At 38.4% G+C, this 124,682-nt stretch overlaps 7 protein-coding genes, 1 long non-coding RNA gene and 1 pseudogene across 15 annotated transcripts in view; 4 read left to right on the forward strand and 5 right to left on the reverse strand.

Moving 5' to 3' along the window:
- Positions 1-1,968: 1,968 nt before the first annotated feature.
- On the reverse strand, positions 1,969-12,615 carry gnmt (glycine N-methyltransferase). 4 transcript variants are annotated; one of them, XM_039786391.1, is made up of 7 exons: positions 12,247-12,615; positions 9,666-9,793; positions 9,341-9,454; positions 8,936-9,078; positions 6,531-6,652; positions 4,020-4,221; positions 1,969-3,962 (listed from the first exon to the last, which is right to left on the reverse strand). In XM_039786391.1, the coding sequence occupies exons 1-6, from the start codon at positions 12,453-12,455 to the stop codon at positions 4,050-4,052; spliced, it is 888 nt and encodes a 295-aa protein (XP_039642325.1). In that variant the 5' UTR covers positions 12,456-12,615; the 3' UTR covers positions 1,969-3,962; positions 4,020-4,049. The 4 variants fall into 4 exon arrangements, with proteins under 4 accessions (XP_039642325.1, XP_039642324.1, XP_039642323.1 ...); XM_039786390.1 differs by having other exon boundaries at positions 4,016-4,221; XM_039786389.1 differs by having other exon boundaries at positions 1,969-3,947; positions 4,001-4,221.
- Positions 12,616-16,186: 3,571 nt separating this feature from the next.
- Positions 16,187-18,200, reverse strand: LOC120549779 (complement component C1q receptor). The gene has a single exon (XM_039786908.1). The coding sequence runs from the start codon at positions 18,042-18,044 to the stop codon at positions 16,887-16,889; it is 1,158 nt and encodes a 385-aa protein (XP_039642842.1). The 5' UTR covers positions 18,045-18,200; the 3' UTR covers positions 16,187-16,886.
- Positions 18,201-18,255: 55 nt separating this feature from the next.
- On the reverse strand, positions 18,256-20,725 carry LOC120549778 (complement component C1q receptor). Its single transcript, XM_039786907.1, has one exon. The coding sequence runs from the start codon at positions 20,592-20,594 to the stop codon at positions 18,903-18,905; it is 1,692 nt and encodes a 563-aa protein (XP_039642841.1). The 5' UTR covers positions 20,595-20,725; the 3' UTR covers positions 18,256-18,902.
- Positions 20,726-23,456: 2,731 nt separating this feature from the next.
- Positions 23,457-43,532, forward strand: LOC120549742 (calpain-8-like). Of its 2 annotated transcripts, XM_039786849.1 has the most exons (23): positions 23,457-23,595; positions 25,223-25,277; positions 25,418-25,672; positions 26,551-26,620; positions 30,167-30,285; positions 30,629-30,762; positions 30,872-31,046; positions 34,731-34,805; positions 34,986-35,071; positions 35,650-35,724; positions 36,398-36,555; positions 38,014-38,171; positions 39,552-39,563; positions 39,685-39,893; positions 40,063-40,102; positions 40,254-40,322; positions 40,547-40,604; positions 40,764-40,825; positions 41,156-41,224; positions 41,340-41,418; positions 42,497-42,613; positions 42,841-42,893; positions 43,057-43,532. In XM_039786849.1, exons 3-23 carry the CDS (start codon positions 25,436-25,438, stop codon positions 43,081-43,083), a joined length of 2,082 nt encoding a protein of 693 aa, XP_039642783.1. In that variant the 5' UTR covers positions 23,457-23,595; positions 25,223-25,277; positions 25,418-25,435; the 3' UTR covers positions 43,084-43,532. The 2 variants fall into 2 exon arrangements, with proteins under 2 accessions (XP_039642783.1, XP_039642782.1); XM_039786848.1 differs by lacking the exon at positions 25,223-25,277.
- A 7,685-nt stretch (positions 43,533-51,217) lies between these two features.
- Positions 51,218-61,039, forward strand: LOC120548933 (annotated as a pseudogene).
- Positions 61,040-65,472: 4,433 nt separating this feature from the next.
- Positions 65,473-66,683, forward strand: LOC120549746. The gene is made up of 2 exons (XR_005637427.1): positions 65,473-65,619; positions 66,331-66,683. It is a non-coding gene; the product is annotated as an uncharacterized LOC120549746 (long non-coding RNA).
- On the reverse strand, positions 66,555-101,532 carry LOC120549744 (homeobox protein 2-like). Of its 4 annotated transcripts, XM_039786852.1 has the most exons (6): positions 101,362-101,532; positions 99,781-99,834; positions 69,356-69,397; positions 68,724-68,777; positions 67,490-67,647; positions 66,555-66,951 (listed from the first exon to the last, which is right to left on the reverse strand). In XM_039786852.1, exons 1-5 carry the CDS (start codon positions 101,472-101,474, stop codon positions 67,599-67,601), a joined length of 312 nt encoding a protein of 103 aa, XP_039642786.1. In that variant the 5' UTR covers positions 101,475-101,532; the 3' UTR covers positions 66,555-66,951; positions 67,490-67,598. The 4 variants fall into 4 exon arrangements, 2 of the variants coding, with proteins under 2 accessions (XP_039642786.1, XP_039642785.1); XR_005637425.1 differs by lacking the exons at positions 99,781-99,834; positions 101,362-101,532 and adding an exon at positions 70,270-70,331 and having other exon boundaries at positions 69,356-70,149; XR_005637426.1 differs by lacking the exons at positions 99,781-99,834; positions 101,362-101,532 and adding an exon at positions 70,240-70,327 and having other exon boundaries at positions 69,356-70,149.
- Positions 79,828-97,450, forward strand: LOC120549743 (calpain-8-like). Its single transcript, XM_039786850.1, has 22 exons — positions 79,828-79,892; positions 83,141-83,395; positions 84,278-84,347; positions 84,425-84,543; positions 85,374-85,507; positions 85,617-85,791; positions 88,379-88,453; positions 88,634-88,719; positions 89,711-89,785; positions 90,489-90,646; positions 91,191-91,348; positions 92,729-92,740; positions 92,860-93,068; positions 93,238-93,277; positions 93,441-93,509; positions 94,173-94,230; positions 94,390-94,451; positions 94,890-94,958; positions 95,074-95,152; positions 96,260-96,376; positions 96,600-96,652; positions 96,816-97,450. Exons 2-22 carry the CDS (start codon positions 83,159-83,161, stop codon positions 96,840-96,842), a joined length of 2,082 nt encoding a protein of 693 aa, XP_039642784.1. The 5' UTR covers positions 79,828-79,892; positions 83,141-83,158; the 3' UTR covers positions 96,843-97,450.
- A 1,649-nt stretch (positions 101,533-103,181) lies between the features above and the next one.
- Positions 103,182-124,682, reverse strand: part of tpo (thyroid peroxidase) — a gene marked incomplete at its 5' end in the record, with an annotated part of 24,301 nt that continues 2,800 nt past the window's right edge. The window contains 8 exons of the mRNA XM_039785437.1: positions 103,182-104,234; positions 105,799-105,972; positions 106,089-106,297; positions 106,452-106,689; positions 108,845-109,015; positions 110,554-110,812; positions 120,651-121,142; positions 123,866-124,054. Coding sequence (XP_039641371.1) covers positions 104,221-104,234; positions 105,799-105,972; positions 106,089-106,297; positions 106,452-106,689; positions 108,845-109,015; positions 110,554-110,812; positions 120,651-121,142; positions 123,866-124,054 — 1,746 coding nt within the window. The remainder of the gene's footprint in view (positions 104,235-105,798; positions 105,973-106,088; positions 106,298-106,451; positions 106,690-108,844; positions 109,016-110,553; positions 110,813-120,650; positions 121,143-123,865; positions 124,055-124,682) is intronic.

Genomic DNA, 124,682 nt, shown 5'->3' on the forward strand with positions numbered 1-124,682 from the left:
CAAGGAAAGGCAGCTTTATTTGTATAGCACATTTCAGCAACAGGGCAATTCAAAGTGCTTTACATAAAACATTAAAGAGCAGTTAAAAACGATTAAAACATTTAAAACAGATAAAATACTGTGCAGTGTAAGAAATTATTATTATTATTAAAGAAAGACAACATCAAAAAGAAATACACAGAGAAGAAGCTGTATTTTTTATTTGGGCTAAGAACTTTCTATTGTTCTTTGAATTTCTATTTGTTAGAGCAGTGTCCAGAAAAGAGAGCTAGAAGGTGAAAACATTGCTTCTTTTAGGTTTACAAAAACACACAAAATTACAAAGTCAGCTAAACTTGAAGGCCTAGGGTCTTTAAAGCAAGATATCAAACGGTTTAGCAATCACAATACACGTAATTAAGACCAGACCAGGGCCATTAAAAATAAATGAGACATTTAAAACTTGCTTAGATTAAGTTAAAGAATCACATTGGTATGATGACAAAATGTATCATGCAGAAAGACAAAAAGCAGAAGTTTACTAATGGAGTTTGATCCTCATCTGTGGGATTTGGACTGCGTTCCAATAGTTACATGTAATGTAATACCGCCCTCTTGTGTCCAATCTGTATTCTGCACTTAGCTGACAATTTGGGTAATAGGCTCTAACACTGATGGAATATCATGGCAATAGGCCTTTTTCACATCTTTTTTGTTTTGCACTTGGTGCAGCGCAATGCAAAGCCCGACTTGCTATCTTGAGGCAGCGGGAAGTGATTGCGCCATTGCTCAACAAAAACCTGGTCTAAAGTCAATAACACAGCGCCCACATTGTTTAAATAGCAAATGCACCTGCGCCCAACTTTGAGCCCATGGGCATGCTGGTCTTACAGGGAGGCGTGTTCAGGTGCATTCTGGGTGTATTGCTATCTTGAGGCAACGGGAAGTGATCGCGCCATTGACCAACAAAAACCAAGGCTTATGCACAGCGCCCGTACACACACACAAACACACACAAACACGGAAGCACAGCAGCACACAAACATGCAAAAGATTACAAATAAAAAATATAACGGTGCAAATCTGCCATCACAACAGCAATGCGCCAAGGTACAAACACGCCTGGCTTTCAAAGGGAATGGGAGATGACGCTCCGATTGGTTTATTGCACGTTACGCCCAAAACACACCTATGATTAATGAAGACACTAAGTACAACCCTTTTGAACCATGCGCCTGGCGCACGGACCCTTTTTTCTCCCGTTAAACTAGCAAAAGTGGATTCGTACGCGCCCTAAATTACGCACCTGCGCCAGACGCTTCACGCCGTGCGCTTAGATCGTTAAAACAGGGCCCAAACTTTTCACAGTATGAAAAGCACAGGTGTAAATAATAACATTAATGATGGCTGAATTACATTTTGCGGTTTTGATTGCAGGGTCCTGGTATCCTCCCTGTCACTCTAACAGAGCCATCGTAAGTGAACACTTTTCCTATTAGGACAAGTCAAAACTTCTGCTGTGAAAAGGGCCTATTGCTGTCATATCGTGTCTCAATAATCTAGAGTACAATGTACAGTTTTTACTAGTTGCTTTGGCACAGTTGTTATGAGAATTATGATAGTGAAAACAGTGAGTGAAATTCTCGCATTTTGTGTTGCTTTCATGCAGAATTTGAATGTATAAGTACAAATAGCTTTACTTGATCCAGTGATACTGAGACAGCTCCTGGGATTAACATGGCTGTAATAAACTGCTTTTCTAAAATAACTAGAACTCTCAGATATGCTTATCAACATGTCCATTGTAATGTATAAACCCTTACATGCAAAAAATATATGCCTATAAAACCTTTCAAAACATAAATGTTTACATAGTTAATAAATCTGGTAGTACATTAAAAGGAGGTTACAACAGATGAATCTTCAAATTCACTTTGTAACGATTATGTCACAGAAACATGACACTGAAAATAAAAATGTGACAATCAGTTTACTTACTTAAAATATTTTTTATTTCATGCAAAATAATTCCAATAATCCTTGTTCATTATAAAATGTTTACACTTTATTTTTAAGATCTGGCAACATGATAAGACTGTTGTGAAATCTCTACATAAACTTTCAAGGCCACTCAAACATCCAGCCATTCTTAACACATTCTGAACCTACTGTTGATCTCAATTACAAACTTCTGCGTACCGTAAATGTAGTTCTACAAGAGGCACTGGCACAACATTTGAATGCACAGTGCACTCCTGTTTAGGCAAACAGCAGGGGTAGTGATAATATTTGATTTCTCTCTGGTAGAGCACCTTTCTCATTTCAGTGAAAAACAAATTTTTTATTTGGTGTCGAAGCAAAATGTATTTGAACCTGGATAAAACAGCAAAAATAAATTATTCTTTCATCATGCTCCCCTCATTATTTGGCTAAACTCAATTATTTGAGACAATGTACTGTGCAGCACAATTGCATAACAATCAGGTTTCTTGCACTTTTAAAGCAAAAATAAACTAAGATTGAGCAGAAAATAACACTTTTGAAATATATTTGGTTGATAACACAATTTTAAATACAGTTGGGTTGTCTATGCTATTACTGTAATGCAACGGTTTGGATTTTTAACCAGTTTTAGTACACACAGCAACGAATATGAGTATTCCTGAAATGATTCTGGTAGTAGTTTTGGATGAATCCTCAATAGGACTAAAAAAGGCTGACTTTCATTCCTGGCCTGCATTAATTAGTGCCCAGAACATGTAAAGGCTGTATTTAGCTCAAATAAAGTAAATGAATTGTACTATGAAATAACAGAACCTAGAAACCAACCAAACAAAAATGCTATAAATTGCAAAAAAAAAAAAAGAAAAAAAAAAAAAAAAAAGGCAAATTACATTTAAATATTAGAAACCGTTATAACCATGAGCAGTCTTTAGTGGACATTTTCAGGTTCAGAGAGGTCAGAGGTTATGTAGCTCTGGAGTTGGAGGGAATTTGGTGAGAAGAACACTGTAGGGTGAAGGAATGTTGATTGGATTGACAGTACCACTGGTTTACCCTAAACAGGGGGATTAAAAATGTTCACTTCGCTCTGGTCTTATTTAAGTGACGTCCACCAAGTCGAGCAAGAATACTATTGAACATGTGGCGACAGCCACAACAGTAACAGTGAAGTAAAACTGCCATCATGCTGTGCCAGATTTAAAGAAAGGCAGTAGACCAGAATAGGATCCACTTTTCGAGCTCAAAAATACAATCAAAAGAACGGCAAACGTATTCACAAAACACGGATGCTTTATGTGTGTTTTTAAGACCCTTGTGGTAAACTTTTAAAATGCAATTGTCTGGAATTGCACTTCGTACATTACTGGCAATTAATATCAAGTGTTCCATCATGAGAAATATCACTAATGTACAGCACCATGTTAACACATGTTCTTTGTGGTTATCGAAGTTCAGAAAGGCGAAATGAGGTCAAGACAAAACTAAAGCTGCATACAGCATATTAGGAAAATACCAGATATGGGCAAAACAGTGGTCCGATAAATTTTGAATATATTTTTCAAACTAGCTTTGACCTTTCTAGAGTTTTAGGAACGCACTGTGTTTTAAGTTAAAAAGAGAGATCAGAATCAACCATTTGTTCCTGGAAGAGGCTTTAACATTTTAGCAAACATTATTAGTGAAAATTAAAACTAATAGCAAGTTTGAATTGTAACTTTCTAGAACATAGCAAAAATCACTAATACATTTTCTTATATAATGATGTATAATAACAGCTACTGGCATAACCATTCTTGAATATGCTAACACTGGACACAAATGATGTAGTGCCAATATGCTTCTATTCTTCTTCTTCTTTTCTTTTTTTTTTTTTTAAACAAAAGATCTAAAATGAAATATTGTTTTAAAACATATTCAAATAGAATTTTGCCCAAATCTGGAGGACAGTAGGAGCATGTTCAGACTGTGTGTGTGTGTGTTGTGTGTGTGTGTGTGTGTGTGTGTGTGTGTGTGTGTGTGTGTGTGTGTGTGTGTGTGTGTGTGTGTGTGTGTGTAACAGGTTGTTCTTAGGCTGTCTTCTTACAGACATGGATGAAGTAGCAGGGGGCCTGGTTCTGGCCAGGGACGTACGTCTTGAAATCTCCGTAGACGCTGTGCTCCATTTTGCTGTTGAAGGCCTCGGTCAGTAAAGCTTTGAAGCTCTCCAGACGATGAGGGTAGTAGGACAGACGAAATTTACTGGGGAGGCCAAACAGAGCATTTGCACATTAGAATTCCTCCAACCACTCTTTAAAGGCTACTGTCTATCGTGTCTAACATGTCTGGTGAGAGAGACCTTTCTACCTTGACTCGAAGAGATTCTTCACGGTGAAAAAACAGCCCAGACGGTGAGCCAAATACCAAAAGCACATAAACACTGACTAGAGAGTGCCTTTGAGGTAACTTTTTACTCAAAAGGTCACACATCATCGTCATGATTATATTCTGACAGATGAATGTTTATAACGCCTGAAGAGTCAGTCGTTTGATAAACTGAATGCAAAGTTGACACTGCTCTGAATATGCACCAAAAAGGACAGGTATCAGAGCATTATCTGTCACAAATACGGCATGTCACTGTAGCTTTCATTATCAAACACAAACTGTTAGCAAAGCTGCGCGTAAGAGATGACATGATACTAGTTGACTTTGACAATTTGAAAGTGTAATTACTCTTGAACAAGTTTTTCTCACAGCACCTCTTTGCAGTTTTAAAATCCCCGTCAGGTAGTAATTGCTTCTTCCAGCAGATCAATGTTCTCCCCAACCCATTTTATTGTAGCCCTTGAATAAATAGTGGCAGCTAGGGCAAAGAGGGAATTTATATAGAAAATGTCATAGACGGTGGCCATTCAAAGTACTTTAAAAATTGCATAAGAACTAAGAAAACTATAACAAAGAAAGACGCAAATTAAGTGGTGTAACCGACTAGTTCAGACACATACCCTACTGAAACTTCCGTGCTATTAGCTTGAACACTTCGATGCATGTCATACCCCCCCCCTATCTATCCCTTAAAGCAGGGGTCTTCAATGTTTTCTAAGCCAACGACCCCTTAATTGAAAGAGAGACGATCAGGGACCCCCTACTACATATATTGTATAAAATGAAGTTGCATATTAATCTGGTCCTACAATAACTTTTAGAGTTAAAGCATTATAGATACCTTTTTTGCATAGAATACAAAGTTATTCAAAAAGCCTAATAATTTTGGCATGATTTTATAAATCATAATGTTAACCCTTAAATGTGAAACAAATGTGAAAGTCAATCCTTTGGGATGAACTGTATCTGTGGATGGCTACCTTAGTGACTACATTACTTACTGGCCAGTAAGCCTACGATCAGTGGATTTATATTTGCTAATAATATGTTGGAATCAGGTTAGACTTCTTAATTTTTGAAAAAAAACTTTCAAAAATTAACAATAATTTGGAGGCCACCCTGGAGTGACCCTGAGGACCCCCTGGGGGTCCCGGACCCCCTGTTGAAGATCCCTGCCTTAAAGGCTTAGTTAGGATTCAACAAAGTCACACAATAACACAAACAAACTAACCAATCGCAGTAGACTAGCAATTTCCGTGTTCTGCCAGGTAAAATAGCTGTTTTTGTCAAAAGGAGTCTGGTGGCTTTGTAGGAAGCATAGATGCATATTCAAGCAACACTATGTAACTTTTCCTGCTTCGGTCCCCCTACAGGTTGGAAGCGGAGTTGTCCATTACATTACACATGCAAGTTTGCCAGATCGGGTCGCCTCGGCTCTGTAGTTCAAATGACCTGGACAATGTAATTGACAATTCCGCTTCCAACCTGTAGGGGTACCATAGGGGGAAAAGTTACACAGTGTTACTTTAACTTACTTTAACGGCCTCAGTTCCCTGTTAGAAAGGTAAGGCAGGGAAAATATTCTTAATATAGCGTACACTTCAGCTGATATTGACTTATTTAGGCAGGCCTTTTTCTTAGGTGGCTTAAACACGTGTTGCTGCTGATCCTGTCCACAGCAGCACATTGCTTAGCTTCTGTTATGGTACTCGCAGTCGTCCAAACTGCGGACGTGCCGACTGCCATCAACTGTAGCTAACACACTGACTATGGATAAGTACCTCATACAACCCCACTTCAAAATATCCAAACTATCCCTTTAACTAACTAACTAACTAACACTAACTAACTAACTAACTAACTAACTAACTAACTAACTAACTAACTAACTAACTATCTCTGGATGTACTGTATGAGGCCATGCAAATTATAAGGCAAGACTGCCTAATGTTAATTCTAGATTTTTACAAGATTTTTGCATTGACTTTATGAAACACTTGGTTTTTAATTTGCTTCAGCAAAAACAGACATCAGTTTCTGGTTATTTCATCCATTATTAAATACTCACTTGATTCTGCAAAAAATATATTATATTTAAAATATCAAAACATAATATTATATTTACCATAAAAGAGGCTTTTCCCCGCCATATTGCCCTAGTAAGTAGCAAAGGGCTGACCTACCTGACGTCAGGAAGATTTTGAAGGGTTGCCTTGGGCACGTGGATGGTGTAGTCCAGAGTGATCATATGGGGCTTATTGTCGACCCACAGCACCGAAGTGGAGATGTCCTGAGTTAGATCACTCTGCAGCACAACACAAACACACACATTTATGACACGTTTATCAGTATAAGGCACCAAAGATACTTGTCACAACCTTTCCTCTTTTCCTGAGCAGTGGCTAACAGTGAGCAGTGACTGAACAAAACCAGGTGGTAGTTCTTACTTGTATGGACTACATGGACCACGAGAGCAGACTCTGGGATTACAGAGGTATCAGAAGTGGATTTTGCTCTTGCAAATGACTGTTGACATAGTATTTCTATTTAGGCCTTCCAGCTGGTTGGTTCCTATATTGGCTGGATTAAAGAATATAGAGCTTGTTTTGTGGAAAATACATCAAATATGGCTCAATGCTGTTATGCTATTTCTATATTATATCTTTTGCAAATAAGATAGATAATAAATTGCAGGATTGGTTGTTGAATTCAAATTTAGATGTCTGAAACTTCTTTATATACAGTCTATGATCTGAATCCAATCATACTGTATGTTGTCATTGTACTATACTCCATGCAAATAATTTTCAAATCATTTTAAGCCACAGGAACACTTAACTTATTTTGTTCCATCTTCCCAAATAGATTTCTTCTCCTCAGTACTTCTGACATTATCTGTTTTTTCCCCCCCATTGCCAAAAAAACGGCAATTCCGTCCACATTTCCTTCCGTTTCTCTTGGGGCCACTTTCAATGAAAAACCTCGCAATATCCGGCAGGCTCTGGATAGAGATTTAGGTCTTAAACTCAGCTGCTGCTAAGATGGTGTAAAAAATAAAAACATTCATAAACAATTTTGTCTCCAACTCCTTTTCACAAAGCAACGAAGAGTCAGAGATTTTGATTGTCTTTTTTTGTACCGTTCAGGCTGATGGCTTTGTTCTTCTTTAAGTAGCCTCTTACAAGTTTGTAATAGATGCATTTTACTTTTCTTGGGGAATCATTCCAAAAAGTAGCCTGTTCGTTCAACAGGCTGTTTCATATGCAAATGAAATAAGCACATACGTGGTCACTTTTACATGGTACTTTTGGCAACACTGTATTAGTAGATTCTTGGCATGTTACCTTGGAGGGCACCAGGACACCCTAAAAAATAGCAAAGGCCAACAGCACTATTTAACTAACTTTTACTTTTTTTTAAACTACATACAATTAATCTGTTCTTTAAATAACATGTTATACATTGAAATAAACAAATACCCTTGCACTTGATTCAGTTTGAGTTTCTCCATGTAATGCTGCTAACTTACACTGTTGGCCTGTGTGATGTGGTCAGCCACATGATTTCTCTGAAACACATGGAGCCACCAACTGATTCTTCGTTGACAGTATGGAGCTTTACTGAGAGGGATCCACCCATTTTACACGTTCTGTGATCCCCAGCAGGCTTCCCACCATCAAACACAGTCTGTTTGCTGGAGAACGTGACCAAGACAGAAGAACAGCTACCAGGTAAGGGCACTAGCAATTAGGGCTGCCCCCTTTTTTGGTCTTAGTCGATGAAGATTGGTCATTTCTTTATGCTTTTTCATGCTGAATGATTTATTTTTTGATTAACTTATGAGAACATCTCTGGTAAACACAAGTGGTACTTTTTGAAACTCAGTTTTACAGACCCATCGATTAAATCAACTAATCGATTAGTTGACAAAATCGTATGAGTGTTAGTCGACCAAGAATTTCTTTAGTCAAGTACAGCCCTACTGGAAATTGTATTAAAAATTATCCGACTCAATGGTACCACTTCAATGAAGAAGAGGTTTCATGCTAAGCAGGTAGGTTCCGACAACATCCATTAACCAAAACTGAAGGCAGTTGTAGATGTTGATGGTCTTTTCAAGAAGAATCCAAAACGGTACAGCAGCTGTGACCTTCAGCACATCTTACACAGGAGACGTTTCAGCCGTGTTTTTCAGAACTTTTTCAACCTTTTGTTTTATGCACGTAAACTACAGTGACTGTGTGGTGGGCCATAACATGGATGATCTACACTCAGTAATGCCAGAATGCATCGTTTGTAGACGAAGATGGAGGATGAAGCTGCTACTGGTAAAATTACTGAAATGGGTATACAGGGAATAAGGTTGGATGAGTTACAAAATTATCCATCTACATGTCAGTTTGAACCTCTGTGGAAAATAAAGAGGCTTAGTCCTTACCGCAGCGGCCCAGGGTTCGATTCTGACCTGTGGCCCTTTGCTGCATGTCATCCCCTCCCCTCCTTTCAGGTCTTCAGCTGTCCTCTCAAATAATAGGCCTAAAGTTCACAAAAAACAAAAAAACATTCCTAACTCCATTCATTTTAGTACCTTATAGTAGATATTTTTGCCTTGTGGCGCCCGGCCGGTCTCCAGGATGTAGTCGTAATTACGGTGGTCAATGATGAGGATCCCACCTGGTCTGACCATACTGGCAATGTTCTGAAGGGCCAACTTTTGATCACTCTGGTCCCCTTAAGGCAATAACATGATCACTATCAACAGAATGACCTATAATTAAATCACATTGTTTGAATAAAAGATTATGTTATTGGCTTGAAGGATAGATTTTGTTTGGTTGGAGATGATCTTAAATGAATCCCATATATATTTAGAATTTGTTTTGGACATTAAAAGCATGTTAACACGTTCTAGTAGAAACCCAAAACACAAGTATGAACCTCAAAAGTTTACGAACCTTTAAGTAATGGCTCTGTCCCTTTAGATCTTACGTACCTTTAAAGTCTGGTAAGTGGGCGAATGAGTTGCCGAGGCAGATAACCGCATCAAAGCCAGCCCCTGGTTTCTGAATATCCTCTGGTAACGTCAACCAGTTGGCCTCTTCAATCACTGAGGACAAGAGAAGGGCCAAGGAGTTAAACATACAGAGGAAAACATGAGGATGTCACCTGATGAACACTGCAGCAATTTGATTTGACATAACCCTAAAAGATCACGCTCAGTTTATCCAATAAAGACTTTAAGCTTTAAGGAACTTTTTAAGTGTTCTGAACATTTAAACATGACAATTCAATCCTAACAAAATAATAAAATGCTGTACCCCACTGGTCAAAAGCTTGTTCTTTTCTTCTCTCCCATCTTGACTTCAGCGCATACTTGAGCATTTTGTCGCTGGCATCCACGCTCACCATTGTAAAGCCCTCTTCCACCAACATGATGGAGTCAACTCTACAAAATAAAACACGCTCTGTAAATACCAGTTATGTATACAAACAATGGCATAATCTCACAAGTTCTGCTAATAACACACTTTATTGTGTAGTACTACAGCAAAGTGGGACAATGGTGATTTCATTGACTTTATCTTTATCTATTAGACTAACATTGACAAGTGACAACCTCATCCTCAAACAGCAATGTGGTTTGTTAGTAATATCATGCAACGTCTTAATGTTTTACAGGTATAAAGATGGTTGATAACTGATAGTCCGTAGCTCTTCATGCTTAGAAAGCTTGGCAGAACAACATGAACCCAGGCCAAAACATAATCTGAACTGAGGCCGCTGAGTTTCGTTTGGACAGTCCTTGCACTGAAGTGTCTTGAGCGATTACAACTCTTTTCAAATAGTAACTAGTTGTTAAACAATATGCACGAATTTAAAAAATTCAAAACGGAACGGAATCAAATTGATGCACAGTTCATGTTAAAGAGCAACTCAGGAGCAAGACTCATTGCATAATGACCGAAAACTTTTTTATTAACAGTTTTTGTCAAAATGTTGGCACAAGAAACAACAGTATTTCCTAAACTGCAATCATTAACAACAACTGGGTAACTGCAAGATAGTACACAATGGTATAAAAATATATATAAAAAAAGGGCTAAAAACACAACAGTCTTTACGCAGGGAGACCAAGCAAGCCAACAGTAAGAAAGCAGATTTGTAGCTGAAATCCAACCTCGTCCTTGAGTTTAAGGCAACATTTTTTACAAGCTTTGGTTCACTTGGAATTACGCAAAATAAATCTCAGACAAAACAAAAATTCCTCTATGGTTCAGATCAAGGTCATTTATCTGCAAGTCATGATGATTGTATTCTTAATTGAAAGCATGATCTGCAGCTTAAAGCATGATCTACAGCTTCTTCTGCTCATGCATAAGTCACTGCTAGCTCTGATGGCACAACAACTGGAGAGACTGGCATCACAGGCACATTTAGACAGCCAAAAATAGTGAGGCCATTTTGTTGACCTCATTCCACTGTGAGCATGTTTACATCGCCCCGATTGGTTGTGGTGCTGAGACACACTTCTACTATGGAATAGGGTCAGAGTCGGTGTGCTAAATTCCTCCATACTATATCACAGCAGCCATATGTAAGATATCAAGCTGTACTATGTCGATTTTTTTGAAGATTCATGAAAATAATGAGGTTGTTATGATGAAGATGATTAGCTCTGTGAAGTGGCTGTAATGATGGATTTTTAGTGATCAAGAAAATACATTTCAGCAGCCTATTTTGGAGATGGTTCAACTAAACCGATAGATCACTGAATGGATGTTTGTTTAGTGTAAAATCCAGTTGTACAATACATCATTAAATGACAAAATAAATAATAATATTGCATCTCCTGCACAACTTCTCCCAGACAGAAAGACCAATTGAGATGAATTGAGGGACTACACAGACAGGTTATAGTATGCTGTTTTCTTGTTGAGTTCAGCCAATGACCTTGCTGCTGTTCTGTATCAGCAGAGGTACTCAGACTGCATGGAACCAGTCAAAACTCCCTGCTGCAAACCATGTCTAGTTCATCACCCACTGAACCCTACATCTGCTATCGCACACAAGTCAAATTCAGCAGCTAGCTTCCACTTACACAAACAGTACATCTCCCATTCAACAACCCCAAAGTTGATTATGTGCTTCAAATGTGGGTAGGTCTAACTGGTGTAAATGTAAAAGGTAGAAAATGTATACTGATCTTCACAACACGTGTATCTTGAGGCTTTTGTTTAGGCCAAATAAGCCTTCTTAGTTGTAACATAAAAACACTTTCAATCTACATGACTCAGCTCATGGTACCAGACTGCTGCCGAAGGCAGGAACTGGCACAGTGGCTGTTGCAACTCTGCACTTTCATTCATCACTCTCTGGCCTAATCCGGATTTTGTCTAGAGTTAAAGGGGTCACCGAGTTGAAAATCCTGGAAAGTCAAACTAACTTGATTAACTATAGATAATCTCACTTATTATAGAAGCAACATTGGCATTTTTAATACTTTTACATTTCAAATTGTCTGAACCTAAAATTGACTCTTTTATGCAGGTGTAAATCGTGTATTTGTCTATGACTCTATCAAGCACAAGAAACAAAGTAAAGTATACTATCTATTTTACCACAGTTGCTAACGTTACATCAAAATATGCTGTAGCTGGAGAAAGTGAATCGAAATTATTAATATTCATTTAAATTATGTAGACTTGATGTATAGGGCTAATGCCGAATTAAAGATTAGGTTGTGCAAATATAGAAACTCTATACATTTCTTCACTGGGGGTGTTACGTTTGCAGATATACAAGGTATGCATTCAATTGAACACATTTTTAATAGAGTTTGGTGAGACGTTCACTGCCACACCAAACTTAAACCCTTCTCAAACGTCGGTCTGACATTACCCTGTTCCGCAGGCTACATCCAGCACTCTTTGCACCCCTTGCTCTTTCAGCAAAGACACCACCCAGCTTTTGTATTCCTGCGTCCTACTCTGCGTGTCTCCGATGTACAGCTCCCAGACTTTCGCTGCTTTGCCGTCGGCATACTGGTCAGGAAGTCCCTCGGCGGCCACACCGAGAGAGCGGGTCCTAAACACGCTGTCGACCGACATGCTACTGCTTCGTTGAGTGTTTAGCTTACTCAACAAACGAAAGAGGTATTCAGCAACCTGACTGCTCTAAGTGTGTCTGAAAACGAGCTGTCCTCTACTCTCTCCACATGCTAGCCCAGATATAAGCAACAAAGGTGGGGCAAACTTTAACCCAATGACACTGTTCTATGAACTGACGCCTACTTTCTGATAGGATCATGAAGCAAGAGGAGACCGACAGCACCTACTTCCGTGTTTACGTTAGACGTCCTTGACGTGGAAGTTAATGAATTTCTTACCCTAAAATAACCTCCCAGGATCCGTAACGCACAACTGCGTAAATCTATACTTTAGGTGTTTGGGTTAACTAGCCTATATGTCTGAAAATTCGGACTTTAACAAAATTATAACAAAGTTAGCAGAAATATAGGGTTTATTTGCAATTCGATGTCACAATTTTTTTTTAATTATTATTATTAACTTGCACAACACATTTCAATACAGAATGCATATGGTACATGAACTCATGAAAAGGGATAATATCTGAAACAGGTTTCAATAAATGCATAAAATCAAATTAAGAATAAAAGCAAAAGCAACTTAAATGTAGGCCAACTATAATTTTCTTAAAGGGTGTCTGCCACACATACAAACCTTTTTTTTCTTGTTTACCTCCTAACAAGGTAACGCCTCCTGTTTTGATTGGCTGCTTTGTGTAAACTCACAAAGGACCATGTAGGCTACTGTATTATAGCTACTGGCAGAGGTGAGGTTTTGTCAGCCACAACTGGTCATACAGGTTGGGGTTGTGCCACCCAGTCTTATCAACACTGCAGTCCAACTTTAAAATCTGCTCTGTTAGTCACATATTCCTGTCACCACTGATCTTTGCCCACATGTTGTTTGTTCATTGTCTTGGTGTTTTCTCACTGATTAGTCACTGGAACTCCTGTTTAACAGCGGTTTTAACTTGCGTGCTTGTTTTTTGGGGAGATAAGATAGACAGCAACCCAACATTGAATAAATATTGATTTTCCATCGGAATCATCATTATGGTTGATATTGAAATTTCAATGCAAAATAAATGTTGAATCACCATTACAATATCGATGAAACCTGACGTTATTAATGTTGATGGCAACAACATTGGAACAACATTGATCTATAGTTATCTTTATGATTGATTAAGCATTGATATTTGCTTTACTGGGCGATATTGCCAATGTGTTGAAAAGTCATTGATTTATAGTTGACCGGGAAACGACCTGTTGTTGAAAAGCCATCGAAATATAGTTGACCGGGAAATATGATTGAAAATGCATTGATATATAGTTGACCGGGAAATATGATTGAAAAAGCATTGATATATAGTTGACCGGGAAATATGATTGAAAAAGCATTGATATATAGTTGACCGGGAAATATGATTGAAAAGCCATTGATTTTGGTTGACCGAGATCATCGGTGGTAGACCAACGTACTGGCACGGGACACATTTCAGTTCTGGACTCTTGGGGCGAATAATCAGGTAAGCTTGCTTAATATGTAATGTTCGATATGAATGAATTGTACTAAATCAAATACTGTTACTCGTTAACATGATGGTTAGTGTCCATCATGCTTTTGGATTCTGCATCAGACAACTTTTAAAAATAGCTAATGTTAGCTAGCGTTAGCTAACGTTAGCTAGCGTTAGCTAACATTCGCTAGCGTTAGCTAGCAGTAACAGTCTAAGAATATGGTACAGGTGAAGTTGGAAATGTTTTGGCAAGGAAATTATTGGATATTATTTTGAATTCGGTCATGTTAGCTAATTCTAGCTAACGTTAGCTAGCGCTAGTCTTAGCCTAAAAATCCATTTTGAACTGATGTTTGGCAAGGATGTGACAGTATTTGTTGCTCTAGCTAATTGTGTTGTAATGTGTTTGTAGAGAGGGAAATGCCAGGCGGAGAGGGAAGAAAAGAGATCACCTGCCGGAGGGACTGAAGCAAGTAAAAAGGTAACCTTAAATTTTGAAAAGTGATTTGAATTTAGGGAAAACATGATAGGCTAGCCTACAACACTGGACAAATTGCCTTATATCCGATCATTGCAAAATACTAGTTAGGCCTAATGAATTTGTTTCCAAGTGTGTATTTGTGGGTGTTCTGTTTAACTTAAAGGCACATTTTTTGCATTGTGCTTGTATTTTCTGTTTTAGATGCTCTTACACAGCAGATGGGGACAGCCGCCGTCACCCAATTTACTTTTGCCCAGGCTGTGCAACAGTTGCGCGCTTGCTGCGTCAGACCGGGCAGGATGGACTGGACGACAAAGCAGTCAGACGTCAGAGGACCATGAACTGTAGCTATGCTAAAGAGGACAAATAATGAAATAAGAGGCTAATAAAATGAATTTGTTTTTACCTTAAACAGTGTGGTGTGGTCAGTGTTTTAGGCTAGGCTATAGGCATAAAAGCTTTCAAATGTTCCATCACTTTTTAACATCCTGGCTGTAGATAAAGCAGGATATTCATTATAGGCTATTTAATTTAGGGCATTACATTTTCGTATGCCTAGCAATACTTTTCTATGGCTTAATAATGATTTGAAATTCCATTAAAATCACGTTGATCCTTAGTTCAGTTGAAATTTCAACATTGTTTCAATATTCCTGATAATTGAAATACCATTGAAATTCCGTTGATCTATGGACAGGATTTCAACGTTGTTTCAATATTAAAACAGGGTGCAAAATGATGTTGAATCAACATCAGAATTTGATGTTGTTTCAATGACTTAATGTTGACAACGGAATGTTGATTTAACATAGTTTCAATGACTGTTTGCTGTCTGGTTAAACACACTTATATAGAACCAATGAAATAAAGGCAGCACTCAGCGATGCTTTCCTGTCATCCCATGCTGCCTGGATAGATTAGCCTACTAAGAGTTTACATATGGGATTTTCTAGGTAATCTCAGAGTAGATTTGGTTGATCATATATATACCTTGTGTAAAATCAGGTTAACCCCTGTTAGGTTGGCAGTTGCCATAATGTGCCATATTAATGTACAGACATTCAGTAATCTTTGTTTCTGTATCTATAGGAAATGGCTACTATATGTAGTTAATGGTTGGTGTGAAGCACTATTAGTAAAATAGACTATGTCCAACAGTAACATCTAGTGGCAGCTGTAGGGAACTGCAACATGATATACCCTAACGGGCAATTTAAGAAGATATGTAAAAATGGCCTTAGACCTCTAATGCTGTGATAGTGTACTGAATGTGAACTTTTGAATAAATTTACCTGCACAAAGGGAGGACTGGTTCTGGGTGTCAGACTACATTGCTGATGATGTCTGTGTTCTGATGTTTCCTTACAACCAGTGTGGAGAGGAGGGACGTGGGGATCATCAGATAAAGAGGAAGAGGGATCCACTCAGTTCTCCATTCAGAGAAAAAAAGTCCAGGAAAAAAATGTAAACTGTAAAATAAATACTATATTCATTGACTGGCTTTTAATTTCTGTTTGAAAATAAAGCCGATTAAATGGAAAATTGAAACCAAATGACAAAATATACCAATTCAGAAATTGTCAATAATATGCATTGTTTTTACAGAAGACAATATGACTTGTCATAATAACTAAAACACAGATGTTACTCATAACACTGTAAGTTAGCATGAACAATGAGGACACATGTTACAATTTTGTACAACAGAACTGTAGATGGCGCTCTAAGAACAAGAATAATGGCAGCAATGACTTGTTATGAATGACTTCAAATTTTAATTTCATGTCATGATACACAAAGGAACAGAAAATGACATGAAATCACCCTCTAGAGTCCCATATTATAGACCATTTCACTCATGTACTTCAAAACTCATATTTTACAAACAGTTAAATGTAGGCTATATGCACAGATAATAATGTTTAAAGAAAAATTCAGTGTTGGAAAGAACACAGTACATTCACATTGACACTTTAAGGAGCTAGCACTATCCCTGAGAAATTCCATTTTCAGATTAGCATTTTACTTATGAAACATATGCTTAACTCATAAAATGAGAATAATTAGGATTTTCTGACTACCACATATAAAATTACCTCTCATGAAAATATGTCTTATACGCTGCAATTGCATAATATGTAGTATGCGTATAGGCTATTTTATCCAAGTTAAACTTTTAAATGACTTGCTTTTAATTATGCATATGAGGAACTAAGTATCCCAGTTCATCCACTTCTGAAACAGTCCCCCTTTATTTAAAATGAATTCATATTAATTCATATTATTATTATTATTATTTTATAATGCATTACCTTGACAAAAAAACCTGTTACTCAAAAAAGTTTATTCTGAGAAGTTACAGACTGCAGCCATCTGATAAATGTAATGGAGTCTCCCAAACTTGAAATGCCAAAGGGACCAGTGGAGTTGGTGATCATCGTTTGGAATGGAATTAACACTCAATATTCTCCACAGGAGCAGTTGACGGCTGATTGGAGTTTTGTTCTCTGCGCTTCTGCTGCTTTACAACATAAAACCTTATCACAAATATAAACACTACCACAGCCACAACAACAAAAATCCATATCCAGAGAAACCCACCAGCAGGCGCAGAAGAACCCTTCAGTGTATGATTATTGGTGGCTGGTTTAACAAAAGCTATGACGATAGGAGTTGTGACAGCAAAACTTTCGCTGCCCTTTGCTTTGACGCATTTGACTTCATTTTTTAGTACAAATCCTTTTCTGCAGGAGCACACAAAACTTCCAAAAGTGTTTTTACACTCTTGATCACATCCACCATTCAAACATTCATCAATGTCCTCACAAAATGTATCACTTAATAGAAAGCCATCAGGACAGTAGCATTCGCTTGTTTTTCCCTGACATTTCGCTGGGCATTTATGTTGTGGACAGTGTAATTTGCACTCCTCGGGGTTCTTGCTGTCTGGGATATAGCCACTGTAACAAGAGCATATATAACCTCCTTTTACATCTGTGCATGTATGTTCACAAGGACCACCTTTACAGCCTTTAGAGCTTTTGATAACATTAGGATCGGATAATTCTTGTGCCTGGCATGCATCTTTGTGCTTCGTTTTGCACAGAAACCCATCCGTTTTGTCTGAGCAAAGCCTCTCTGTCCACTTTTGACCATTTGAAAGTGACACACAGCGTGGAGAGCAGACTTTAACACTGTCTTTCCATGTGCTAAAGGATGGAATAAAGCTACTGTGCACATTATCAGAGGTCCACTTATAGCCTCTCAGTGGAACTGAAAGGTTGCTGCAGGCAGAAGCTGGTAAACGCAGTCCAATCCAGAAGTTTCCATACAATTCTTGTCTCAAACTGTTTATGGTGCTCTCATCTGTCTCAGACGAAAATGTCATTAGTTCCCCGTTCCTGTCACGGCATGCTTCCTCAGCTGTTTGAAAATCCACTCTGTCTTGATCAACTGTTATGCAGTCACTCCCAGTACAAAAAGGCCTACAGACACCAGTCTGTTCCATGCCAAATCCTGTCGTTATAGAAAAGAACAAAATCACTGACATTAAAATAGTCATTGTCATTACCTTCATCGGCACAAAAACAGTCAGTTGCAAGCAGGCCATGATGTCGTGCAGTAGATCATCCTATCAAGTCGGGCGGACTACAGTTCGGAGAATTTAGAGCCTACCTACTCCGGAAGCAACACCCCTCAGGACAATAACAACGGTAAAGACAGGAAGGAAATGAGATAACGTTACACTACTGGATTTTTCCAACATTGGCAAAGCCAAAGATCATCATTATGCAGATATAGGAAAAAAAAACCTACTCATATTTTAGAACAAACTATTTATTTTGTCTCATAACATGACTTAATCATACAGTATATTGATTCAATACTCTGATGTACATGTGTTTATCATTAAATATTTACACCAGCATCAGATGTGCAAACTCCATTCAGCAAGGAAAATGAAAGATTGCATGTCTGAGTAAACAATCTGAATACTTCTTCCATGACTGCCATTTTGGTATTGAGTGAACAGGCACTGATACTGCTCAAGCATATACAGTATATTGATAAAATAGCAGAACATGTGGCCAGACAAGACAAATTACAAAATCAGCTGACTAATCTTAACATAAAAATGCTCACTTTAAACAAATACATCCCGGTACAGATGAATCATTGTTAATATTTCTTCTTTTTCATTCTTTTTTCTTTCTGGAATCATCTGACACCCAGTCCAAACTATCAGTTCTCGATAGTCATCCTCATACAGAGCCCCTTACATCTACACACATACACATATTTACACTTTGCTTCTTCTAGCCAAAATCAGCATCTTTTTTCTAGTTTTTATTTGATTTGATATGTAATATTTCACAACAACACAGCCTAACCTAGAGAGGCTGCAAAACATAAATTACATAAATAAGCATGATAATCCATGAAGACAGTTTTCTCCACCACTAACAGGTCATAGGTCATCAGTCAATATGGACTCATATAGTTTCTCTAAACGTGGATCCAAACCAGAAGACACCCAACAGTAGCCATCTGTACTGGTATTTTTCTTGGCTTCTTTTTTGGAGCGACTGCATCGAAAAATTGCAATAGCGAGAGTCAATGCGACTAAAAGCAGCAGAGGAATGACTGAACCAAGGATGCAGATGATTAGCTTGGAATTCACTGTCTTGGCAAAGCCTGTCACCAAAGATACGTTTCTCTGCTGATCATTGTGCGTAACATTCACCAGGTCTGGAAGTGGCGCGTCAGTGTGAGGGGACTGGTGTTGGAGCTCAACTGTGGTTCTGGTTAAAGACTCTGTGACGTCTGATGAAGCAGCTGATGTTTCTGTCATATCTGGAGCGCAGGTCGATCCATCTGTCTCCATGTGGAAGCCTTGCGGGCAGGTGCACAAGAAGCTGCCTAGAGTATTGACACATTTGAACTGACAGAGATTACCGATGCATTCATTAATATCTAAGCACGAATAGCCATCCTCGGATAAAGTGAAGCCCTCGTTGCAGGAACAAGAGAAGGAACCCAAACTGTTCAAGCAGCTGTGCTCACATCTTGTTTGCGAGCACTCATCCATATCCCTGCATTCACCATCAACCATTTCGTAGCCGCCTTCACATGCACATGTGTAACTGCCGTGCGTATTTATGCACAAATGATGCGCACAGGCTTGTGACTGGCACTCATCAATATCAGAGCAGCTACGCTGGTTTGCATCTAGTTTGAACCCATCTGGACATTTGCAGAAATACCCAGACTCCCTCATTACGCACTGATGCTCACAGGTGTCAACGCCGCACAAGTCTTTTATCCTGCAACTGAGTCCATCCTCATCCAGGTCGTAACCTTCTTTGCAAAAGCATTGAACCTCATCTGCATCCTGGTGGCACAAATGTTCACATCCGCCATTGTTTATCGTGCAATTTTGCTTCCCTGTTTTGCAAAATGGACCAGGTTCAGTCCATCGATAGATGTCGTCCATCCCCTTGCACACAGCATATTGAGACTGTTGGTCACTACATAAAATATTAGCATATGTTCCGAGCGGAAATGATTGCATTTCACTTTTTTGTGGCTCTTTTGAGAAGGGCGCTGTGTAGGTGATTTGTCCAGGCCCCAATAGAGCCAAAGGTTTACACATTCCCTTAAAATAAAACTTACATGCATAAAAAGCAGGGCTTTTGCAAGGTCCAGCAGTCCATTTCAGTTGGTTCTGACCTGATACAGTATAATGAACTTTTACACATCTCTCCTCAGTGCATGTGGTGACAGGTTCTTTTTCCCAGTTGGAGTAGTGGGAATCTTCCTCCCCATATACCCACCTAAACCCCCTGAGAGTCTTGTCAGCCATCACACAGTCCCCTCTGTGCAGTTTTAATCCAATCCAAAATTTAAACACCCTGTCCTGACGTTGTCTTTGGATCTGTGAGAGAAGCGAGCGCAGCACATCCTCTTCTTCTTCGTTTCTGACTGTCATCAGATAACCGCCATTGTGGTTACAGTTCTGACGGGCATCCTTAAAGCTCCTTCTGTCCATATTCAGGGTGAAACAGGCGTTTGAGGTACATAGCGTCTCATGTTCAGCTCCAGATAAACCTTCAAAGCTGTTGATAAGCAGCAGCAGAAAAATCCACAACATAATTGCCATAGAGCGTCAACAAATTAACTGATATCCAGAAGGTCCTTGGGAGATTTGGGGGTAAAATGTGACCAATATGTGGTTGTCCATTCGTAGCCAAAAACAAGTGGTGTGGGTCTGAGACTAACATTCATGCTCATGCATCCTGTTTGGGACAAAAACTAAAGACGGAAACCATGTTTAGCAGCAGTTATGGGTTCTTTTTTACTCCCCCGCTGACCAGTTCCGTTTTGAAATGAAAAAACAATGGCAGGCTCCACAGTGTTTTGACTGCTTCTCCAGATGTCTCCGGCCCAAGTGAACTTTAGGCATTTAAGCTGACTCCCTTGATTGTGGTGCCTTACAATACATGAACATGCAATGGTCAGTGCCTCAGAGACACTTGACAAATGGACGCTGTGGATGGACGCACAATAGCTGCTGGAGGCAAGGAACCTGTGACCTTTGCCACCCTGCTGCCACTGGGACAACAGTTCACATGCACTTTATTTATATAGTCATAAATTGACTTTGAAATTATTGATTGAATTCATTGTACCTCTAAATGTGTGATAATAAAGATAAAACCTTTTATGAAATACTTCTGTGTTTGTAGTGCCTAAATTCAGACTCTATCACAGTAGGAGATAATGTATACATTTATTTCATAAAGAGTGGTACAGAGCCTGCCTTGCAGGAGTTATGGGCGCTAGTGTGTATATATAACTACACAAAGTAAAAAAAGAAGAAATGTATGAATGTTATTCAAAATTACAATTTAGTCATCCAATTAAGGTACCTTGTTATTACGCTAGATGAACTACTCACATTTACCCTAAACTAAAAACAATGCAGCTTTCCCCAGTTTTTTTTTTAAATTGACAGCAATGCAAACTGAACCAAAACAGTTAAACAGTCAAGTTTAAAATATTGTGGAGTTGGGTATACTTGTGTATCACCTGTGTGTGTTTAAGTTGGCCAAATGTACTGATTTCTATGGCCAGTGCCAAGGACATTTATGTTAATCCAGACATTTCCTGTATTTGTTTAAACACAGGAAGTGCTACAACTACAATAACAGGAAATAGAGTAAGACATGCACTCCTCCACCCACTGAGAACACACAGGCAGTTACTTCAAAGAAATCCCTGTAGACAGATTCTTCCATTTCTATCTAATATAATGCTATCAGATTAAAACCATATTATATGTGGCATTTCTTTTTTAAGAATTCCCACACAATCATTTAAATCCTATCACAGACTAACTGGAGCCATAAACAAGATGGACATTAGCTCTGGCTTTTTAAGAGGAAACACCAGTCAAGACTCACATAATGACTCACAAAATGGCATTTACTTTTTGTAAGGACTTCTCCTTCTATTGGGCTATTTTTACATCGCTGTATCAATACTTTTACTTAAGAGTTTAAATACTCTTTCCAACACTGAAATTCTCATATTCTGCAAGTGTGCATGTAAAACTCCATAGAGTGGTTTAACTTTCTGCACTGGCAGTTTTTAGCCATGCAGGTGGCGTGCTGTAGGAATGGCAATGCCAGTATGTCAGTTGCTCCACCACTTTGGTCCAGACTAAATTACCTCAACAACTATTGGTTTACCATAAAAATGTGTACAGACATTTCTTAATAAATTCTAACCAGCATCACTGATTTTAACAGAATATAAACTTCTTAAGATGTGCAAAGAACTGCCATGGCATGCTAGCCAACTGGTAGTTGATGCCAAACCAACTTAAGTAGTTGAATTTCACAACATTAAATAGAATGTTCATGTGTTGTTTAAAACTGCCAGTGTTTGACCGTTAAATAGAACGATCTTTCAGTGATTTTTGGAGCCATTGGGAATTGCCCTAGTCTGTCATTAAGGTATGACAGAATAGGGCACCAATAATCCAATAAAATTCCAATGACCCCAATGGGCTTCCTCCTTCTGGAGTTACAGCACTACAGACATTAATAAACAGCAATCCAACACTGGAAAATCATGGCTTGACCACACCTTTAAAAAACAAATTCTATTGTTGTCTATTGTTTGCTGAATATACTTAGGGAGCTTTATGTGTTCCCTACTTGCACATAAAACAAGCATTGAGTTGGAAGACCTTTGTCTGTGAAATGGAGATAGAAAAGACATTCTAGTAAGCAACAGTGAAATTAAGGAGTAAAAACATGCGTAAGAAGAAGCATAAATTGTTGAACTGAGGAGTTGAAGAAAAAGATTTATGATAAATTGAAAGTGAATTATTTTCTCTAACTTCTCTTATTTCTCTCACTATTGTGTGGCAGTTGAAACATGATATGAAATATCTCTGACAGTCGACTGTAGTTTATACTGTGCCTGACAGACACACACACACACACACACACACACGTACACACGTGTATGGATATATTGGAACCTATCATCAGTTCTTTCCTCAGTTCTTTCCATTCAAATCAATTATTGCTAATTCAAAGAGGACAGCAGCAACATCTCAACTTATTGGTTGATTTTAATTTCAAATCATTACTGTAATGGCAACATCGATACTCAATCACAGGGCACTCAATGTCATGTCTATGTGACGATAAATGGACTTGAACTTTATCACAGTCTCAAACCTTTTGTAAACACTGGCAGTCAACCGCCAGATGGGAGTAATTTCGTTTTGCAAGCAGCCAGTACTGTTAATGGGACATCTTTTTGTCTTGATTAATAATTGACAACCAGCAATGATTGGCTCTGAAGATAAATGTGCATATAATAAACCCATAAACAAACCAGGTCAAGATGACTTCAGGCAATAAATATTAACTCTCTCTCTCTCTTTCTCTTTGTTCTACTGCAGCTTACAGCCGTACAAGATTACGCCTCAGGTGATCACATGCGGTGTTTGCTCAAAGATAATGGCCAGTTGTTAAGAAACACAAGTTCCTTGCCAGCCAAGGTAGTCTCAGGCATTTACAGACAAAGCCTCTCCGTCTCTTACCTGCAGGACCACCCACACTTTTCTCTCTCGAGCTGTTGAGGTAAGATCTTCAAAAGTCAATATTTTAAACTGGTTGATTCAGATTTCACATTTTAGCAGATTGCTGCATATTGACATATAGCCTATCATAGTGCAATGCCTTTTGCTGCAGAGAATCAGGCATAATAACATGTTCTAGTTTACATTTTAAGAGTAAATGTTGTCTATAGTGGTATTCTAAGGAATAAATGCTGTACGTTTGCACTTTGCACTGTAAAGTGATATGTTATGAAGATATTGTTTCAAATATACTTTTACTATTTATTTTACTAATACTATTAATGGTAATATGTTTTATAAATTACAGGGGCACTTTTGGACTGCAGTGATTTTTGTATAGTTCTAAGTCAATTCAATTCAAATTAAATTTTATTTTTTAGTATCAAATCATTGTTGATTGTTTATTGTATGTCTTGTTGATAGTTGATTGTTTATTTTTATGTCCTGTTAAATTGTTGATTGCTTATTTTGTCTTGTTGATTGTTTATTTTTTATATCATGTTAAATTGTTGATTGTATATTTTATGTCATGTTAAATTGTTGATTGTTTATTCTATGTCCTTTCTATTTATAGAAAAACTTATTATTTTTTTTATTATTATTATTATTGCATTTTGCACCGTGGGTCCAAGAGGACTGAAATTTCATTTGTGCCGTATGTTATGCATGTATAGCACATCTGACAATAAAGCTGACTTGACTTGTTAACAAGAGTTATCTCAGGACACTTTACAGATAGAGTAGATCTAGTAGTAGTTCATGGCATAGCAGGGCACTGCAGGGCACTGCAGGGCATTACAGGACATAACAGGGCACTGCAGGGTATTACAGGACGTAGCAGGGCAGGTTACTTGTCTCTTGAAAGTTGTTGTTATGTATCTGATACAGACAGGTGACAAATTAAATGCAGATGTTTCTACAGGGCACAACGGTCACTGAATAGTATTAAAATAATATGAATATGAAATGTTGGACCTAAGTGAAGGATAACAGCAAAACAAACCTCACTTTTACTCACAACTGATTTATTACATTTCTTATTACTTAAAAATAATCTTAGACTTAATTTGATTAAGACAAGATCCTAGATGGCTGCATTACAAAAACTGAGGTGAGCCCATACCATACCATCATAATAATACTATGATGAATAATATTCTTGCTTTTAAATACTGATTTGAAAGCAATAGTATTTTCAAATTAGGCAGGCCTATTATTTGCATTGAATTTGTAGATTTGATACGTACAATGTGACACCATTTGTCATCTATTTTATTTTTTTTTAGGAGCGCAAACAACATTAATTTAAGTGGCTCAGTGGTTAGACTACAAAATCTGATTGATATCTTTTGACAAACTGTAAATAAAATATAACTAAGACAACCCTTTGCTCTGAACACTAAAACGCTTATCAAAGTTATAGTATCATTTTGTAAAAGTGTGAAACATTGTATAGGCAGAATATCAGAGCAATTTACACTCTATTCCTAAACCTGTCAGTTTCTGACCTACTTTTTTTCCTACCTTCCCATCCACCTATCACTCTCTGCCATCTGTGCTGTCCTATTTTATACAGTCTATGGTGCAGTGAGGTCACTTCTTTTTTGTTCTGTTTCTGTGGCAACCAGAGTTAAGGTGAATAACCACCACCTAGACTGAGGTCGCTGGCCGGCTCAGTAACTTGTAAGCAAACCTCTTTGACAGAAAAAAAGAAAGCTCTGTGATAGTTCTGATTTCCTTTGATTTCACGACCATCTCTCAAATTTGTATGCAGAATAACTGCAAAATGTCAAAATGGTTCTGGATCTTATTTTACTTAACAGAGCCCAAACACTGCAGCAATGCCTCCTCCCGGTGTGTGTCTGAACATTATGGAGGCTCGTCAAAAGCAAGACGGTTATGGTAGCTTCGCCAACCCTGACAGGTTCTTCAACCAAGACTACCAGCAGCTGAAACAGTGCTGTGTCGCCCAAGGAGTAAAGTACATCGATCAAACGTTCCCCCCAGACAGGAACTCCATCGGCCAAGGGATACTGAGACCCTCTGACCTGGCCCGTGTTGTGTGGATGAGACCAGAGGTGAGTGCTTTGCACGGGTTAAACAGAAGCAGAAGAGAGCCCATATAACAGTAAATGTTTAAACACGTATGTTACTCGTCGTAGTCTGTCACCAGCAGGCCACTAAACCCATATATAGCCGAGATAACAACTTTCAGTGATTTACTGTGTAGCACTTTCGACTTTCGGTTCTGAGTTCAAAATTAACCTGATTGACAGATTGGAGTAAAAATTGCATGTTATCCCTCTGTTCAAATGATTTGCCTCCCACAGTGCAAACACAGGTAAGTGTCTGGCTATGTATGTAACAGCACATGTGCAGTAAAGTTTGTTTTGTTTTTTACATTTTTTGAATGACTGCTATACTAGTTGCTGATTGAGGCTATACAAAAACCAGAAGTTCAAAAAACAAACGACAATTCTCAACACACCATTTTAATAGTGTATGTTTAGGAACTGTACACAAAGTATTGGTGTCGGGAGGGGGGCTAAACCTTGTATTTTACTTTTTAAAATGTCATGGCCCTCCCCACTATTATTACAGTTTCTTTGGTACTTCCTCTGACTTAGAAAAAACTGCAACACCGTCCCTTAAATCTGCTAAAATTATAACAAAAATATCCAATCATTAATAACTAAAAAACTAAGTGTCTTGGTTGCAGATTATCTAGCTCTGGAAGAACAAATATAAAGTATGTGTGGTCAGATCTCCTGTGAAATACATATTATGTGATCATATTTGCAAAAGCTAGCAATATTAGCAATATTCTTTTTATGTCTATCCTAATAAAATACTCACATGCACATTTCTATATTGTATTAGGATATAAAATGTGAACCTAGGCCTATCCTCTTTTTTCAAAGTCTTTTTTGACTTGTTAACACTCCCTCCGTTTCAGAAAATTGCTCCTTATCCAGCCTTCGTACTTGATGGGGTCTCCAGGTTTGACTTTGCTCAAGGAATACTTGGTAGCAAAATTTCTTTATTTATCACTTTTTACTGTTATACCTTCTTGTCTCTCTAACAACAATTTTTTTTAAAGGGGTGATAGAATGCAAAACCGATTTTACCTGGTCATAGTTGAATAATGACAGTTTAGTGGGTAACTAGGACATACGTACATAGAACCTCTAAATCCCATTGACACCTCTTTCCTCTGCAAATCTCACAATTTGAAACTGCCTCTGAAAACGGGCAAATCTCAACAAGCCGCCTAGTTGACGTCAACTCGGCGGCTCCTCCTCATTTGGCTCTAGTCTCTATGTTTGTCACGCCCCAACATTTGCATAGGCTACACAACTGACCTGAGATCAGTTAGTCTTCTGACTCTAGGTCGGGCAGATCTCAGAAATTGTATACATTGTTCATCTGCTATTTTACCATTAAATTCACTTCTGAGACTTTTCTATGAGAGAAATCAACTATGTAGAGGTCAAATATGGGCCTCTGTGTCAGAGTTCAGCGGCCGGTGCTGCCTGTGTAGCTGCCTCGCTGCCCGGCCTGCCTTCCTTCACAGACCCCGGCCTGCTGTGAGGTAGATTGAGCTCTGTCATGGCTGGCAGCCCACGGCACTCCATACCCGCGCAAAGTCACCATTTTTGGGGCTAATGGACTACCAAACGCCGCTGCCTGGACAGAGCTCCAGGTCCTGCAGCTCCCCTCTTCCTACTAAATGCCCCGTGTGTGTGAGTGTGAGCGCGGTCAGCGAGCTTGTTACGCTAGCAATCTCTTACCACAGGTTCCAGTTAATCTTATAATGTGTGTAATTATAATGTGTTGAGTTATTTAAACAAACGATCGGTGAAATAAACGCCTCTTGTCCGCGAGTCTCGCCTGCGGCTGGATGTAGCTCTATCAAAGAGAGCTAGCTAGCCTCCTCTTAGAATTCCTCTGAAATTCACAAAATTATGAAATTGAAATCGGACACCGTTGTTAGCTTTATAAGACCTTGGGGTAGAGGTTGTATAAGTGGCGTGACGAAATTAAAACTGTAAATATACTCGAATTACGCCAAAAATGAAGCTAACTATCCGTGATTTGTAGCTACACATAGCTAGGATTGAAGGGACAGTCGCACCTAACGAAACCCTTACAGTTCACAAATATTCATTAACTTGAAATCGGACACCGTTGTTAGCTTTATAAGACCTTTAGGTAGATGTTGTATAAGTGGCGTGACGAAATTCAAACTGTAAATATACTCAAATTATGCCAAAAATTAAGCTAACTAGCCGCAATCTGTACAAAGGGACAGTCGCAGCTAACGAAACCCCTAGCTAGCTAGTGTTCACAAAAATTCATTAAATTGAAATCTGACACCATTGTTAGCTTTGTAAGACCTTGGGATAGCTGTGATATAAGTGCCGTGACGAAATTCAAACTGTAAATATAGCTACTATGGTTATGCTGAAAGTGTAGCTAGCAGCGATCTTTTCCCATTGTATTGAATGGGACATATAGCTAGCTAGCTGCTCCTCCTAAAAAAACGCCTGACGTTCATAAAAATGCCTTACATTCAAAACGGACACAACGTTAGCTTTGTAAGACCTTGGGGTAGCTGTGATATAAGTGGCGTGACGAAATTTAAACCGTAAATATATTATAGTTATGCCGGCAGCCGGCCGCGGAGCCCCGTAGTGCAGTAATCCACAAAGGGTGACTTCGCCCTGGGTATGGAGCCCAGCAGGCTGCCGCTTTCTCGTCAGACTGTGTGGAGCTCCTAAAGTCCGACACATCTTACCAAATTTGCAATTAGCTAGCCATCAATTTTGTAAAAAGCCCTTTTTTTTTTTTTTTTAATTTTTTTCCATCAATTTTTATTAAACCCCCCTTTTTTTTTTTTTTTTTTTTTTTTTTCGCATAAAAAGTATCAGAAGTGAATTTGGTAATGAAACATTGCAGTGTTTGGAATATGAGATTCTGTCGCTTCTCTAATGTGTGTGTATGGGGGATTCGCTCAACCAATCAGCTCTAATGTGTGCGTATGGCAATTCGCTTAACCAATCAGCGCGCAGCTCATCTAAATATTCATGAGCATACCATATTTGGAAGAAAAGCTCTTGTTACAAATAGGGCCAAAACACAGGGATGCCAATAAAAATTCAACCAGGCCATTTTCAGCCCAACCAATGTTACATACGCCATTAGGAGACCATAAGGAACACTGTGAAATACCCTATATAATCATTCTATCACCCCTTTAAAGAATCGCCGGTGCAACACAGATGTATTCTTACTTTATAGTTTCTTTTTTAATTTTTTAAGGTGCATAACAGTGATTAACTTTTTGATGTAAAGTTACATCTTCATCAGAGTCCTTGGAGAGAATGGGCAGTGAAGCCCTTGATAAGAATCATCAACAGGTGTGATTGTGCGTAAAGGGGGCGTTGGCTACCTGAAGATACACCCATCTCAACCAAGGTGCTACACTCATTAATCAGTAATTAATGATGCCAAACAAAACGTCAACTCAAACTAAGGGTAGCTGAACACAAGACAGCAATTCGTACCCTGAACTTAACATATGCCATGGCAAGGCACTATAAGCAGGCCAATCATGGCTCCCCTATATCACTGAGGTTCTGGGGAATTGAGAAAATCACACCCCCACCCAGGGGTGGTGATATCATTAATAAACTCCTATGTAGGGAAGCGTTTTGGATACATACACTCCACACTCTAGAATTTCTAGGTTTAAATGAAGAATTTAATTTAACTTGCTTTCTCTAATGTCAAAAGTATGTCAAAGTATAGTATTTAAGATGAATATAACTTTATTCCCATTGTAATGTGAACATTTTATTGTTGTTACCTACATTTTCCAGCTGTTTCCAGCAGCCTTCAGGCTGAACAGGGAGTGACAGAAACTATCCATCCAAATTAATAAAATGTTATCAGAACCCATATATCAGCTTGTGCACTCTCCAGTTGTTTTTATTATGACATTAGCTGTCAAAATTCTCTACATGCGATCTGTTGCTGATTTAACACACTGTAGATGATCCATAATCTGAACAGATTTAGTCTCTCTGACTTCTAAATATAACTATCAGCCACACAACATGTGTTCTGTACAGAATAAGCGTTTAAATCAGACAAATAGCAGTTAAAATTCCTCCAATTCAAAATCAATAAAAAGTTTATATAAAACGTCATCATGTTGAGTTGATTCTGAACCAATCAGCTGTTAGATCAGTTGAGAGGCCGGCGTTTCCCAGCATGCCCTGGGTCCGCCTAGGGCTCTTGGAGTTGATGATTGTTGATGATTCTTATCAAGGGCTTCACTGTCCATTCTCTCCAAGGACTCTGATGAAGATGTAACTTTACATCAAAACGTTAGTCACTGTTATGCACCTTAAAAAATAAAACTATAAAGTAAGAAGACATCTGTGTTGCACCGGTGATTCTTTTTTACTCGACACTGTTTTGTCCTGCCCTGGTTGCACTGGATTGTTGTGGATTGCAGAAGCGCAGAGAACCCTGTCTTTTTCACTTGAACAATTTATTTTACTCAGGAAACTGCTGGTTTCTTGCATCTATCGGAGCTCTAACATTCCAGGACGACATCCTTGGACAAGTTGTCCCTCTTGAGCAAACATTTGATCAGAATTACTGCGGGATGTTCCACTTCAGGGTAAATACTAACATATACTAGCATAACTGGTTATTATTTTAAGTGCTATATTTTCATTGAACACTGATTAACTGACAGACTTACTGTGCTGAATATGTGTTGTCACTTTCCATATTCTTATGGACTGCATTTAACATTTTTGGTAATTTAATTTGCTGAAATTATTTTTTTTTTTACTGTGAATAACAATGTGGAAAAGAAGTATTTTTGCACACCTAAAATAATGACTGATCACATATTGACTTATAACTTCAGTCATGACACATACAGTGCCATGCTTTGCTGTAAATTAATCTTATTTTAAAAGCAACCTTTATATTCTCATCTTTTTTAACAAATTCAGTTCTGGAGATTTGGAAGGTGGATGGATGTTGTCATTGATGACATGCTACCGACAATCAATGGGAAACTAATCTTTGTTCACTCTAAAGACCCAAATGAGTTCTGGCCTGCTTTGATGGAGAAAGCCTATGCCAAGTATGAAAACAAAAACACATTGTTTCTCAGACATATTTGTTTTGTTAGCATGAGTTTTGTCCTATATCTGGAGTATCTGTAACAATATTTTCACATCCATTTGTGTCAGAGTGTGTGGTTCCTATACCGACATGAATGCTGGAACTCCTGCAGAGGCTATGATGGACTTCACAGGTGGTGTTCACATGTGTATCAATCTGTCAGAGCCCCCTGCAAACCTGTGGACGCTAATGTGCAGAGCTGGCTTATCCAAGTCACTGATGGGCTGTGGCACACCCCAAGGGGTAAGCAAAAATATTCCACACAAAACCAACCATGGCTGGTTCTTTTGTCATCTCACTTTACCAAGTCATTTGTTTCCAAATGCTCTTGTATAGTTTTTCTATTTTTTATTTTACTGGAACAAAAGCGCCGACACATCACTGACAGTATGATAATAACATCCAAAACACAAGATTCACTTTCAGTGGTTTCTGTAATGACAAATACAATACTTTCAAATAACTAATGTTTAAAAATAAAACCGCTACCTATAGCTGTGACATTGTGGACAAAGCAACCAAATTAGCAGAGGCGGGTAGAGTAGCCAAAAATTGTATTCAAGTACTGTTACTTCAGAATAATATGACTCAAGTAAAAGTAAAAAGTAGTCATCCAAATAATTACTTGAGTAAGAGTAAAAAAGTACTTGGTGAAAAAACTACTCAAGTACTGAGTAACTGTTGAGTAACGTCTGGTTTATTTTTAACACAAACATTCAATCAGACAGACAAAAATACAAAATAATCATCTTTAGGCAAATTATAGCTTAGTTCATCCAATCAATAAAATAAATTTAAATTAATTAATTAATTACAAAATAGCTTAAATTAAAATAATCCAGGTAAATTCAAATCCTTAAAAAATAAAATCAATAAAATAATAATACATAAAAATAAATAAGCACAAGTAACACAAATTTCCAAACCTTTATACTTTTTTTTTACCAGGCTCTGCAGGCAGAACTAGAACAAGGTAATGTAGCTGCTGTTTGGCACTTTTACTAAGGTAAACATGCTTTCATTATGAGGCCAGAGGCCTGTACTACGAAGCAAGATTTGGTTTTCTGTATCGCGAAGGTGGATCACTTGTTACCGGGTTCAATCGCCGTGCTCATGCTGGACGCCCAACCTGGTCGGGCGCAGGTTATGTTGGAGATCAGAGATCAACCGGTGTAAAAGCACTGCCTACTGACCAATCAATACTCGATTGATAATGGCGTCACCGTTCTTAGAAGATCAGGCAGAGCTCGGTGCGGAGAGAGAGAGAGAGACAGAGAGAGAGAGAGAGAGAGAGAGAGAGGGGTGCGATCATACAAAAAACATTTAGAGACCGACAACCCCGTTAACATTCCCTGATGGGTATATTTATGAAATATATAGATTTTAATGGGAGGGAATTACATATTGGCTATTTGTCGGCTTCTTGAGCCGTGTGTCGCCAATGCACACAGCGGTTTGAATTATGTTTTTTATATTTTTTATTTGCTCTCACGATCGCTTCCACTGCCAGGGTTGCAACTGAAATAATAGGCTAAAGCAACGGCAATTTATGGAAAGCACAAGTGTAATTATGGTCAGATGTGCCTGACTGATGGGGAAGTGATATTGATAAGCGTTGTGATGTAGGCTAGCCTACGCATTTACAGCGTCGCCTATTTTACTTTTTTTTTGCCAGCTGTCCTCCTGTTTTAGGAAGCAGCGACTGTATTGCGTCTTGTCTGTAAAACCGTGTCTGTGTTCTTCATATTAATGTAGAATTATAGTTTGCTCTTCTTATGTAAAATATGTGGCTATTAGTCATGTTGTGCAAACATCGCCTCTTTTATGTGAACACTTGAAACCCTGAAAACCGAAAGAACAAGATCCAGGGTACAAGCGGCCAAAATGGGTTTCCTCAGGAGGGTGGCTGGCGTCTCCCTTAGAGATAGGGTGAGAAGCTCAGTCATCCGTGAGGAGCTCGGAGTAGTAAATGTAACTCGCTACTACCCACCTCTGCAAATTAGTATGTACTTCCAACACATTCTCACTCTCCCATCACGTAAAATATGGATGCTTGTGCCTTTGGCGTTCATTATTCACGCTAAAAATCTCCTTTAGCGTTGGGACTCTTGACGTCACTTTTGACGCTCTGGGTCGGGACGTATACGTTTAACTGACATAAGGCACAAGAATGGGACAGTTAGGTTTAGAAAAAGATCATGGGTGGGGTTCTAAAATGTACGTTTCAGTGAAACCCCCGTCTCCTGGGTCAAAGTCCTGTGTTGTTTGACCCATCCACCACCCCAACCACCCTCCTTACGCAGCATTTCGGTCTTTCATACTACTCGCTATCGTTGCCGCTCTTAATACTACGTCATCTTACAGCGCCGAGGTCGCGCTGCTGCTCTGCCCGGTGCGTTCTATACATTCGCTGAAGAGTGCTTTTTGCGTCGTACCTGACGCTGAGAGCCACCGACCAAGCATCCATATTTTACGAGTTGGGAGTGAGAACGGGTCGGTACTTCCGCTTATGCAAAGGACGTCAGTTGAGTAGGCGGTCCTTCAATGTGGCCAGGACACATTGGCATGACCACCTCAGAATGTGGTCTGAGCTAGAGTCCGGTTCGGGTCGAATTTTTCTGTCCGAGGCCGGCCCACGTCCGACAGAGCCGTGACCGAACCCGGCCCGAGCCCGACAGGTATTAAGAAATTTGTGTCCGAGCCCGACCCGAGCCCGACACAGTTAAAATCTCATTTTTTTCCTCATACTAATGACACATGTAGGCTACGTTTGTTTGTGTGGAAAGCCCGCTTTTGTTAAGCAACTGTAGGAAGGCATTCGGAAATGTCAACAGATGAGCGCATCAGCGCCCGAACACGGCGCACGCCACGTTAATAAGCTGTTGCCATATCGCTGATGTGACCGGCCCGACCCGACCCGACCATAATTTCTAAATATCTGTCCGAACCCGGCCCGGCCCGTCGGTAACCGTCGGGACCCGGCCGGCCTCGGTCGGGTATATCCATGCCTTAGTCTGAGCGTATCGATTTGTTTATTACTTAGAGCATTGTCCTACTTGTTGATCACTTAGGACGCATGTTATTAGCAGGTCTGAACAGGGCCATAGACTAGTTAGAAAGATGCTGAAGAACAAACTGAACTTCAACATGAACAAAAAGACATGTTGAAACTGAAGTTATATTTCTCAAGTGAAGAGCTGCACTGGAGGCAAAAAGAACCAGAGCAAGCCTGGTCACTTGATGGGTTCAAATTCTTCCTGCACAAATTGTTGAAGAAACAGGTTTACCTTGTTCAGCTTTGTTGTCTTTGTTTTAAGCCGCATGCCTATTTTTTAAAGCAACAAAAAGGCGGAGTCAAATTCCTTCTTTGTGTCCACACTTACTTAGCCATTAAAGCTGATTCTGATTCTGACTAAAATGTGGGACATTGAAATATTGTCGGAAAGAAAGAAATTTCTTCTTCAAAAAATTTTACCACTGTCATATCTGTCTATGAAATATGAAGCTACAGCCAGCAGTTGGTTAGCTTAGCTTAGCACAAAAACTGGAACGGGGAAACAACTAGCCTGGCTAAGCAAGTTTTTATTTCAAAAATTGAGAGCTATCTTAAGGTCCAGTATCCAGTTCTCATGGTCGAGAGCATCCTGTTTCCAGTCTTTGTGCTAAGCTAGCTGTCGGCTGTATCTTCACATTTAAGTACAGACATGAGAGTGTACTATCTAACTCTAAAGTAAAAAGTGGATTTTCCAAAATGTCGAAATATTGTTTAAACTGACCACAAGTTATTCGTAATTTAGCCATTAGCTAACATCCATTTTCATTTATTGTAACAGAGACATGAAAATGACTGTTGTGTCTACAACACATATACTGCATTGTTTTTTTGTCAGTCAACTTTTATTAATGACAAATGTTTTTGGCTTGTAGGAGACACCTGCCAACAAGCAATTGCCAAATGGGTTGATCCAAGGCCATGCCTACACTGTCACGGGTGTGAAACAGGTGAAGAATTATACTTGAGATTGCACTTGGAATTGGAAGTAACAACACAACAAACACTTATCTAAAAGTTATCATGAAGATTGTATGATCAACAGCTAGCAATCAGGTTTTTAAACTTCTACAGAAGCATACATTTGCTAATGATTAATGGAATAAATGCTGTTTATGATTGCTGGTCAGATGATAAGCCGAGGGAAACCAGTAAACCTGGTGCGTTTGTGGAACCCCTGGGGCCGAGGAGAGTGGACTGGAGACTGGAGTGATCGGTGAGAACGACTGCAGCTCAGTGACTCTCTCACAGAGACATGGCTCTGATTTGCTCTGATAATACTGAGATTATTTTCTAAGATAAGTCAAGATGTATTTATTGTCACGTCATATCTTTATTCTTATCATGTGTGCAACAATTGCAGAGAAGCAGTTGTTGGCAATGAAAATCTTAGACCTCAGACACAACCCAGCAATGCTCATTACTCATCTACTTTTAGCTGAAAGCAAACAGATTGGTCTTCTGCTTTTCTTTTACAGTACACATAAAAGACTTAAACAGGTCATTTGGAAGAGGTGCATGAGAAGCCTGTGAAACTGTCCTGAAAATCTCCCTCCAGTTATTCTTAACTGGTTTTGCCATTTACAGTGAAGTAATGTCCTGCTTTAAAGGCAACTCAAGTTTTTTTCATTCACAGAAAATACCACCTGTACTGTATTTGCATACTGTAAGAAGAAAATTGAGAGGCAGCGTTTTCTAAGCCTCAGGACATATGTTAGAACTTGCCTCTGAATGCCTCAAAACAACTCATAATGAAATATTATCTCCCTTCTTACTTCACAAACTGTCTTCAAGGTCATCTCTGTGGAATACCGTGAGTGCTAAAGATCGTGAAATGTGCCTATCAGTGGATGATGATGGAGAGTTTTGGTAAGCAAATTCAACCCAATGTTGGAAACTTTTCTAAGCATCTGGATGTTTTCTGTCCCACTCATACCCACCATAATAAAGTAACTACTACAAAACCGTGTTATGTATTTAAAATGTAAGATATTCCCAAACAATGCTTTACAATGGCAACAAATAAAACAGTACTACTTAGATTATAAAATATAACATATTTCAAAATTCGGGAAATTGTGTTGTGTATATTTGCAGCGCGTTTGCTGAATGCTGCACGTGTTGTCAAATTAATGAAGTTGTTTTCTTAAGTTGCAGGGCGTTTGCCCCTGTCGGCCAACATAGTTACAGGATTGTGAAAATATTTTCAGACACAAAGCACCTTGAAGAACTTGCTTGTTTGTCGCTCCTTCACAAACTCACTAATTCACAAATACACAGAGGGAGCTGTCATTTAGTAATAGGCGTAGGTATGTTTGCTGTGTTTTGAATGTAAAAGATTCCATCTACACCTCTTAAAAAAAATTTATTTCACAAGAGGGATTAATAATAAAAGTACTTCTAACCCATAATGAAATGGAAGGAATATATTTATCTTTATGAATCGTATACTGTATTTCTCAAGGTCAGGGTTTCTTAGTTTCAGCATCACATCCAGAGGAAAAAAATGACATTATCCAAAATCAATATCTGATGTCAACAGGATGAGCCTGGAAGACTTCTGTAAGTTCTACACAGTTCTTGACATCTGCTCCCTACATCCTGACTTCCTTGATGGAAATTCCTCTCACTGGAAGACCTCCATGTATGAGGGCAGATGGGTTGCAGGAACAACTGCTGGGGGTTGCATGAATAATAAAGGTACTTCCTGGATGTCTGGACTCAAATTTAATAAGATCTGATATTATTGATCATAACATGTGTTTAATAACACTATAAAATACTAGTATGTGGCACCTGCCATATCAACATTAACCACAATTTGACAATCTGTCACTGCAGCAGATGTGAATATCCTTTTAACCCTCTTAGATTTGTATTTGCCTTTTGTATAGGAAGTTACTTATTCAAAAGTAAAAGCACAATGCAGCAGGGAGAGTTCTGCACAGAGGAAGGTGGATTAAATGAGAGTGGAGCAACAACCAGATCATCCTTCATATTCCCAACTCCCTTTGAGCCTTCAAAAAAATAAATGAATAAACACTAGAATAAACCATAATTAAAAATTATAGAAAACATTGTTAATAATACAAATAATAATAATATGTCTGTACTGACCAATAGATTATCACTGGAATTCTGCACCAAGGTGTTTTGGGCAAGGGCCATTATCCACACTTAATATTTATGAAAACCACAGTTCTCTTCTTATCTTATAATATATAATATAATATATGGATTTATGAGAAATCCATGTTAGACTAAACATGTGAGACTAAAGCAGTAATGGAACTAGCTTCAAGAGCCCGCATGCTCAAGTTGTCAGTGCAACTGTGCAGCACTGTCAAACTTGTTTTTATATCTGTAGCTTCAGCCATTGTTTTTTTTTCAGTTATGATCCCAGCAGAGTTAGGACCAAGATCTTGAAATGCATTCACTTACAACAGGTCCAATGGGGCAAGAAGTTATCAAATTATTAACCGAATTTGCTTTATTAACAATTCCTCTCAAATTATACATATGTTCCGCAATATAAGATTAGATTAGATAAGGACATGACTGTTTTATCAAAGAAGCAAACCTTGCTCACAGTCACATCAATAATTAACATCATGAGGTAAAAAGCAGGACAGTTTAAATTTGCAATAAAATAATTATGTCACAATGCTTACGTTTGGATTTACCGCTGGTAGAGAGGAGAGGCTGGTTTGTTTACGCCAGCAGCTAACTTTACAAGAATTTGTCCAAATTTCAAGATTCGCGGCAGACTAAGATAAACATTTAGACTACAAACTGACTGCTTTTGTTTAAGCTTGTTTGTAAAAAATCGCTATTTGCAGAGTAGCATGCTGTTTATGTAAATTACAAAACTTATACAATTACTTTACTTTGTTATATAATACAGAATTTAAAAACTCACAAATCCTCTACTGCTGCAAGCTATGATACTGTAGATTCAATAATAGATATGTTGACATTTTGAGAACAATTCAAACTTAGTGAGATTGCTGAGTAAGACTTGCTTTGCTTTACATTTTTCAGTTCATTAGTAATAACCAAAAAACATTCAATTTTAAACTTGATAATCAAATCACTTACTCTACTCTTTGCCAAATGATACAATGCAAAAAAATGTTACTCCTCTTTTTTGTCTTCTAGACAGTTACTGGACTAATCCACAGTTTCGGGTCAAGATTGATGGTGAATATTCAGAGACAAATGGAGAGAAAAACGTGCTCATATCTCTCATGCAAAAGTCTGACAAGAGGAACAGACACCTGGTCCAAAATCTCCACATTGGTCTCGCTGTATTTGAGGTAAATATTAACCTTTGTAATATTATATAAAATATACCCATTGTGTCTGACACAGTATGATAGTCCTCCTATCATGGACAGTAGATATAAAAGGTAGCTGAAGTTGTCAGTTTAATTAAAAAACCACATAGAATTTTGGTGTAGACCACAGAGCATTTACTGCCATGTTGAATTTATGGGAATACTACTGCTGCAGCAGAGAAAATGTCTAAAAAGTAAAATCTAAAATAGAATAATTATACCCCCTGTAACCTGGAATACTGGACAAAAATGTCCTATTTAGTTTAGGCACCAAAACAACTTGGTTAAGATTAGAAAAAGTTTGTGGTTTTGGTTTCAAACACCGGTCCCCCACGTGAAAGTCCTGTGTTTTGGGACACATCCACCACCCTGACGTCCTCCCTACACAGAGTTTGCCGCTCTAACTGTATACTAAGTGACATGATTTCCTTTTTTGCTCCTGTCATAATAACTACGGATGAGGGATGACTACGATATGTGCCACAAAATGCCTGCTTCATTTGTATGATTCCACATGTGTGGCTAATTGTGGGTTGTAAGAATTTCAGAAGAATAGAAATAATAAGAGAATGAATAAATGACTTAATTAGGGTTAGAAGGCTTAGGAACCATATTCTAAGGAGTCAAATCAAATGTACATATTAAATGGACGACCTAAGTCTAAGTTCATGCAACCTGTTTGTAGTTAAACAACAGTTAGTCTCGCTTTCCCAGACCCTCCTCCACAGGTCTGGCTAGTCCACACAGCATTCCAGGATGGGAAATAAACATGCTCTGGTTAATTGACATTTCTTTAAACCAATCACAATCGTCTTGGGCGTTGCTAAGCTCTGCACGGAGCCGCTGCAAAATAGCCTCGGGAAGGAACTTGTTTTGGTGGAACGTGTACGTTCAAAAGTGGTTTTAGTCGTGCGAGATAAAACTCAGATTGGACGGATAGTCTAGCTAGCTATCTCAATTTACCTGCAGAGATCTGAGGAGCAGTTAACCATAGTCCTCCTAAATCCGGAATTTAAAATTCCAACACAAAGTAAGTGGAAGGAAACGGACATCGGCGAAAAAGACTTTGCTGCAGCACCAGAGCAATCGCGGGAGTGAAACATCAAAGATGTTAGACTAGACAACAGTTGGCTAGCAATGCTAAAGGCTAACTCAGACTCTGCTTTTTATTTGTAGGAACTGTATGTATGCATATAATAATAATAATAATAATAATAATAATAATTATTATAATAATAATAATAATAATAATAATAATAATAATTATACATGATTTTAACTGAAAATGTGTCACTCATTTATTGAATTCATGTTTTTTTGTCCTTAACATGAACTCATCTTCCACTGATTTTCCTCAAGGTGAAGGAAAAGGTAAGAAACATTTTTTTTTTATCTTAATCCCTATCCCATAGTAAACCTTCTCACTTCAACATTGTGCAGCTCAGGTAAATGATATAAACTGCAGAGAACTGACTTTTTTTTTTTACTGCAGTACAAGGCGCAGAAGGGAAAATTCCCAGCCTCTTTCTTTAGCTACCACGCACCTGTTGCCCAAACTAAAACCTACATGAATGCACGTGATGTGATGGAGTTCCTTTTGCTAAAGCCTGGCGAATACCTGATTGTGCCGTCCACCTTCAGTCCCAATGAGATATCCTCCTTCATCCTGACCATCCTCTCCAAGGAAGAGACCCACGGCTAGTATGTTCACTCTCTTCACCACCCACTGCTTGTCTCACTGTTGGTATTAAAAATAACAGACATGACACCGTGATCTGCCTGGCATATGTCGCAGATTACTGGTGTTTTATATTTGGAAAGATTAAAAATCACTAATCCAATTTGGAATGTCTTTGGTCTTTCCTGACAGTGAGAATTCTGCTGACCATAAGCATGAGCCAGTCAAGAAGGTGCGCGAAATTTAACATCATATGTTGATGATGTTCATATTATACTGATATTGGGTTACATCTTTTTATACTTTATGTGAAATATGCTTTGACAAATTTTATTTGGTGTAAAATGACTTTCTCTTTCAATTCCTCTTCTTTTATTTCCCAGTTCCAAAAAGTCAGAAATGTTCAGGAAGACGAAAATAAGAGAAAGCTTTTCAGCCAATACTCCGACAAGGTAATATTTGTATACTTGGTAACTAGCACATTTCTACTGAGTGTGATTACTACTTGGAACCTCTTATTAAAAATGTATTTAAAATCTGACCATTTTTTAACTGCAGTAATCAATATTTTTATATGAAAAATGGGTCAAATAACTATGTACTGTATATACTGTACTTCTTATCATTAATGTTATATATATATATATTTATATACCTTGTTTTTATTCATTTGTAGTTGGAAGAAGTGGATGCTGAGCAGCTTCAAAGGCTTCTAAATGAAAAAATCCTTAAAGGTTTGAACTGTTAAATAACAACCCACATAATATTAATAGCCTTGGCAAACAGCATAAGAGCTCAACAAATAAATGAATTAATAAATGATATGTGCATTGCTATATTGCAGGGTTTAGGTCAAAGTATGTCTCATGCCGATTTGTCTTCCTTTCTTTTAGGAGACTTGAAATCTGGAGGCTTCAGCATTGATGCCTGTCGCAGCATGGTTGCTCTGATGGATGTATCCTGTTGTGATGCATGTGACATTGATTATGATTTGTTATAGCTTACACTGTAAATAATAGATTTATACTTTTTTAATTTTCCTCCATTCAAGCTGCTTAAATGTTAAAAGAAAATAACTCACAGTGATTTTAGCTACACATTACATAGGATATATGTAATGTATTGATGTGAGATTTGTGAATGAATTTTTTTTTTTTTTAACTCTTAAAGAGAAACTTTTTTTTATAATTGTGGTATGTTATTACAGAGTTACCCATTTTCTTATGTAATGCACATGAAAAACAGTACTTTTCATATACAGCTTTATACCTTAATGTTGGGTTAGACATCAATCACCGGCAAACTTAACGGTGAGGAATTTGTCCGTTTGTGGAGAAAGGTCAACACATACAAGGTAAAATGAACCAACTATTTTTGTATTACTGTATAGCAGCCTCTTAATTCTACTATTAATACATTGATATGGAAGATTGGCCTGATCATTGTTGGTGTTTTCCCTTCTTTACCAGGACATTTTCTTCCGCACTGATGTTTCGCGAACTGGAACACTGTCACTGAGTGAGCTGAGGAATGCTTTCTTAGCTTCAGGTAGACCAGTTTAGGATTCATTCATTCCCTTGAATATAAATATATTGAATGGCTTACAACAGAAATAAATGACTGTGCCATTTACAAGTCAGTGACAAACAACACTGGGAAACATAACAAAGATATAATTATTATTATTGCATCCCAAAATGAACAGATTTGCAGCAGCCTATCTACAATTTGCAGCTGGGAAATCCAGATTGTTTAAAAAAACATGAATGACTCTGCAGTTCCCTTAAATATGGAGCCTAATAGCATCTTTCAGCTCATTGTTTTGGCTTGACAGCTTGCAACCTTAACGTTTGGGTTCACTCTCACTACTCTGATACAAGTCGTATTGTATACATCATCACAGTAGGCAGCTGTTTTTAGCAAAAAATCTCAAATAAACCCAATTTACACCACAAGCTCAGTATTAAACAGCAGCTGATTAACATATTGGAGCATTTAGCAGCTAAAGAGCCAGATATTTTCCCAAGGAATTGGTGGAGACCAAAACAGAGCTAAAACAGGTTAAATATTGGACTCACATGTGCCAGGTGGCCAGAAACATAATTCCAAATAATTCCTCCATATCCACTCGATATGTCAATTGTGTGGCAACTGTTTACCAACAAGGTGATAATAATTTGCCAGTAATGTGTTCCCAGCTTGTTTCTGCTGCTGGGAAAACAAAATCCTTTCCACTATTGTTACAATGATGAACAATATTTATTTTCGGAGATTGAAGCCTGATTTGTATTTGACTTGGCTTGTAAGTGTTTCTTAAGCTGATTATACAAACATTTTTATAATCAGAAAGAATTCCACTTTGATGATTGTTTGCAGAACATTGTTAAAAATGTTGCAAGACCTTGTACATATTGCTGGGATTTGCAGAGTGCCAGACCATGGACAGCATAAGACTGCTGTATTTCCAAACAAGGTTGAATGTGTTTGATGCTGACATGCATTTGTGGCTAATTGTGTAAGATGGCTGTAACTTGGTTTGTGCAAACATGTGATTTTACCCTAAAATGCTAGAAGAATAAACTAAATTCCAAAACTTCTAAGCTCTTGCTGTGTGTATGTTTAACAGGAATCAGTATCAGCGATGACATGCTCAATTTGATGGCTCTGCGCTACGGGGCCTCCTCTGGACACATGACGCTGGAGAGCTTCATCAGTCTCATCCTTCGCTTGGACTGCATGTACAGTAAGTGAAGTCAAGTGGGACAAATGATGACAATAAATGACAACTATATACTGTTAGAAGTAACTGTCCACCACTCTTGCTGTGTAAATATGTTAAAATAAAATACATATCTTCATATTGGAAAGATTAAAAATTCCCAATTAGTAGGTCTAGTCTATATATAAAAATTTATCAAGCTTATGGCTTAAGATGATGCAATTTATTCACAATTGTGTGTTGCTCAACAGAAATCTTTAAACAACTGTCTAATGGAAAATCCATGAATCTTCATGAGTCAGAGGTAATAATAATAATAACTTATACTTCAGAAATTCATGTTTGAACTGTACACACACACTAGAATTATACAATTACATAATTTAACTTAATTATATGTCCTGTGATAAAATGTATATTATTACATATTCTACTTCATTAATAACCTGTCTCTTCTTTATTTTCAGTGGATCTGCATTTCAATGTACACTTAACCCAACAAGTGAGATGGATGGTACAAAATCATCAGGAAATAGAGGAGTACATATTTCAAAAGAGTGTTTTCCTTTCATTTGCCAAATTGCATATTAGAAAACAAAGATGTATTCCTCTGCGAATGAGCCATTACACACTATCTAACTAAAGAGCATTTTCTTTTTACTACTTTGTTACTGCATTGCATTGTGAAAACATTACATAACCAATCTTATAACAAAAAGCAGAATCTTATAACATGTTGAAATGATAGACTGGGTTTTTGAATTATAATTGTATGTTTGATTATCTCATCACTAAGTCAATGCTTTAGAAAACGGACACATTATACAAATACATTTGAGGTATTTCAGTACAAACTACACGACATGGCTTTATTTTTTCTGCAAAAACTATGTAGACTAAAAATATGTGAGAATGTGTGCACCTATAAAAGGTTGGAGTGTGATTTGGGCTGTGCACCTTTATCATATGTCAACCGCCTGTTTTCTGCAATCAATTATTAATTATTAATAGTAGCTCATTATTAACAAATTGATTTTATCACAGAGAAGAATATCAACCTTTAATCCCATTTATTCAGTCGAAACCCAAAGGTCTTTCTTTTTTTTATTGGAAAAGCACCCTATGGTCCAGTTTACTAATCACATTAGTATGCAAGCGTGTAGTGTTTAACTTGACAGTGATGGATAACATAATTCATTTAAATCTTAATGAATAATTTCTTGCTCCATGAGATTTTTCAATCACAGTGTTACAATGTAAAATTAAACTACATGGAAAAATGCCCATTTTCTGTGTTCTTTCAGCAAAGAATTGAGAAGTATGAGGTTCTCCTCTCAAACTATTAGATGTTGCAAACAAAGGTTGAATGTTAATTCAAAAGGTGGAAGTCTAGCCTGGTTAGGATAAAAAAGGTGTATAATTCAAGTTTTCATAAAGACTTTGCCACTTATATGTTCACAGGTAAGTGTTGCATAGAATTAAAATGAGCTTTATTTTACAAGGATGTGAACTGAACACATACAAGGCATTTGACTGGCTTTTTGTTGCTCTCAGCTGATTCCAATTGCGATTCTTCCTTTCACTTCCAGTTCTTATCGATTCTCGATTTCGATTCTTTGAGTGGTGGAGTTGAAACGGGTCACATGCTTATTTCACAAATAAGAAGAAAGTTTTATTTTGATTCAAAGGTGGATTGCAGTTTGATGGGGCTTTGTCAATGTAAAATAAAGCCTCACTAGATCACCGCTTACTGTGCTCCATGGCTGCAATACAACAAGTGCCTAAGGGACTGTTGGTTATTTATATAAAGGGCCACCGGAGAATTTTTGGGATTTTTATTAAAAATAGACTTGACCCTCAGCAGTAAGATTTTTTCTATGACCCTCCAAAAATAATTGCAAAAAGATGCATGACCTAGAGTCCGGATCGGGCTGAATGTTTCTGTCCGAGGCCGGCCCGCGTCCGACAGAGTCGTGACTGAACCTGGCCCAAGCCCGACAGGTATTAAGAAATTTGTGTCCGAGCCCGACACAGTTAAAATCTCATTTTTTTTCCTCATACAAATGACACATGTAGGCTACGTTTGTTTGTGTGGAAAGCCCGCTTTTGTTAAGCAACTGTAGGAAGGCATTCGGAAATGTCAACAGATGAGCGCATCAGCGCACACGGGGCAACAAGCGCACGTTAATAAGCTGTTAAAATGTTCAATGGGTTAACCTTTCCTGATCGCTTCGTTTCCGACCGTGATCAGAAAACCAGGGGAGACTTATGGGATTAGTTTTGTGACTTTAATTCCAAGCAAAACTTCTCAAGTATCAAACAAAAAACACTAACTCAAGCAAAAAAATTGTCACCTTAAAGGTAAAACGTAAAACGTGCAAACAAAACATTTGTGTAGTTGTAAACTATTGGTCTTTTATTTGTTTGATATTATGTCCTTTTGTTTACAGTTCCCTCTGCTTCTTTCTCAATGATCAGTCTTTTGCTCTCTCCATCACGTTTGCAGTCATGCTCCCAGCTTTCTCCTTTGCGCTCCCATGAGTTTTTGCTTGCGATTCTGACACAGAAATCTCGCGTGGGCCAGTCTTACAGGGGTGCGTCCCCATTGGCTAATGAGTGTTAAGGGAAAGTTTGAGTGACAGCTCAGCCTCAGTGCAGGTAAACTAACGTTATAGATACTGATGGGACTCTTTTACGGGAGTCGGTTCAACCGGATGGTCTTTGGTTGGCCTACCGAGTTAATAGATTCGGTCACCGGTTTGCGTGCCCTCGGTGGCGGGGGGGGGGCGATTGCGTTTAACTTTACATAACTATCAAGATAACATTATGTGTATTTGTATGTGATATAGGCCTAATACTTTCCCCTTGGTAATGTAGCATATGAATTTCCATGACCACAATTCTAAAATGCACGAGACATAAAGGCTTCTGCTATCGGTTGATAACTAAAACTTGCCGAGAACCTAGACACCCGTTTGATTACATGACTCATGCATTAGGCACGGTTACGGTCTTGTTCAGTAGTCTGGTGCACAGTCTCCTGGTGACATCCTACCTATCACGTAACAAACATTTAACTTAAAGTGATGGTTCGGAGTAGTTTCACCCTAGGGTCCTTTGCACCATGACCTCGAGCCAAACACCCCCCCCAGAAGCTTTTTTCACCTGGGTCGAACATTGGACGAGTTAGCGTAGCGTAGCGTTATCAGCTGAATAGCTTAGCGCAGGGGCTAATGGATCCGAAGTGTCTCTTAACATTACCCAACTAATAATGCCCGAAATGATACCAAACGTCTACAGTAGTACAAATAGGTTATGCACTCATAAAACGATGGATTGTAAAGTTTGTAAGTACACCAGAAGTTTATGTAAATAACACTTGCCTGCTGGCTTCTGCTCTCTGCTGTTGTTGTTGCTGCTGTAAGGCGAGTGCTTAGGGCCGTCTACAAATTACAACACCGAAAAGAGATGCAACAAAAATATTTATTAATTTTACTTATTTTTTAAAGTAAGTGCTGTAGTATAACTAGCAGGAGACAAGTTATAATTGAGGTAAGTTTGGAGACATTACCTTATTTAATCATTAAATTAATAAATATTTTTGTTGCATCTCTTTTCGGTGTTGTAATTTGTAGACGGCCCTAAGCACTCTTACTGCCCGGTAGTAACAGCAGTAGCAGCAGCAGCAGAGACGAGAAGCCAGCAGGCAAGTGTTATTTACATAAACTTCTGGTGTACTTACAAACTTTATAATCCATTGTTTTATGAGTACATAAGCTATTTGTACTATTGTAGACGTTTGGTATCATTTCGGGCATTATTAGTTGAGTAATGTTAAGAGACACTTCGGATCCATTAGCCCCTGCGCTAAGCTATTCAGCTGATAACGCTACGCTATGCTAACTCGTCCAATGTTAGACACAGGTGAAAAAAGCTTCTGGGGGCGTGTTTGGCTCGAGGTCATGGTGCAAAGGACCCTAGGGTGAAATTACTCCGAACCATCACTTTAACATAACTCCTAAGATAACATGACGTGCATTTGTATGTGATATCCATCAATAATGTAATCTATTAATTTGTACACAATCATCTAAGATGCACGAGAAATAAAGGCTTCTGCTATCGGTTGATATCTCAAACTTGCCGAGAACTCTAGACACCCGTTTGAATATAGACTCGTGCAGTAGGCTACCCTCGGTTACGGTCCTTATGGTCTCGTTCAGTAGCCTTGTGCGCGGTCTCCTTGTGACAGCCTAGCCTAGCTACCACGTAGCAACATTCACTTCTCTAACATTTAACTTAACATAACTACCAAAATAATATGACGTGTATTTGTATGTGATGTACTGTACTTCCCCATCGATAATGTGTGAATCACCGTGAACACAATCCTCTAAGATGCACCAGAAACAAGTCTTGGTTAATAACTCACACTTGCCGAGAACCAAGACACCGCTTGATTACATTAGACTCGAGCGGCCGGCCGGTTGCACGGTTACAATCGAGCTTCGGGGGCGACGGTTACGATTACATGAACTTCGAGTGGGCCGGCAGGTTACGCGGTTACATTCGAAGCTCGGCCGGGCCGGCCGGTTGCACGGTTACATTAGACTCGAGCGGGCCGGCCGGTTGCACGGTTACATTCGGTCTCGTTCGGCATAGGGTCTAGGTAGCTCATTTCCTGATTGATTCTACCACCACCACTCCAGCCCAGTGGAGGCGGTAATGAGCTAGATTAATACACACACAGTAGCAGCAGAATACCAGCTAAACAATGGCCAACCATTGACAGTAGTGAGTCGGTTCATTGACGTATGGCACTCGATTCTCCCGGCTCAGTGACACGAGTCGGGTTAATTAACCGGCTCTTCGGTCAGTTCATCAACACTAGTTATAGACTCAGAGTCTGGTCTATAACTCATACATCACACTCCTCTGTTATGGTGCGGCCATTTCAGTAGATTTACTCACTAACGTTGTGGAAACTCAATAAGCATGGAATCTAAATGCACACTTCCTGCTTTAATGCATTACTTCAAATACTAAGTTACTCCTCTAGTAAACTAGTATTCACCTGAAATAAAACAATAAAACATTGAGACCATTCAGCAAAGCACTCTGGGTAACAAATTCAACACACAAACTGGTTGCTCTCGTCACTAGGCTTCCTCCAAAGAACTTCTAATATATCTCCTCAGTCATTTGCTGCGTTCATGCCACCTCGGAATAACAGGCACCGCCCCCCTGGTTACGTTGTTTTTCTGACTGGCAGCAAAGAACTTCTAATATATCCGTAGACCGGCTTTGCTGGCAGCGTTCACATGGTCGGGATGCGTGTTCTTCTTCTTCTGTTATATTGGCGTTTGGCATAACAACTTTTTGCATGACTGACACCAACGGTTGGCCGTAGCCTAGAGCATCAGGTGTGTGCAAACATGGAGGCCACAATAACAAAAAGATTTTCTGCAGATTTCTTATGCGAGCAACCAAACAGCACATCGCCAGGTGTTTTTTTGTGTTATCTGCAGGACAACGAACGGGAAAAGACACGGATAATGTGTTTTTTTTTTTTATATATAGGCCTATTTATGAATAATTTTAAACATGTTATGTCTGTGCATGTTTCTTGGCATAGGCAATAAACAGTTTATTATCATTGAAATATGTTCAGTGAACCAAAGTCGCCTCCATCAAACGTTAGTTGTCAACAACGCGTCACCAACTGGGGAACTCGGTTATCATATATGTCAATGTCAAAATCCAGCCCGAGTTTCCCACCTCTGATTCCCACAGTTACGTGAATGGTGACGTTTTCACTCGGAAAAACGTTTTTCCGATGTCCATGAGGATTGTATATTTTAGCATAAAGCTGCCGAAGCGGAACATTATATTCCAAAACTTATGTTTATTTTTAAAGCAGATTTTAAATTACATTGTAACAATTTCACAATTCGCCCTTATGAAATCCACTTGTCCACGCAATAGACAGACGGTGACGGAATGCCCCAACACTTAACTTCAACTAAAATGTAACAGTGAACGATCAGTGTTGGACCTACAGTCTGTTGAGATGTCTTTCCAAACGCAGAAACCAAGTGCAATCACACCATAAAAAGTTAAGAAAAAAGATCCGTATTTTGCCGTAGGCCTAATCCAATGACACGAAAAAAAGTAATCCGCAGCGATCAGTAGATCCACAAAAAGGTAAATGATACGGTGTATCCAGCAAGTCCTACGTGCGTCACATTCACCAGCCAGCTCCAAACAGGTGAACAAGGCCTCTCCACTTCGCTGTTTAAACAAAGTGGAATAAATGTATAAAAGTCCAAATCTACACAAAACGTGCAATCAATTAGTAAACTGACATCAAAAGTATATACATGGCATTTAGGAAACCTTTATTGCAATGTTGGCACGGCAATATGTCCAGACATACTGTAAGAGTAATTTTCATTTTTTACATCTTGCTGCTCCCATCGTCAGCCAGGTAGGCTAATATTTTTTTTACTAAAGCAGTTTATGAAATCAGATGTATTACCTACCACCATTTAGTTGTTTGTGTTATTTAAAATATTTATAAAATATCTGGTCATGCCAGATGTAATTATTCCACTCATTTTTTAAACAATGCAATTACCCATTTCACAATGACTACGTTTACATGCAGCCAATAACCCGTTCAAAACCGGAATATTAGCAATAACCCGGTCGCGCACGGCCATGTAAACACCGGCAAAAACCCGAATATGCTCATATTCCGGTTTTTAAAAACCCGAATATGCTACCTGGGTTACCCCTTTTCTAACCCGAAAGTTTGGTCATGTAAACGCGTATCGGCATATCCCCATCAAAAGGAACATTGATTTGTGTTCTGCGCATGTTCTATTCGCAAGGAATCTTGGTCTTTTGAGTAGAGGAACTTATTGTATGCGCCAGAAAACATAGTTATAATAATAATTATATACTATAATAATATAGTTATATATGTCAATGCAGAAAACCTGCGCGCAGTATACCGGAAGTAAACAAGAAGTAGAGGTAAACATGGCGAGACGCAGCACAGCACCACACTTTTGGAGCGAGGAGGAAACCAATTTCTTTATTAGTGTGGTGAAAACCATGAATATAATGTCTTTTGTTGACGGCAGAAAGTACCGAGATAGTGAGATTTATAAGAAGGTGACCGAAAAGTTATTGAGTCTTAAGGTTGTCCGTAGGCTACGTCCAGACGCTAACCGTGCGTCGCCGTTTACGTCGGGATATTGCCATTTGATTACAAATGCCATGTATACAGGAGTAACTCTCTCTGCTCACGCATGTAAACGGGTTATTCCAAATGTTTCAGAAACCCGAATAGTGACCTTAACCCGACCATAACCCGAAAATTGACAGCTTGTAAACGTAGTCAATGCAGTGCTCCCTCTGCCTCCCAGCAAACTCATGGGTCAGACCCATCTGGTAGCGGGGGCCGAGACTGAGAGCTACATGGATAAATATGCACCAAACAAGCCACTTTGAAATTTTGCCGTTTCATGAATACAAAAGTTATGTGACCCCCCCGCCTCCCCCTAGACTATAACATTTTGGGTGACCCTCCCCTCAACAAAGAATAAAAAGACATGACCCTCCCCTTTTTTCCTACGGTGGTCCATTCCATAAATACCGAACGGTCACTAACCTTAACGTTACTTAACTAAATGCTAGCGAACCAAGGCATCACCATTGCTAGCAGTAGAACAAATGTAACTGACCATTAACATAAACTTAATAAAGTTACTGAAACAAACAACAAATAGCTTTTGATAACAACAAAAAGATGCAGTTACCTCTATGTGTTTTTTCAAATTTGATGGTGAATTCTTGAAAGCCAGCAGTTCGTGGTGTTTCGGTTGGCACAATATGCAGCACATTATAACAACGTATATTCCCATCCAATTAGATTATATTCGGTATTGATGATGCGACAAATAATAACGGTAACTCCACTGAAATTATTTGAAACTAAAGTAACAAGCCAATTTTGTAAAATGTAAGAAGTAGAAAGTACCGATATTCATGTGTTAAAAATGTAAGGAGTAAAAGTAATAAGTCAGAACAAAAATAAATAGTAAAGTAAAAATATCTGAAAAATCTACTTAAGTACAGTAAGGAAGTATTTGTACTTCGTTACATCCCATCTCTGGTCAGCAGTGGAACATGCAGGCGGAAACAAAAACACAGATAGACAGACCAAAAACCAAAACACACCAAGCACACTGCAGGCACACAGGGATTTTGAATACACATTTGCTGATTCCTGTACAGAGTAAAAAAAGACATTGCTGCTGGCCTCATGAGGTAGTGATGCACTGCACTGCAAGGCAATAGAAAATGGTGGCAGATTTATATTGCAAGCAGCCAGTGTTGTTCATGTGACAGTTTTAAGTCTTAACTAACTGTTGTGAAGATACAGGTTCCAAACATTTGACCAAGCCAGGTGCAGCATGACTTGATGAATGAAATGAAAGCTAATTTGATGGTTAGAGTGTTAATTAGAGTGTTGTACACACTGCTCTTAAATAATCTCTCTCTCATTCTCAGTCTGTAGGATTTATCGTTTTAAAAGCAAACTTTTGGATATAAACATTTTAATCTCCTTTTTCTGAACAGAGTTCAAACACTGTAGCAATGGCTCCACCGGGTGTGTGTATGAACATCATCAATGCCCGTCACATAAAGGATGGCTATGGGACCCTTACCAATCCTGAGCGGTTTCTCAACCAAGACAGCTGAAACAGTACTGTATTATCAAACGGGTAAGGTACAACGATTGCATGTTCTGCCCTGACAAAAGGTCCATCGGCAAAGGGATACTAAGCCCTTCTGACCTGGCCCGTGTGGTGTGGCTGAGACCAACGGTGAGTGTTTGATCCCATATCACACTAAATGTTGATGGTTAATCAAGCATGTAAGTAGTCTTCAACAAGCAGAAAGCTAAACTTGTTCACTTGTATAACCAATGATCTTCACTGTGTGGTAAACCTGCATGTTTTTCTAACCAAACTAAAATCAAAGTGACACAGCATCCAAGCTCACAAAATGTATGCTTTTAAAGATTTTTGGTCCGTCAACTCAGCTCATGAGATAAAAATGTCTCTTTTTTTGCTAAATGTTCAACTTTATTCATTTGTTACTACTTGTTTAATTTTGATCCTTGTTAATATTGCGCAGGTAGGTACACTTTAAGTGTACCTACTTAAGTACACCTACCTGTACTAGGGGTGGTACGGTTCACAAAATCCACGGTTCGGTTTGTATCACGGTTTTAGGGTCACGGTTTTCGGTTCTTTACGGTTCTTGTTATTTTTTCTTTTAATCTTTAACACTCCAGAATATACTTCAGCATATGATATATAGCTAAAATTAGCATATTGAATGCATGTTGCACAAAACATGCACACAGTGGCAGTTCTATATATTGTTTTATTTCATCATAGGTACCATGCAATCCAAAATATTCCCACACACCAGACTATAAACGACGCTGGCGCATCCTCCAGCTCTGGGCAGCCTCTCTCCCACTTGACATTTCTGCACGTGACGTGACCTGCAGCGGCACCCCACTCCACTTGAGGAGCGGGCGGCTCGGTGTCTCTCAAAATCTGACGAAAATCTTTTAAACTGACCTTTGTCGATCTGAAATGAAGACAGATTCAGCAACTGCATGGCCTATTTCTCACTTAAAATGTTTTCAGAAACACGTTTCGGTGAACTATTTTAGTACAATATGAGATCGTATTCACGAGGCGAGCCCCATGACAGTCTGTTTTGAAATTAGGGACCAGCCAGACCCATGTGACGCGATCGTCCAATCAGCTGCCATGGGTTGCGTTTGTCACGCCCATCCCGCTCGTCATTTCCAGTAAGTGTTTTAACATAGGTGTATAAAGTGGGCACTACGGCAGTAAGAGGTTAGTGCAGCTTAACAGTGTACTGACGAACCGTGCGGTACACACATGCTCCGAACCGAGACTAGCGAACCGAGCGGTTCGTGTGTTTTTCATGAACCGTACCACCCCTAACCTGTACCTAATCTTTTGAATGTAAGAATGTTAGCATTCATAAGATTTGATACATTGTGTTTTTGTTGGCTTAGAATGAGCTTAATGTATTTTTAAGGATAAACAGCAAATGTCAAAGACATACTTGACAAAGCTAAGCATTATTATAGTTTATAGCAAATTTTAAACAAGCAATTGTTGACAAGTGTTGTCAACAATTCCTCTGTTTCAGGTAATGGTTCCCAATCCACATTTTCAAGTTGATGGGCTCTCCAGGTTTGACTTTGGTCAAGGCTTAGTCGGTAGAGATGCTTCATTCATATTAATCCACACATTGTTTTTTTCCAGCAATGCAATTTTGAGATGCATTTGAGAAGTGCAGACAACAGACTAAAATAGGTAATATAACTCAATGACCATTTTTCACTCAGGAAACTGCTGGATTCTTGCTTCTGTCGGATCTCTGACGTTCCAGAAATACATCCTTGAGCAGGTTGTTCCGCCTCAGCACAAATTCGATGACAACTACTGCGGGCTGTTCCACTTCAGGGTAAACCAACAATCATTGTCAGGAGTGTTTTTCTGAAAGTAGGTTTTGCTAAATGGTACATATCTCATTTTGCTATAAAACTCTCCTTTTTCAACTACTCAGTTCTGGAGATTTGGAAAATGGGTGGAAGTTATCATTGATGACAAGCTACCAACAATTGATGGGAAACTAATCTTCGTTCACTCCAAAGATCCAACTGAGTTCTGGCCTGCTTTGCTGGAGAAAGCCTATGCCAAGTATGAAATAACAATGTTTTGTTTCTCAGTCTTAAAATGCATTCTCTCAAATTTTGGGAATATATGTGTGTGAGTAATTTTACACCTACTTGTGTCAGAGTGTGTGGTTCCTACTCGGACATGAGTGCTGGAACTCCTGCCGAGGCTTTGGTGGACTTCACTGGTGGTGTTCAAATGTGTATCGATCTGCCAGATCCCAAACTTGTGGGAACTGATGTGCAGGGCTGGTCAATCCAAGTCACTGATGGGCTGTGGTACACCACAGGGGGTAAGCACAAAAATACCACACAAGACCAACATGGCTGTTTGTTTTTGATTTTGATTTTTTATGCTGAAACTCTTCAGGGTGTCCAAAAGACAAGTAACACGTTTCATAAAAGCATCTTAAGGCTAAGATGATCTTAGCTAAAGTACATGGTTACTTAAGCATAAAGATAATTTTAGTATGATATTTAGAAATTACTGTAAAAAAAATTTTTGAGATGTTTTGTTTTGCAGTATAGCAGCCTTAATCTTTGAATGTGATAGATAGATGTGTGATGTGATGATGTTTCGGACTGCCAATGTTTTCACTTGTTATAGCAGGAAAACTAAGAAACATTATGGTTGTTTGGAAAAACTCAGGAGCAGCTTGACTCTGGACAAGTGAAGCAATGTTGCTGGACACGTTGATGACTTACACAGAAGCATGTAATAAATATCGATCAATGAGAATATAAGAACAAGTGCTACAAGTTAACCACATTGTAGCGAGTGACATGCTAGACATTGAAATGATGTGATGGAAGATAGGGTGAGGTCAGGGTTTTGAGTTGGTGCATTCTAGACTAGTTAATGCAGCTGTCACATACAGTAATCCAGTAATCCATCAATGATTTCATAGCATTGATGAGCCTCTACCTATCCCCTTTTATACTTGCCTTTTTTGTTGAGCTTGTCTTATATCACTTGGCAAGAAGAAGTATTTTTTTCAAATATGTTGATGCTTAAAGCTTTAGTGCGTAACTTTTTTATATTACAGTATTGAATGTCCGTTACATTCAAGCCACTGCCAAATAAGTTGCTACAAAGCTAATTAAGACTATTAGCTCCACACAACTCTCACTGTATTTCTCAGTATGGCTATGTTCAGAAGATTGTGGCGTCCGGTGATTTTCCCACGCAGAAGCTTGAGTGAAGATAATTACCTTTTCTGAAGAGTCCATCATGTTTTTTTAATCCTCCGTCGCGCGTGACTGCAGCGGCACCCCACTCCACACTTGAGGAGCGGGCTCGGTGTCTCTGTAAGTACAGAGACATACATACATATATATATATATATATATATATATATATATATATATATATATATATATATATATATATATATATATATATTCTGTTATTACAGTACAAGGCACAGAGGGGGAAGTTTCCAGCTGCTTTATTCAACAACAAAAAAAGAACCTGTGGCCCAAACTAAAACCTACATGAATAGACGTGAGGTGATGGAGTTCCTTTTGCTAAAGCCTGGTGAATATGTGATTGTGCCGTCCACCTTCAATCCCAATGAGATATCCTCCTTCATCCTGACCATCCTCTCCAAGGAAGAGACCCACGTCCAGTAAGTCACTCGCAACTCACTAATTTGTGTTTAAACACATGTACCATTACTCTATATGCTACAGTCCACATATTATAAGCCTTGCACTGCGGTGCAACAGGCAATGCTGAGTAAGTTACTTGAAAATTGTGATCAATTTATCACATTCCTTATTTTATTAATCATTTAGCAGCAATAGTGTCAAAGGGGGTTTTAAACAACTCCAAAGCACAGATTACAAAGTTATATTAATCCTCCATCTAACTCCTTTTAAGACAGCGAACCAGCCAATCCCCAAAATGTTGATGTGCTGTAACGGAGTGTTACTGGGATTTAGTAACTGTAAAGACATTACTGAATTTCAAATAGTAATCACTACTTGTTACTGTAATGCATTACTGCTCAACACTGTCCACAAGTAATATATTTATGTTGCCTTTCCTCTCAGTGAGAATTCTGACGGCGATACTCACAAACAAAGGAGAGCAGAAGAGGTGTGCAAGATTTTAAAATATATGGTCAATGTTCATATTATTTTGGTATTGCTGTTTTTTACACGTTTACTATGTTGATTACGTTGATAGCATACATAGTATATAGCTACATACATATCAAACATGCATGCAATGCATTCATTCATCTGGAGCTGAAAGCACTCAATCTTTTGCAGCCCATGCGAACTGAAAACAGGATGACGACAAAAAGAGAACCATTTTCAGTCAATACTCTGACAAGGTAATGTGTGTGTCTTAAGGAATTAGTTTAACATTTTGGAAAATATGCTTATTTGTTTTGTTACATTCTCTACAAGCAAAGACTCCAAAAAGCAACCTGATTTCACAGAAAAAGTGAAATAACCATGACCTCTTAACATTGCATTATGTGGTGGTGGTGGTATTATAACACACAAGCAATTTAGGTCCAGGTAACAAAACTACTTGGTTAGATTCAGGGGAAAAAAATCATAGTTTGGATTAAAATAAGTATATTACATACATATGAGCCAAATATAAGTCTTTCCTTCTTTTCATTTCCAATATGAAGAAGTGGATGCTGAGCAGATCCATAGGCTTCTAAATGAAAACATTCTGAAAGGTTTGGACTGTAAAACTTCAAGAGGCTAGACAGCATATAAGCTAAACGTATATATTCAAATAATATAATAATAATCTTGTGTAGCACTATGTTGTATGTAGGTAAATTCATTCTCCTGTTATTTCTATTTTTATTTAGGAGACTTGAAATCTGGAGGATTCAGCATTGATGCCTGTCGCAGCATGGTTGCTCTGATGGATGTATCCTCTTATGGGATATTCACTGTGAATTGGTTTACTCGAAAAATACCTTTTTTCTCCACCTCAGCTCCCAGTTTGCTAAAGGGGCAATCTCTCACAGTAAATGTAGTTACATTAAACACATAAGTAGTGTACATGCCAAAACCTGCCTGCCCCTTTGGTGGTTTCACAAACATGATTTAAAGGTCAGGCGAAGACATGAAGCAACATGTACACCGAGTCAAACTTTTCGATGTTAGTCGATGCCTATTTTGCTTGTGTTTATATGATTGTGGCATGTTATTACAGAGTTACCGTCTTCTCTACTAACTAATGTAATGTACATGAAAGCAGTGCCAAAACCTGCCTTCACTTTTGTATATTTAAAAAGGTATAGTAAGTGATTTTAATCCAATACACTTTTTGTCAAATTCAGCAAATATATCCTCATGGTCACCTAGCTCTATTTTCTGTGTGCACTGAAAAAAAGAATAAAAATAAAAAACAGTGTTAATACACAGTCCTGGCTATGTAAATGAATAAACAGAAAGGAGTACATGAGCCACAAAACACTATTCCTGCCAATCTGCAACAGGTGGTGACAGTAGATGGTAGGGGCGGGGGGAGGGGGAGGCAGCATGTGAATGTGCCAGCCGGCCAGTTGTTATCTGTTCATAAATCTACAGGGCGGAGGTTATGAGGGGGGGTTGTATTCGTTTGGCAGTTGAGTTCAAATATCAACATAAGTCTTTGTGTAGCATGGCTTACTGCACCTTTAATACACAACAAGATTTAAAGGTCAGGCTAAGACATGAAACAACATATACAGCGCTTATACCTTAATGTTGGGTTAGACATCAATCACCGGCAAACTGAACGGTGAGGAATTTGTTCGTCTGTGGAAGAAGATAATCACATACAAGCTAACAGGAACCAAGTGAAAGTTGAACACTTTATAATAAAACAAAGATGCCTGGTGGCTTCTTAATCATTACAGACATGACTGAGTCTGCTCATTCGTTCATCAATGCAGAGTTAGGGTCTGTGTGTTCTCGCTATGTCGAGCTCAGAGATTTACAATACTAAAAGTCTTTTCTTTTACCAGGACATTTTCTTCCGCACAGATGTTTAACAAACAGGGACACTGTCACTGAGTGAGCTGAGGAATGCAATCATGGCTTCAGGTAGATGATCGGCCAATTTTTCTTGAACTGAACCATCCTGGGATTTATCACCATTATTTAAAGGTGCAATATGTAATATTGTATGTAATACTGGCAGCTAGCGGTTAAAATAGTTACTGCACTACCAATTCAAAATACTAGAGAGTCGTTTCCCCCGCCCCCTCCTGCCCAGACTCGAAGTTCACGGGGGTTGCCAGGCTGAGACCGCAGCATTCACAACAATGTTGCTAGACGCTTTTCTCACATAGCCAGACATTACTTCACAGCACAGCGGAGTAGCTAACGTTAGATGCTAGTCTCACATAGCCAGACATTACACCACAGCACAGCGGAGTCTTTTATATATGTCAATGAGCGGTGTAGCTAACGTTAGATGCTAGCTATATTGACAGTCATAAAAGCCCGTGCTCACGCGGAGCTCTGTAACCAACTGACAGACACACTTTTTCGGCTTAAAATTACAGTATGAACCGTTAAAAACACAACAACCTCACCGTCCTCTCCACACACCAGTCAGGCACACTTCCTCGGCTTAGAATTACAATACGAAACAAAAACAATACCACTACCTTGCCGACGGAACACACTTCATTGGCTTAGAATTACGGCAACAATCGCTAAACACACTGCAAACTCACAATCCTCTCTTCCCGATTTACAGCCCCCCTCTCGTGGCTTAAAATAACTCACCGTTGTCGGCTCCAGCCGCTGAACTACACGTTGTAAACAGCCATGGGCTGCTTGCCTGGTCCTCCCGGTAACGTTAGCAGTTAACAGGGTTAGCATGGCGGCGTTAGCCAGGACCAGTCGGGATCACTTTACTGGCTGTGTCTCAATTGTTTTTGCAAGTAACCAACTCGGGTACTCTAGCTATATAATTCAATGTGAGTACACAAATGTTGATATGACATAAAATGCCCGTCCCTAGTGGCTGTGATAAATTAGCCTGAAGCTATGCTTACCTGTTCAGGAGGAAATAAGCCAATTCTGCGTCCTTTTGGGATCTAAGCTGTCTCCATCTTTCAAATACATCTCCAATATTTACCAGGGGGTTGTTACGTCTCTGGTCACTGTTAGAAACATGCTCTTTTCTTTTTTTTAGGTCGGGTAGAATCTATCTCCGTTGATCCTGTTAGTTTGTGTGCTGCTTTCATGGCTGTACTACCGTTACAGCTGTAGCGCGCTGGGTTTACGTTTTTACAGGTATATCTGGCAACCCAGCCTGGCTGTCAAACTGGGCAGTTGATAACAACACACAGATCAAAACATAAACATAAATTCCGTCACGGAATGTAAATTTCAAAAAGAAAAAATACTGACATTAGCATTGTTCTCAGAAAAGATAGTATTTCAGTTTAACATGTTTCCTTAATATCTGATGAGGCATTGGTGTCATTTTTGGATTTATTACAGTACAAAATTACATATTGGACCTTTAACTTCTTTTAAATTGTACACCTAACCCTAACAACAGAAATATTTCCAACTCTAACTAATTTTGATGCAAAACAACAATGCTATGAAGCCAGGTGCCAGATATATACAGTAAGGTGAACACACAAGTGAATACACACAGTAACCAAGAATACACGCATTGCACACAAACTGTTTATAAAGACTAGTATCATGATTGTCAATGTACTTCCATGCATGTTAGTACTCTGTGATAATATCTCAAGTAGGGGTTACATAAACAGAAACACTTGACAAAAAAAATGACTAGTTACAGCTGTGCCTGGTAGCCAGCAGTAACAAAAACAGAACAGCAGGCTGTGATGAACCCATCTAGAATGTATTAATTCATTTCAGTAATGCCAATATTCCACAAAACCCTACACAGTACTATAATTGGGAGATGAATGCATGTGAAGCATTAGTAGGGCTTCTATATTTAAACAAGGGTGTTGCGTGACAGCAATGAGCATACACAGGGGTTTTAGTCTTAGGCCTACAATGAAACACATTTGGCCCTACTGGCACTGTGTGCAGACGTTGCTGCGCTAGGCAAGAATAAGCATGTAGCAGAAAATCTTAAAGGAATGTTTAGTAAAGTTTGGCGAGAGTTTTATTGGCTATACTCCCCAACCTTAATTCCTCAGGTCAGGAGTAATAATAGTACATCAGGCTTGTTTGTCAACGATAAAAATACTGAGATGTAGTTCAATTGTGTAATGTTAATCACCTGCTTTTGTGTTTAACCGACATTGATGATGAACATTTATTTACTTAAACAGATTCCAGCCACTTTTAAAATCGTTCAAATTCAAAACATTTGTTACTAGTCCCACTAATTAAGGTTCTAATCACATGTCCCAGTAGGCCATGACAGTGTCAGTGTCAATAAATAAATAGAAAAATAATCAGCAGGAGCCTCCAAGTTCTATGGTCTTTTTCGACACGTGCATGTACCTAAACTGGAGGTTATGAGGATGTGTTGGGAAATGGATGTGGGTGAAAGAGTTACAGATGACAGATGGGAAAAGCTGGTTGCCTCTTGGCATATCTGCTCACATGAAGCTCAAACTCAATTCACTCTGTATAAACTGTTTAACAGGAGTTACTGGACTCCAAGCAAATTAGCCAGATTTAAGCTAAAGGACAGCGACACCTGCTGGAAATGTGAGGAAGAAGTTGGTACTCTTGTACACAATGTTGTATTTCTGTAAGAAAAATTAGCACCTTTGGGAAGGAGTGGTTACTCTCCTGAATAAGATATTTAATTTGTCGTTGATTAAATCTCCAGCTTTGTGTTCTGGGTCTGCTACCGGGCGACATAGTTTCAAATGAACAGAAAAGATTATGGGTTCGTCTGGCCACAATAACAGGGTGTAGAATAATATTAAGACACTGGAAATCAACTACCCCATGCTGTTTTACGGAATGGATTGAGTTGATGACAAAGACGGCTACTTTTGAACGGGTTACTTATAGAGGCAGGGGTAGGGAAGGCATTTTCAGAGGAGTGTGGGGCCCTTTTTTGGATGTAATAGAGGAAATGTTTGTCTGATTTTTATAACTGGCAACTGGTGTAATGGATTGGTAGGCGTGGTAACTGTTTCTATCAAGGCATGTTTATTGTTTTACTGTTTTATGGTTTAATTTTTTTTAGCACGTTTTTTTTGTTGTTTGTTTATTTTATGTGTATTGGTTTGTATTCCTCATATTGTTAGGTTTGTTTTGTGCTATGTACAGTTGTGTCTCATTTTGAAACTGTATTCAATGGCTGACAGGTGCAGCCTTAATCTGATCAAAGAGGGGGAAGTACTTATATAGTATACTCCTGTTGTGTGTTGTATAAAAAGAAAATTGGGGACAAGGAACGTAATTGTGAATGGAATGTTGTAAAGTTTTGGATCATCTGTTGTCCTGTCAAAATATAAAAAAAGAAAAATAATCAGCAAATTAGTTGTAGCCCTAAGATAAAATCATGCTTAAACTTTTGTCCCATATGTTGTTCAGGAAAGAGGATCAGAGATGACATGCTGAATTTGATGGCTCTGCACTACGGTGCCTCCTCTGGACAAATAACGCTGGAGAGCTTCATCAGTCTAATGCGTCGCTTTGACTGCATGAACTGTAAGTAAATTTAGGCAGCTGATGACAGTAGAGAATATACTAATATATAAATAAACAAACAAACAAACACTTTCCCTGAGTCCCCTTTCTGTGTGATCGGCAAACTATTTTTGCTTATTTTAAATGTGTAAATGAATGTCTTTTTATTAGCAAATGCTTCCATTAAGAGGAAACTGTTTAAGGACTTTGTTAGTTTTGGTTTTCACAGTGTTTTCTGTATTTAGGCAGGTTTATCTGCAACAGAAACAGATCAGGCACACAAACAGAAAAGGCAGTTCACATAACCTACATGATCTGGACAAAACTAAGTATGGACTGTCATGTATGTATATATACATACTGTCATGTATGTATGTATGTATGTATGTATGTGTGTATATACACACACACACACCGCAGGTGATAGATCACAATACTCAATGGGAGCGGTTAGTGGGAAGGTAAAGAGAACAGAAGCGGAAATCAGAATATGTTAATGTGCAAGACTGTGAGGATCTGGATGTAGATTAGTGAGGAGAAGCTAACGCAGAAACAACAGCAAGTGTTTCCATGATTATTGTGCTACATTAGTGATAGGGTGTAGCAAAAGAAAATTCATGTGAAAATGCCACTGAATATTGTCATAATAAAGCCAGATTGATACCCAAACATCCCTGTGGATCCAGACATACCTTATTTATTCATTAATTTAGTCATTCCATTGACAAAACAAGAAATGAATGTCTGTCAATCCAGCGCCACCATGAGGTTCACATTTGTGGTTTAAAGTAAGATTTCTCAACAACCTTTGGATGGTTTGCCATGAAATGTGGTATATACATTCATATTCCCCACAGGATTAACTGTAATTACTTTTCACATCCTTTTTTATTCATGATGTGGTAATTGGCAAATGTTAGCATGCTATCGCGCTACACTAAGATACAGAAGCGCATTACATTCACCATAGAACAAAGATAGATAGATAGATAGATAGATAGATAGATAGATAGATAGATAGATAGATAGATAGATAGATAGATAGATAGATAGATAGAAATTACGAGATAGGAACTCTTAATTAGGAGATCTTTTCTCAAAATTACAAGATTAGGATCTCATAATTACGAGATCTTTCCTCAAAATTAGGAGTTATTTTCTCAATGTTACGAGATAAGGTGTCTACATTTTTTTTCTATGGTGAATGTAATACGCTTCCGTACTAAGATGCTGAACACGGCAATTGTACCTGCTAAATATCTGCACGTTAATATTGATACTGTAAGCACTAGTGCACTGTCTGTTCAAAACGTGCCTTTTTGGAATTGGCCAAGCAGAACCATTGTATCACAAAATAACTTACAGAAGGCCCCCAAAGCAACTCAACTGTTAACTACTGACTTACTGTGTACTGTTCTACTTCAGAGGAAAACATTGTACTACTACATTTACCTGACAGAGAAATGTTACTGGTTATGTTGCAGATTCAGATTTTATTCACAGAATTATTTTCATGATTATTATATTTTCATTTTTCATGAAACTATCCAGCATTATATAAGAGCTGAAATCTCCACCAGATGTTAACTCAATTTAAGTACATTGTGCTGATAATGCCTCTCTTTTCACTTTAACTAAACATTTGAATGCAAGACTTGTACTCTGCTGTCATAGGTGGTTTTACCATATGGCATAGGTAAAGGGCCTCGTGAATTTGTGTGTTTTTTATAAATAAGATTTATAGAACAAAAACGGTTACACATATTGCAGCGCGGCTTAATCAGGCACGACTCAGCTGCAGCTCATCTAGAGATTTGGCATGTCGCCTATTTGTTCCACGTAGTGTAGTCATGCGGATGTCAGGGACATTATTAACTTCTGTGATGGTATATGACAGACATGTCTAACTCCTACTCCTTGCCTTCACAGTTTTTGAAGTAAGAATTTGTGTCTTTCACAATAGAAATCTTCTGATGGGACGAACATGACTCTTTGTGAATCAGAGGTAATAAAAGTTCTTTAGAGGTGTACACTAGAACACATTTCTTAAAACGTGTTGGTAATTTAAGTTTTTAACCAATCACAGCCTGCACAGCTGTTGATCTGAAACAGAGGGAGGAAAATGTCTTATTGGTAGGCTAATTGTACTGATGCAAAAAAGTCTTTGTTTCAAATACAATCCCCTTAGTGTGTTGAGGGTGAGGTTCTAGGAATTATGGCATTCTTGCACTACATTATTAGTTTTCTGTGATAAAAGAATCCTGCTTTTAACCAGTGCTACTGATACATTGAAGTGCAAGAATAATCAATCCCTTTTTAATTTGCAGTGGATGTACCTTTCAATGTACACCTAAGAGAAGATGGACTGCAGGATTCATTTGGAATTACAGCAGTACATCATATGAAAAAAATAATAATAAAAGGTGTTCTGTAAATGAGCTATTACATGGTATGAAGCAGGGTATTCATTTCTATACATGTTAATATTAGGGGTGTAACAAACATTGTGTCCTCCTCTCTGACTAGTTGCCTTTCCTGTGTCTCTCTTTTCTACTGCAAAGTAGAGTGGGAGAACAACTGGAAGGAACATGCAGTGTGGCTACTTTGCTTCCCTGTTATAGACAGTACCGGTTAGAAAAACTATGATACGCTTCTTCTCTCTGTTAGTGTTAAACTGTTTGCATAACAACTAGCCAAAATACTGCTGACATTCTCACGAGAAAAATCTTGGGAGCCGCTTCCTGACCTTGTGGGAGACAACAACATCATTTCATATTCTGACTTCATTCTTCACTCATAGAAAGCTGCTGTAGAAGGCTTTCGTCAGTCATTTTTCTGTACTTATGCTGTGAAATGCTGTAACATTTGACTCTACTTGCAAGTAAAACTTGCAGACAATTTCAGTGATTCTGTCCCTTGATAAATAATTATCATAGCAGTACCCAAAATGCGCATAGCATTGAATACTACAAAATCTCATGAGTGCGCTGTTATTCTAACTAATGTTCAAAATGTTACATTTGTTACAAATGCTGTTTAGAAGTGAAATATATATTTTTACTTGAATTGAATACAAATGTAGGGCACTATAGCACAGCAATGTCAAAAACACAAATGAATCATAAACTGAAAAAAAAAAATTGTATGAACTCATGTTTTTATTGTTACATCCCTAGTAAATGTAATGCGAAATACAAAATATGTGAAAATATGACCATTTTAACTCTTTAACTTTAAGTCTCTCAGATGTAGGCTACTTTTTTACAAAATAAAGACATTATCCAAACAGTAATACAGTAGTAAATCCATATTTCTTCCAAACCTTATAAATTCCTTATAGATGTCTTATCAAAAAATGTTCTTCATAAATATGGAATACACACGTATCATGGCTTTGGAGATGTGTAGTTTGTTTTCAACATAAAGGTCAGGATTAAAAAATGAATGACGAGGTGTTGCCTTTTGATCAGACTTAAAAAAAAAAAAATTGTCACTTGAGTCCAAACCTAACAATGACAGTGTTTTTTCTTTTTCAATGCATACTCTGCAACTTTGGAGACTATTCAAAAGTAGTGTTGGATTTGATTGTTGTAGGTCAAATTCATAAAAATCAGGAGAGATATTTTTTTTAACAATCGGCTCCAAGAGACTGAAACACAAACGTCCAATATTTATCTCTATGCATTTATTTATTTGAGCAATAGCAGTGCAGTTTAAATTATAATAATGTATAATGCAGTCAATTTAAGAAGTTGATTTTTCATTCATTTTAACTTGACATATTGATTGAAAGTAAATATTAGAATTAGCAGTGCTAAAAGGTCCCATGACATGGTGCTGTTTGGATGCTTTTATGTAGGATTTATTGGTCCCCTAATACTGTATCTGAAGTCTCTTTCCCGAAATTCAGCCTTGGTGCAGAATTACAGCCACTAGAGCCAGTCCCACAATGAGCTTTCCTTAGGATGTGCCATTTCTGTGTCTGTAGCTATTGAGGAGGAGAGAGGGAGGGGCAAGGTGGAGGGTGGGGGTGTGGCCTTGACCAACTGCCACTTTGCTCGTTTTAAAACCATCATGTCTCTCTCTCATGGGTGCGCCAAATTCTCTGGGTGGGCAAAGCAGAGAAAGGGGAGGTGACCTATGGAGCTAGAACAGTGACAGTAACCTGTGGTATTGAAAATAAAAATTGGCATTGAAACAACAAATATTGGTACTGAAAAATGTTGAACTGAAATATAAAACACAAACATCAAAAAGTAATAATCTCACAATGCTATTATTTTATTTCACTTTGACATTTGTTTGTATTATGTTAGGTTTTTCAATGTCAATCTACATTTTTTCTTGATGTCTGACTTTTTTCAGTAAGTTTTTTTTTTTTACGCTGTCAGGATTTTTACAATGTCACTGGTTTTCAGTTTCAACTTTCTGTCACTGTTTTGGCTTAAGGAGGAGGGGCCTGAGGGGAGGGACAACGAGGGCGTGGTTTACAGGTAATTTGCATAGGCTACTGGGAGAGAAGGCAGCTCCACAGGCATCCACAGATCCATGTGTTATAACCACATATCTGCAATGGCTTCCACAAGTTCACCTGGAACCTCCAAATCTAGTAAGTCTGTTTATTTCTGCCATTTTTTTCACTTAGAAGCAGGCTGGTTTAGTGTTAACTTTTAATGTAGGCCTAAGCTGTGTTGTTTTGGCAGAGGTTAGAACTGTTCTCTTCATCCATGGTTAGCACACACGCAGCTAACTTGTGGCTAATTGTAGCTAAGTCTCCGGCTGGGGATGTCAATCTATCTTCTATAATCTAGTATTTATAATAACAGTAATTTGTGTCCTTTATAAGTCTAAGGCTAGTGTTATTGCTGGTGCACGAGGCTTGACTCGCTTGCATCTCTCATTAGCTCCGTCATGGATGTCTTGAGAGAACGAGCTCCGCTCTCTCTACCTGCCGATACAGCCACGGAACGTTAACGCCCCTCCCCCATAACTATCCTCCAATCACAAGTATAGCTGCTGACTGACAGGTTTCTAGGCAAATCACACAGGCAGAACGCGTTCACTGACATTTCCTAAAACTGGGAAAACACAGTTACTGAATAACTGCCTTAACTGAACATAACAGTTAACATTATCATGTAAACCAGTCCAGTACAATATTTTATAACTGTTTAACTGATATTATCGGTTAAAGGTTTACTTGGACATAAATGTATAAATTTGTCTGTAAACAAAAACTAGTATGTCTGAGGTATTTCTGGCTTAAAGGCATAACCTTTACATTTCTCATCTGATTTCACTAAGTTGTGTATAATTACAGGCACCTTTGACTGGGAGGCAGTTTATGGAGAGACTGCTGAGAAGGCTTCAGGAAGTTCTGCAACATCAGCCTGTGGATTTTGACTATTTACACTTTTACACTGTTTTACACTGGTTTAAGTCATGAAATGGGACTTGTACCCTTTTGCATAGGTCAGTACACATTAACCCTCATATGCATTATCATTGCATTTACTGTAATTTGTTATGAAATATAGAGTCAAATTCTTACTTGAATATATTTATTTGTTATTCATTGAAAAGGTACAGATTTAACTGTTTTGCTGGAGTCCATACTGTAAATGCATGTCATTTCAAAAACTGTTAAGGATTAAAATCAGTACTACATATAAAGTAGTAGTGGTATGTGTCATTTTAAACAACAAAATGGTTTTCCTGTGTTATCCTGCCATGTTTATGTGTGAAGAATCACATAGTTAAGTGCAGTCTTGCAAAGCTATCCGCCATTGTACTAGGAGTTAGTCATAGGGTAAATGGCTGCCCTCAGTTCTGCCATAGTCTGCAGCCTCAGAGGGCACTGGATGGGTGGTAAAAGTACTCCACTGGCAGACTCTTCTGTCACTCTGTCATGGTCCCCCTCCAAGAAAAGATCTTGTATATCCTGTAATTGACAAGTAATGTTATTAAAAGACTGCAGTTGCTTTTATAATACTTCACAAAACAATTAAATAAATAAAATGCACACTTGGTGTGCATTTTATTTTTTATGCACATATGGCCATAATAAATATCCAAACAAAATAAAAAAAGAAGGTTTAATTCAACATTTTGAAGCTGCACAGGGTCCTGGAGAAGTCTGGTAAAGTGTCAAGGTCCCTCTGGAGGCGTGGTACAAATATATAGTGGGTTGGAGGGATCTAGCAGGTGACCCTCTTAAAGACAATCAGTGCACATCAGTGCACTATTAATATCACTTTCAACCCCCAAGTGGGCTAGCTGATGTGGTATTAGCTAGCAAGCGTGCTTGTTCGGGGAGACTTAGCTACAATTAGCCACAAGTTAGCTGATGTGTGCTAGCCATGGATGAAGAGAACAGTTCTAACCTCTGCCAAAACAACACAGCTTAGGCCTACATTAAAAGTTAACACTAAACCAGCCTGCTTCTAAGTGAAAAAAATGGCAGAGATAAACAGACTTACTTAGATTTGGAGGTTCCAGGTGAACTTGTGGAAGCCATTGCAGATATAGGTAATCTGTGAGGATGCCTGTGGAGGTGCAGTCTCTCACAGTATGCAAATCATATGCAAATTACCTGTAAACCACGCCCTCGTTGTCCCTCCCCTCAGGCCCCTCCTCCCTACGCCAAAACAGTGACAGAAAGTTGAAACTGAAAACCAGTGACATTGTAAAAATCCTGACAGTGTAAAAAGAAAAACTGTTACTGAAAAAAGTCAGACATCAAGAAAAAATGTAGATTGACATTGAAAAACCTATCATAATACAAAAAAATGTCAAAGTGAAATAAAATAATAGCATTGTGAGATTATTATTTTTTGAGGTTTGTGTTTTATATTTCAGTTCAACATTTTTCAGTACCAATATTTGTTGTTTCAATGCCAATTTTTATTTTCAATACCACAGGTTACTGTCACTGTTCTAGCTCCATAGTAACCTTGCTCCTTATGACCTCATAAGGAGCAAGATTCCAGATCGGCCCATCTGAGCTTTCATTTTCTCAAAGGCAGAGCAGGATACCCAGGGCTCGGTTTACACCTATCGCCATTTCTAGCCGCTGGGGGACCATAGGCAGGCTGGGGGAACTCATATTAATGTTAAAAAACCTCAAAGTGAAATTTTCATGCCATGCGACCTTTAACTTAAAAATCCCGGTATAAATAGTATAATTCAGATCACCACTTAAAACATTTAGATTCCTGTGATTCTTTAAATAACTTAGTTTTACAACATGACAAGATAGTTAAGCGGCAGTTAAGCAGTTTTAATCAAGCAATTTTCTCTAGGCATGGATAAATAACTATCAATATTAGTAACAAATCTCACTTTCAAGATGTAAGCTTTACTGAAAAAATTATTAGTGTTTTGATTAGAGTTGATCGATTAGTTTGATTAGAAGTCACAATGTATGTAGGCTGGTTGTTGTATTTGCAGCACAGTTGCCAGCAGTGCAGCCAGGAATATGGATGTAGGGTGTTTTTCTATCTCTGCTACCCCACTAGTGGTATTAGCTAGAAATCAAAGCCAAAGGCCTAAATTTATACTGTGATTACATTTATCACATAGGAGAATTGTGTTCTCATCGGTTGAAAATATGTAAAGCAAGGTTTAATCAAATAAAAATGTCAGTTGAAGCAATGTCACATCATTTATTTACAGTGGTTGAACTTAAATTAGAAGCCAGTAGTTGTTGCTCACCTTTTGTTGTTGTCCCTGTAGTGGTCAGGGTTGGCATTGAGCTGCCTGTAGTTCCTGTGGATGAGATTCAATCTAATTAGACGGTACATTGTAAAATCAGTCAGCTCGCAGCAGTGATGCTGTAAATCCACTTTGTTGCATATCCTTAACTAGATGTGAATTCAAATGGTGCCATTAACAAACACCAAATCCTGTGGGAAACTGGCCTGTGATGGGAGACGTTATATATATGTATAAGGTGAAAAATCTTGACATTGTCACTGACATTCTTGTTGTCACTAAAATGTTCATAAACACAGACTGTTGCACACTGGTGTCCTCATGTGGCTAAAAAGAGAACAGGGGGAGGACTCTAACACTTCCCAAGCAATAACACTATCACTGCACAAACTGAGATACTGTTTAAAGTGTTGCTCGTGGGTCCTTAGTTTGTAAATACATTTGTCTACTCTGGTTGACTTGGTCATAGTGTGTATACATTTATTCTTGTTAACTTTCATACACTACCGATATACAATTGGAAGAAATATATTTGGCTCTAGAGTATACCCACACATTTTTTACCTGTCAATCAATTTATTTACAGGGGGTAAATGTGTACTGTTAATTAAAAGCCAGTTGTTGCTGCTCACCTTTTGTTGTTGTCCCTGTTGACATTGAGCTGCCTGTGGTTTCTGTGGATGAGATCCAGTCTAGTTAGACGGTGCATTGTTAAACCTGTCAGCACCCAGCACAGTTACTTCATGCACATAATTAACTAGATGTAAAATTCAAATGGTGCAGTTATGGGAGCAATGCTAAATATATACAAGGTGAACTATTTGGCTTCAGAGGACAATTGTTAACAGTTTGAAATTATTACTTACATTACTGCTACAATCTCTCATTTTCTCAATCCAGATAATGTAAGTAGCTTACGATCACTAGAAATACTATATGCTTAAAGGGCGCTACCCCATCACTGTTCTAGAAAAACAAATGTATAGACCTAGTTGAACAACAAAACAATTTTGAAATTTAAAATTCGGATTAGTTTGCTATGTTGTTACGATGGACAGAGCGGATTCAAATGCAAAGCTCAAAACATAAAACAGATTTATTGACCAACAAACTCAAACATAGAATGGCGAGGAACTCAGGAGCCAAAATAAGGATAGCCAGGGATTCAAAAGCAAAACCTAGGATGGCGAGGGACACAGGGGCAGAAACTAGGATGGCAAGGTACTGGGGAATAGGATGGCGAGGGAGCTCAGGGGAGCGCAGGGAAACCGGGGCAGAAGATCCGAGAAGGAGACACTGGAGTAGACAAGCAGAGGAGCCAAGGAAGAGCTGGCTGGACGCGGAGACATTATGAAGCAGGGTGCCGTGGGAGGAGGACTGAATGGTGAGGCCAGCTGGCTAGATCTGGAAGGCTTGGAGGTGAGCACTGCGAAAACAAACACAAAGAAGGGTAAGACAAGGAAACACAACAGGTTAGTGCGAAAGATTTCTCAGGAAGTTTAGCAACAAGTGTCACCAGTGAAGCTGAGACAACAATTCAGCAGACCTGAGGCCTGTACTACGAAGCAAGATCAACATGTCCTGGATTTCTTTCAGTAATCCGGCTTCACCAAACCTAACAACCGCGGTCCCGCATAACCTGTATCACGACGCTGGTTATCAACTAGTTCAGTCAACCCAGGGTTTCCCAATCCAGCGGCGCGCGCTCTCACATAAAAGAGGCGGTGTTTGCGCACCACGACCAATCGCAAACATCTACCAGAGCCGCATGTTATATATAAGAAGAGCAAATTATAATTCTACATAAATATGAAGAACACAGACTCGGTTTTACAGGGAAAACGCAATACAGTCGCTGCTTCCTAAAACAGGAAGGAAAGCTGGCAAAAAAAAAAAAATGCCGATCACGCTGTAGATGCGTAAATTACTCTTATCAATATCACTTTCCCCATCAGTCAGGACCAAGATCTGACCATAATTACACTTGTGCTTTCCATAAACTGTCGTTGCTTTAGCCTATTATTTCAGTTGCAACCCTGGCAGTGGGAAGCGATCGTGAGAGCAAATAAAAAATATAAAAACATAATTCAAACCGATATGCGCATTGGCGACACACGGCTCAAGAAGCCGATATGTAATTCCCTCCCATTAAAATATATATATTTCATAAAAATACCCATCAGGGAATGTTAACGGGGGTCTCTAAATGTTTTAACTTTTATGAGCGCACTCTCTCTCAGCTGGATGGTAGGAGTGCGTGGTGGGAAAGGTGATGGTTGATTGGCAGCAGGTGTGTATCGTCAGCTGGCAGGCAGCAGACAGGAGGGGAGGAGGGAAAGCAATAGAGACACAGGGAGAGAGACAGGGCCAACAGAAAAAACAAACAAAAAAACTAACAGCTAGAGAAAAAAAAAAACTCACAGCCAGCCGACCCCAACTATCATACTATATCACTGGCAAATCAGAATTGAATTAATGTTAATCCAATCTGATTGATTATTGACACCGGTCATACAAAATGTGTGTGTGTGTGTGTGTGTGTGTGTGTTTGGGTATGTGTGTGTCTGTGTATGTGTATGTGTGTGTGTGGGGGTATGTGTGTGTGTGTGTGTGTGTGTGTGTATCTTATCTTAAATGTAACAAAAACACAAGAGATGATGCTTGACCCAAGGCAAGTGATTGACCATGAGCCAGTTGTCATGAAAAATCAGAAAATCATCCAGGTAAAATCTTATAAATACTAAGGCCGGTTACACACTGGATGCGTCGCGCGAGCGTGTCAGCTGTGTGGCGTGTCCGTTTATATTTCGGCTCCCATAGAGCTTATACACTGCCTGCGTGACACGCGCGTCTCAGGCGCGGCTCGAGCCGCGCCGAAAACGCGTGCCTGCTAGAAATAGAACAGACGCCTATTTTTCATGTGACACGCAAGCGTGTTGGAAGCGTTTCCAGGCAAAATAGAATAGGAAAAAAATGTTTATATGTCGTTTAGACAAGAATACATATTAATAAATGACATGTTGATGTTTGAAAGGTTTTGATATAAATGCAGATATAAATGTAATTAAAAAAAAAAAAATCGATTTTCTAATATTGCACCTGTCAATACAGAACGAAATATTGTGTAGCCTATTTTGCCGTCAATACTGCCAACGTTGTCTTTGCTGTAATCAAATCAGTATATATTTATGTTTAACATGGTATTTCATTTTATCAATGGGAAACATACATGTGTCTAGACAAGGCTAGCAGCAGCAGTGCTGCGTCAGACACGTTTCTGGTGTGTAAAGATATAGAAAAATCCACGCAGCTGACACACAACAGAAACGCCACGCAGCCAGTGTGTAATCGGCCTTAGGTGCCCATATAGACAATCTTCTCTGCTGGAAAACACACATCGACCAGCTGTGCAATAGACTGCACCAAAGATTATACTTTCTAAGGCGACTGAGACTGTATGGAGTAAGCAGCCAGATCATGCTCATGTTCTACCGGGCGATTCTGGAGAGCATCAGATATGAAATTACTGCATGGTTTGGCAAATTAACAGTGCAGCTGAGAAGCAGGCTGGTCAGCACACACAAGACAGCTATGAGGATAATAGGGAGGAAAGAGTACAAGCCCATACAGAGCCTGTACGAGAGTCAGAAAACAAGCCGAAATTAATCACTGCAGACTCTCTACACCCTCTCTTTCCGGAATATAAACTTCTGCCATCAGGGAGAAGACTCCATGTGCCAAGATGTAAAACAAACAGACTAAAGTTATCGTTTATTCCAACTTCTGTCAAGCTGTTGAATTCCAATAGTAAAAAATAGTAAATCTAAGCACAGCAGAGCAGGGGTACAATAAATGCAATAAAAAAATAAATGCAATAAATACAACAGCACGTTTCACACTTAGCACTTTAATAATTACAGTTAATTCTTGGGATGTTGTGTTGTCTGTGCTGTCATGTGTGTTCTTCTTTTGTGTCTTAGATGCTTTTGCTGAACTCATATTTCATGTTGATTTTATATGCTGATAGTTATGTTTAGAAGTCAGAGAGACTAAATCTGTTCAGATTATGGATCATCTACAGATGTGTTAATTAAAATCAGTCAAATTTTGACAGCTACTCTGTCATAATAAAAACAATGAGAGAATGTGTACAAGCTGATATATGGGTCTGATAACATTTTATTAAATCGGAATCGGACCACCAAATTTTTTATTTTAGTGTGTTGTACTTGTGTTTGTGTGTGTCTGCGTGTGTGTGTGTGTGTGCGTGTGAAGGTTGTCTATTTACTAAGAAAGTGCCTAATCCAATTTCTCAGGAAATTCTTCTCTTGTTCAGCGGCAAAATTTTGTGTGTGTGTGTGTGTGTGTGTGTGTGTGTGTGCGTGTGAAGGTTGTCTATTTACTAAGAAAGTGCCTAATCCAATTTCTCAGGAAATTCTTCTCTTGTTCAGCGGCAAAATTACCAGTCACATATTGGCATCACTGAGTATTTGTGTGTCTACCAGTGTTGTTATATTATTTTGGTAATAACAGAACAAGACACTTGAGGGTGGGAACATGTGTGTACAGCAACAAAATTCCCAGTTTGACCAGAGATAACATTGTGTGTGTGTGTGTGTGTGTGTGTGTGTGTGTGTGTGTGTGTGTGTGTGTGTGTGTGTGTGTGTGTGTGTGTGTGTGTGTGTGTGTGTGTGTGTGTCTGCAAAGCCAGAAATCTTGGTGTAGTTATGGACTAAGACCTGAATTTTGACAGCCACGTTAAAACAACAACAAAATCAGTCTATTACCATTTTAAGAATATATCCAGGATTAAAGGACTTATGTCTCAGCAGGATTTGGAAAAACTTGTCCATGCTTTTATCTTCAGTAGACTTGACTATTGTAACAGTGTCATTACAGGTCTCCCTAAAAAAACAATCAGACAGCTGCAGCTGACTCAGAACGCTGCTGCCCGAGTTCTCACCAAGACCAAGAAAGTGGATCACATCACTCCAGTACTGAAGTCTCTACACTGGCTTCCAGTGCCTCAAAGAGTTGATTTCAAAATACTTCTGCTGGTTTATAAATCTGTAAATTGCTTAGGGCCAAAATATATTTCTGATCTGTTATTGCACTATGAACCAACAAGATCTCTCAGGTTGTCTGGGACAGGTCTGCTTGTTGTCCCCAAAGTCAGAATTAAACAGGGGGAAGCAGCGTTCAGTTTTTATGCTCCATATATTTGGAACAAACTACCAGAAAAGTGCAGGTCTGCCGCAACTCTCAGCTCTTTTAAATCAAGGCTTAAGACCTTTCTTTTTGATGTTGCCTTTCCTTAATTCTTATACTGTACTATGAATTTTATTCATACATTTTATCTCATAAATTTTTATACTGAACTGTGAAATTTATTCTTGTTATTTTATCTCGTATCTATCTCATATTTTAATATTTTTTATTTTCTATTTTTGCTCTTTGCTTTTTAATGTTTGATGTTTTATGTAAAGCACTTTCAGTTGCCTTGTGCTGAAATGTGCTATATAAATAAAATTGCCTCCTTGCCTTGTGTGTGTGTGTGTGTGTGTGTGTGTGTGTGTGTGTGTGTGTGTGTGTGTGTGTGTGTGTGTGTGTGTGTGTGTGTGTGTGTGTGTGTGTGTGTGTGTGTGTGTGTGTGTGTGTGTGTGTGTGTGTGTGTGTGTTCACTTTTTCTTACTTTCTTGATCCTTACTTCTTCTTCAAAGCCCTGCCCAGGGGGAGGTTGTCTATTTACTAAGAAAGTGCCTAATCCAATTTCTCAGGAAAACACTTGTGTGTTCAGCGGCAAAATTACCAGTCAGATTAATCTCTTATCTAAACAGATCTCAACTTGGGCAATATTGGCATCACTGAGTATTTGTGTGTCTACCAGTGTTGTTATATTATTTTGGTAATAATTCTTGATACTCTGAAGAATGAGAGGAGGAGAAAGAAGAAAAAGAAAAGAGGAGGAGGTGTTATTTGTCAGCTAACATGATGTTCCACAGAACAAGACACTTGAGGGTGGGAACATGTGTGTACAGCAGCAAAATTCCCAGTTTGACCAGGGATAACATTGTGTGTGTGTGTGTGTGTGTGTGTGTGTGTGTGTGTGTGTGTGTGTGTGTGTGTGTGTGTTGTGTGTGTGTTTGGGTATGTGTTGTGTGTGTGTGTTTGGGTATGTGTGTGTGTGTGTGTGTATTGTGTGTGTGTGTGTGTGTGTGTGTGTGTGTGTGTGTGTGTGTGTGTGTGTGTGTGTGTGTGTGTGTGTGTGTGTGTGCAAAGCCAGAAATCTTGGTGTAGTTATGGACTAAGACCTGAATTTTGACAGCCACGTTAAAACAATAACAACATCAGTCTATTACCATTTTAAGAATATATCCAGGATTAAAGGACTTATGTCTCAGCAGGATTTGGAAAAACTTGTCCATGCTTTTATCTTCAGTAGACTTGACTATTGTAACAGTGTCCTTACAGGTCTCCCTAAAAAAACAACCAGACAGCTGCAGCTGACTCAGAACGCTGCTGCCCAAGTTCTCACTAAGGGGAAGGTTGTCTATTTACTAAGAAAGTGCCTAATTAAATTTCTCGGGAAAACACTTGTATGTTCAGCGACAAAATTACCAGTCAGATTCATCTCTTATCAAAACAAATCTCAACGTAGGCAATATTGGCATCACTGAGTACATGTGTGTGTTATTTTAGTGATAATTCTTGATATTCTGAAGAATGAGAGGAGGACAAAGAAGAAGAAAAAAAGAGGAGGAGGTGTTATTTACTTCTTTCCACAGAAAGTGAGAGACACCTACTGGGAAATGAAATGATGATGCCACTTCTGTGGAAAGAATACTTGAAAAGATTCCAGTCTATTTTTTAAATTATGACTTGGTAGCTGCTGAAACATGTCTTGCACCTATGATATAACACTAACAGAAAACAACATCAGGTAAGCATAGATGTATTTACCAGAAAGACCTTTACTCAGGCTAACAAGTTTTATAATAATTGAAGTAGCTTCCATTACATACACCCACTATTACAACTACAACCTGGTAAAGCAAATTTCTAAAATATTAATGGTTTGAATAAAATAGAATAGAATGACTGTACATTATATATGCACAAACCCAAGTGGTATGCAAACATATATATTTCATTTTATTCATATTTAATGTATTATTTTTACAACAGCAACATGATCCATTCAAATGACCATAACTCTGTGGTTACAACAAGCTCCCCGACCTCAAAATAAGTCATTTGTCATTGTGTTAGACACAAAGAATTGCCTAGAGAATGAAATTTCTGAAGAAATGCGGGGTGTGAATGCTGTATGTTGAAAGGCTGACGCTACACTGGATTGCTGGCTTGATTTTTGTCAGAAGGAGGTAAAGTAGTGAGAATAGTTGAAAAGTGGGAATGGGTTTAATTAGCATGAATGTCTTTGAAAAGTTTAATAATAGCCAGAATTTTTGAAAGATGTGGAATATAATGATAGAATATTTGTAGTTAATTTTAACATGATGCTAAATAGCTTCAGTTTGGATGACAAAGCACCTAAAGGAGAATGAATGAGTCTGAAAAGTGGGAAATGTGTCAGATTAGTTTAAAGGGGTGATAGAGGAGCTCTCTCAGGAGATACGGCCCAGAGAAAAGTAGTAGATATTGGACAATTGAGGGGGACGTGGATTTAAATCAGTGGCGCAGTGGACTTGTAATGGGCGGTGTGCAGGAGCTGCCTGCCGTCGGTGGTTCACGGTATGTAAACTTTTTTTCCAACTCTGTATCTGGTGCTTTGTACAGTAAGATTAGTTGATGAGTTTATGTCGGGGCAGAAATCAAGTTTGAAGCCAGCGACATAGTGGGCATGCCTGGACATGTCTGTAGTTTGGAATGTTAACAAACAGTGTGAAGACAGCTGCCGCTGAGGAAAAAAGGGAACGTGTTTGTTGGGGGGGGGGGGGGGGTGTGTGTGTGTGTGTGTGTGTGTGTGTGTGTGTGTGTTGGGGGGGGGCAAAGCTCAACCAATCAGGTGCGGTCATCTAAATATTCATGAGCAGATCATATAAGGCAGAAAAGCTCTCCAGTCCCATTTAACATCAGCATTAGCGCAACTAAAAACAGCAAAAGAGACATTTTCAGCCCAACCAATGTTACATACCCTATTAGGAGACCTTGAGGAACAGCATGAAATACCGTATATAACCATTCTATCACCCTGTTAATCTCAATCAACTGACACAGACACACATACAAATGCACACCCACACACACACAAACAAACACACACACAGGAGGAGGGTAAGATAGGAAGAGGAGAAGAAAAGGAGAGGAGGAGAGGAAGAAAGGAGGTGAGGAGAGGAGTAGAGAAAGAAGAGAGGAAGAGGAGAGGAAGAAAGGAGGTGTTATTTGTCAGCCATGATGGACTGACATACTGACAGACTCTGATAACTAACCTCAGGCCTCAATACCAATACGAGGCTCTGGCACACCTAGAGAGATAGTCCTGCTTCTAGCTCGAAAACACACACACACGTACACTCACACAGATATACACACACACGTACACACAACCACACACACACAACCACACAAACGCATACACAGTCACACACAGTAACTTCACTGCAAAGTAACATGTCAGGGATCAGATCACATGACCAACTGCAGTTAAATGTTGCTATGACGACTCCTGTCTCAGAGACAGTGTTGCCAACTTAGTGACTTTGTCGCTAGATTTAGCAAATCTGGCGACTTTCTGTAGAAAAGACAACAACTTTCTGTAGAAAAGTCGCCAGTATTGTAATTTGGAGGCCCCCCTGTTGAAGATCTCTGCCTTACATTACTTTTACTTTTATACTTTAAGTAGTTTTGAAACCAGTACTTTTACACTTTTACTTAAGTAAAAAGCTTGAGTTGATACTTCAACTTCTACAAAAGTCTTTTCAAACCCTAGTATCTATACTTCTACTTGAGTAATGAATGTGAATACTTTTGACACCTCTGCATATTCATATTGGAAAGATTAAAAGTTCCCAATTAGTAGGTCTAGTCTATATATACAAATTTATCAAGCTTATGGCTTAAGATGATACAATTTATTCACAATTTGTGTGTTGCTCAACAGAAATCTTAAAACAACTGTCTAATGGAAAAGTCATGAATCTTCATGAGTCAGAGGTAATATAACATATACTTCTTGTCATAAATTCATGTTTCGTGTTCAACTTGAACTGTTGATCTAGAAGACAGAGAAAATAAATACTTGTCTTAGAATTACACAATTACATAATTTAACTTAATTATATGTCCTGTGATAAAAGGTCTATTATTGCTTAAATGTTCTACTTCATTAATAACCTGTCTCTTCTTTATTTTCAGTGGATCTGCATTTCAATGTACACGTAACCCAACAAGGGAGATGGATGGTACAAAATCATCAGGAAATACAGAAATACATATTTCAAAAGAGTGTTTTCTTTTTTTTTTTAAAAAATTTTTTAAAAAAAAAAAAAAAAAAATAAAAAATAAAAAAAATTTTTTTTTTTTTTTTTTTTTTTTTTTTTTTTTTTTTAAAAAAAAAAAAAAAAAAATAAAAAAAAAAAAAAAAAAAAAATTTATATATTTTTTTTTTTTTTTTAATTTAAAAATAAAAAAAAAAAAAAAAATTTTTATAATTATAATGTTTGATTATCTCATCACTAAGTCAAGTACTTTAGAAAACGAACACATTATACAAATACATTTGAGGTTTCAGTACAAACTAAACAACATGGCTTTATTTTTTCTGCAAAAACTATGTAGACTAAAAATATGTGAGAATGTGTGTACCTGTAAAGGGTTGGAGTGTGATTTGGGCTGTGCACCTTTATCATATGTCAACCGCCTGTTTTCTGCAATCAATTATTAATTATTAGTAGTAGTTCATTATTAACAAATCGATTTTATCACAGAGAAGAAAAACAACCTTTAATCACGTATTTATTCAGTCAAAACCCAAAGGTCTTTCTTTTTTTTTTATTGGAAAAGCACCCTAAGGTCCAGTTTACTAATCACGTTAGTATGCACGCGTGTAGTGTTTGACTTGACAGTGATGGGTAAAATAATTAAATTAAATCTTAATGAATAATTTCTTGTTCCATGAGATTGTGAGAAGTGTTCCAATGTAAAATTAAACTGCATGGAAAAATGCCCATTTTCTGTGCTCTTTCTTCAGCTTTACGTATGTGAACTGAACACATACTATACAAGGCATTTGACTCTGGCTTTTTGTTGCTCTCAGTGTACACACACAACATACACAGAAATGTACAGCTAAAACAATGACAACAAAGCTGAACAAGGTAAACATAAAATGTGCCTACTATGTACGGATATAAATATGAATAAAAAAGTAAACGAGATGAAGTGCCCTATAGGGTGCCCTTCTAGTGGAGGAAACGTGGTAAAGCGCCCTTACGGTGCCCTACCATTCTCTAGCGCTGACACAGAACTGTGGAGATAGGTCTGGTAATGTGAGATACAACCTATTACAACTTCTCCAACTCGAATATACAGATAGAACATTTACAAATCGCAGTACACTTTTATATCTGAATACAGATCTAACACATTTACCAATCTGATTAGGCACACAGGGATTTCAAATCCATATTTGCTGATTACTGTACACAGTAAAAAAAAGACATTGCTGCTGGCCTCATGACGTAGTGATGCACTGCACTGCACGGCAACCAACAGCAACGAGAGATGAGGTTGCCGTCAGATTTATATTGCAAGCAGCCAGTGTTGTTCATGTGACAGTTTTAAGTCTTAACTAACTGCTGTGAAGACACAGGTTCCAAACATTTGACCAAGCCAGGAGCAGCATGACTTGATGAATGAAATGAAAGCTAATTAGAGTGTTGTACACACTGCTCTTATATAATCTCTCTCTCTCTCTCTCAATTACTGAGACTCTCTATTTGTCTAACCATCATCTGCGTCTGCCGGCATACTGTACGCAGCTGTAGCAGGTGGACTCTCATGTTACCTCAGGCGGAGTTCCATAAAAGAACATCCTGTGCCGACAGCAGTAGCCTCAGGCATTGGCAGGTATCATATAAGAATGGGAGCTTCTTCACTAATACTTGCTTTGGCACCCAGACTCAACACAGTCCCTTTCTGGCTGGTGAGGTAAGATTAAGATCTTCATATGCCAGTAACATTTAAAAAAAAATGGTTGATTTACACCTTCACATACAGTCTAGCACATTGTTGTATCCTCATAGTTGTAGGCCCAGTTACTCCTGTATTATGTGATCAATGTTACATTTGAGACACTGATAATTACTGTAAGTGCAACTGTATGCCATTATTGACTACATTGGGGCTATCAGAAGTGCAAGGTGCCTGCACTCTTTTACATCTTATCTTACTCAGTCGCTTTGGTACATTTCTCAGATCAGAATTGAAATTCTTAAAACTACCTGTTCAATCTTGAACTAGATTGATCTAGATCATTTTGTCACTTATGCACATCAAAAAAGCAGTTTCTCATTTCTTTGAACAAGTTGCAAATGCTTTGGTACATCCATGCAAATGATTATGTACAATTCTCTGCTGTTTCCTACATTATCAATTGCTTGTCATGTCATGTTGATCAAAATGTATTATAATGGGTCTCTGTTGAATAGTCTCACCCCCACAACAGTTAGGCATTAGTTCATAGCATGTTCAAGCAAGTCTTTACATGCAAAATGGTTGAACAAGTTGTCATAATATGTCAAGCATTTTCTATACATTTCCATTAGACTTTTTTCTACTTTCCACGCTGTATCACAAGAGAAGCTATTTGTTGTGATGTGGATGAGAATTTGTGGCCCAACAGACAGGAACGTCAGGTTGTGTAGGAAGACTGCACTGGAATTCTACAGCACTGCATGTACAGTTTTCCCTAAGGAGATTGTCCTATGTTCACATTTCACATTTTCTTTGTGCTATGCAGTGCTGTCTTTTCCTTTCTGTATCGCAATGACATGGTCTGTCAGCAAATTACAATACAAACAGTAAAAACTGTAAATGTGAATCTTGTCCAGTTTCTTGCAATCAAATTCCCACATACACTAAGGTGTAACCTGCAATTTACAATAATTGTCATCAAAACTTTAGCCATAGTTTACATCAGAACATCCCTCCAGAGTACATTGTTATATTGACAACACGACTAAGCAATTTGACTGTCTTATCCGTACACAATGACACAATGACTTGTCATTCTGATGGCACTGACATGTTCCTTGACACAGATATTAACTTTTGAGAGATGAACTAAGGATTTTGAGCAAGAGACTGGCTTTTGCAGGTAATCCATGGTGTTTTGCTATTTGTACAAATTGTTTTGAGTAATGCACTTACTGTTTTGCAAATGTCGAGGATGATTCGAGAAATGTACCAAAGCGACTGAGAAAAACTGTAATTGTCATCAAAACTTTAGCCATAGATCATCCCTCCAGAGTACACTGTAATATTGACAACATGACTAAGCAATTTGACTGTCTTATCCGTACACAGTGACACAAGGACTTGTCATTCTGATGGCACTGACATTTTCATTGACAAAGATATTTACTTTTGATAGATGAACTAAGGATTTTGAGCAAGAGACTGGCTTTTGCAGGTAATCCATGGTGTTTTGCTATTTGTATGAATATTTTTCAGAAATGCACTTACGTTTTGCAAATGTCAAGGATGATTTGAGAAATGTACCAAAGTGACTGCAAAAAACTGTAATAATGGGTTATTTTGACATTTGTGGTCCCGAAAAAATAAGATAAACCGAAAGTCAAATTTGGAAAGTAACAGCCGTCAGTGTCGTATGTATTTTACTGTACGTTACCTACAGAGTCAGTGGAGGAATCTCACCTCCGCTTGGTCTTGAGTGCATGTTCTGGCTGTCTTTCATGTGTAGCTATGTAATAGTAAAGGATTGGAATGTACAGAATTAGGATGAAATGAATTTTTTTTTAACGTTGGTTTGTTAATAATCAGTTTGATGTTTACACATTAGGTCAGTTACCACATATAACTTAAGCTATATAGAGTTTTTCTCAGTCGCTTTGGTGCATTTCTTAGATTAACAGTGCAATTCTTGATACTACTTGTACAAATTCCAAATCATCTAGTCACTTGTGCACATCATTAAAGCAATTTCTTATTCCTTTGAACAAATTGCAATTGCTTTTGTACATATTGCAATTGATAATGTACAAGTGTCAGCTTTTTTCCACATTTTCAATTGCTCACGTCATGTTGATCAAAATTTAGTAGATGGTTCTCTGTTGAATAGTCTTACCCCTCAAAACATCTAGGCATTAGTACCTTGCATAAGCCATTACATGCAAAATTATTGAACTATTTGTCATAAACTGTCAAGCTTAAAACTTTTGTACAAAAACGTGAATTGATGAATCGTGCAGGTGAAATTGACCCTCACTCATGAAGGAATGTAAAGTGTTACAGTTTTTCTCAGTCGCTTTGGTGCATTTTTCACATCATCCCTAACGTGCAAAATAAAAAGTGCATTTCTCAGAACAATTTGTACAAACTGCAATATACAATAGATATGTTTGTAAAGCTAGTCAGTCACTAAATATCCTTAGTACATCTCTCAAAAGTAAATATTCATGCCAATGATCATGTCAGTGTCATCAGAATGATAAGTCATTGAGTCATTGTTCACGAACAAGGTCGTCAAAATGTTTAGGTATGTTGTCAATGTAACTGTGTACTTTGCTAGTATTACCTGATGTAAACTTAGGCTACAGTTTGGATGACAGTTACTGTATTGAAAATGCACAAGGCTGCACAATTAGTAAAAGCTGTGAAAAACAAAATCCTGTCCAGTCTCTTTCAATCAATAACCCACATACAGTAATATGTAAATAGTACTGTTGAAATTGATATATGCCATAGAAGAGCCTTGTGCATTTTCAATACAGTAACTGCCATCCAAACTGTAGCCTAAGTTTACATCAGGTAATACTGTCAAAGTACACAGTTACATTGACAACATACCTAAACATTTTGACGACCTTGTTCGTGAACAATGACTCAATGACTTATCATTCTGATGACACTGACATGATCATTGGCATGCATATTTACTTTTGAGAGATGTACTAAGGATTTTTAGTGACTGACTAGCTTTAGAAACATATCTATTGTATATTGCAGTTTGAACAAATTGTTCTGAGAAATGCACTTATGATTTTGCATATGTTAGGGATGATGTGAAAAACGCACCAAAGCGACTGAGAAAAACTTTAAAAAAAGAAAGCCCTGTGATAGTTCTGATTTCCTTTGATTTCTCGACCATCTCTCAAATTTGTATGCAAAATAATTGTAAATGGCAAAATGGTTCTGGATCTTATTTTACTTAACAGAGCCCAAACACTGCAGCAATGCCTCCTCCCGGTGTATGTCTGAACATTATGGAGGCTCGTAAAAAGCAAGACGGTTATGGTAGCTTCGCCAACCCTGACAGGTTCTTCAACCAAGACTACCAGCAGCTGAAACAGTGCTGTGTTGCCCAAGGAGTAAAGTACATCGATCAAACGTTCCCCCCTAACAGTAACTCCATCGGCCAAGGGATACTGAGACCCTCTGACCTGGCCCGAGTTGTGTGGATGAGACCAGAGGTAAGTGCTTTGCACGGGTTAAACAGAAGCAGAAGAGAGCCCATATAACAGTAAATGTTTAATCATGTATGTTACTCGTCGTAGTCTGTCACCAGCAGGCCACTAAACCGATATAGCCGAGATCACATCTTTCAGTGATTCACTGTGTAGCACTTTCAACTCAGGAGTTCAAAATTAACCTGATTGACAGATTAGAGGGAAAATTGCATGTTGTCCTTCTGTTCAAATGATTTGCCTCCCACAGTGCAAACACAGGTAAGTCTGGCTATGTATGTAACAGCACATGTGCAGTAAAGTTTTGTTTTTTACATTTTTTTAATGACTGCTATACTAGTTGCTGATTGAGGATATACGAAAACCAGAAGTTCAAAACACAAACTTGATATTTCTCAACACACCATTTTAATAGTGTATGTTTAGGCACTGTATTGGTGTCGGGAGGGGGGCTAAACTTCGTATTTTACTTTTTAAAATGTCATGGCCCTTCCCCACTATTATTAGTTTCTTTGGTACTTCCTCTGACTTAGAAAAAACTGCAATGCCCTCCCTTAAATATCCTAAAATGATAACTACAAAATAATAATAATATCCAATCATTAATAACTAAAAAAACTAAGTGTCTTGGTTGCAGATTAACTAGCTCTGGAAGAACTAGAACAAGTATGTGTGGTCAGATCTCCTGTGAAATAAATATGTGATCATATTTGCAATTGCTAGTGTTATTAGCAATATTCTTTTTATGTCTATCCTAATAAAATACTCACATGCAGATTTCTACATATAAAGAATCATTAGTAATTGTATTGTATTATGATATAAAATGTGAAGCTATCCTCTTTTTTCAAAGTCTTTTTTGACTTGTTAACACTCCCTCCGTTTCAGAAAATTGCTCCTTATCCAGCCTTCGTACTTGATGGGGTCTCCAGGTTTGACTTTGCTCAAGGAGTACTTGGTAGCGAAATTTCTTTATTCATCACTTTTTACTGTTATGCCTTCTTGTCTCGCTAACAACTTTTTTTTTCTACTCAGGAAACTGCTGGTTTCTTGCATCTATCGGAGCTCTAACATTCCAGGACGACATCCTTGGACAAGTTGTCCCTCTTGAGCAAAAATTTGATGAGAAATACTGCGGGCTGTTCCACTTCAGGGTAAATACTAACATATACTAGCATAACTGGTTATTATTTTAAGTGCTATATTTTCATTGAACATTGATTGAAATCAGACTTACTGTGCTGAGTATGTGATGTCACTTTCCATTAAAGTGATTTATAATTAATGATTCACATATATATAGGTAAGACCATCGCTAAATGATATTGAATAGTTATGTATACTGAATAGAAGTTTATATAAATAACACTTGCCTGCCGGCTTCTGCTCTCTGCTGTTGTTGTTGCTGCTGTGAGTCTAACTGCAGGTAGCCAGCAGCAACAGAGAGCAGAAGAGAGCAGGCAAGTGTTCATAAACTTATGGGTGTACTTACAAACTTTCCAATCCATCGTTTTATGAGAGCATAACAAACCATTTGTACTAGTGTAGACCTTTGTATCATTTCTCTTCAGCTATTAGTGGGGTCATTTAACGAGATACAAACGTGGTCCATTAGCCCCTGGCGCTTAAGCTATGCAGCTAACGCTAACTCTTCTAACTCGCCCAATGTTAGACCCAGGTGAAAAAAGCTTCTGGGGGGGTGTTTGGCTCGAGGTCATGGTGCAAAGGACCCTAGGGTAAATTACTCCGAACCATCACTTTAAGGGCTGCATTTAACATTTTTGGCAATTTAATTTGCTGAAATTATTTTTTTTTACTGTGAATAACAATGTGGAAAAGAAATATTTTTGCACACCTAAAAATAATGACTGATCACATATTGACTTATAACTTCAGTCATGACACATACAGTGCCATGCTTTGCTGTAAATTGATCTTATTTTAAAAGCAACCTTTATATTCTCATCTTTTTTAATGAATTTAGTTCTGGAGATTTGGAAGGTGGATGGATGTTGTCATTGATGACATGCTACCAACAATCAATGGGAAACTAATCTTTGTTCGCTCTAAAGACCAAAATGAGTTCTGGCCTGCTTTGATGGAGAAAGCCTATGCCAAGTATGAAAACAAAAGCACATTGTTTCTCAGACATATTTGTTTTGTTAGAATGAGTTTTGTCCTATATCTGGAGTATCTGTAACAATAATATCACATCCATTTGTGTCAGAGTGTGTGGTTCCTATACCGACATGAATGCTGGAACTCCTGCAGAGGCTATGATGGACTTCACAGGTGGTGTTCACATGTGTATCAATCTGTCAGAGCCCCCTGCAAACCTGTGGACGCTAATGTGCAGAGCTGGCTTATCCAAGTCACTGATGGGCTGTGGCACACCCCAAGGGGTAAGCAAAAATATTCCACACAAAACCAACCATGGCTGGTTCTTTTGTCATCTCACTTTACCAAGTCATTTGTTTCCAAATGCTCTTGTATAGTTTTTTAATTTTTTATTCTACTGGAAAAAAAGCGCCGACACATCACTGACAGTATGATAATAACATCCAAAACACAAGATTCACTTTCAGTGGTTTCTGTAATGACAAATACAATATATGAAAAAAATACTTTGAAATAACTAATGTTTAAAAATAAAAATAAGACAGCTAAAAAACACAGAGCTACCTATAGCTGTGACATCGTGGACAAAGCAACCAAATGAGTATGTACTTCCAACACATTCTCACTCTCCCATCACGTAAAATACAGACACTTCGTCATGTGACTTTGGCGTTCGTTATTTACGCTAAAAGTCTCCTTTAGCGACAGGACTCTTGGCGTCTTTGGCGTTTGTTATTCTCACTAAAACGAGTCCTTTGGTGTTTGTTATTCAGTCTAAAAGTCTCCTTTAGCGTCGGGACTCTTGACGTCACCTTTGACGCTCTGGGTCGGGACGTACGTTTAACTGACATACGGCACAAGAATGGGACAATTAGGTTTAGGAAATGATCGTGGGTGGGGTTATAAAATGTATGTTTCAGTGACTCCACCACCCCAACCACCCTCCTTACGCAGCATTTCGGTCTTTCATACTACTCGCTATCATGCCATCTTACAGCGCCGAGGTCGTGCTGCTGCTCTGCCCGGTGCGTTCTATACATTCGCTGAAGAGTGCTTTTTGCGTCGTACCTGATGCTGAGAGCCACTGACCAAGCGTCCGTATTTTACGAGTTGGGAGTGAGAACGGGTCGGTAATTCCGCTTATGCAAAGGACGTCAGTTGAATAGGCGGTCCTTCAATGTGGCCAGGACACATTGGCATGACCACCTCAGAATGTGGTCTGAGCGATCGGGTCTCAATGCATCCTTAATACATCTCGGGTAATATTCCCACCTGTACTTAGAGCTGTCCACTTGTGATCACGTGGGATGCATGTTATTAGCAGGTCTGAACAGGGCCATAGACTAGTTAGAAAGAAGCTAGAGAACAAACTGAACTTTAACTTGAACAAAAATACATGTTGACATTGAAGTTATATATATATATATATATATATATATCTCAAGTGAAGAGCTGCATTGGAGGCAAAAAGAACCAGAGCAAGTCTGGTCACTTGATGGGTTCATATTCTTTCTGCACAAATTGTTGAAGAAACAGGTTTACCTTGTTCAGCTTTGTTGTCTTTGTTTTAAGCCGCATGCGTATTTTTTAAAGTGCCCATATTATGAAAAAATCACTTTTTCTGGGATTTGGGGTGTTCTTTTGTGTCTCTGGTGCTTCCACACACATACAAACTTTGAAAAAAATCCATCCATGCTGTTTTGAGTGAGATACAGTTTCTGAATGTATCCTGCCTTCAGTCTCCTGGTGAGCTGTTCAAAATCGGCTCGAAATTAGCTGGCTAACCACAACCGTTAGCTTGTTAGCATGCTAACCGTTAGCATTAGCATGCTAACGCTAATGCTAACGCTAGCATGCTGCGTCGTTCTCAATAGCAAAGCACTGCTACAACACACACAAGTTCACCATAATCTACAAAAGAACTACTTACATGTGCGCCCTCATTCAGAAGTCTCCCAGCTAATCCTACCTTGTAACTGACCAAAGTTGGAGAAACAGGCTTTCTTTTACTGTCTCTAGAGTTAGCTAGCTGACATGATCTACATCTGAGCTACTGAGACGTAGTGCAGAAGTAGTACAAAGGAAAGACAAAGAAAAGATGAAAAGAGGTCTCACTCTGTAGCTAAAACAGAAACCAGGTGAAAAGAGGATCTGCAGCAGTGAGAGAGAGCTGTGCAGTACAACAAAAATATGGTGTTTTTTGAAAATTAAACCATGTAAACCTATTCTGGTACAACCTTAAAATACAGTTATGAACCTGAAAATGAGCATAATATGGGCACTTTAAAGCAACAAAAAGGCGGAGTCAAATTCCTTCTTTGTGTCCACACTTACTTAGCCATTAAAGCTGATTCTGATTCTGACTAAAATGTGGGACATTGAAATATTGGCGAAAAGAAAGAAATTTCTTCTTGAAGAAATTTTACTACTGTCATATCTGTCTATGAAATATGAAGCCAGCAATAGGTTAGTTTAGCTTAGCACAAAGACTGGAACAGGGAAACAACTAGCCTGGCTTAGCGAGTTTTTATTTCAAAAATTGGGCGCTATCTTAAGGTCCAGTATCCAGTTCTCATGGTCGAGAGCATCCTGTTTCCAGTCTTTGTGCTAAGCTAGCTGTTGGCTGTATCTTCACATTTAAGTACAGACATGAGAGTATACTATCTGACACTAAAGTAAAAAAATAAATTCCCAAAATGTCGAAATACTGTTTAAACTGACCTCAAGTTGTTTGTAATTTAGCATTAGCCAACATCCATTTTCGTTTATTGTAACAGGGACATGAGAATTACTGTTGTGTCTACAACACATATACTGCATTGTTTTTTTGTCAGTCAACTTTTATTAATGACAAATGTTTTTGGCTTGTAGGAGACACCTGCCAACAAGCAATTGCCAAATGGGTTGATCCAAGGCCATGCCTACACTGTCACGGGTGTGAAACAGGTGAAGAATTATACTTGAGATTGCACTTGGAATTGGAAGTAACAACACAACAAACACTTATCTAAAAGTTATCATGAAGATTGTATGATCAACAGCTAGCACTCAGGTTTTTAAACTTCTACAGAAGCATACATTTGATAATGATTAATGCAATAAATGCTGTTTATGATTGCTGGTCAGATGATAAGCCGAGGGAAACCAGTAAACCTTGTGCGTTTGTGGAACCCCTGGGGCCGAGGAGAGTGGACTGGAGACTGGAGTGATCGGTGAGAACGACTGCCGCTCAGTGACTCTCTCAAAGAGACATGGCTCTGATTTGCAGAAATATTGAGATTATTTTCTAATGACAAGATAAGTGAAGATGTATTTATTGTCACGTCATGTCTTTATGCGTATCATGTGCGCAACAATTACAGAGAAGCAGTTGTTGGCAATGAAAATCTTAGGCCTCAGACACAACCCAGCAATGCACATAACAGTCAGGGGTCTTCTGCTTTTCTTCTACAGTACACATAAAAGACTTAAGAGGTGCATGAGAAGCCTGTGAAACTGTCCTGAAAAAATCTCCCTCCAGTTATTCTAAACTGGTTTTGCCATTTACAGTGAAGTAATCTGCTGTAATGTCCTGCCTTAAAGGCAACTTAAAACAAGTTTTTTTTTTCCATTCACAGGAAATACCACCTGTACTGTATTTGCATACTGTATATGTTGAGAAGAAAATTGAGAGGCAGCGTTTTCTAAGCCTCAGGACATATACGCACAACCGGCTATACGGGTACTTCACTAAAACTCAAGGCCGCGCCCCTTTTGGGGGACAGAAAACCAAGACTGTATGGCTGCAGCCTGGAGCGTCCCATGTCATGTAGTCCCGCGGCGATGCCGGTCTGGTCTATAGCTTGGAGCCAAAGCCCATCTATCAGGATCTATTTTAGGACACGGCAAGAGGACAAATCGAAGACCGGGGTTTTGGGATGTATTGTTGGTGCAACAAACTACTCAGCAACCTTTCGGCATAGTTATTAATTTCAAACAGTTTGTTTAAAGTAAAAGTTTGGAGCGATTTACATACTCCTGTCGTTACGCTGTTGTCTATGGGGAACACGGGATTGTTTTCCCCTAAAAGTGGGCGTGAATCTGTTCAGAGACATTCTATGACGTTGAGCCGGTTGTCCGTATGTTAGAATTTGCCTCTGAATGTCTCAAAACAACTCATAATGAAATATTATCTCCCTTCTTACTTCACAAACTGTCTTCAAGGTCATCTCTGTGGAATACCGTGAGTGCTAAAGATCGTGAAATGTGCCTATCAGTGGATGATGATGGAGAGTTTTGGTAAGCAAATTCAACCCAATGTTGGAAACTTTTCTAAGCATCTGGATGTTTTCTGTCCCACTCATACCCTCCATAACAAAGTAACTACTACAAAACCGTGTTATGTATTTAAAAAGTAAGATATTCACAAACAATGCTTTACAATGGCAACAAATGAAACAGTACAACTTATGTAGCATTATAAAATATAACATATTTCAGCATTCGAGAAATTGAGCCAATTTATATTTTAAATAGATTTTATTGTGGTGGTTAAGATATCACACTAAAATCACAAATATATCTAGCATATGCTAGGTTAAACGCAGCACGCATACTGTGTAGAAAAGAATGACAGTTGTCTGTTACAGGATTGTGAAAATATTTTCAGACACAAAGCACCTTGAAGAACTTGCTTGTTTGTCGCTCCTTCACAAACTCACTAATTCACAAATACACAGAGGGAGCTGTCGTTTAGTAGTAGATGTACAGTAGGTATGTTTGCTGTGTTGTGAATGTAAAAGATTCCAGATCTACACTCCTTAAAAATTGAAATTTCCCAAGAGGGATTAATAATAAAAGTACTTCTAACCCATACTGAAATGGAAGGAATTTATCTTTATGAATCTTATACTGTATTTCTCAAGGTCAGGGTTTCTTAGTTTTAGCATCACATCCAGAGGAAAAAATGACATTATCCAAAATCAATATCTGATGTCAACAGGATGACCCTGGAAGACTTCTGTAAGTTCTACACAGATCTTGACATCTGCTCCCTAAATCCTGACTTCCTTGATGGAAATTTCTCTCACTGGAAGACCTCCATGTATGAGGGCAGATGGGTTGCAGGAACAACTGCTGGGGGTTGCATGAATAATAAAGGTACTTCCTGGATGTCTGGACTCAAATTTAATAAGACCTGATATTATTGGTCATACCATGTGTTTGATAACACTATAAAATACTAGTACGTGGCACCTGCCATATCAACATTAACCACAATTTGACAATCTGTCACTGCAGCAGACGTAAATATCCTTTTAACCCAGTTAGATTTTTATTTGCCTTTTGTGTAGGAAGTTACTTATTCAAAAGTAAAAGCACAATGCAGCAGGGAGAGTTCTGCACAGAGGAAGCTGGACTAAATGAGAAAAGAGAAAAGAAGCAAACCTTGTTCACAGTCACATCAATAATTAACATCATGAGGTAAAAGCAGGACAGTTGTTTAAATTTGCAATAAAAATAATTATGTCACAATGCTTGTGTTTGGATTTACCGCTGGTAGAGAGGAGAGGTTGGTTTGTTTACGCCAGTCCAAAAAGACCAAAAGACATTCAATTTTAAACTTCATAATCAAATCACTTACTCTACTCTTTGCCAAATGATACAATGCAAAAAAATGTTACTCCTCTTTTTTGTCTTCCAGACAGTTACTGGACTAATCCACAGTTTCGGGTCAAGATTAATGGTGAATATTCAGAGACAAATGGAGAGAAAAACGTGCTCATATCTCTCATGCAAAAGTCTGACAAGAGGAACAGACACCTGGTCCAAAATCTCCACATTGGTCTCGCTGTATTTGAGGTAAATATTAACCTTTGTAATATTATATAAAATATACCTAGTATGAGGACTATCATGGACAGTAGATATAAAAGGTAGCTGAAGTTGTCAGTTTAATTAAAAAAACACATAGAATTTTGGTGTAGACCACAGAGCATTTAGTGCCATGTTGAATTTACGGGAATACTACTGCTGCAGCAGAGAAAATGTCTAAAAAGTAAAATCTAAAATAGAATAATTATACCCCCTGTAACCTGGAATACTGGACAAAAACTTCCTATTTAGTTTAGGCACCAAAACAACTTGGTTAACCCTTATGTTGTCCTTCGGGTCCCATTGACCCAAAGGACAAAACAAGGGTTATGTACTTTTGTTTACTTTGTTGAGAATTGCTCTCTAAACCCTGTCTCTTGTAAAGTAAGTAAGTAAAGTTTATTTCTAGAGCACATTTAAACACAGTTTAAGCTGACCAAAATGCTGTACAAACAAACACTAAGGTGCTGTATTAACCCTTGTGTTGTCCTTTGGGTCACCAAGACCCGAAGGACCACACAAGGGTTAAGATTAGAAAAAGTTTGTGGTTTTGGTTTCAAATGACTACTTCTTGGACACAAACACCGGTCCCCCACGTGAAAGTCCTGTGTTTTGGGACCCATCCACCACCCTGACGTCCTCCCTACACAGAGTTTGCCGCTCTAACTGTATACTAAGTGACATGATTTCCTTTTTTGCTCCTGTCATAATAACTACGGATGAGGGATGACTACGATATGTGCCTGTCACAGAATGCCTGCTTCATTTGTATGATTCCACACGTGTGGCTAATTGTGGGTTGTAAGAATTTCAGAAGAATTGAAATAATAAGAGAATGAATAAGTGACTTAATTAAGGTTAGAAGGCTTAGGAACCATATTCTAAGGAGTCAAATCAAATGTAAACATATTAAATGGACGACCTAAGTCTAAGTTCATGCAACCTGTTTGTAGTTAAACAACAGTTAGTGGTTTTAGTCGTGCGAGAGAAAACTCAGATTGGACGGATAGTCTAGCTAGCTGTCTCAATTTACCCTGCAGAGATCTGAGGAGCAGTTAACCATAGTCCTCCTAAATCCGGAGTTTAAAATTCCAACACAAAGTAAGTGGAAGGAAACGGACATCGGTGGAATTTGCTGCAGCACCGGAGCAATCGCAGGAGTGAAACATCAAAGATGTTAGACTAGACAACAGTTGGCTAGCAATGCTAAAGGCTAACTCAGACTCTGCTTTTTATTTGTAGGAACTGTATGTATGCATATAATAATAATAATAATACATGATTTTCACTGAAAATTTGTCACTCATTTATTGAATTCATGTTTTTTTGTCTTTAACATGAACTCATCTTCCACTGATTTTCCTCAAGGTGAAGGAAAAGGTAAGAAACAATTTTTTATCTTAATCCCTATCCCATAGTAGACCTTCTCCCTTCAACATTGTGCAGCTCAGGTAAATGATATAAACTGCAGAGAACTGAAACATTTGTTTTTACTGCAGTACAAGGCGCAGAAGGGAAAATTCCCAGCCTCTTTCTTCAGCTACCACGCACCTGTTGCCCAAACTAAAACCTACATGAATGCACGTGATGTGATGGAGTTCCTTTTGCTAAAGCCTGGCGAATACCTGATTGTGCCGTCCACCTTCAGTCCCAATGAGATATCCTCCTTCATCCTGACCATCCTCTCCAAGGAAGAGACCCACGGCTAGTATGTTCACTCTCTTCACCACCCACTGCTTGTCTCACTGTTTGTATTAAAAATGACAGACATGACACCGTGATCTGCCTGGCATATGTCGCAGATTACTGGTGTTTTATATTTGGAAAGATTAAAAATCACTAATCCAATTTGGAATGTCTTTGGTCTTTCCTGACAGTGAGAATTCTGCTGACCATAAGCATGAGCCAGTCAGGAAGGTGCGCGAAATTTAACATCATATTTTGATGATGTTCATATTCATATTCATATTATACTGATATTGTGTTACATCTTTTTATACTTTATGTGAAATATGCTTTGACAAATTTTATTTGGTGTAAAATGACTTTCTCTTTCAATTCCTCTTCTTTTATTTCCCAGTTACAAAAAGTCAGAAATGTTCAGGAAGACGAACGTAAGAGAAAGCTTTTCAGACAGTACTCCAACAAGGTAATATTTGTATACTTGGTAACTAGCACATTTCTATTAAGTTTGATTACTACTTGGAACTTCTTATTAAAAATGTATTAAAAATCTACCCATTTTTTAACTGCAGTAATAAAAAATGCCTGAACTAAATGGGTCAAATAACTGTATATAGTGTACTTCTTATCACTAATGTTATTTATATATATATAAATTACATACAGTACAGGCCAAAAGTTTGGACACACCTTCTCATTCAATGTGTTTCTTTATTTTCATGACTATTTACATTGTAGATTCTCACTGAAGGCATCAAAACTATGAATGAACACATATGGAATTATGTACTTAACAACAAAGTGTGAAATAACTGAAAACATGTCTTATATTTTAGATTCCTCAAAGTAGCCACCCTTTGCTTTTTTGATAGCGCTGCAAACCCTTGGTGTTCTCTCAATGAGCTTCATGAGGTAGTCACCTGAAATGGTTTTCACTTCACAGGTGTGCTTTGTCAGGGTTAAGTAGAGTCATGAAAATAAAAAGGAAACGCATTGAATGAGAAGGTGTGTCCAAACTTTTGGCCTGTACTATACATATAAATAATACATATGTGTGTGCGTCTACTGACTAACTAATGAAAGCTAAAAAGAAAGTTTGCCACAGTTTATTATTATTATTCATTTGTAGTTCGAAGAAGTGGATGCTGAGCAGCTTCAAAGGCTTCTAAATGAAGAAATCCTGAAAGGTTTGAACTGTTAAATAACAACCCAAATAATACTAACAGCTTTGGCAAACAGCATAAGAGCTCAACAAATAAATGAATGAATAAATGTTATGTGCATTGTTATATTGCAGGGTTTAGGCCAAAGTATGTCTCATGCAAATTTGTCTTATTTTCTTTTAGGAGACTTGAAATCTGGAGGCTTCAGCATTGATGCCTGTCGCAGCATGGTTGCTCTGATGGATGTATCCTGTTGTGATGCATGTGACATTGATTATGATTTGTTATAGCTTACGCTGTAAATAATAGATTTATACTTTTTTAATTTTCCTCCATTCAAGCTGCTTAAATGTTAAAAGAAAATAACAGTGATTTTAGCTACACATTACATAGGATATATGTAATGTATTGATGTCAGATTTGTGAACGATTTGTTCTTTTTTTTTACTCTTAAGGAGAAACTTTCGCTTTGGGATGATGGCTATTTTGCTTGTGTTTTTAAAAAAAATTTTTATAATTGTGGTATGTTATTACAGTTACCCATCTTCTTATGTAATGCACATGAAAAACAGTGCCAAAACCTGCCTGCCCTTTTGTGTATTTTACACTCACAAATAGATTTAAAAGGTCAGGCTAAGACATGAAACAACATATACAGCGCTTATACCTTAATGTTGGGTTAGACATCAATCACCGGCAAACTGAACGGTGAGGAATTTGTCCGTTTGTGGAGAAAGGTCAACACATACAAGGTAAAATGAACCAACTATTTTTGTATTACTGTATAGCAGCCTCTTAATTCTACCATTAATACATTGATATGGAAGATTGGCCTGATCATTGTTGGTGTTTTCCCTTCTTTACCAGGACATTTTCTTCCGCACTGATGTTTCGCGAACTGGAACACTGTCACTGAGTGAGCTGAGGAATGCTTTCTTAACTTCAGGTAGACCAGTTTAGGATTCATTCATTCCCTTGAATATAAATATATTGAATGGCTTACAACAACAGAAATAAATGACTGTGCCATTTACAAGTCAGTGACAAACAACACTGGGAAACATAAAGATGTAATTATTATTATTGCATCCCAAAATGACCAGATTTGCAGCAGCCTATCTACAATTTGCAGCTAGGAAATCCAGATTGTTTAAAAAAACATTAATGACTCTGCAGTTCCCTTAAATATGGAGCCTAATAGCATCTTTCAGCTCATTGTTTTGGCTTAACAGCTTGCAACCTTAATGTTTGGGTTCAGTCTCACTACTCTCATATAAGTCGTATTGTATACAACATCATCACAGTAGGCAGCTGTTTTTAGCAAAAAATCTCTAATAAACCCAATTTACACCACAAGCTCAGTATTAAACAGCAGACAGACAAAGTTAGCGACTAGCTGATTAACATATTGGAGCATTTTGTAGCTAAAGTGCCAGATCTTTCCACCAGGAATTGGTGGAGACCAAAACAGAGCTAAAACAGGTTAAATATTGGACTCACATGTGCCAGGTGGCCAGAAACACAATTCCAAATAATTCCTCCATATCCACTCGATATGTCAATTGTGTGGCAACTGTTTGCTAACAAGGTGATAATAATTTGCCAGTAATGTGTTCACAGCTTGTTTCTGCTGCTAGGAAAACAAAATCCTTTCCACTATTGTTACAATGATGAACAATATTTATTTTCGGAGATTGAAGCCTGATTTGTATTTGACTTGGCTTGTAAGTGTTTCTTAAGCTGATTATGCAAACATTTGTATAATCAGAAAGCATTTATTCCAGTTTGATGATTGTTTGCAGAACATTGTTAAAAATGTTGCAAGACCTTGTACATATTGCTTGGATTTGCAGAGTGCCAGACCATTGGACAGCATAAGACTGATGTATTTCCAAACAAGGTTGAATGTGTTTGATGCTGACATGCATTTGTGGCTAATTGTGTAAGATGGCTGTAACTTGGCTTGTGCAAACATGTGATTTTACCCTAAAATGCTAGAAGAATAAACTAAATTCCCAAACTTCTAAGCTCTTGCTGTGTGTATGTTTAACAGGAATCAGTATCAGCGATGACATGCTCAATTTGATGACTCTGCGCTACGGGGCCTCCTCTGGACACATGACGCTGGAGAGCTTCATCAGTCTCATCCTTCGCTTGGACTGCATGTACAGTAAGTGAAGTCAAGTGGGACAAATGATGACAATAAATGACATTATATACTGTAAGAAGAAACTGTCCACCACTCTTGCTGTGTAAATATGTTAAAATAAAATACATATCGTCATATTGGAAAGATAAAAAATTCCCAATTAGGTCTAGTCTATATATACAAATGTATCAAGCTTATGGCTTAAGGTGATGCAATTTATTCACAATTGTGTGTTGCTCAACAGAAATCTTTAAACAACTGTCTAATGGAAAAGCCCTGAATCTTCATGAGTCAGAGGTAATATAACTTATACTTCTTGTCAGAAATTCAAGTTTGAACTTTACACACACTAGAATTATACAATTACATAATTTAACTTAATTATATGTACTGTGATAAAATGTATATTATTGCTTATATGTTCTACTTCATTAATAACCTGTCTCTTCTTTATTTTCAGTGGATCTGCATTTCAATGTACACGTAACCCAACAAGGGAGATGGATGGTACAAAATCATCAGGAAATAGAGGAGCACATACTTCAAAAGAGTGTTTTCTTTTCATTTGCCAAATTGCATATTAGAAAACAAAGATGTATTCCTCTGCGAATGAGCCATTACACACTATCTAACTAAAGAGCATTTTCTTTTTACTACTTTGTTAATGCATTGCATTGTGAAAACATTACATAACCAATCTTATAACAAAAAGCAGAATCTTATAACATGTTGAAATGATAGACTGGGTTTTTGAATTATAATTGCATGTTTGATTATCTCATCACTAAGTCAATGCTTTAGAAAACGGACAAATTATACAAATACATTTGAGGTTTCAGTACAAACTACACGACATGGCTTTATTTTTACTGCAAAAACTATGTTGACTAAAAATATGTGAGAATGTGTGTACCTGTAAAGGGTTGGAGTGTGATTTGGGCTGTGCACCTTTATCATATGTCAACCACCTGTTTTCTGCAATCAATTATTAATAGTAGTTCATTATCAACAAATTGATTTTATCACAGAGAAGAATATCAACCTTTAATCACATATTTATTCAGTCAAAACCCAAAGGTCTCTTTTTTTTTTTTTTTTTTTTTTTTAAATTGGAAAAGCACCCTAAGGTCCAGTTTACTAATCACGTTAGTATGCAAGCGTGTAGTGTTTAACTTGACAGTGATGGATAAAATAATTCATTTAAATCTTAATGAATAATTTCTTGCTCCATGAGATTTTTCAATCACAGTGTTACAATGTAAAATTAAACTACATGGAAAAATGCCCATTTTCTGTGCTCTTTCAGCAAAGAATTGAGAAGTATGAGGTTCTCCTCTCAAACTATTAGATGTTGCAAACAAAGGTTGAATGTTAATTCAAAAAGGTGGAAGTCTAGCCTGGTTAGGATAAAAAAGGTGTAGAATTCAAGTTTTCATAAAGACTTTGCCACTTAGATGTTCACAGGTAAGTGTTACATTCCTGCTCTCTTGTGGCTGAAAACAGCACAGGGTACAATCTGAATATTTTTAGAATTAAAATCAGCTTTATTGTACAAGGATGTGAACTGAACACATACAAGGCATTTGACTGGCTTTTTGTTGCTTTCAGTGTACACACACATAAAATACACAGAAATGTACAGCTAAAACAATGACAACAAAGCTGAACAAGGTATACAAAATTTGCCTGCTATGTACCGATATAAATATGAATAAAAAAGTAAATGAGATGAGCTCCTTCTCTCTGTTAGTATTAAACTGTTTGCATAACAACTAGCCAAAATACTGCTGACTTTCTCACAAGAAAAATCTTGGGAGCGACTTCCTGACCTTGTGGGAGACAACAACATCATTTCATATTCTGACTTCATTCTTCACTCATAGAAAGCTGCTGTAGAAGGCTTTCGTCAGTCATTTTTCTGTACTTATGCTGTGAAGCGCTGTAAAATTTGACTCTACTTGCAAGTAAACAAACTTTGAGACAATTTCGGTGATTCTGTCTCTTGACAAAATTATCATAGCAGTACCCAAAATGCGCATAGCATTGAATACTACAAAATACAATTTTCAGACTGTATCTCATAAGTGCGCTGTTATTCTACAAAATGTTACATTTGTTACAAATGCTGTTTAGAAGTGAAAATATATATAGGGCACTATAGCACAGCGGTGTCAAAAACACAAGTGGATCATAAACTGAAAAAAATTGTATGAACTCAATATTTGTTACATTATTGTTACATCCCTAGTAAATGTAATGCGAAATACAAAATATGTGAAAATATGACCTATTTTAACTCTAACTTTAAGTCTCTCAGATTTAAGCTACTCTGTACTTTACAAAATAAAGACATTATCCAAACTGTTGTAGTATATCCATATTTCTTCCAAACCTTATAAATTCCTTATAGATGTCTTATCAAAAAATGTTCTTCATAAATATGGAATACACACGTATCATGGCTCTGGAGATGTGTAGTTTGTTTTCAACATAAAGGTCAGGATTAAAAAGAAATTGTCACTTGAGTCCAAACTTAACAATGACAGTGTTTTTCTTTTTCAATGCACACTCTGCAACTTTGGAGACTATTCAAAAGTAGTGTTGGATTCGATTGTTGTAGGTCAAATCCATAAAAATCAGGACAGATATATTGATTCTCCCCCCCCCCCCTTTACAAATCGGCTCCAAGAGACTGAAACACAAACATCCAATATTTATCTGTATGCATTTATTTATTTATTTATTTGAGCAATAGCAGTGCAGTTTAAATTATAATAATATATAATGCAGTCAATTTAAGAAGTTGATTTTTCATTCATTTTAACTTGACATATTGATTGAAAGTAAATGTTAGAATTAGCAGTGCTTAATTTAAAAGTCCCAGTATAGATAGTATAATTCAGATCAAAACATTATTTAGATTCCTGTGATTCGTTCAATAACATAGTTTTACAACATGAAGAGATTGAGTTAAGCGGTAGTTAAGCAGCTGCAATCAAGCAATTTTCTCTAGTCATGGATAAATAACTATCAATATTAGTAACAAATCTCAGTCTCAAGATGTAAGCTTTACTGAAAAATTGATTAGTGTTTTGATCAGAGTTGATCGATTAGTTTGATTAGAAGTCACAATGTATGTAGGCTGGTTGTTGTATTTGCAGCACAGTTACCAGCAGTGCAGCCAGGAATATGGATGTAGGGTGTTTTGCTAGCTCTGCTACCCCACTAGTGGTATTAGCTAGAAATCAAAGCCAAAGGCCTAAATTTATACTGTGATTACATTTATCACATAGGAGAATTGTATTCTCATCGTTTGAAAATATGTAAAGCAAGGTTTAATCACATAAAAATGTCAGTTGAAGCAATGCCACATCATTTATTTACAGTGGGTGAACTTAAATTAGAAGCCAATAGTTGTTGCTCACCTTTTGTTGTTGTCCCTGTAGTGGTCAGGGTTGGCATTGAGCTGCCTGTGGTTCCTGTGGATGAGATCCAGTCTAATTTCAATCAGGAGAGACTTCCTTGCAAATATGAACATGTTTATAGTACAGGACAAAATATGAAAATGTGCAACAGTCTCTGGAGATTAGACTCCATCGAATCCATATGTTATAAAAGGGGTAGTGAACCCAAACACATCCCCCGATGGAGTCCAGACACTGGTGGTGGTGATGAACGTGCCCAGGAACCAATCAAGATTACCATTCAGCTGACGATCCCCGGAGTACGTGGGTGAAACGACCGGTGGTTGAAGGGGAGGAGGCAGGACGCACTCTATTCCTGAAACGACAGCTGACAACTGCAGAGGAGAGAGCATATTTAAAACAGGATGTCATGCTCTGATTGGCTTGTGATACATGGCTGAATCTGATTAGTTTAACTAACAGTGAAACAGCTGAATCCGATTGACTGCTGACAAGTGAATGCCATGGAACAACTGATCAATTAGGAGTGATGAAAAAAGAAATTTGAAGTCTTCCTGAAAGAACTTACGCTGAGCTTCATTAGAAGGTGCTTGTAAAACTAGTCAGCTCGCAGCAGTGATACTTCATCTGCTGTAAATCCACTTTGTTGCATATCCTTAGCTAGATGTGAATTCAAATGGTGCCATAACAAATAAACACCAAATCTCGTGGGAAATTGGCCTGTGATGGGAACCATTCTAAATACAGTATGTACAAGGTGAAAAATCTTGACATTGTCACTGACATTCTTGTTGTCACTAAAATGTTCACAAACAGACTGTTGCACACTGGTGTCCTCATGTGGCTGAAAAGAGAACAGGGGGAGGACTCTAACACTTCCCAAGCAATAACACTATCACTGCACAAACTGAGATACTGTTTAAAGTGTTGCTCGTGGGTCCTTAGTTTGTAAATACATTTGTGTAGTCTGGTTGACTTGGTCATAGAGTGTATACATTTATTCTTGTTAACTTTCATACACTACTGATCTACAATTGGAAGAAATATTTTGGCTATAGAGTACACATACACATTTTTTTACCTGCCATAAGCAATTTATTTACAGTGGGTAAATGTGTACTGTTAATTAAAAGCCAGTTGTTGTTGCTCACCTTTTGTTGTTGTTCCTGTTGACATTGAGCTGCCTGTGGTTCCTGTGGATGAGATCCAGTCTAGTTAGACGGTGCATTGTAAAACCAGTCAACATCCAGCAGTGTTATTTCATACACATTAAGTGAATGTAATATTCAAATTCTTGTTGTCACTAAAATGTTCACACACTGGTGTCCTCCTGTGGCACAAACTTAGATAATTAAAGTGCTAGCTTGTGGGTCCTTGTAGGCGACACTTTTAATTAGTATGCTATTTGTTTAGTCCAGTTGACTTGGTCACAGTCTATAAATGTGTCCTCTTTGTTAACTTTCATACACTACTGATATACAACTGGAAAAGTATGCAAAAGTAATTTTTACCTGCCACAAGCAATTTATTTACAGTGGGTAAATGTGTACTGTTAATTAGAAGCCAGTAGTTGTTGCTCACCTTTTGTTGTTGTCCCTGTTGACATTGAGCTGCCTGTGGTTGCTGTGGATGAGATCCAGGCTAGTTAGACGGTGCATTGTTAAAGCAGTCAGCTCGCAGCAGTGATACTTCATCTGCTGTAAATCCACTTTGTTGCATATCCTTAACTAGATGTGAATTGGTGCCAAAACAATAAAAAAACAAATCTTGGCCTGTAATGGAAGCCGTTCTAAATATGTACTAGGTGAAAAATCTTGAAATTGTCACTGACATTCTTGTTGTCACTAAAATGTTCACAAACACAGACTGTTGCACACTGGTGTCCTCATGTGGCTGAAAACAAAACAGGGGAAGGACTCTAACATTTGTTAAGTCCAGTTAATATAATAATAATAAATTGAATTTATATAGCGCTTTTCACAAACTCTAAGTCGCTTTACAGGGTGTTGACTTGACATAGAGTGTATACATTTGTTCTCGTTAACTTTTATACACTACTGATATACAATTGGAAGAAATATTTTTACCAAAGTACAAACATGTCACCAAGCTTGCCCTTATTTCTACAATGAATTTGGAAATGTAAAATGTCCTCCCAAAATGAAACGTGAATCCTTTTATTTCCAGAAAAACATCAGAAATCCAGGTGTACAAGACACCATCTTGAACCTGACCTTGACAGCCCTTGCTCCTGAATTTGAAGAATTTCAGCCTGAAGACTTTGAGCGGTGGTTCCAGATCAATTTGGCTCCTGTGATGGCGAGCCTCCATCCTGGCAGCTTGATGGTGATCCCCAGTAACATCAGCTGTGCATTCTACACAGCTACGTAAGAGTTGATATTTTTTAAGTCCACAGCTAGACATTTTGAGTATGCATGATGGTGTCAAACTCACAAGGATTTCGGTTTTCTTCCTTCAGACTGACTGGTCTTCTGCAATGTTTGGAATCCCTGCCACTGCAGCTTTCACAGAGTGTGAGATCAAGCATAGAGTCGTTCAAGGAGACATCAGAATCAGAAAAGGTTTTATTGCCAAGTACGTTTTTTACGCATACAAGGAATTTGTCTTGGTGTTGTTGGTGCATGTCACACATTCTCTAAATATACGAAGGATCAGAAGAATATAAACAATATTCACAAGTACGTGGAAAAATGCTCTGCTAACAAACCTCTTCAGAAAAAACGATTACCAATACTGTGATAATAGCTGTATTGATGCTATTCCTTCATTTGAATTTTCCCTCAAACAGGTTGCTCAGTTCCAGATTCCTATGCTATGGGTGTATGACATGGAAAATACAATATTGGTTAACAATTTACAAGACAAAAGTTTGGCACATTCAATTTGTATGTAAAGTAGCTTTTTGCAAGGAGTGGTAATTCTGTAAATTACCAGACATTTAAACTTTGACAACAAGATGCCATTCTGAAGATACAATATCCGATACATGAATATTATCTTTTCACAGAGGACTTCATTTGTGCTGCAGGTAGGTGAATTACTGATTTGTCCGGTGCTGAATTTGTGTAGGTAAAGTTCTTTTACACAATCTAACTGAGTTGACAATAATTATTGTTTCCTCAGATCACAACTCGAACAAACCCTGTCTGTTGCTAATTCCTCTGAAGCCCTGTGCAATTTTACCAACTAAGCGCCAGACAGAGCCATGGTGCCTCTGCAAAACAGCCCCGGGAAGGAACTTGTTTTGGTGGAATGTGTACGTTCAAAAGTTGTTTTAGTCATGCAACAATAAACTCAGATTGGACAGATAGGCTAGCTAGCTGTCTGGATTTACCCTGCAGAGATCTGAGGAGCAGTTAACCATACGTAGTCCTCATAAATCCACCGGAGTTTGAAATTCCAACACAAAGAAAGCAGAAGGTAACGGACGTCCTGGCGAAAAGAGCATGATCCTGCGGAATTTCCATCAGCACCGGAGCATCCAAGAAGTGGAACGTCGTGGATATAGACTATGTGCGGTCTAATAATGCTAATTATGCTTAGACTTAGCTTATTCTTTTTGACACCAGAGAAGATAAATATACACATTCAATTAGAAGCATTATTAGGATGACAATCACCACAATCAAGCATACAAGAAAAACAAAACTTAAAAAATACATAACTTACAGTTATGTCATGTATGTTCGGCTCTCAGGTTACACTGCAAGGCAGACTAGGACACCAATCATTTTCATGTTAAGGTATGACTAATTTGGCCAGATTTCAAAACAAAATAACATTCCTGTTTTATTATAGGGGGTTTATCAGATCATGTTGCTGCTACTTTATTAGCAATAACTTTTCTGAAGAAAATGTTGCACTATGAGCTAGCGTATGAGAACTATCACAGTGTCAGTGATTTATTAAAAATGTGCGGCTGTTTAATGTTTTCAGAAGCTGATATCATCTTATGAAAAAAAAAATGTTACGTCATGTTAAGAACGGTAAAAGCTGCACTGAAAAAGTAATTTCAAATAAAGCCTTGTATAAATTGTGCAATGTACTGTAAGAAAAGAATGACGAAAATGGCTTGGATTTAAAGGTGTATAGGTGTATATATTTTTATTAAGCAAAATTCAACTTATTGCAATTAAAGTTAAAGTCTACCAAATATAAAACAGGTGAAAGAATATTAGCAGTTATTATTTAAAAAACCCATCTTAATTAAAATTCAATTCAATTTTATTCATAGTATCAAATCATGACAAGAGTTATAGTTAAAATAAGGTTTGATTTAAACAAAAATGTCATTTTTCAAAAAACATACTGTTAGTCAACAAAATCATGAAATAAAAAGAGCAAGGATAGCAATGTTTTCCTGAGGTTTCTTTTGGTTATATAACGAAGCATTTCTTGAGCCGCTGCATTCTCAACAACTTAGTGATGATTCCCTGTAAAAACAAACAACATAATGATTTCAGTCAACCATACCATAACATGAACATGTCTCTCCCCTTAGCTTGCATACTTTCATATAGCTCACAAAGACTGGCAGGTTATGTTGTAATGTTAACACCCAACTCACCTGAGTAAACTGAAAAATATATGATGTCTCCAAAGAACCATTCGTCCCTGAGTCCTATGCATTAAGAGGTTTGCTGTTGTTGATTTAGTACTGAATTGTGTAACCTTGTATGTAGGGTGATTCAGTAACAGTAGTGCAGTGAAACCTGCTATACAGTACACAGAAACCTAACTAAGAATTATGAGAGGTATTAGATTTTTTCTCACTCACTGTTGCGAAATAAAATATCTTGTAATTAAAATAAATTATATTTGGATAATCAGTAATAAGTAATTTTTCAAAATGTTGTTTATTAAAGACCCATTCACTATTGGGTGTTGCTGGGAAAGCCCTCGGATCCAAGTGAACTTTATGCCAGCTGTTGATAAAAGCAACAGTTCAACAATCAACTTGGAGCCATCAATGGTGTTTGTTGTAAAACTATCTACGGGAAGAGACTGGTAGAGCAATCTCAAGTAGAGCGAAAGCAGCTTTGTTTGAGTACCTGAACAATTTGAGTGACTTCAGATGCCCAAGCAATTCTGACATATTAAAGATCTGCCTGTTTCTCAGTGACATCAATGACGATCAATCATCAATAACAATGCCTGACTAAGGAGCTAGTATAAAAGCTCAGCTTATCAAATCAATGTTTGTGATCATTATTTGTGTGCTTGTTTTTTCTTTTGTCATCATTATCTCATTGAAATGTAACAACATTTATTTCATAGTTTCCCTAGAATTGTTTGGTCAAATCATTATGAAAAATGTCTCTTCAGTGAATGCAGTGCGATTGTCTAGGTTTTTATATTGATTGATGGATGTGATTTTTCCACATTCCCACAAAGACCTGAAAACACTATTGAGAAAAAGTTTTTAAATCAGTCCCTTCTCTGAACTGCGTTACCACTCAATGATCAACCTTTACTAAATTTGAAAAGACATTCTGTTTACTGTGATAAATTGGCTGCTTGAAAAGGTGGTTAAACTGATTCACAATCTCTTGTCTGACGTGAAAAAGGGGTGGCATTCAAATGCTGCAGGTGCGATTTAAAAATGCGGTTTAATAATTGCAGAGACTTTGACTCATCGGCAGATGGTTCAAAACTATGGTTCAAAATCATAAAGCAGCCGTATTCCCAATATTTTTCCTATTGGAACATTAACATTTCTCCATCAGTACCAGCAGATGGCAGTAAAGCTCCAGTCAGACAAGAGCACTAAAGTATTGCATGTCCAAGGATAAATATATGCTGGATTATGACTGGGGTTTATAACCAAATGCTTTCAAGGCAGATCTGTATATGTTTCAGCAGCAGTTCATACAATCAGGATAAGATAGTGGACAGTGGAATTTCACATTTTAAGTTAAACTACTTCACATAGACAGCATGACAGTCATTACAAACAAATGGTTTGAAACAAATCCATGGCAAAAATAGTTCATTTACCTTCACATTGTGGGGGTTGATCACTCCACCGATATCCCTCACAAACTATTGCAGCAGCACCCTTTAACTTGAAACCATGGTAACAGGAGTACAAAGCGACCAGTTTGCCATATGCAGAGGACAAAATAAAATCCCCATTCTTTATCTTTCTTGGAGTACTGCACTGTTCTAAGTCTGGAATTGAGAGATAAAAGTTTTGTTTTATGTTAATGTGTAGAAGAATAAGAGAATTCAAAGAAAGGTCTATGAATATTGGGACGAAGACTAGCCCGAAAGTTTCTTAAGCCCACCTTGACTCTTCTCCTCTCTCCAAGCTTCCAAATGAATTGATGGCATTTGATCACAAGAGATGTAATCGTAGGGGTAATTCCCAAACCTGAAAGAATCAGGAGGAACTTCCCTTATGTCGCTGTTGTCACAGATGATGCGAGACAAAGAACCTTTAATAAGCTCAGCCTTCTGTTGCTGGCTGAATATTCCTTCAGCCTCCCACCAAAACCTGAAAAATACAAAGGTTTATTTCAAATCAAACATTTCAATAAATCTTCAAAGGTACACCAAGAAATTTACTTTAAAATATGCCATTGTAGTACAAGTTGAGGTACATAATAATGATAAATAGCATTTTTTAAATCAAGTCAATATTAATGTACCTATCGCCATCACGAAGTGCTTTCATCTGCTTTCCAATCAGGCAAGCAAAGAGGGGACCAGTTCTTGAGCCTGGCAACATGTTCTCAACGAGCCCTCCAAGCCATACATCGATATTGTCAAGATGTTTGTATATTTGTTCTATCTTCTCAGCAACCCTGTTGTCTGTTACAACCTCTTTGAAACCATCCAGTGTCTTGATGCGCTTCAGTCCACAGAATGATCTCCAATCATTGTATCCTGAAATGTAATTTTAGCACAATACAATTTAAAAGTAAGCACACTAATTTGCTAATTTAGTAATTTGCATTTACTAAGTTGTGGTTGACAGAGGGTTATGTGCTGGACTAAATCTTGGCTATTACAGTAACTCATGAAGGACAGTTTAAAATTAAAAATCAATTTTGATGCAGCAGCATCAGATATGTCATCTTTTTTAGTCTATGCTTTCTTCTTCCTTGTCAAAACCTGGCACCTACATTACCCAAAATGTAACTCACCAGCCACAAATGTGATCGAAGATTCGTGTGTGTCATGCTAATAGCAGCAAATGAAGCCTTGAGTCGCTAACCTCAAGCAGAGATAAGGAGCGGGCTACAGGGGTTTGGTAAACTCACTTCTTTTTAACTCCACACCCCGTGATTTTTTATTAATTTTCAAACGTAGTCTTCAGCCCTAACCTGCTGACTCAAGTGATATCACTAGAGGCAATTTTTCAGACTTCACACAGCTCCCACTGGAGATAAAAAAGGCTTTCAACTATTTATCTTTTACATATAATGTAATAACGTCACTCCCCAGGACCTGTAAACAGACTTTGATGTGTGAAATTGGTCATTATTACGAATAGAACGCTGACAGGGTAATGCAGGAATCAACCCAAAAGGGTTAAATTCACAATAACAACAGAATATCTAGATTATTACACATGGCTTATAACATACATTATTACATGGCTACTCATAAAGAGGTTACCCACTGATGACACCTGTAACCGACGGTAGAAGGGTCGCCCCGGTGAGTGAGCTAACCATAGAGCTAACTGATGCTCTGTTTGCACTATTGCCATTAGCGCTCCTCCACCCTCTCTCTCCCTTTGTAATCTGCTGATCAGTGGTGTGTGTGTGTGTGTGTGTGTGTGTGTGTGTGTGTGTGTGTGTGTGTGTGTGTGTGTGTGTGTGTGTGTGTATGTATGTATGTATATATATATATATATAGATACTGTATATATATATATATACACACTGTATTTTTTAAAAATAGTCCGCCAGAGTCTATGATCACAAGTCAGTCCATGGCAACAGTCGGTTATACTTAGCAACGGTCGGTTATACAATACAGAAATGGCAAACCGCAGACCAATCACAATCAAGGATTTTAAAAAGCCGTGTAATAAGATAAGAATTTATAGTTTGAGAACAGACGACAGTAAGTCTTAAGTTAATATGTGCATTTCCCAAAATGTGAAACCGTAGTTTTCAAAATCAATGTGAATAGCTTTTCAGTCAGTCAGTAAAAAGTCATTTCAAGCTGTTTGTAACCCAGTTTAGTTTGGTGTCTTGTGACCTTTGAGCTACACACCCGTTTACCGGAGTTGGTATAGCATTGTAAAGTTGTTCAGTTCCCATTGTCACGTTGTCTACTCACGTTAAGTGAATATTTCCTCTAAATATCACCTTGTTTGTGAATAGTTTGACAGACAAATAGTTATCAAAAACATAGTCATTAAAAACATATTTAAAGGTGCTCTAAGCGATGCTGGATAACGGCACTTCTTGTTGAAGTTCAAAGTATTTTCAAACAAAACAAGGCTAGCTCGCCCCTCCCTCCTCCTCATCCTTTTTTTTTTACCTTTATTTATTCAGGGAAGGTTCACTGAGAGGCAGCCTCTCTTTTGCAGGAACGCCCTGATCACATTGACACAGTTCCACATTCATACCTGGAAGCTGCTCAGTACAACCACAGTCTGATCTGCTGGCCACTGAGCAGCTCCCCTCCCCCTCCCTTCTGTGCTTCCGCGCACTAACCCCCCCAATCCCCACCCCCAAATCCTTCTTGTCGGTTATTGGCTGGAACGCTGGAACACTGTTTGTCATGTTTGGTGGTGCAGGTTGGCCAGTTTGTCTTTGTTGGCGTTTGTGGAGCCTGGGCTGTCTACAGAGACCGCGGTTGTGTTCAGGGGACAGGCGGCTCACGGATAGTGAGGAGATGTTTACTGCATGTGACAAAAAAATGTTGTAGCCGAAAAAACGTGTGACATCGCTTAGAGCACATTTAAGCGTGTTAACAAAGGAAACTGGTTTTTATTCTTAGGATTAAACAGGTCATAGTTGTTGATTGATCACTCTGATTTGACAGGCATGACTGGATAGCACTGACTCAGCCCAGCCCTTACCTGGGAGAGCGTGATCACGTCCTCTCTGCAGGTTCAACGAAGCCAGGTCCATGTGCTGTGACACGTTCAAGAGTAACAGCCTCTCTGTTAACTCCTCTGTCATCAGCATGTTTGCGCTGACAGCTGATGCTGCAGTTCCAATTGAACCTCTCAGAGTTGGTTCAATTCCACCTAGACACAAAAACAGCATTGCTTAATTTTTTTTTCATATTCAGTAGAAAATACATTTCTTTACTCTATAATCCAAGTGCACATAACAAGATAACAAGATTCCTGTTAACATTTCATTTTTTAATAATTTGGACATCAAAACTAAGAGATCATGTGAGTTGGTGTCACAAAACTGCAAACAGCATGCTCACTTTTACTTACTCGTAATCCCTTATCCTCAACAGATAAGAAAATGGACTGTTTATAAAACCATAACATATATTGTTGGTGAATACAGTCTTTTGCTGTTCAGAAAACAGGCATGTATATCACTCCTTAGTTTGGATTTTCTGCTTCCCCTGGGCTCATTGGTGTCCAAACAATTTCATTTGAGCAAACATGATGAATGGGCTGTTGGGGATAAATACACTGTTTACCATAACACATAGTTTCATCAAAGGAATAGGCCTGTGCTCGGTGGTAAGAATCCTGAACACATCCCTTGGTATCATTGCAGCAAGGTAAAAACTTCAGCCACTGAAGGTCAGCAGAAAATCCCTGTGGTGTTAGGTTACTACGTAAGGTAGAGTAATCCATTTAAATGTAAATTTAAAGTTAAGAATGAACGACTTTTTATTCACAGAGATCATAAATCATGAAATAGAGAGCAATAGAAGAATCATGTACAGTATGTGCTCGCACTTTTAACCTGTCCTATTCATAATCTCAAGGACAGCTACCTTGTGACATGTGTTATAGAAATAGCACAATTGCATTGCATACACAAACCATTTTCTTAAACTTTCCAGACAGTTTACCAGTGAAGAAAATAAGAATGAAGGAGAGATACATTGTAGTCTAGATTTAAACTAAGACACCAGCAAGCTAATTTCTGTGTTTACTTTGGGTCGGACTAAGAGACAAACATTTGAAATGATTTTTTTAAGACATATACCATACTTTCAATGATACTTTGAACAACTGAAAAAGTTACATTACCTTGTAAAAATTCTCAAATTTCCATCTACTCCTCCCTCCTGGATAAGTATGCAAGTACTTTTCATTAAAAACTTTAAATGCTGAACATTAGCTGAACATTATGCTTCAGCATATATATATATATATATATATATATATATATATATATATATTATATATATATATATATATATATATATACACACACACACACACACACACATACACACACACATATGTCACAAAAATGGTCACAATAATGAGAAATGAGGTTAAAAGAAATCAGAACGTTCTTTGCTATAAGTACGCCTATAACTGTGCATCTCCTGCATATGACAGATAAAGTACTGTCTTATACATAAGTATGAAAAAAGTAATGTATATTTATTGGAAAAGGTCCCAGGTGTGTTAGATGGATTATTGCATGTTGTGCATAGAGTCTCGTAGGACTAGGAGCACGTCATAGACTCTACTAGACATGACATGGCAATATCATACTCTAGATAAAAGGATGTTTAGTGTTAAGTGCTTGTAGGATATATATTTAATCCCAATAGACCGCTCCATAAGAGTGTAATGACCTTCTTTGACTATTCTCCATGGACTGAAAAAAGTGTCGTCCAATCTCAAGTGGGGGAAGTGCTCATGCTTCTGGAAGCTCTCGTTCAGTCTGCTGAGGATCGGAGAGATGGTAGCGTGGCCGAACCTGAATGCAGCGGTGGCAAACACATTGGCGGCTGAGGGGTCTGTAGTTGGATCATATCCACCATAGGGTCCAATGTAATGTTCAAAAGACTCTTGGCCAATGATTTTTGGAACATAATCCCGCATGGTTATGATCTGGGAGTCAGAAAAGAGAGGGGTGATCACAAAGAAGCAAAAAGAATGTCTCAGATAGTTGTGAAAGAAATTCTTAAATCTAAGCATTATTTTTGTAACAAACATGCTATGAAGTCAAAAGAGATTGAATAAGAATGTGATTCAACAAATTATTAAAACATATGCCACTTGTAAATTATTAATATCTTGTGGATGTGTAGGTCTACAGCTAAAAGAAATCCCACAGGTTTTCCATTAAGATGAGTATTTCTGTAATATCCCAAGCTTGGACAAATGATTGCACATTTGTTCCCTCACGGTTCACCGCAGAGAATTTTATCCATCCTCATCACTATTTATGAGGACCTCAGTTCACCACCTGAATCTTAACACTAATGCACACACACAAACATGAGTGGGATCACATATGGTGATACTAATATTTTATCTGCCTTGTAAAGACAGTCTGTTTAAGATTTACTTGTTAAGGAAAGAATCATGGCATACCCTGGGTAATTTAACTGCATTAGCTGAATTGACTCACTGAATAGCAAGCGTCTCAGACTGCAGTGTGACAGAAAAGGGTTTGAGGTCAGATTTTTTGATTGATACAATTAAAAATAGTCCTAACTGGAAACCTTCAAAGAGAAATTAAAATATAGCATTCTAATATGAGTTTATTATGTATTAGTGACATGCAAACAGGATTCTGCACAAACTGAAGCCGTGCCACAACATGTCAACTGTGACAAGAAAACACAGCTTAGACTGACTCAGTCCAAAGCCACAGTTGTGGAGATAATCCTGCTCCCATTTGAGGAGCAGTCAGACTGCAATGTCAGTCTTTCTGAGATGAGCAGTCTTTTTATTCCACGATTTAAAGTAAGGGGAACAGTCATGGATGCAGTGGTGGAAAGTAACTCGGTACATTTACTCAAATACTGTACTTACAGTACAATTTTAAGTACTTATTTTATGCTGCTTAAGATGGGAATATTGTAGTTTCTCTCCAATACAAAATTTACCTGACAAGTAGTTACTTTTCAGATCAGTGTTTTACATTAAAACATTAAACATGTGATACGCTTATAATACTTAAGCTCAAACCAGTGTTTTTTGGCTTTGACCCCTTAAAAATGTCTAGAAAAGTGTCTAGTTGGGGCCCTTTGTCACATCTTATAAATAAGTATAGCTATAGAGAAGTAAGAAATAAGTCATGTATTTAATGGAATCTTAGGTTATTGACTCAACACTTTTAGGTGTTGACTGAAAAACTCCAAACAGAACATCAGTCACTCTATTTCTGCAGCAAAAAGCTCCTTCTATCAAACCAAAATTGAATCCTCTTACTCAAACCCCAAAAAACTTTTCTCCATCTTCTCTAACCTGCTAGATCCCCCCAGTTCACCTCCTCCCTCCTCCCTTCTACCAATCCACTTTGTCAACTACTTTGTAAAAAAGATAGATGATATACGCTCTTCATTCTCCACCACACCTTCTGAAATCACCTTACCATCCGTCACATCTAGTACTCTTGCCTCTTTCACCCCTCTATCTCCAAATCAAATTCTTACTTTGATTACCTCTGCCCGCCCAACCACCTGCCCCCTGGATCCTATCCCTTCTCACCTTCTCCAGTCCATTGCTCCTGACCTCCTTCCTTTCCTCACCCATCTCATTAACATCTCCCTGTCAACTGGCTGTTTCCCCGATGCCCTCAAAGAGGCAAGAGTGACCCCACTACTCAAAAAACCAACACTCGACTCCTCTGATGTAAATAACTATAGACCTGTCTCCCTTCTTCCTTTTCTATCTAAAACTCTTGAGCGTGCCATTTATAATCAACTCTCTACTTATCTCAACCAGAACAACCTTCTCGATCCCCACCAGTCTGGCTTCAAGGCTGGCCACTCAACAGAAACCGCCTTCCTTGCTGTCACTGAGCAGCTTCACATTGCTAAAACAACCTCTCTCTCTTCCATCATCATCCTTCTAGACCTTTCAGCTGCCTTTGACACAGTGAACCACCAGATCCTCATTTCAACACTCCAGAATCTGGGTGTCTCAGGCTCTGCGCTCTCTTTGCTGACATCTTACCTGTCAGACCGAACCTACCGGGTAACTTGGAGAGGATCTAGCTCAGAGCCTTTCCCACTCAAAACTGGGGTTCCTCAGGGATCAGTCCTCGCGTCCCTCCTCTTCTCTCTCTATACCAACTCCCTTGGGTCTGTCATTCAGTCGCACGGCTTTTCTTATCACAGCTGCAGAGCGACACCCAACTAATTCTTTCCTTTCCTGAGTCTGACACTCAAGTAGCAGCACGTATCTCGGCCTGTCCGACCGACATCTCTTCTTGGATGTCCACTAACCATCTGAAACTCAACCTTGACAAGACTGAGCTCCTTTTCCTTCCAGGGAAGGGCTCTCCTACCCAAAACCTGACTATAACAATCGACAACTCTGTGGTAGTCCCCACCCAGACTGCTAGAAACCTGGGTGTGACACAGCGACCAACTCTCCTTCACTGCCAACATTGCTGTAACCACCCGATCGTGCAGATACATGCTGCATAACATCAGAAGGATACGATGCCCACTTCTACGCAAAGGCGGCTCAGGTTCTGGTTCAGGCTCTAGTCATCTCCGCGTCTAGACTACTGCAACTCCCTGCTGATTGGCCTGCCTGCATGTGCCATCCGACCCCTGCAGCTCATTCAGAATGCAGCAGCTCGACTTGTCTTCAACCTCCCCAAGTTCTCTCACACTACACCTCTCCTCGCTCTCTTCACTGGTTACCAGTGGCTCCCGCATCCGGCTTCAAGACACTAGTACTTACATACAGTGCCATGAACGGATCAGCCCCAGCCTACATCCAGGACATGGTCAAACCATATACCCCAACCCGCCCGCCCGCTCTGCATCAGCCAAACTGCTTGCTGCCCCCCACAGCGAGGGAGAACTAATCACTCAACCAAATCCAGACTGTTCACTGTCCTGGCTCCCAAATGGTGGAATGAGCTCCCCACCGACATCAGGATGGCTGAAAGCCTACACATCTTCCGCCGAAGGCTAAAAACACATCTCTTCCGACTACACCTCGGTTAAAAAAAAAACAAAAAAAAAAAAAAAAAAACTCTTTAACCTGCACTTTCATGTTTCTTTTTAGCTTAGCTTATTTAAAGCTAATGCACTTGCACTTACTACTTGTTGTCTAGAGTTTGGACCTTCTCAGTTGAATGCACTTAATTGTAAGTCGCTTTGGATAAAAGCGTCAGCTAAATGACATGTAATGTAACATGTTTGGCGCTTTAAACGGTTACTTTTAAAGCTTTTTTTTTTTACAATAATTCTTCATCTATGTCCTGACCACTTAAAAAAATAAATGGAACCTATAATGTTGTCCCCTTACACTACAAACTGGATAAGAGACAGCCTTGACTACTGTGGACCAAGATTGAGATGCAGGTCAGCATTAAACCAGATACTGTTAGTTGGTCATTTTTATTTCCCGTTTGCTGTAAATAATAGGCTTTTACTCTGTACTGAAATGGCTTCTGACCTTTCCATTTGTTTTCAGCAAGGCATGTAGAGTACCACATTCCCCAACTGTTTTCAAGAGGTTTCACCTGCCTGCCTGCCTGCCTCCCTCTCTCACTGACTCGAGGATTAGGTTACATTTTATTATGGCAAATAGATAATGCTTCAAATAATTACAGGAAGCTTCTTGCTGACACTAAAGTGTACCCATGATGATATTTAGGTGGTCATTTATGCATAAAGAACAAAACAAGCATTCATGGATGAAAATGTTCCCTTAGTGACCTATTTAAGTGTTAAGTGCATCAAAACATAGCTACTGTGTCTTTTTTAATTATGCAATAGCCAATCATAAAAGCAAGAACTGTGCCACAAGATGGTATAACACGTTGGGTTTGGGTTACGGTTTGAATTTGTGACTGTTTGACTATTATGTGGATGAATGAGATTAGATTGTATTTTTTTTTTTAAAATGTGTTTTACATTACAAGCAAAAGGGAATGAAAGATCCAACTGTACTCAGTGTATTGTATTATATTAAACTAATAGATTCTTTAGAGAACAGAAGTTTGGTGTCTGATATACTGACGTACACAGTAGAAAATTCCTTAAACAGGTACGCATCCACTAGCATCCACCTCATAACACCAGCATGAAAACACTTTTAACAGTGTAACTTTTTAATTTCCTGCCTAATCACACATTACCCTTGGCCGGGAAGTGGGTTTTCTGTTAAGTAATTACTGCCATAGCACATATTTTAATGCATTAAAGCAGTGCTTTTACAGTGACTTGTCAAACAGCATTCAACATTACATTCGCCCTGTGTGAGCTTGTTTGCTGGGAACAGCTGCCTCAGGATTTAAACAGGGGGGTTGGGGGTGGGAGGGGTGCTTTGTGAGAGCTGTTGGGATTCAACCATATGGGCCGACAAACCACAACAATGAGCTGGAAGCTGCTCAGAGCTGTGAAGGGCTGCAGAGTTGGATGTTTTTTTCTAAGTGGAATTGGATAACTAGCAAACTTTTCTAATTACAGGCAGACATTTCAACATTAATTATAAAATAGTATAACAAACCCAACTGAGCTACATTAGGCATTCATTTATTTCTTAATCATCTAATATTTTGTTATGTTTATGAATTAACAGTAATGGGAGGTTTGTTATTGGTGTAACATGATGGCTTTCTGATTGGAACCCAACATTGTTGGTAGTTAGAGTCATGTTATTATCATGAATGGTGGTTTAGCTCAGTGGGTGACCACCACAATGCCAAGTTAAGGCAGGTAATTGCATTGTTTAATTAGTTGAGCTGCCAAAGAGATCCTGTTCTACTAATAATTGAACTCACCTGGTTTATTGTTGAGTAAGAATGAAATGTTGCATACTTTCGGCACAGTTTTGGCCCATAAATATGCCTGGTATGCCTGTATTTTAATCATAAAATACCATGTAATCACATTACCATAACTTAGAGGTTAAAAAAAAGATAAGATCCTGTTGCTTCTCTAAATTGGCTTGTTGTTCTGAGCATCTAATCAACAAATTAATAAGGCTAAAGGCAAGATTGTTTTTGTTATGCTCATTTTATCATCGCACATTGGAATTCACTTTATCAGATCAATCACTTTTACATATAAAATGAATGTCTCAAATTCCACACAAGCCGTTTTCTCTCAACATCTCAATTAACAGTAGTCTGCCATGGTAGTTTTAGCATTATTTGTCTAACTGGAGTTTTTCAGTAAGCCTTTTTTATGGCCTTTCCTGTGTTACAGTAATTTGCGTCCCAGAACAATGAAATTTGCATAGAAATGAAATGCACAGCCACAAGGGGCACTGTCTGTAGCTTACCCTGACCTCACTGTGTGGAGGGGGAAGACAAAGAGATAATACTGTAACAAAATGGAAGATTGACTATAAAAAAACAGGGGAGCTTTAGTGCTTCTTTAAGTCTTCATCTCAGCTTTGACTTTTTCTATGAAAAAAAATCGATAACGTTACAGTCTGCTGGTTTGCAGGCTGGTCAGACCAGATAGTGCCTCACATTTTACTCCACTTCCAATACAGGGATTTTCCAAGCTGGTCATGGTTATAGCTACAGTATGTAAATCCTCTACCTGCCTTTAACACTTCATCCTCACAAATTATTTAAAGAACCCACCTTAGACCCATCTCTTTTTAATTCTGTAAATCTCTTTCATTTGGCATTGTCCCTGAGTCACCTGAAAAAAAGCAGTTGTTAATCCACTGCTGTGGTCAAATGTCAGCCTCCAAAGTCTGACAGATTGCAGACTTATTTTCCCTCTGCTCAGAAATGCTATAGAAACATTGGAGCCGTGTACCAGGGTCCCCTTGTCCCCTCCACTAAGCCATGAATCATTTTCATTAAAACTTTCCATTAAATTATTATCAGTACCCAACATTTATTTCACCTTGAATTATGCCCCAAGCCTACAGCTAATAGAACTTCTATCAACAGTCAGTCCAATCAGTCATCGCTGCACAACCTGCCTCCCATGCATCACTACTAAGAGGCTGACAACTACAAAAAGGTAGCAACAAAACCTACCTTTCTACATCAAGAAATAAACACAGAGACAATGGCAAGTTAACAGAGAAATCCTTTGCGTTAACTGGTATGACACTTGAGTGTTTTCTTTGTTTATATGATGGATTAGGACTTGTGTCCACTTGGCTCCGATGGCTGACCTGCTACGAAGAGCCTCATGTTATCCAAACAAAAATGTGTCTGGGGTTTGCTGAGCCACATTAGCTGCACTCTGGTTCAAATGGATATATAACTAAGAAGAAGAGACTGTTCAAAGACACAAATTAGAAACCACTCGGGAAGTTGTTTCTGATTTACAAAAGCCAAGGACAACTAACGCAACGTCTACACAGGAATGAAAGTGAGCAATCCCTGATGTTTTCAAGTGTTTTTGTTGTCTACACTTAACTAGTTCTGTTTCACAACGTTTCCCACGTGCATAAACTGTGCGTGTTATGTTAAATAGAAAGGTCACATGATTACGGTCACATGATTTGACCGCCACCATGTGGCCGTAAATAGAACGGTCGTATGTGTTGTTTTGGGAGTCTTTGGAAATCGACCTATGTTTAGGTATGAGGATGTTTTGGTTCACCAGCTAATTGCTAACTGTGTTTCTCTCTGCTGTTTAGTGTTTAGTGTTAGTGTAGCCGTGAGAGCGAACTAAACACTAACGTTGCAGACATTGAGTTTAGAACTGCTTGGGTTTGTCGCTAAGAGCGACCCCTTTCACCGTCCTTGTTAATACAAAAATATTGGTTAAAGCTCATTTAAACAATAATGGGCTCATAGAGGAATAGTTGGAAGCCAACTTTGCCTCCAAGTTTGGAAACTACACCATCATCACTCCTCCTGATCCTTCTGAGAGTTTGCAATGACAGCAAAGCAGTGGGTTCCACGGCTGGCTGATTATTAGTCATCACACTTAAAACTGTTTTTTCACCCATATACAGTGAAAGTAGTTTTTCCTAATCATGTCTTGATCAACTTAAATGTGAGTTGTCATTCTTATACATACATGATACTAAAACTTGTCATTCATCACACACTATAGCCAACATATGTGTAATCGGTGACTGTTCGTTACAATGAACAGGCTGTTCTCATGAACCATTCGTACATATAGCTACGAAAAGTAAAGCACTGTTATATGTATGTATTCCACGTATTTATTGTTTGCACAACATTGACCAGTGCTGTGTAAGACCGCTCTGCACTGCATACGCAGGAGGTTGGGGTGGATGGGTGGCTCATAAAACACATTGTTTTCAAGGAGGGGGAGCGGAGTTCGTGTCCCGGGGAAAACACAACACTGACTTTCACCCAGGAAAATGCTTGTTCGTGTTCCGGGAGTACTACTTAAGGGGACCGGTGTTTTAATCCAAAGCATGATATTTTTTCTAATCTTTCTAGTCGTTTTGGTGCCTAAACTTAACTGTCACCTTTTGTCGGTTGAACTTAACTGTAATGGCCACTGAAAGGACCTGTCACCTCACAGTGCTCTGTAGGGGTGCACGATTCAGAAAATATCACGATTCGATATCGATTTTCAGGCTCAAGATTCAATTCAAAACCGATTTTCGATTTAAAAAAAACAATTCACAGTATGTAAATGTAGTTACTTTTCTGTTAGTAGACCTATAATAAAAAAATGAATCGATTTTTGGAATTCTATGAATCGATTTTGAATCGGTAGAGCTTGAACCTTGATTCGAATGTGAAATGATTTTTTTGCACAGTGCTCTGTATCCGGCCCAAAGTCACCTTTAGTCAAATAAACTCATTGCAACAGCCTCTGAAACAGCCGACACCTCACGGTGACTGTACCTGGCTCACAGTTACATGTGAACATTTGTCAAGTGACCAGCCAGCAGTTGCCTATTTCATCAGATATCATATGAATTGTTGTGCATAACGTTTCGTATTCATATCATCTGATCTTCCTCAAAAGATGTCCAGTTTTCATTGAGTAATAGACGGTTAAATTTACATTTCTCTAGAACATTTGAAGTACTTTTCGTCCATATTGGCTCAAAAGCTGTGGTTCAAATTTATCATTCTGAAGGAACTGGACAGAAAGTAACTGAAATAAAGATGCTGTTCTGGGTGTTTTTCTTTTGAATTTTTGTACAATTTTATTAATGAACATGTACAAAAAGAGGTAATTAAAAATATGTGGTCCCTCAAGTGATACTGAGGATGTAATGTGTGAAGTACCTGACCCCAATTCAAAACTAGGTGAATAGCCGGCTTTATGAAATCAACACGTCGGCACATTGATTTAGTAAAGTTTGACTGTACTTCATTGCTGTGCAATTTAAAATCAACAATAAATGCAAGAGTTCTTTTTGCAAAAGCTCCAATCAAGGCTTATTTTTCTCTGCACTTAGAACACTGTAATGACCCTAAGTCAGTATTCACCTCATAAGAGAAAGAACCTCTTGATGTCCTCACTACATCTTACAGCTCATCAGTCTGCCCTTCTTTAATAACATGTAATTGCTACATGTGCGCACTCCTGACATCTCCTCAATATAAAATCGCCACACTCATAAATGCTAGATTAGTATGTTTCCCCTCAGGCATCATTTGTGTTTCTCCAAAGAAACATTGGCTTTTATTTTCATCATGCGTCTCCTGCCTTTTCCAACAGTATCTACTGTACAGGGAGAGCAACAGCAATGGTCCAGCAGTAAGGAATGTCCAGATTGTAGGGTACAAAATGTCCATAAACTGCATTATAGACTTTATATATTTAGTAGTAAATAGCAGGTCTGTACAGTTGTGTAAAACCAGTCCATGGTTAACCTCACTGCAGCACAGTGACTACAGACTTTAGAAGAAACACGGAGTGATGACTGCAATGTCACTAAAGGGACGTTCTTCCACCAACCACTGCCGTCAGAAGTCAGTGATGTCAGTGGTTGTAGCAGGAAGCTAGCACAGCTGGTTGCCGCAAGATTGTGAACTATACGTGGCCGGATTGGCTCGGTGGGTAGAGCAGGTGCACGTGTACTGAGAGGTTTATGCCTGGACGCAGAGGTCCAGGGTTCGAATCCAAACCGTGACGATTTCCTGCATCTTCCCCCTCTCTCTCCCCCCTTTCTCACCTAGCTGTCCTGTCAAAAAAGAATTAAAGGCGGAAAAGCCCCCCAAAAAAACTTTACTTACCCTAAGAATGTGACTACATGGGAAGAAGGATGGAAAACAAACACATTTTTTTCTTCTGTGACAATCTCAGGTAACGAGTTCACTGAAATAGGCATTGAATAGGGTACATAGGCTGTCATTTGAAAACTGAAGGCTGAGCAAAAGACACTTCTTTTAAAGAAATGTTTGCACTTAAAAAGGTATTATACTCGAAATAATGTCGCGGCCCTCTGCGTCAGATACTGCGGCATAAGGCACACGCATGCACGCGCGGCAGGAGGACCAGCTATCTACACAAAGAAGCTCACATAACAACACAGAGAGGGAGTGTGACTTTATTCTCTGCTGAGGACATCATTACTCCACTATATCGTTACATAGCAAATAGGTGTTTACTTCTATATTAATGTCCTGAATTTCGAGTGCAGTCCCTTTAATGTAATGTCTAATTTTCTTTTAAATGTTTTAACTTGTGTCACATTTTTGACATTTTATAAACAAAATCAAGCAGAGAAATAGATAATGAAAAAAATGTATACTGGTAGTTGTTGCCCTAATTGTGTCAGCATGTCAGCCCAGTGCAGTTTCATACTGAAACAATTTGAGTTACTAGTCACATACCTGATGCAGAGCTCCAATAATTTTGCGAGTTTCTTGGTAAATAGTCTCGGAGTTCCAGTGACCATTAATGTGTTTCAGTGCCTCTGCAATCCGATTGTGTTCCCTAAGCCACAATGTATGCAGAACAATCAGGGGAAGATCCTCATTACAGCGAGTGTCTCCAGCATTGAAACAATCCACTCTCTCCCCGTGCGGGTTCTGATTGCAGGCTGATGGCAGAGAGGCTACAAATGGAAGGTAGGGTCTTCCTTTGGGATCTCTGAATTGATCGTTGACAGCAAGTTTCCCATTGAGGCCAGAGAGGTCACGGAGGAAGCCAGCCCTCCTTGGAGTGTCGCCATATACAAGTGAAGCATCAATGAATGATGTGATGGCATTTATCTGTTGTTGCTGCAGAGCTTGACTTATATTTGATCCAAAATTGACTATGCAGGCTGGTCTGGAGCGATGAAAGGGCATGCAGCCTTGTCCACCTGTGATAGCATCACCTGTCTGTGGAGAACACAAAATTATTTATCACAAGGTGCTTCAAAATCATTTTTAACTTCTGATCTATCAAATCAAATGTATTGTTTTTGTGATTTAAAATTTTTAAAAAGAATAGTTTAACACTTTGGGAAATATGCTTATTTGCTTTCTTGCCGAGTTAGACTCCATTTTTACGTTTGTCGCTTTAATATGAGACTGGAGCCAGCAGCCAGTTAGCTTAGCGTAGGTTGACCATATTTTGATTTCCAAAAAAAGAGGACATTCGGCCCGGCCTCGAGACAAATTCAGACAAGTTTCTCAGAGGTTAATGAACATGCTTTATTATGCTTCAATGGTGCAAAAAATAACTTCTGTAATAAAATAAAATCAAATCTGTAACAACCTGTAACAAAATAATAGCTCTCTTTTAAAATAAATAAATAATATGAAATAATGTTCTAAATATGACCTCTTCTGTGTTAGAAAATCCAGCTTCAACAAAATATCTCTTAATACCTTTTCAATGTAATAAATAATAAAGACACTGAAACATATGTGCCAGCTTTGCACACGGTGCACTCCTCCTCCCACTTGTCCGATCCCGACCGGGACGGTACATGGGACATTTCTTTTTGCAGTTCAACTGTGAAGCTGCACTAGTCTTGTTTTATGGTTGTAAGTGGCCTGATGTTTATCCTTGTGCGCTGGTGTGTGCGTTGAGCCGGCATGTGTGTGTGTGTGTGGGGGAGTGGGTGATAGAGCGAGGGAGAAGTGAGAGTGACAGCGAGCGAGTACGACTCTAGAGTCATAGTGAGAGAAACAAAGTGTCTCCCCTGTTTTCTGACCACGGTGGGAAATTTTCAGCATTTTGTGTGCAATGCTGCTCCACTGTCTGCTCTGGTCCCTGACGTATGTGCGCGTCGCAGAGCCGCCCACAAGGCAGCCTCTCGGGAATTACGTAACACAACAAAGTACCACCCCGGACAGTAGGTAAAAAGTGGACATGTCCGGGCAAAAGACAACGTTTTGTCACCCTTGCTTAGCGTAACGATTTGAAACAGGGGGAAACAGCTAGCCTGGCTCTGTTCAAAGTAGGGCTGGGCAATATATCGATATTATATCTATATCGATATATGAGGCTAGATATCGTCTTAAATTTGGGATATCGTAATATCCTGATATGACACAAGTGTTGTCTTTTCCTGGTTTTAAAGGCTGCATTACAGTAGAGTGATTTTCTGAACGCACCAGACTGTTCTAGCTGTTCTATTATTTGCCTTTACCCACATAGTTATTATATCAAATAACTGATGATTATTCATCAAAAATCTCATTGTGTGCATATTTGGTGAAAGCACCAATTGTCAACACTACAGTATCGCAACAATATCGATATCGAGGTAATGCCACTTTACATTAATTCAGTACTTTTTGCACATTGTCTGTTGTTTGCCTGTTTGTTTGTTTGTTGGTATGTTTTTATTGTGGAAAAACTGCTGCTGTAACAAGTGAATTTCCCCATTGTGGGATGAATAAAGTATTATCTAATCTAATCTTTGGTCAAGAATATCGTGATATCTGATTTTCCAGCCCGGTCTCATGGAAGTTCGTGTAAATGTGACGTTATTTGAATCTATTGATACGTGTTCACGGTGACGTTTTTGTCGTTTTTTACGTGGTGGACAACACGAAAATGTGAACTAATGTATTTCAATGGGAAGCATATTTCGTGGCCACAGCACGAAAATGTAGGGAGTAATATAAAAAGCCGAAAATCCGCGTAGGGAGGTTGGTAGGGGTGGTGGATGGGTCAAACAACACAGGACTTTCACCCGGGCGAGCAGGGATCGCGTCCCGTTTGCAGCGCTTTGTTTCCCGGGGATGGCGTCCCTGTGTGTGGCGTTTTGTCCCGCGTGTTACTGTGGCGCATCTCCCGCGTTTTAAGCCTCTTCCCAGCGTTTGCGGTGCCCTTTCTCCGGGCGTTTTGTGTTCTTTCCCCGTAAGTTTTTCCTAAACCCAACCTCCGCCATCCCGTTATTGTGGGCGTCTCCCCAGCGGGCCGCCTTTGCGGGCCGTCTGCTGGCGCCCCGGCTTATGGAGCATCTTTCTTTGCCGCCTCCGGCGTGGTCCCCAGCAGGCCACCTCGCGGGCGCCCCGGGTTTATGGAGCTTACCCTTTCGCGCCCGTTCCTTTCCCCGAGAAAATAATGTGACATTTACACGTAAAAAATAACGTGACAGTTACACGTAAAAAACGAGAAAAACGTCTCGGTGAACACGTATCAATAGATTAAGAATAACGTGGACATTAACACGAACTGCCGTGAGACCGGGTTGGATTTTCTCCCTATCGCCCAGCTCTAGTCCAAAGGTGAAAATATTCACCTATCAACACCTTTAAAGCTCACTAATTAACACTTTATATATCTCCTTTATTTAATCTGTACAGAAAACGATTGTGTAAAATTGGTTTTATGTGGTTTACCGGGGTTATGTGCCACATTGTTCCACCTAGTCCAACCTAATGTGCTGTGATATTCTTGGTCAAGAGCAGAGCAGTTTATATTCAACAGACACATTTGAGAGTGGTATTGAACTTCCATTCTAACTCTTGACAAAAAAGCAAATAAGTCTGTGGAACTAATTCTTTAAATATAGGATTGTTACCAGAGAGCAAGCAAGATACAGTACATGTACTGTACCTGCAGGAAAGCAAAATGTCCATACAATGTTAAGCTTTTAGTTTACCTCAATGGGAAAGCATGTATGCACATTTTGACATGTGTTAAAACAGTCCACCCCAGCACTGCCTTTGCTTTGAAGGGTAAAGGTTATGTCATGGTCGATGTATTGGCCCCAATCCACCAGCATGTGAGAATAGACGTCATCTGGCCGTTTAACAGAGCTCCTCAATATTTTCTTGCTGACTTCCCATGGCTGTTAACACAGTAGGAATTGTTATTTGGGATGACAGTGAGAACTACTTTTTACAGTGTGCAATTGCATTTCCCCCCAGCCATCTCTGCAGTGACTTGCCATTTATCAGTCAGTGTTTTTCTTATCTCATCATTAACGGAAATGAACATATTTTCTGGGGAAGGCCTATTTTGTCCCAGTCAGGGGTTATGATGGATGATAGCTTTCTTGTTTGTGTGACCTAGTTCATTCTTTAATTCATTAGGTTATGTTATAAATAGAAAAATGTCCTAAACTCAACAAAGGAGCTCCGACATATTGTTGAAAACCTAATTTCTCCAACATTAAGGACTTTGGCAACTAATTAAAAATGAGTTATATCGAATACATAAAGATCCAAGATATTATTTAGTTGACCTGTTATTATAAGAAATGGATAGTTAGGATCAAATCATATTATCAAATATTATTAATTATCTTAACACTTAGTAATCATATTTCCTATACAGTACATGGAGGTTCAGTAAACTACATGTTGGATACAACTGATGCATATTTGATGAGTTCCTCCATTACAAGACCTCACTCTGTAATGAGTGCATGAATAAACATTGAAATCCAATGCAAATATCAGTTCACGAAATAATGT

This window comes from Perca fluviatilis, chromosome 20, assembly GCF_010015445.1.
Source record: "Perca fluviatilis chromosome 20, GENO_Pfluv_1.0, whole genome shotgun sequence".
Taxonomy (NCBI): Eukaryota; Metazoa; Chordata; class Actinopteri; order Perciformes; family Percidae; genus Perca; species Perca fluviatilis.

Coding starts and splice junctions, on each gene's coding strand:
- LOC120549778 (XM_039786907.1), bottom strand. CDS start 20,594: ATGGCAATTATGTTGTGGATTTTTCTGCTGCTGCTTATCAACAGCTTT.
- LOC120549744 (XM_039786851.1), bottom strand. CDS start 100,172: ATGCTCTCTCCTCTGCAGTTGTCAGCTGTCGTTTCAGGAATAGAGTGC. Junction 99,835..100,057: donor CGGGGATCGTCAGCTGAATG/GTAATCTTGATT, acceptor TCTCATCCACAG/GAACCACAGGCAGCTCAATG. Junction 70,150..99,780: donor TACAGGGACAACAACAAAAG/GTGAGCAACAAC, acceptor TTGTTTTCGCAG/TGCTCACCTCCAAGCCTTCC.
- gnmt (XM_039786391.1), bottom strand. CDS start 12,455: ATGTCGGTCGACAGCGTGTTTAGGACCCGCTCTCTCGGTGTGGCCGCC. Junction 9,794..12,246: donor GATGTAGCCTGCGGAACAGG/GTAATGTCAGAC, acceptor TTTATTTTGTAG/AGTTGACTCCATCATGTTGG. Junction 6,653..8,935: donor GCAAAAATATCTACTATAAG/GTACTAAAATGA, acceptor GTTGTGCTGCAG/AGTGATCTAACTCAGGACAT.
- LOC120549743 (XM_039786850.1), top strand. CDS start 83,159: ATGCCTCCTCCCGGTGTATGTCTGAACATTATGGAGGCTCGTAAAAAG. Junction 93,069..93,237: donor AAGGAAGAGACCCACGGCTA/GTATGTTCACTC, acceptor CTTTCCTGACAG/TGAGAATTCTGCTGACCATA. Junction 95,153..96,259: donor GAATGCTTTCTTAACTTCAG/GTAGACCAGTTT, acceptor TATGTTTAACAG/GAATCAGTATCAGCGATGAC.
- LOC120549742 (XM_039786849.1), top strand. CDS start 25,436: ATGCCTCCTCCCGGTGTGTGTCTGAACATTATGGAGGCTCGTCAAAAG. Junction 30,286..30,628: donor GCGGGATGTTCCACTTCAGG/GTAAATACTAAC, acceptor TAACAAATTCAG/TTCTGGAGATTTGGAAGGTG. Junction 40,103..40,253: donor AGCATGAGCCAGTCAAGAAG/GTGCGCGAAATT, acceptor TTTATTTCCCAG/TTCCAAAAAGTCAGAAATGT.
- LOC120549779 (XM_039786908.1), bottom strand. CDS start 18,044: ATGGCCTGCTTGCAACTGACTGTTTTTGTGCCGATGAAGGTAATGACA.